The sequence below is a fragment of the Manis pentadactyla genome, chromosome 2 (assembly GCF_030020395.1).
Source record: "Manis pentadactyla isolate mManPen7 chromosome 2, mManPen7.hap1, whole genome shotgun sequence".
Classification (NCBI taxonomy): domain Eukaryota; kingdom Metazoa; phylum Chordata; class Mammalia; order Pholidota; family Manidae; genus Manis; species Manis pentadactyla.
The window spans coordinates 137,983,160-138,127,338 of NC_080020.1; the positions used below are offsets into that span (position 1 = coordinate 137,983,160).

The window sequence follows — 144,179 nt, forward strand, 5'->3', positions numbered from 1 at the left end:
ATACCTCAAGACAAATGCTGGGCATAGAAGCTACAGGGCATAAATATGCAAAGAAATAAAAAGCTAACCATTTCAAACAATAAGGCTTCTCTCTCACTTACCAACTTTACATTTCCCTGTATGGCCCCGGAAGATGACTGGTTAGCCAGAGATGGGTAAGATTCCTCAAGGGAGGAACAACCTAAGACAGGCACAGTCGCAGGGGGGTCATCAGGTGAGAAATTGGGGATCAACAGAGGTGAGGCTTAGAACTTCACCCCCCCCTGTTCTGAGAGAAATCTTCTGCATACGTGGATGTTTTGTTGCCCTTGTCTAGCTTGGATTAACACATAGTCTACAGGCACACACCTGATCATCTACATTTGCTCTCTTACAACACTAAACTATGTTTTCTACCTTTATCTTGTATCTACCTACCACTTCAGCATTTTATTAAAAATAATAATAATAAAGAGAGAAATGTGGTATCCACATATAAATCAAGTATAAAAATCAAATGAGTATTCATATTTGAACTGACTGTTTATAGTTCATAATGCATGAGCAAAACCGAAGGTTTCTGTGATGGCTGCCCTTGTACTGTTCACTATGTAAGAACTTATTCACTATGTAAGAATTTGTTCTCCATGTAAGAACTTGTTTGTTATGCCTCAGAAGATTGGAGACTGACAAAAATTAGGCTTGGGGTGGATTAATGATTGTGCATTGAGCATTGACTCCCCTATACAGAATTTTATTGTTGTTAACAACCATTTGATCAATAAATATGAGAGATGCCCTCACAACAACAACAACAAAAAAAGTACATACTTCCAATTATAAAATAAATAAGTAACCGGGATATAATGTATAGCATAAGGAATATAGTCAAAATATTGTAACAACTTGGTATGGTGAAAGCTGGTACCTAGAATTATCATGTATATAAATGTTGAGTCACTGTGTTGTACATCTGAAACTAATGTAATGTAATACTGTGTGTCAACTACCCTTCAATAAAAAAATAATAATCTACAAAAAAAAAAGCACAAAATGACCATGCAAAGGCCACCTGCAGGGTGAGAGCTGACATGAAAAGGCTGGGTGTGCCTTGCTCCTCCTTCTCTGGACGTGTTTGTGTCAGGAACTGGAATTCTTTGCTGCTGCAGGCATGTCTGCACATGGTTATGGAAGCCCTGAGATGGGGAACAAATAAACATCGGCAGGTGGGCTAATGCACCACAGTTAATGAGGATGGACTGTGTGAGAGCAGCAACGAGATCGCTCATCCTGAGAGATGCCACATTGGGAAGACTTGGTACTGTGACATCAGCACCACCAGGGATGCTGGCCCTAAACAGCTGAGGGCCCTCCAGGGCTCCCACCAGCCCTGTGCCGCTGTCCCCACTGGAAGAGGCCCATTGATTGCCAGTGTTGGCCAGGCCCTGCCAGCAGCCTTTCCATCAGTATTACTGGCCAGGACCTAGCACTCACTGATCAATGTGCAGATGACAGGGTGCTCAGAGGAACAGCATGTGGATAGTTGTATTATGGGCAGGACTGAGATCCTACAGCCATGCCCGGCTATGTCACATGGCCCAGGAGGAAGCTCAGACCTGTGAACCCAATGAGTGATGGCTTCAGTCCCTATAGCCCAGAGCCCTGTATGAGAGACCCACAGTTCTAGTGTGACATGGCCTCAGAAAACTGACATGATTGAAGCATCTGTTACACTAACAGCAAGGGAGGTGCTATTGGCCTCAATGTATGCATGAAGAATCTGAGACTCAGAGAGGAATAGCCATTTACCCAAGGCCACACAGGAGGAATCCAAACTGTGTGCTGACCATCAGACACTCTCTCCACTCACCTCACAGCGTTGCAAATATTTCTGAATCGCCCCCCACATGGCATATAGATTAAGCCATGAAACCAGCACCACCTGAGCATCAATTGCTTTTTCATCTCATGGCCGCCAGGTCACAGAGCCAGAAATGCTAAAGTTTTATTTAAAATTAAAGCTACCATATGATCCAGCAATTGTACTTCTGGGCATTTATCCAAAGGAATTGAAAGCCAGATCTTGAGGCAATGTCAGCACCCCCAGGTCAGTGCAGCACCGTGCACATAGCAATTATGTGGAAACACCTGACGTGTCTATCGATGGGTGAATGGTTAAGAAGATGTGAAATACATGTGTGTATATACACAGTCCAATGCATAGATAAAGGTGGCAAGATATATTCCATTTCTTTTGGGTTCAAGCTTCAGAATTCTACTGATTCTGATGGGCAGAGAGTTTTAGGAGTTACGTATGAAGAGCAAACCACAGAATCATTATACAACAGTGAGAAGAGTCTACTCCTTACAGTGGAATTTGACCCAGCACAGAGTGGTGTGCATGTGGATCCCAGTCACGCCATGTGGGTCAGGGCAGAGTTCCATCCCAAACAGCCAAGGGCACTCTGCCAGCCTCCAAGATGATTGGTCAGAAACTTAACATTTGTCAAATGAGACACTCATGGCTTTCTTAGGACCCCTCAGATAGTGCTCACCGATTGCAAGGGGCACACCTCATCGGTGGGGTGATGGCAGCTGGGTGGCCAGGCACAGGAAGGTCAGTCCTAATGCTCCCCACCTTGGGCCTTTATGGATCCATGCATTAGGTGGAACTGTTAACATTTTCCAGATCTGTGGAGAGAAAACACGGGCTAAAATATTTTGTTCTCCTAGTAGGGATCTTTATATATGCACAGCACATCTGTTTATTAGGGGATAATTTGTACTTATTTGAAAACTCTTCTGGACCTATTTTTCCCAAATGGTATAGAATTGTGACAATTGTCTCCCAGGGAGGCACCTGCTACTCAGGCCTATGACAAAAAAGAAGAGACCGTTTGTCAGGATGGATCTTGCAAGACCTGAAACCCCTGTATGAAAGTGGTTGGACCAAAATGGCGGTGTACTGGCTCACGACTGCACTTGGGGAGCACCCGTCTCCACCCCCCACTCTGCCCTGCTCTCCTGGCCTCGGCTGTCCAGCGTGGGAGAGGGGTCAGCTCCAGGCAGAGGTCCTCCCAGCCCCAGGAAAGCACTGCCTCTGGGGTCAGCACACCTGACCCACCTGCACCAATGGGCAGGGGGACGTGGCCCCAGAGCATGCCCACCCAACCTGCAGGTGCAGCCCTTAGTGCTACCAAGAGATCTTCCCCGGGCTCCTAGCAGAGAGTAGGGCGCAGATGGAGTGGCCAGGGCTGAACTCCCGGTGCCATCACAGCTCAATGCGGAACCCCTCTGGGCAAACTCTTGGCTTCTCTGCAGCCACCCCACTGCTCACATGCCTCTTGTCGCTGCCACATCACCAGCCCCTCAGCCTCTGGCTTGGCCTGAGCATCTCCTGATCTTCCTGGGGCCCCCAGCTGCCTGTCCAGACAGCCCTTCTCTGGCACAGCACCTCTGGCCCGATGCTGAGCAGCGGAGCTGGCCAGCTGCCTGCCCTGTCTTCTAGCACTGCCACCACTTCCTGAAGACGTCAAATGCATGGGATCTGGTTCCCACACATCTGCCCCAGGGAAGTGCAATCACAAGGACTTGGGGGAATGTTTGGCCAGCAGTGCGAACCAAGACTCAGGAGCCCACACTTCTCCTTTCTCCGCTCCGTGGTCTGGAGTGATCCCACAGAGCAGAGCAGGTCCACCTGCTGAGCATCTCCCTACCTGGCAATGGCTCTCCCTGGCAATGCTTCTGACCTGCTGCACACTGGATACACATCACCCCCAGCCCCACACCCACATGTTGAAGCCTAATCCAATGAGATGGAATCCTTGGGAAGTAAATAGGTATGCCTGAGGTCATGAGGGTGGGGATGCGTGATGGGACAGGTGTCCTTAGAGGAGACTCCACAGAGCGTGCCTCCTCACTCTGCCTCTCATCTGGCATGGGAAGATACAGCAAGAAGACAGCCATCTGCAAATCAGGAAGTGGCCCTTCCTGGGTCTGCGGGCACCTTGACCTCCAGAACTACATGAGGTACATGTGTGTTGTTTAATTCCACTTTATTTATTATGGCAGCCCCGGCAGATGAAACAGCACCCTGGTATCCCTGGCCTCACGCCACAGTACTGAACCAGCATGTAACCCAGACAGCCCCTCTGAAACCCCTGTATGAAATTTCCCCAGGCTTGATTTTTGGGGAAGGCAAGGCTGGTTTAAAATATTCCATTTTTAAAATGAAGATGAAAAGGCTAAATCAAACACAGAGAAGCTAACATTCATTGTGTGCTAGCGGCACATAGGTGCCATGCTAAACACTTCTGCACCTACCAGCTCCAGTTCTCAAGTGACCTTTGGGGAGTCCTGCTGTCGTCTGTTCCACAAATACTGCAAGTGAGGCTCACAGTCAGAGGGATCTGGGTAGGAGGGAGCCGCAGGCCGGTCAGGGGCTGCGCAGGCCTCCGGCTCCACAGTCTGGCCTCAGAGTGGCACGTTCTTCACCTCTTTGCACCGTCTGTAAAGCCAGGAAAACACGGCTGGCACAAAGGCTTCCACAAGATCCTTGACAATGCATAAATACTTATCCTGATAAATACTTATTCCTGGAAGCTGGTAGTTTCTGAAACTACTGGCAGCATATTGATTTTTATTGTAGTACTGAAAATTTATCCAATTTTAGTATATTTGGTCCTTTTTGACTTAACAATTTTTTGAGCAACTTTCTCATCCCAGGAAAACAGATGCATTAGACATGCATTCTAGGAGCTGAGTGGCACCTGAGTCCAGAGCCCCGCATGCATTTTCCCCATGCTTGCCCTGCATGAGGGTCACATGCTGCACCTTCTCCTCCAGTCTCTTTCCTTCCAATCCTAGAAGAAACTATTATTGCTACTAGGAAGCCAGTGTCACATGCTATTTCCAGATCATTGGAGAAACTATTGCTGACGTCTTTGTGTGTTTCCTGGGCTGTTCCCAAACACAATCCTAGCCTGGTGCTCCAGGTGACAGCCACTGGGAGAGCAGCAGGTGGAGCAAGGAAGCATAGGAAGGGCCTTCAATGCAGAACTGAGGGGCAGGGGCAGGGAGGCAGCCTGAGGCTGGAGGAGAGGAAGGTACAGAGAGGTGAGCCCCAGGCTGTGCTGGGAGACAGCATGGGTCCAGCAGGGGCTGCAGCAGGAACCGCCAGTCAGCTCTGCCTGCCTCCTTCCCCCTCAGTTCTCCCCACCTGCCTTCTACTCTGCAACCTGTGGCCCATCCCAGTCTGGATGCAGTTGCCTCTGTTATGTGCAGAGAACAACTGCACCATTGGACACATTGAGCGGCCGGGACCCATCATGGGATTCTACAACCTGCCCAGTGCGCCCCGTGAGAGGCAGAGGACAGTGTGGCTTTTGAAAGGCAATGGTGTGACTATGGGTCAGAAAGGAGCTTCTGACCTGAGGATGCAGAAGGAAAGGGCTTTGGGGCAACCCTGCACTGAGCAAGTCTATGGCACCATTTTTTCCAAGAGCATTTGCTCGCTTTGTGTCTCTGTCACATTTCAGTAATACTCTCAATATTTCACTTTTTCATTATTATTGTATTTGTTATGGTGATCTGTGATCAGTAATTATGACTTGTTGAAAGCTCAGATGGCGGTTAGCATTTTTATGCAACAGGGCACATTTTAATTAAGTTATGTCTATTGTTTTTTAGACATAATGTGATTGCACAATTAATAGACTCCAGTATAGCATAAACATAACTTTCATGCACTGGGAAACCAAAAAATTCATTTGATTTGCTTTATTGCGATGATAACTTTATTTTGGTGGTGTGGAACCGAACCCACAGTCTCTCCAAGGTGTGCCTGTACATCCCGAGGAAGGGCCAGGGCAGGGTAGCCACGAGCGTGAGTCAGGCCATGTGCATAGGTTGCACTGGTGTGGACCAGGGTGGCAGGGTCCAGGTGGGGTGGACCATCCCCCAGAGCCAGGCGTTCTAGTTACAGTTGAGCAATTAATCCCCAAATGACTAAGAACTGACATTCACCCACCTGCTGAGTTCACACTAGAGTGATCAGCAGCGTAATAGCCCTCAGCAGAAAGAGGCCCAGCATGATTAAAAAGCCACAAAGCCCAAGATGGAGAGATTACATTTCTCAATTTTGCAGCCAACCACTATTTTTCATGGAGGAAATAATGAACAGGTACCTCATGAAGAATTATGTGATAGGCGATACAGTCCCCCATTTTGGGAATCTGGATGCATAAATATGAATGCCCCTGTCCCCAAATATGCCAGCTGGAAGACACCCTCATCTATCATTTCAGGAATGTTTCCTTCCAAATAATGACCTTTTGCACAAGGCCACCTGCTTCCTCTGCCTCAGGATGCTGTGCTGGTGCAGAAGGCAACACAGCTGGTGTGTTAGTCTGGGGTCTCCAAAGACACAGACCAGTGGGCCCATATCATTCAGGGATATGTGGTTCTGTATCTAGGCATGAACCTGGTGTGGTGGATGGATATATATGAATGGGTAGATGGGTGGATGAATGAAATAGGTAGATGACAGAGACAGGGAAAGGCTGCTATATATAGATCTTTCTATATACTTGTATCTATAGATACAGATACGTAAATCTAGATATTTCCATATATCTATATATAATTATTATTATACACACAGAGAGAGAGAGAGAGAGACAGAAGAGAGAGAGATTGAGAGATTTACTTTAAGGAATTGTCTCACATTATTGTGGAGGATGGCCAGTTGAAATCCACAGAGCAGGCTGGAAATCCAGGTGGGAACTGGTGTAACTGTCTTGGGTCTGAATTCCACAGGGCTGCTGGCTGGAAACGCAGGCAGGGTGTCTACAGTGCAGTCTCGAGGCAGAATTGCTTCTTCTCTGGGAAACCTCCGTCTTGGCTCTTACGGCCTCCAACTGATTGGCTGAGGCGCACCCACGTGGTCAAGGATAGTCTCTTTTAAGCCACTTGACTGTAGATGCTGATCACATCCACAAAGTACCTTCACAACAACACGCAGACTGGTGTTTGACCTAACAACCAGGCACTACAGCCTAGCCAGGCTGACTCATAAAGCCGACCACCCCAGCTGGCATGTACTTCTCTCTCTCTAGATCTTCCAAGGCAAGAGCAGCCATCTTTCCCCAGAGAGCAGCCACACTGCCGGGTCCACCAGTCCACGGTCCAGAGCCAGAGGGAGCTGCGGGGCTGGGAAATCGCACAGGGCCAGGGTAGACAGAGCCGGTTGTTCTGTGGGGTTCACAGGACCTGCTCTTTCTTTCCCCTGGAAATTCCCTTGTGGAGGCAACTTCAAGTTTCAGATTTGCTCTCAAGGCTGGCAAAATTATCCAATTTCACATGAGAAATTTTTTTTAAATATGTAACTTACACATTGAAATGCTCAGATCTTGGTGGACTCTTCCATGAGGTTCCTAGAGTATCTTCCAAGGCACAGAGCATTTTCAGGAGCAGAAAACACCTCGTCTCCCTCCCCAGTCAACCCCTCCCAGTGTGAAGCACCCACCACAGATCTCTTGCTTAGTCTAGAAGTTTACATCTATTGAATCATATGGTGTGCGTGTTTCTGTGTCAAGCTTCTTCCATTTCAGCCCATTAGATCTGAGATTTATACATGACTTGTGTATGCGTAGTTCATTCCATTTTTACCGCTGAGTGATAGTCAACTGGTTGAACAAAGTGGTTCACCATTCTGTTGATTGGCAGAAAGTGTGACTATTATAAATGTCTTATTAAAGGCCTTAATGGACAAACACCAGGGAGTGGAATTATACGGCCCTAGATATTTGGCACTTTAAGAACCTGAGAGTGTGCCAAGGTGGTTGTGCCATTTTACACGCTGGCCAACACCACGTGAGAGTTCTGGCTGTGTGCATCTTCCCCAGCATTTGCTGTGGTCAACCTTGAGCACACAGACATTCTAGTGCAACAGGTGGTAATATGTCATTTAATGGGTTTAATGTGCATGATCAATGATTAATCCTGATGATTTATGATGGTAAGTAGCTTTTCATGTGGGTATGGACCATTTATATATCTTCCTTTGTGAACTTCCTGTGTGCTATTGTTTCTTTAAAATTTTTGTCTTATTATTCAGTTCCAGGAGTTCTTTACATATTCTGGACACAAATACTTTGTCTTATGAATATATTCTCAGTCTGTGACTTGCCTGTTTATTTTATTGATACTGTTTTGTGAAGATTTTTTTATAAGGTCTAATTTATCATTTTTTATTTGATTATCATGACTTTAATCTCACAAGAAATCTTTGCTTAACTCAAGATCAAGAATAAAGTCTCAGTGCCTCCTTGTCTCAGCCTTTACATGTAGATCAACAATCTCTCTCAAATAGGTTTTCATATGCAGTGATATAAAGACTGAAGTTCTTTTTTTTTCTTTTTAATGGATCTCACACAAAGTAGATTTTAGAACATGAATTTATAAGGTATTAATATAGAGCAGCAATATACTGTCTTCGGTTCATCGATAATACAGATTTTGACAAGTGGCTTTAATACACTTGGGGGCATTAGATGACCTAAAAAAATCCAAGTCTTTTGGCATTTCAAACTCCTCTACATGGGACCACTCTCTTACCAACCACATTTATTTATCACTATCAGTCTCCTTGCTGTCAAAATAGCACTTTCTACTCCTTCCTCCCATGAAAAGCATAGCACATGACAGTCTCCAGATGGTATTATCTCCTTTGATTTTTGTCTTTACTTTAAATTATGAGATTTACCATTCATTGATAAATGTGCACAGTTTCAAGAATACACACACACACATTTATAATGTCTTCTATATTTATACAAAAATGTACCTTTTCTGGTGTTCTTCATTGCTTCCTAGAGTTGGGGTTGAAGCTGACATAATTTTTCCTTAGTCTGAAAAAATTGAGTATTTCTTGTAGGGAAGGTCTCACAGAGACAAATTCTCTTGGCTTTTATCTTCTCCAAATATATTTGCTTTGCCTCAATTTTTAATCTTTTTACTTTGAGATAATAGTAGATCCATGGGCAATTGTAAAAAATATAGAGATTCCATAGATCCTTTACTCAGTTTCCTCCAATGATAACATCTTGCAAAAACTACAGTATAATATCATAACCAGGATATTGATATTGGTGCAGCTCAGATACAAAATGTGAGGGGTTCTCACAATGCCCTTTCTAGTAAAATCTCTCTTCCCTTGGCCCCTGGCAATGACCCCTGGTAACCACTAATCATCTCCCCTTTCTATAATTTTGCTATTTTAAGAATGAAGTTATACAGGATGTAACATTTTGGGACTGGCTTATCTTTGCTTTTTAAGCTATTTTTGCAGGATATGGAATTCTAGGTTGACAGGTATTTGTATACATTGTGTGTGTGTATGGGTATGTGTATCCTTTGTAGTTTTCCTAATTGGTGTTGCCTGAGCATTTTGGATTTGTGAGTTGATGTCTTTCATCCGTTTTAGACCATTCTGAGCAAATATCTCACTAAGTATTTATTCTTCATCATTCTCTTTTCTCCTTAGATTCCAGTTACACATATGCTGGATCATTTGATATTGTGCCACAAATTAGGACATTCTTATATACAGTAATTTTTGTATTGTTTCTGTTATATTTCCCCTTTATATTTCAGTTTGGACACTTTCAGTTAATTTGTCCTCATGTTCACTGATTATTTCCTCTGCTGAATCACTCTGTTATTGAACCCAATAAAATATTTATTTCTGATACTGTATTTTTCTCATTTCTGCTTGATTTGTTTTTATAGTTTCTGCTGAAATTCATCATCCCCTCACACCTACTGTACATTTTTTTCCAATAAATCATTTAGCATATCCTAGTTATTTTAAAACTCCTTTCAAATAATTTTAACATCTGGGCCATCTATAGATCTACTTCTATTAACCATTTCCTTTCTTTATCATGAGATTTCAGAACAAGAGAGACTGAAGTAAGTAACATTTCTTTTTAGAAAGGGCCCTTCCTTTCTTGTGTAGGGCCTCTGGTTTGGAGCAGCTGAATAAATTTGTTTTAGGATCAAGATGGGCCTAGGTTTTTTGGGAAGTTTAGTTTGCTTCAATTCACCACTAGCTTCAAATATCTCAACAGTGGGCTCAGGGTTTTCCATTTTGTATTGCTTGGGATCTGAGCCATAGCAAGGTTCCCCAAATTCCTCTAAATGTCCAGAGTGTGTCTGGCTGGCTTATCTCGGTTCTCATGTTCTGCTTCTCTCTGCCTTCTGCAGGTGGTTCTTTGAACTCGGAGGAGTGCCAAGAACTTCAGGGGTATCTCTCAGCTTTCTGTCTGGCCTTCAGTCACTGACATACTGATCCTGAGGCTTGATGAGGGGCTATGTGCAGACACATTCTGTGACTGGAACTCCTAAGAATTCTAATCTCTCAGTTACATATGGCCTTTAAAAGACTGTTAAAATTCATGCCAGTTTCTCTTTATTTCCATCCATAGCAGGTTCATTCTGCTCCTGCATCTACACCAAGAATGAGGACAGCTACAGACCTCTTCTCTCCTCCAAAAAACACCACTGTCTCTGGAGTTTGGTTTGCTTTTTTTTTTTTTCATCCTCTGATTGGTTTAGCAAGACTATTATTTTGTGGCTCATACAACTTATTTGGGTTATTGGAGGCAACAGTATCTTGTCATTTTCTACATTCTAACCAGAGAGAATCTTCCTCATCTCTTAACTTCCATTTTCTATCATTTTGTCTGAGTTGTTTTCTGGGATATAATTTCAGAACAATCTTAAACCAATATCTCATCATTTGTAACTAATCTTCTATCCTGTCCCTTAACTTTATATTTTGAAATATATATGTGTGTTTCTGTATCTTTTTGCTTAGTTCTATTTTGTTCTTCAAATCTGGTATCTGATAAATTTTCATCATCTGTTATCTTCTTGTCATACTTTCATTTTCTCTTCTTTCAACACACTTATTTTATGTATTCTAAACCTGGTAAGTTAAAACACATACAAACTCTAAAAAGATGATTACAGAGTTTGTTGTTTCTGGAAATTTTGACTCATGAAATGTTTTTTTTCTCTCTCTCACCTGTTTAGTAATTTTGTGGGTATGAGTATAAATTCATGCTTCTTGGAACTTTATCTGTGGGAACTCCTTGAAGATGAGGTTTAAAATAATCCTTCCTCTAATGAGGATCTGCATTGGTCTTTTCCAGGCTCCACAATGTTGGGATCACTGTGAATTAATTTGGAGGGTTAGGGCCACATAAGTGATGTAATCTCTGCCCAGGTTCTCCTGACTGTAGCCTTGGGTAGGAATTCTCATTAAGATGCTATTACGTATGTATGGTTTTTCCTGTTCCATCCATAGCTAGGATGCAGGTGGCTTATCATCTCTACCTTCTCCTTATGTGGGTGTTTTCCTGGCTCAAACCAAAGATTCTTCCCTGTATGCTGCCTGCATTTATGGGGTGGGATTGTCACTGATGTGACCCCATTATTAACCTCCAGGCAAATGCTCCAGTGATTCCTCCCCCCGTGGATTTCAGTTTCCTTATCCTTTCTCACCTTGATTTCCTTATTTTCTGTCAATGCAACTGTGCATTTTAAATATTTTATTGGACATTTTCAGTTATGCTATTTGCAGTTCTGCAGGATTCCCCCTTATCTTTTATTTCCATTGTGGTCTCCTATAATGAGTGGGAAAATTTGTGGTTTCCAGGGACCCTCAGGAACCACATTTTTAAGGCACACTTTAGGATTCAGATTGGGGCAGGGGAGCTGTGTGTCCTCGGACGAGCTACACACTCATGTGGATGTCCACCTGTGCAGGGGAATGCCTGCTCCTTCCTCAGGCCACTGGTCCATTGCGACTTTAGAAATATCATGCTAAAGTGATTCTTATATTACTCTTTACTTTGGTGACTGTAAATACTGAATCAAATATAAAAATTATTAAGTTTGAAAGTAGATACATCACTGCTACAAACTTACTTTTACTTAAATTACATTTCAAACAAGCTCTGATTTTTTTTAAAAAAAGCTTAATAGTTATTTCTCATTTTAATTTAATCATTGGGCAGAAATATATACTTTTCAATGATGACTAGAAATGGTTATTAACTGCTCTTAGAGATTTTTGTAAGTGAAGGTTGAATTAGTCCATGCAAGCTTAATGACTTAGAAGGGGAGTATATAATCAAATAGGGAATTATATAGAAATATTGAGAGTCTAGGGTAAAATCTATCTAATAAAGTGGAAGTCATGTTGAAACTCTTTATTCACACTGCTTTTCCCTTTCTGCAGAGAACTGCATGTGTGGATATGTGTGCTGGGGATGGAGACCCAGTGGCTCTACACTGAAGCTAAAGACACTAAGATTTTCCCACCTCTGCAGTCGCTGGCTGTCACCTCCGTGTCCTTGCATTATAGATGGGCAGTGGGGGTGACGGCAGAAGGGCCTGTGGGGGGCCACAGCCGGGTCTGCGCAGCAGTCAAGGTGGGTAGGGCTGGTGTGGTCAGCTGGATGTCATTCTCCTCCAGTCAGGGGCCACCAGCGTCTTCTTCCAAGAGATGTCAAGAGATGATGGAAGTGGCTCTACACCAAGTCTGATCTTTCTGTCCCCTTTGGTCATGCATTTCCTCACGGGGGAATTCAGGACCTGGGACAGAGGAAACACTTTCTCCGTGGCCACTGGACGCCATGTGCAGGCTAGAACTGGCCATAGGTCCAGGTAATACTGCTCAGTGAGGCTTACAAGTCTCCATTGTCATTGATGTTGAGGGCACCCAGCTGACTGCTCGGGAAGCAGCTAACAGTGAGGGCACAGCCTGATTCTCACATAGCCTCTAAGGAAGATAGAGATATAATATCCTCTGTTTTAATAAAAGTAATTTGTCTTGGAAAACTCTATCAAGGAAACATTTTGAAAGGTTAATCAAATGAAATTAGTGGGACGTATTACCTAAATAGTTAACAAAGAATATTGTAATATCTGTATATAAACCTGAACATTTAAAGCAAATTCTTCCCCTCTCCCTCTCCCCCCAAAAATACCCCTGAAACAATTAAGAAACAAAAGTAGAAAAAAGCAACCAAAATAATCCCATTCCAAAAACGGAAGATAGCTAATGCTGTCAGCTAACAGAGCGCCGGCATCCCGCCAGGATACCCGATAGCAGCGCGGTCATCGCTCACGCACAGGAATGTCTACGGGGCTGAAAAGTCTCCTGGGCTCAAGTTCTCATCACTTGATGGGCATTGTTCAGGGATATTGTCTGTACTTCCTACAGGACAAAGTTCTGAGCCCCGGCAAACTTCCTTTGGTGATTGACCCTTGGACAAGTCCCAGGAATATGGGGTACCGTGCATCCCGAAGAGCGCAGACGTTCCCCACTCACCCCCCAGGACACGCAGCTATGCCTCGCCTGCCCTGCTGTCCCCTCGGCAGCTCCACATGAGCTGCGCTGTGACTGTTTGAAGAAGGAAGGGTGTCCTTCTCAAAGCTATCCCAAAAATTCTGTGCCCGAAGCGCCCTCCTGTGCCCTTTAGGACTTGGCCACCACCAGCTGACGCAGCCTTTGTGTTTTCTCCTGAAATCATATGTCGGAGCAAGTCCAGAAAAAGGGGGCGTTGGGGTAATCTGCGTCAAATGCTCTAGCCCTGCGCTATACTCCTCTGGGAGGACCTGAAACGCACCTCGATGCCCTTTTCTTCCTTTTCTCTCCTAGACCTGTCGTGACCGGGTGGGAGGCCGGGCCTGGGGCTCACGACCAAGGTGCGGGGCGCCCCCTGCCGGGGCGGAGAGGCGCTGCGCGCTAGCTGGGAGTGGAGGCCGAGCGTGGGGGCCGCTGCAGGCGTTCAGCCAGCAGGGCTGGCAGCGGGCGCGCTGAGCTCAAGGGCCCGCCTGCGCCAGGCTGCTTTCTCCCTCTCCGTTCCCTGCTCGCGGACGTCGGTGGGATTTGAGTAAACAAGAGCGTCAAGAAAGGACGACACCCGACGCTCAACCTGTGAATGAACACTTAACCAGAATAACGTGTTCTTTTTCTTTGCGAAATGGGGATGCGCTGCTGGAGGCCACAAAGGGGCAAACTGAACTTATGAGTTTCTGCAATTGTATTTACCTTACTTCAGCTTTTCCAATGCCATCGTTTCTACTAGAAATTAAAGTTACGCATTTCAAAATTGCATCAAAATCCAGGAAATGTTTCTTCAGCACTAAACAAACAGACTTTAAGAACAAAAAGATGCATTAAAAATATTATTTTGGATGATTGCCAAGATAACAGGGGCTAAATTGCAGACTCTTCAAAAATAGGAAAGGTCAGGAGGGGTGCTTTAAAAACTCCATGGCCAATATCACAAGATTGCCAGTATGAGCAGTGGCTGGCTCTCCTCCCAGGCATTGGGAAGGAGGCTGCTAGGACACCCCGGGGACTGTCAGCCTTTCCTCCTTCCAAGGCGGCTGTCAGCACAGTGGCCCTGATCCTCAAGCGGCACAAGTGTGGGAGCCGTGTTCTGAGGGGCAGCTCGCCTCCTTGCACAGAGCACTTCCTTCGGTGGGGGCAGGCTGAATTTGCTCTCCTACAGCGATCTGCCTCGATGGACCGACATCTCTGGTATGTGACTCTGGAGCACCATTGCCACCTCAACCTCAATGCAACACGACCCTGCTTTTCTAGATGATTCCACACCAATGAGACTTGGAGGAAGTAAATACCCGGTAAGTGGCAGGTTCTGACAAGTGGCAGGTTCTGCCAGTAGGGCCTTTCCTCTTCTACCCCATATCCCCAGGGCAATGTGAAAGCAGGAGCTCCTGATGAAGTTTGACAGCCTCTGAATTACCAACAGGAGCTTCCCGAAATGAGAGGGTGGCTTGGGATCACAGCTCAGCAGGCACAGGGCAGTGGACTTCCCATTGACCGTCCTCTGCCCAGCCAGATGTGGGGCTGGAGGTGGCTCCACTTAGCAAAAGAAACCCCTGTGGAATGAAATGCCTTTGTGTGAGAGACTCTTTCTCCAAAAACATTTTTTCCCCCAAAGGTGAAGCACTGGTTAAAAAAATATAGGGATACAGGTCCGTAAGTCTTTCTGTCTGCAAACACACTTCACTTACCGACAATCTTCCTATGAGGGAAGCTTCTGGAGGTCGGGTTTGGACTGTCCAAGCATTTGTTTTCTATTAAAATAAAGGGAGCCACCTCTCATTTGTTATCAATCTCAGGGTCACAAGAAAACATGGACAAGAGTGAGGGCAGTGCTGACATCCAGGAAATCTGTTTCTTCAGCACTAAACAAACAGACTTTAAGAACAAAAAGATGCATTAAAATCTTTTTTTTATGCGGGGGTGAGATTGGGAGTGGCCCCCACCCAAGGCCAGAGTCTCAGAGCTGCCTTGGGAAGCAGGCCTGAGCAAAGGGGCTGAGGGACACAACATTCCACTATGTGACCTGTTTCAATTTTTTTTAATTTACTACATGCATACAAAATTAACACAGAAAGATTAAATAGAATATATTGGATTACAATTTAAACTAGTGAAAACGGATACATCATAATACAAACTTACATACAAAACCATGCCTATCAAGGGGGCAGCTCTTACTGTACCAAATGTGGGCAGAGGGCAAGGTGTTGACTCCCATTTTCCTCTTTCAAGTCTTGTCAGTTGTACACTCGTGATTTAGGGTGAGATGACCTCAGAGCAGCAATTAATGACTACTGTTAAGTAAAAAATAATATTCTTAAAGACTACATAAAAGATTAAAACCAAAAAACTCCCAGGACAAGATTCAGTTCAAGATGGGGCTAAGTTCCTACGCTCCTCCTGCCTCCTCCTCCCACATGGCACGTAAGCCAGTCAAGACGTGACCAGGAAGTCGTCCAGAATAGGCAGGGACCTAAACAGAGCCAGAGCACAGGGCAGAGCCTGGGTGAGGCAGGTGCCCCCCCAACGGGTGCCCAATTGCTGGGAAGCTAGTCACAAAAACCACAGACAACCTCATCTGGCACTGGATGGGCCTGGGATGAGTGAGGCCTGCCCTCTGAGAACCGCTGGTCTGGAGCACAGCCTGGCCAGGCCTCCGGTCCTCCCGTCCCCAAGAACAGATCCCTGGCATGCACCTCCTTTCCCAGCAGGGGAATCCGGCCCACCCGGGGGACAGCAGGATCCAATGCACGGGAGGCAGGGAGCCCTGGTCCCGACGTCCTCCACAAACTCCTGGCGTCCTTCATAAAGCCAGCAGATACTCTTAGTCCTTACAACCTTGCTGCCCCGCTCACTGCGCTCCAGTCTTGTCTGCCCACACCGAGAGAACTATTCAACTGCTCAACAAACTACACTACAGAGACGGCTTTTTAGTTCATAAAAATAACCTGAGCATATTAAGGTGGACATTTATTTCATGCTGTTCGAGTGGGTTGTCCTTAAAATTCTCTTTAGAGAAGCAGGAAAATGACCTTTCTGTTTGTCTCCCGATTATGCAGATGAATTCCTCTAATAAAGTATCAGGCCATAGACACAAACTAGAGAGGAGTGTTTAAGTTAATGGCTTTGTCTTAATTTAAAAAAACTTCCCCCTAGATTTCTGGATCACTCCTCACTGAACCCTTTGCTGCATCTTCAGCCTTAACTAGGTAGGTTGATTAGCCTCACATTTATGAGCCCCATTCACACTGCAATTCTTTACAGGAAGGAGGGTTATGTACGAGACACACTATCTGCAAAGAACTGCACATGCTCCGTGTGGGTGTTATTCCGCCCCTTTTATGCAGGGGCACAGAACTCTCCCCGCAACCCCTCACGCACCCACCCATCTAGCCACTGGGTTTTTGACAAAGTATTTTGCTTTAGGGTCATTAAAAAAAAGAGAATCCCACCGAACAGGTAAAGGATTTGCTTCTTTATGGGGTGGGGGGGAAATGGGGAGGAGCAGGGGTTATGCCCTCAAAGCAACACAATTTATCCTGTCCTTTCCTTACACCTTCCCATCTATTGCTGGACATAATGGGCCTAGGTGGCAAAACTTGCTCCATTCAAGGCCTAAAGTATGGATGGAGGTAGGCACCATGCCAGGGAGCCTCTCGTGATGCCAGCCCCCTGCATGTGGTTCCCAGCAAGTCTACAGCGCCCTCTGACGGCCGCAGAGCATATCTCTCCGTTCCCAAGAGCACAATCGGTCACACGTTATTAGAAAATTAAAGTCACACTGCCTCATCCTATCTAGAAACAAAGTCAGAATGAGAATAAGTACTCAGGGTGGAGAATCATGGCCTGAGGTTCCAAGCACTGGCTGGTTTCATGATCAGAGAAGCTAGCACTTCTCTAGGAATGTGCACAGGCATGAGGCTCCGGTGTCCACTGGGGCCCCTGGCCACCCCCCAGGAAAGCAGCTCCTTGGGCCCCTTGCGGCCATGCCAGGCACACTGCAAATGAGGCTGAGGCTCCGGGCCACCTGGGACCTGGTGCTTCCAGGGCGAACAGACCACTGACTCCAGCCTAAAGCTCCACCCAACTCGAGGCTCAAACGATCACTTGCTTTTTCATTCATTCCTTAAAAATGATAAAAACACACAGCAGCGCTCTGCCCAGGCCTGGGAGATCAGCCTTAATAACAGCTTAAAGCTGCTCTGCTCTGAGGGCGGCCAGCAGTACAGGCCAGGCCAAGCCCTTTGGTAAGAGGCCGCCATTCCGGCCAGTGCTCCCAGGTCAACTCCACACACACTGGCAGGTGGAAGCAGCCGGCCAGCAGGCAAGGCCAGGCACTGCCCCTTCCCCAACAATAAGAAGCAATTACTGAGGGCAAAAATGTGAGCCAGATGACAAACCCTTTCACTAGGTGAACCCCAGGAAGTTTGCAGACCCGGCTGGCCCTCCTGCTCACCTCCCCTCCACACGGCACCGCTCACCCGGCCTGTTCTTACCAGAGGCGCCCACAGGCCACCTCACCCACCAGAGGCAACAGCCGCCACAGCAACACCAGCTCCCCCCTCCCCTGGCACAGGGCTGCCAGCGCAGAGGGCCGACACCTGGCACCGGGTTCCTGGCACTGGCAACATGCCACCACTCATTTCTCACCCTGCCCGGGGTCTCAACTCCTCACAGGTGCAGAACACTGGGAAGGTACTTCTCTCCCCCCATGACCGAACACACACACAGCATTTAACAGCCTCCATTCACTGTGGACCTCCTAACTTCTGCCTCCACCTCATTGGAACCCCAGACGTTAGCTGGGAAAGGGTCCCTGCCTCCTCCACTTTGGTGTCTCAAGGTTCTGGTGCCTCAACACATGCCTAGGATTTGGTTCCCATCCCAAGCCTGTGTACTTGTTACCGGCCCCACATGCCCAACCCAGAACCAGGAGTCTTGATTCTGACCTGCCCCTATCACATTCGTGAGTTCTGCCCCCAAGATGTCTCTGAAGTCCATGCCCCAATATTGCCTGCCTGGCCCCCACCATATCGCCCCGCTCCCAGCAGGTCTCTCCGTCTCACCTCTGGCCCTTCTCGTACCCTCTGCTGCAGGACAGCTCAAGGGAGCTGTGATCTCACGTGACACCTCTGTCCAAATCTCCCTCTGCATGTGAGCCGTGCAGGGCAGCCCAAGTCCAGGTAAGATTGCGCTCGCCCCTTAAACGGCGGCGTTCTGGCTAATCAGCCTCCTTCCCACATCTGGGCTCCTTTCCTCTCAGAGCCACACTCACCTGTCTCCTGCTTTCAAGCCTTGCTCTGTCTTCAGAGGAGCCTCCTTGACCCCACAGAGAGGAGACCCCTGCAATTCTACTGCAAGCCTATTTCTTCACTGCACTTACCAAAATTTCTGCTGTTGATTTATTGGGGTGACTGTTTAGGGGTTTCTCTACCAGAAGATCACAGGTCTTTAAGAACCTGGACCTCACTGCCTGTTCACCAGCAACTCCCAGCAAGGCCCCTGGCCCGGAGCACCTTCTCAGCAGATCCTGGGAGAAATGACAAAACACCAGCAAACAGCTCCCAGGGCAGTGCAGAGTCGCTGACAAATCTCGGTTACACTTGTTATACTAACTTAAAAAAACAAGAGGCAGGAATAACAAAATTGTTGTCAAATGTCATTTTTAAAGAACAGTACTTGTAATTAAACAGATGCAATGCTGATCCACACTCAATGAACTGGTATCTGGCATCACTACGAGCATCTCGGAGAAAGTTCAAAACCAGTTAAATATTGGCAACGTAACATGTTTCTATCCAGAAGGCGAGTGTCCCTAGGGACAGCCACTGCCTTCTCTTTGGCTGGGTAACAGGTGTGGTGCCCAATGTTACTCTTTACTCATCAGAAAGGGGACGTGCATGATTTACTTTTATCTTTTATTATAAAAAACACATACAAGAGTTTTAAGAAATGATGAATATAAGACAAATCAGAACCACGGTGAGTTATTAAACCCATTCTCTATGTACAAATACTAAAATTCCCAAAGTGGAATAGCATCAAATGTGAACCACATTGTAGCACTGTCATATGTACACGGCACACAGAGAGATCTGCCTGCGCTCGTCTCTGAATCGTTTATATACATGTTGTTGGTACAAAAACCTGCAAGTGGACTTCTACTCTTCAGTTCTCCTTTTCCTGGATATGTAGTTAAAATACCTTTAAGGAACTGTAGAGATATGAAGAAAATGCATTAAAGAGAGCCCCCAAAGGCTCTCCTCCCTTGCTTTACTCTGGTCAGCTGTGCACTACACCTTGAGAAAAACTCTCGTAGCCCATTTCCAGCTGAGATTGTGGAAGTCTTCTAGTTCTTTTTAGCCAATTAATTTTTTCCTAGTCATCTGAGTACCAAGTCCAAAATCAGCTCAGGAACCAAATCACTGCTTTTATATTAAATTCATTATAAAATGCCACTCAATTTTAAAAAGCGACTAAAAGGACACTTTCTGCAGCAAAAAAGGGCTAAGTTCAAGTTTCTGTTGTTTGACCAAAATACAGTAAGACAATCCACACATCATGTAATCACAACAGCTGTAGGTGAAATGTATGCGGTTTAGGGAAAAGCAGCTAAGCCACGGCTCGTCTCTCCTGCCCATGACATGTAGCCTCTGTCACACCTTTCTTCCTGAAACCTTATCTTATACTCTGAAAGCTGATTCATCTGCTTATGCTCACGACATGTAAAGGCACTTCTCTCGATGCAGACACACGACATTAGCCAAGCTCCTCTGCACACAAAGAACGAACTTCCTCCAGGTAGCTGACCACGGCAGAGGGGACGCTGTGGGCTGTCTCTCTGCGCCAGGCTTCGAGAATCTTGGATATTTCCGAGGGATTGCTGGGGCTCAAGTCACACAGAGAGTACACGGCTGCTAGCTGTACACCCCATGGTATATCTGAAAACAATTTTCACATTAGTCATCACACAAGAAAATGCTTGCTATTCAAATTTTAATGTTGTCATCCACTGAAATATTCAAATACAGAATACTTGCTGGCAGCAATGAAAACTAAGTACAAAAGAAAAAACCCACAATGAAAAAATTAATTTAAGACCTGCCTACAGATGGAAAAAACAAAAAGGCAGAACAACTCTTTGCAGGTTCCTGGTGCCGGCCTGCGTCCGAGGCCTGCTGGCCTGTTGGGAGAGGACCTGCTTCCAAGCCCCCAGCTGCCTACCCCCAATGCCAGCAAGCTCTGCAAAGCAGTCTGGAAGGATCCCACTCCCACAGTGAGCTTGTAATAAAATGCAGATCCCAAAGTATTGCCAAATGCAGGACTCCACTAAGTATCTGCAACAAGCATTCAAGCATTTATAAATGGACTTTGAAATGAAAGCAAATGAAAAACTCCTTGTACCACACTTTCACCTACTAGATTATAGCATATGATTAAAGATTACAGCATATGATCATAGGTTAAGGTCAGGTTAGAGACTATGGTACTGAACATAAGTTTATTTAAGGGTTATTTCATTAAAATTTATTATTAGTCATATATTTCAGACTTCTGTTAGTGACGCAATGCCCAAGAGGGCAAGCTACCAGTATTTAACATAAACATCTCAAAACCCACACATTCACATGCTCATACTGCAACAGAGGCAGTACTGCATCTTTAAAGATTACTCTTTCCCTAATCTACATAGCAATTAGAGAAGCACAGAGCAGGGCACATAGCCAGGACTAAAAAAAAATGTCTGGCAGTGATATAAAAAATGTAATAAGCAAGAGCATGTGGCACTGTGGAAGAGCTGACACGCTGCCTCGGGCAGACCTGGGCCTGGACCAGCGACGTACTACAGCTACAGGCCACAGCAAGGTGCCCCTCCAGGGATTACTTCCTGGGGCATGAATAAGGTCAGTGACATCCCCCTCCGAGGGCTCCCTTGGGATGGTGCGCCATGATGTGGGGGTCACAGGCCCAGTGGGAGCACCATGCTGCTGCTAGGCTGCACCTAAACAGGGCACAATCCGTGAGCAACTCTTTGGGCCACCGCCTCGTATGGCCACTCACATCTTAGAGTCTAGACTCACTGTGAAATAGCCTATTTTCAAAGAAGACGTGCATCACCTCGGCACTAGCCTACAACCAGAGGAAGAACTTTCAGACTGTTCTCCTTGAGCTCGGCATTCCAACTCTCACCCCAGAAACTGACCACAGAGCGCCTACCACGCCAAGGCCACCTTGGCTGGAACGCAGCACCCTTGTGCTGCTGATGGGAGATGCTCGACTACACTGCACTCAAGCAGACACGAGACTCAGCACTTGTCAGGGTTTCTGTGAGCACTGAGCTCTTCCCTCAAGAGTAAGAACGTAAAATGACATGCTATGCAGCCTTCAATTATAAAGGGAATCACATCTATGAAGACACACTCACAGGCTCCCAGGTCCCCAAGCCCTCCCGAGGCTCCGTGCTCAACGGCCCCAGCCCCTCCCTGGAGCAGCTGCTCTGCACAGGTCACGTCTGGTCATCACCACACGGCTTCAGCCAGGAGCCCCACGGACCGCCAAGGCTGTCACTTGTTGGGAATCACACAGCAGCGTGAGGACAACACAGACTTTCTGAGACAGAATGTCAGCGCCGGAAGGAGAAGAGCCCCCTCCTTTGAGATGCACTGCCTAACAGGGCAAACAGCCATTTCAACAAGCAACACAAACCCCATGTGCTCAAACATCCATGCTGGAAACACAACCAGAACCGCAGCTTTTAAAATGACTCCTGGCTCCTGGTCTACGAGGCAGTGAGAGGCGCCTAGAGTATGGCCCACAGAAAGAACTAAAAAGGGGCTTAATAGTAGGAGTTCAAGTGATTTGAAAAGAATTTCAATGAACAAAGTTTTACCTTCATTCTGGGCATGCTGTATAAACATACCAATAACTGAACTGATGTTTTTCACAGCAGATGGAAACCCTTCCTTCAAACCCAACTGGCCTAGACGACCTATGGAGAAAAGAATAAATCAAAATGTAAACAATCTTTGGTTAAATGTTAACTTTTCATAAGATTAAAATTTGAGTTTTCTTTCAAATAACATTATGTACATGAAGTTTAGATCCTGTAGCTACAATGGTACCTATTCTTAAACAAAAACAGGTTAAATGGTGAAGCACTGGAACTCAATAAAGCACCATTTGTCTCACTAGGGTGGGGCGATGACGAAAATTACTCACCCACGTGGCATACAACACGCTGTTTTCCCAGCTGAGTTGTAACACAAGGGGAACTTAGAAGGATGCACGGTTCCATGGGCTCACTGTGAAAGGCTGCCTTCTGCTAGGCTGAGGGGCCACATGCTGGGCCAAGGCTCCTCCAGCATGTGTTTCTGGTATTGACCCTCAGCTGTTCCATGTGTTCAGTAACACAGCTGCTGCTAACATGAGTAGCAGCTTGTGTGCGTCACAAACCCTGGGGTCCTCAAGGTCACAACTACTTTCACAACAGGTCTCTCACTAAGAAGCCAAGCCCAGCCTTCCTTGCGGTGTGCGGATATGTGCTGGGGACACAAAAAGCAATGGCAACCGAAGGCTAGGCCTTGGCGCCCACCAAAGCAGCGACCAGCCTCGGGCATCTGCGCCCCAGGGGCTCCCCCGTGGGAAGCTCCCTGCACTGAGGAATGACCTGAGGTGCAAGAGCCCTGCAGAAGTCCGGACCCTGGGTCCCAGCAGACAAGCACTGCTGCCCAGCCCCAGGCCCCACGAAATACCAGGTGTACTACATCTGGGTTTAATGAGCTCGCTGGAGCCAAAAGCGGTATTTTGTAGCTTTATACACCACTGAGTCCAGTGGCAGGCACACTTCTGTCCCAGCTGTGCCACATTCCCGCTGAGTGATCTCAGCCCAGAACTTCGCCTTTCCAGGCCTCAGCTCTGCCCACAGTGAGGGCCTGGGGCAGGCTCCACCACTCACGCTCTTGCGAGTCAGTGAGGGCCTGGGGCAGGCTCCACCACTCACGCTCTTGCGAGTCAGTGAGGGCCTGGGGCAGGCTCCACCACTCACGCTCTTGCGAGTCTCAAGCCATTCAACATCCACAAAATGCTCTGACACATTATCATTAAGGTAGAAGAAACCCCACTTAATAATCATATATAACCATTTGCTAATAGCAGTGTTCATACCCCAATCCAACATTAGATAATTTTTAATCATTTTTGATAGAAAGCTTTTATTTCCCAAGGAGTAAAAATCCATTTAATTAGAATTTTGCCAATTTGGAATTTAAAATAAAGACAATTCCTTTATTTTATGAATGATTAGTGTGTAACTTATTATTATTAAATTATGGCCTACCAACTCAATTGTTTACTAAATTCTTTAGTCAACACCAGCTTCAGAAACTGCAACAAGGTTCTGTAACAGTTTCTCCTTCGAAACAGCTCAAACTCCACATCAGAAGGGTGTGTGAGGGAGGGCCTGCATTAGAGATGGACATGGGACAAGCATCATGCCACTAAAAAATATTTTTGCCTACGAACAAAGGCCTAGTTTATTCTTTAACATGTTGTTTTCCTTCTTCCAGTCACATTAAGTAAGTACCACTGTATGAAGGACAAAGAAGAGACCTCCGTAGCATAAATGAGCTAAAGTCAACTTCAATGCATAAAGAATGCTGAGGTGAATCCACACGGTCACCTGGACAACCGTAGTCCTAAAATAAAACTTCAAAGCAAATATTAATCACCTGTGTGTGCCATGCCTTATACCAACGCATATTCTAAAGGCCCTGTAAAAACCCAAACCCTAAACCTTTAAGTGCACCTCTCCCTGCTCTGAGGTCACCTGCACGCCTGAGTGTGCATGCCCACTTTGATAAAACCTTGCTGCGTGGCTTGCCATGTGTGTTGTCTCTGCATTCTTTCTTAATATAAAGACAAAAGCCTGGACCTCAATCGGGCTCAGGAGAGCTCCTCCGACATCATGCCTGCATATGTCAGCCCTGATGCCACATGTCTGGATCCCACCAGCACTAAAGGGCAGGCCTTGCCTGTGCCCGCCCTTCCTCAGCCCTCCTGTCCACAGCATGCCCTCAGCACCCTGCGCCTGCTCTGCACAAGGCCATGCCTTTGGCATAACCAGAGCAAGCACAGCTCAGCCACAGCTCTCCAGCACCGGCCCCCCAGGCCCCCTGCAGCCCAGCTGACCCTCCAGTCCTCTACACCGTCCCTGTCACACACGGGAGCGTGGCATGCCAGGTCCATCTGCAGTCCTGACTCTGCTCTTATTTTCAACCTTACATTTCAACCTTTCTGGTTATCCATCCTTTGAGCTGCATTGACATATTTATATTATTATTTTATTGCACAGTATTGCTAATTAATACATTATTCCTATAACTATACAAGACTCAATTATGTAAGTACACATATATCACTCGAAGTAACATGTTAACAAATCTTGTAAGCTGTTTTCTCAAAAACCAGAATTTTAAAGATTTAAAAAATAAACAAGCCTGAGTTTAACTAAAGTACGAGGCAGATTTCCTCCCATAATTATACATTCTTATTTTTAGATAAACTGTTAGCACATTCTCTTTATTCATGTATGTGTTACTGTTTAAGGTATATATTTGAAAGTTTTATAAAATTTTGTGTAGTTTTGTTTGGAACTTGAAGCAGTCTTTCCGCGCCCCTTGCCTCCCACTATGACCCAATGCACAGACAATCAGTGTCACTGTGACAACAAAAGGCACATTACATCTCGTAAGTGTGACTTCAGAAGGTATTACATGGTTTTGACAAGTCCACAGACACTTCATTTAGGTTAACATAAGTATTTATAGACTTGTCATTTCTCTTAATTTTTTAAATTCTCAAAAAGGTTTTGAAATTTAGGATGAATTACTTCAAAGTATGAACAGTTTCTTGAATCCATAAGATGCTCTGAAACCAGAATTTGTAGGCATACAGATGCCACCTGGCTGCTGAAAATGCCACCACTGGCCCTTCTGTGTCCCCATGGTTTCCTGTTTAGGGTTGAAATCATTCTTCAGGGTACCCTGAAATGGGGAATTTAGCAACATAGGATTTGAGACAGTACCCCACTGCACATTTATTCATTTCCCCTTGCACATCTTCATTTATCTCTGTGTGTACCTCTTCTAATTCCTACACAGTTATTAAAAAGCACTTGGTCTCATACTCTTTTTTGTAACTTAACTCCAAGTGTCTGTCTATTTCCAGTGAAATTAGATATTGACCCAGAAACCAGGTTGTCTCAAACCATGTACTGACTGAGTACCACGTTGCTGTTCACATGTAATGTACGCACAGTGCGGGAAGACGTATCTGCTGACAGAGTAACAAAATTACCCAGGGATACTCTATTTGCTACTGTGATCTATTTATCAGACTTACCTTATTCAAAATGGAATTATCTTGAAATTTTAATTAAACTCCAAGGATACTTAAAAGTTGTAACTATCTTCAAGGATCTGAGGGGCATAGGCAGATATCAGATGAACCTGTTTTGTGTACCTCTGGGGCAACAAATACATGATGCACATGGAGAGGTCAGTTCAAAGGAGTGCCTCCCAAAAATCGATCTCATCACTGACAAATCTGCAGAACCGGGAGAGCAGTTTGTCAGAGATGAGGCACAGAGGAAAAATATAAGTAAAACTTCAAAGATATGTGGGTGACAGGGAGGTGCAGAGGCAAATGACCACTGAGGTTCTCCTGAGATTAAAAAGGATCTGTGTCTCCTTTACATCTTAAACAATGACTTTCATTCCTGTATATTCAGCTTAGAGGAAAATAAAACTAATCTCAATTATGGAAGTGTGCAGACTGACCCTGGCTGGGAGAGCAGGAAAGAAGCTGCGGGAGCAGGGGAGACTCCCACGCCTCAGAAACCTAGGAACACTGGAGTGTCATTTCTCTGCCCAGCGTGCAAATGTACGTGTGCACATGTGTGTATACTAACATCAGTATGTGAAAAGCAAGAGTTCAGTTATGAATAAAACATATTAGCATGAAAATCTTTACCTCTGACAAAGTTGGATAAAACATTATTCACAAAGAAAGAGTGTAAGGAGAATGGGTTAAGTGCAGAAGTACCTGCTCTGATGGCTGTAACACGAGTCATAACAGTGACCTTCCAGTCAACATGCTTTCATTCACTTCGTCCCCCACTAAGATATCAACATCAATAAGAAAGAATGCAACAAAGCACACAACTCACCAATCAGCCTTAGTACTGATGCTATGATGATATCAGGAGTATACGCAATGTTCGCATGTCCTTTTCTGTATTTTATCCACTTATCCATCACAGGCCACAGCTCCTTACTACAAAATAACAACATGAATATATGTGACTATGTATATGAAGAGTGCATGGTCATCCTCACTCAAATTTTAATACTTACTTTTAAAATGGTTCATAAGCAATGAACACTTAAGAAGAACTTCTGAAGATGTGAATTTTTAGGTTAAAACAAGAACAGACACCAGAAGCTCACATAATCTCCAACCATTCAGAATATTCAGCCTCCACAATGGCTTAAAAGAGGCTACAAATACTCAGGCTCCCATCTTGATTCTGTTTTAACCCTTTTACAAGTCTTTGCTTAGAGAAGCTAAACAATGTCCCCATGTCCAGAAATGGAAGTGGTGGAGTGCGGATTTTCACTAGAACCTTCCAGATGTGGACAGCGCACCTCCGTTCTGAAAGCTTACAGTGTTCCCGGGAAAGCAAGGGGCTGAGCTGGAGGAAATAATTAAACCCCACTTCGGAAATTCTCTACTAACTGAAAACAGTGTGAATTCCCTTTTTCTTTCTTTATTAAATAATTCATTTACTTCTTACATAGTAATTATACTATTATAAAAGTTAATACAAAAAAGTAAAATGAAATTAAAAGCACCCCAAATAACACATCTCAGATACCTACTATTACTATTCCTCTAAGTTTGGGCTTTTCTTTCTACATCCTGTGTGAGCATGTGTGTAAAAACCGTGGTGAAAGTGACCACATGGACGAGCTTGCATCCAGGTGTGGAGGTGCTCAGGCAGAGATCCTGACCCTGGATACTCCATCCTCACCGCCAGCAGGGGCCCTGGACAGCGCCCCTCTCATGGGCCGTCCCCAGCCGTCTCATCCGCCTCTGGGGCTCCCATGGAGAGTCGGGAAGAGCAGCCCATGGTTGGCACTCACACACCTTTCCAGACTGTCCCAACATTGTGTTCTAGTAACAGACTGTGACATACTTTCATACCAACACCTAAAATCCTTTTGTAACTATTTTATAATATGGCTGTACCTCATTGGGTACACCCTAATTCAGAGCCCTGTTGTTTGACATTTAGAGAAATAACCTTTCCCTAGCATTAAGGAGAAAATGAGAGAACAGATTTCCATAGAATATATTCCTCAACTATCTCAAAGGTAGGGACTACCTACTTTGTGAATCCTTTTTAAACCAGCCCTTCTTAGGATGCCAAGAAAATTAAGATCTACAGAACGTTTATCTGAGTGACTATTTTCTCCCAAAGATGGTACACAGCTAATGCCAGAATTCTAGATGCACAGAGAACAGTTAATTTGTCCCATAAAATGTATGTCTGAGAGTATTAGGCTTTGTTCTCTCCTAAAAGCTGCTAATCTAGAATTTTGAATATTTCTGCTCAGGTGGGTTTTTCCAGAGCACCTGTATATTAAGGTAATGATTATTCCATGTCATCCTGCACATGTCCATTGGGCACTCCCTCGTGTGGGCGCTGCTCTGTGCCAGGGTGTGCCAGCGAGCCAAAGCCCTCCTCCAGAAGAGTCACCGCTCCTTAGGAGAGACCGTGGTACTAGAGCACCAGGAGAACAGGTGACAGGTGCCTCAAGGAGTGAAGCAAGGGGGGGGATAGTTTTACAAGTACTGTAAGGGCAGTTTTATGAACTCTTAATCAAATCCAAAAGCGTGATAAACGTTTCAGCTGCCTTCAACAGCAAAAATGATACAAACCACAGTTCAGCAATCATTTAATTCAAATAACCCAACTTTAAGTTAGCACAATAGGCCTGTACCTTATGATGTTATCATGTGTCCAAATCCACTTCTGATGGCAGCAGAGCAGGTCAATAGCAAATATATACTCCCAAGTGGTATCACTTAGGTCTTCCCCAAACTTCTCGCTGGGCTGAAATTCTGTTTTGGGACATAACTGGATGGTCAAAAGCAGCTTAGAAACCATGAAGCCAACATCTACAGGAGCATTCTAGAAAACGTAAAAAGAAAAAAAATAAAACTTCAGAGTTTCAAATTAACACGTCTTATGTAATCTCAAAGAGTATAACAAGCATCAGAGGAATAATGACTTAATTTTAAAACACACCTTTTCAAAAAGTTGTATTTGAAATAAGGAGCTATGTTTATCTTTTAAATAATTATGTCTAATGTTATTGGATTATAACCAGAAACTTTTAAGAGTAGAATCTTTACTTCTTAAAAATTAAGGTTTTCACATGGCAAAGTTCATGTCTGGTTTTTACAAATGTGCTATGGACATACAAAAAAATATGTATTCCTCATTCAAGCTTACTTTTTATCTTACTGAATTCCACTGTCTTATTTTCATCTATCAGTTCTGAATTCTATAAAAGAATTTGGAAATCTCATACTATAGTGGTATTTTTCCCACATTTTTGATAGTTTTTTCTTAATATTTTTATTTGATATAAAATACATTTATTAAAATACAACTTTCTTTGTAAATAACGAATGTCATCCTCAAATCATATCTGTCTTCCTCTTGAACAGCGACAGGAGACGGCTCCAGTGCCCCAGCAGGAGGACTGAGCAGGGGCAGAGGGAGCTGAGGGGAGGCGTACACAGGCAGCTTTGCGGGAGAGGCTGAGTGGCCGTGGGTGGCCACTGGGTGGGGGGCGGGAGGGCTCCCTTGTCTGTTGAGTGACCCACTGGAATACGATGTGCCTTACAGGACTGCACTTGGGTTTGTCTGGACAGATCGCTGAGGAGACGCGCGATCACAGACTTGCTTTGTAATATTTCACTCTCTTTTGTCTGCCAACAGCCCTTTCCTTTGCATAAGAAAACGAAAGTCTAGTGAACATCAAAAAGTACTAAAAAGGAAAGCAAAATGGCATATAAAATTCCACTATACACATAAGCCCTAAGAATTTTCTTTAAAGAGGAAAGCAATAACAAACTATCATTTTAATAACAAAATAAAACCCTTTGTTGACTTCAATCCCTTTTCTTAAAGTTTATCACTATCAATTCAGCATCCAGGGATTCTCAATAGATAATATCTATTCATAAAAGAACACCAACCTGGACACTATACTAGCACATCAGTTAATAAAGAAAAGGACAAAGAAAACAGGGAACAAAATACATGGAACAAATACAAATTCCTTTAACTAGAAAGGAAATTTGATTCAGAAAAATGTTAAGGACTTAAGTGGCCATTTTTCACCCAAGTGCCTACTGTAGAAGCAAATGCTTTCTATCCCCCTGAACCCTTCCCGCATGCATGCCTATATATGAATTCCATCAGTTGTAAATTAGTACACAAAATAAACTTTATTAAATTAACACAATAGGTAAGTCTGCATTTCTTCTCAAAGTGCTTTATGCATACTTTCTGAACAAAATGCATATGCTAGGCTAAAATGACATTTTAAGGACTCTAATACAAGGAATATTATCTCTGAAATGCCTGCAGCATGACAAGAAATGACCACAAACCTCACCTTTTCCCAGTTGAGGAAGGCCCGCAGACAGCTGCGAACCTCTCCTTTAGCACGCTGCCTGGCCACTAACTGCATCGCTTTATTAATCACTGACTGAGAGAGAAATACATCATGCCACATGTTTGCAATGAACAAAGTCAATTTTTCTGACTCTGGAAAATCTATGAAAAAGAAAATAAGATAATAAACCTTTATGTTTGATCAAGTGAATACCTAACAAACTAAGCATAAGCTTTAATAATTGCAGTAATGCCTTGCTCCGCCTCCTGTAGCTCACAGGAGACAGCTGGACCAAGCATTGGCCTAAAAATCTGCTTCCCTTCATTCCCCACTCCACCCGTGGTGAACTTTAAAGGAGGGAAAGTGAACATCCTCCCTCCAGCCTGCCCAGCCCAGAGCCCCTGGGTAGGAGGCATCCAGGCCACTGTTCATGCCTTTGCACACAGAACTCAACCTGCATGACACAGAGGCTTCAGATTTGAAGGGATATTGTTGTAAATTATGGCTATACCCCTACCACCCTGTGAGTTGTCTTTTCTTTGCTTAATCCAGTTAATCAGGCATAGCTTACATACAATGAAATACACTTTTTAAGCAGTTTCATGAATTCTGACAAATGAATACATAGACATAAACCCCACCACTAGTAGCATACAGACCATCTCCACCCTCCCAAATTCCTGTCTGACCCTTTCCACTTCTTCTCAGATGGGAGACAAACTTGACCTGCTTGCTGTCACTTAAGTTGCCATTTTTCGAACACCCATGAATGGATTCGTTTAGCATGAACCCTTTTCTGGCTTCCCACTCAGGATCATGGTTTGGCGACTCACCTGCGTGGCTGCACACGGGGGCAGGCGCTCCTGTGCACGGCTGAGTGCTGCCCCACTGTGCCTGCAGCCCGCTTGTTGTCACTCACCTGCTCACAGACACTGGCTTCCAGTTACGGGCCACTGTGAATTAAACTGCTGTGAATCACTGTGTTCTAGTGTATGTAAGGCTATGTCTCTACTTCTGGTGGGAAGAACCTACAAATGGGATTTTTGGGTCATAGGATAAATGACTCTTTTAATTTCATAAGAAACTGTCAAAGGTGCTTTGCTAAGTGATTGTACAAGTCAACACAAAGGTTTTTATCCTGTCTGGAGTGAAGCCACATCTTTTTAGTTTTCTCTGTCCTATTTTAACAAACGTTGCAATGTGTTTAAAGAGTAAGACAAAGCATAAGCTTACTGCACTATTTTGATCTGTTTCTGAAACCCTGGACTGCCCGCCTGTATGTCCCCCTGTCCTGGGCACTCCTTCACGGTTGCTCCCTCTGCCTACAATTCTCTCCCTCACTTTTCACTTAGGTATTCTTTTGAATCTTCACATTTCGGATTCAAAAGCCACTCTGACAAGGAAAGCTTCCCTCACACCCCGACTCTGCACAATGCATTCACTCAACAGAGAGCCCCTGGTTACTACTGGAGGGTCCAGTGCCTCTTCTCACGGTCATCATCTCCAAGTGCTAACACCTGGCATGCAGCCGCAACTATCTATTGAATGAATCAGCAATCGAAGGAGCAAATATAGAAACAAAGAGGGCAGCACCCAGCAGCCTCATTCACAAAGTGATGGGTAGAGGTAACTAACCTGGTTTAGGAGCCCATAAACATTATGGTAATAAAGGGTGCAAATCTTTGCAATCTAAGTAAGGCTTTCTGATACAACATTAAAATGTATTTGTGAATCACTTTACTATCAGAAATGTTTCTCATGACCTGTAGTAACGAAGAATGACATCTTGTCTGACCCACAGAGACAGACGGAAGAGACAGCAGGAAAGGGAGGAGAGACTTAGGCCAGGCCCCTCTCCACCTCCCAAGCTCTGCTTGCCCCACACTTATGACCACCTCACAGTGTCTGCCCTTTCCAGCTAGTGATAGTGCAGCTTGCCACTTACTTTAAACTCCATCCCTTATGGTGTGTCAACTGTATCTGGTTCTAAAATAGTTGCACAAGTAGTAGGATAAATATGCCACTGTGACAGAGGCTCTACCATCTACAGTTCAGGAAGGGTGTGCTGATGTAAGTAAGTTTCAGCTACATAAATTCTCCTACTGAAGACCAGGATGGCTCTTCATGCACTCTGGTAAACGCACAAAACATAACACCATTTTAAAACATACCCAGCAATCTCCTAGCTAGAAATACAGACCCAAGTATGAGGAGGTAAAAAGGCGGAAAGGCCCTCAGTGCAGCAATGCCGCCCGACGTACCTTCTTTAAGCAGGCTGTAGCAGAACAGGCGGGCCCTTTCCAGGTCTCCAAGCTGCCGACAAATGCCCACATACACTCTGCAGAGAGCATGAGCGTAACTGTGCTCTAGGCATGGCCTCTGAACCTCCAATTCTGAGAGAATAGAGTGAAGCAAGCACTCCGCTAAATGCTAGATGGGAGAAAAAAGGCAAAGGCAACATACACTGATTGTGAGACTGTAGCCTACCGAAGGACAGCTGCAAGTTCCACAGTGAGGCAACGATGACACGCAAGCCATATCAGACGGCCGAGGACAGCAGTGCCTGCAGGAAGGACCTGCAGTATTTGGTCCATAGGCTGGACTGCAGGGTGCAGGCCCCACGACCTGAGGTGGCCTCAGTCAGCCGTGCTGTGGGTGCCAGGCACAGTCTGAACACACTGGTCCCCTACGGTCCCGACCATCACGATAACCAGCCCCGCTCCTCGGTTCCTGCCAACGTCATCTATGTGTGTGCATCCCATACCCACTGACTCCCCCCATTCTTGTTTCCTGAGTGCCAATGTAGTCTATCCATTTATCCATTTAGATCTTAAAACACTGGATAACGTTTTTCTTGCTCAGGAAGAGGAGCACTAAATAAACTGACATTTTTGTTCATTTGGAAAAAGAAAACCATCTTTGCAAAGTTACTTGTACTGCTCCTTGTGCTTTTCCAAAGTAAGTGATCTAAGAAAAATAAAGTATTTATGCTACTATGACTCCAAGGGTGTGCAGACAGCCAATGAATCCTGCCCACGAGACCCTATGAATCAGCCACATAGGCAGCACCTAGGCATTTGGAAAATATAAACCTCTAACAAGTACTCATGAGCCCTGTGTGCAAACGTACACTACCTCCCACATATTCCTGGTCTTCCCAAACTAAGCTGTTCCTGTTTGATTTGTACTGTACATCAAGGGAGGGAGAGGAACCCCCTCCACCCTTCTGAAAGACTCACTCTCAAATGTGTATTAATACTGTTCACAGAGAAGAAAGGCTCAATCACATAATAATTTGCTGCTCTGACGCAAACCATTTTGAGCCTTTAAACATGCCAGAATCAATGGGAAACAAATTTAAGTCCTGAAAGATATTTTTTTTTCTTTAAACTTTTAAGTTATTTGATGACTAAAAACGACCAGATCTCTAGTGTCTTACCACATTTCCAATGCATGAAATAGTGGCTGGAAATAGAGCACAGGCCATAATGTTTTTATAGATAACTGTTAACTATGAACTAAAATCTTTGTTCGGGATCACCTGGCATGCTGACAGCAGACAGCCTGTTTTTAAGGACATGCAATTCCTCAAGCTCAGAGAAAAACAGTCACATACCTTTTTTGTTGTGCTAAACTCGTAAACTACTTCTTTCTCCTGATCTCGCATAACAGGCTTCTTGGAGATGTTTCCCACGTACACATGACTCCGAATGACCGGCAAAAGATCGAAGGGTGACTCCGCGACCCTCCTCAGTGCGTCGGCGATGGCTCCGCCGGGGGGCTCCGCGGCGTCCCCGGGGCCCGGGGGCAGCCGAGTGGCCGCACTGACTGTGCCTGCAGGGCCCCTGTCCTCTTCCGTCCTTGTACCTCGGGCCTCGGGGAGGCCCTGCTGGGGGCTCTTGCTGACCCCTGCCGCGGTGGCGCCCCCAGGTCCCAGGTCCGGGGACCCACCGTCCAGGCGTAATCTTTTAGCACTCCTCAGTGTCGGCACTGACAACAGCCTCTTTCCGCCTGAGTCCTGCTGCGTGCTGAAATCTCTGGATGCATCCCGGCTACAGTCACTGCCAGAACTGCCCCCCGTTTTAACAAAGGCGGTTGATGCTGAAGTGAGAGCTTTGAGCCCTGTGACAGCACTGGCCGGCCCGGGGAGGCTCCTGCAGTCTGCAGCCGGGCCTCGGGGGAGCTGAATGTTCCCTTTGAGGATGTTGAGGGTACGGGCCCTAGCCGATAACTCTGGGTACATAGTGTCAAGGATTTTAACGGAATTCTCCTGGGGCCCCGCCACAGCAGCAGGGGCAGACGCAAAAGGGGGCAGGCGGCCAGGCACGGGAAGGGCGTGCTTTGGGGTGGCAGCACAGAACTGCAAGGGGGATGACAACATCCTCTCACCGGCCAGGGCAGCTGATGGTGAAGGAGATGTGCACAGAGGAGAGGCGCACCTGGGCTCTTCCAGCAAAGGAGACATCACAGGAGGCACTGGCAGGTGGCACAGTGGGGAGATCTGGCCACCAGGAGAGGTGGGCGAGGGGGAACTGGACGTTGCTATCAGAGGGGACACTGGCTGCGAGGTCCTTGGAGGTGTGGCCACCAAAGGGGCGAGTAGGGGTGGCAGCGGGGGCCCCACCTCTTGCCGAATCTTACTCAAGGTGTCAGTAGAACAGTCTGTGGGAGTAGATGTGTCAGCGGTGGCTAGAATGGTGTGGGTTTGACTTCTCTGAGACTTCGTGTTTCCTCTTTCTCCTGAAGCTGCCTGAGAAACTTCACTCTGATTAGTTTCAACTCTGCTTGATGCTACAGTCCTTACCAGTTTGTTTGACTGATCTTTGTTTGAAATCTTTGATCGATTCTTATTCTTCCCAAATGGCTCTAGTTTCGAGTTATAATATGTGTGATCAGATGCAACAATCTGAGAATCAAAGTTCTGATCATATATTTCAGAACTAATCCTCACACTAGGTTTAACAGGTCTATTCCTCAGGCGACTTTTATCAAAGTTGGTACTCTGAACACTGCCTGAAATATCCTCCTGGAGACATGGAAGATTACTGCCCCCCAGGGGCTCCTGAAATGCAGGGCCAGCATGACTGCTCTCTGGGGACTTGTCCACTGAAGTAACTGAGAGGAAATCAGTGCCCAGCCTCCCGCCGCCTGGGGAAGCAGGTGTATCTCTGGAAGCATCACACAGTATGACCTGGTCCACATTTGGCACAAGAGCTACTCCATTTATGATGGTCCAGTTGTCTCCTTTCTCAATGACTAGATTTTGATCCTTATTGATAAGCACGTTTATAACTTCAGAGGTCACTGTAGATATCTGACACTGAAAGGTCGTTTCTGCCTCGCCACCAGCACCGTTTTCAGCCATCTGGCACGCTTCTGAGTCAGTGCAGTGGGGCAAGCACTCTGCCAGTTCTGACAGCGCCTCTTCCCTGCCGTCACCAGGGCTGGACACAGACGAGTAACCCTCAGGCGGGCCCTGGGTGTTGTCGCCATTATGGGGACCCTTAGCTGGGGAACTGCCCTCGGCGTCTGCACCTGCCGGTGGAGGGGCAGGAGCTGAGGAGTGTGACAAGGAGCCAGCTGCCTCCTCAGGCAGGACATGTTGTGCTGTCACGCTGTCCTGGGTATTTAGGAGCAGTAGATCACCAGCATCTTTCCCATTAGAGTCCTCAGCAGAGGTCTGAAGCTCCCGCCCAATCTTGGTAAGCACCTCGGACAGCGTTTCCAGAGAACACGGAGTGAGCGGACGGGCCCTTAAAGGACAATCATCTTCCTCAGACTCCAGCCACTCTTCTGAGGTTTCAGGTGTTTCTTCACAGAGTTGCTTCCTGTACTTTTCTCCTAGTATTTCACTTTGCTTTAATTCTTTGTTGATTTCCTTATTGAGGGTGCCTTTGCTAGAACATTCTGAAACAGAGTCTCCCGAACTAGAATCTCTTAACTGACAACTCTCAAGAAACGTAACAACTTCTGACGTAGAAAGCCTGTCCATCTCCGAGAGAGCACTGATGTTGAAGTCCTGCAAGGCGGAAGTCAGGGACCCCACCTCCAGGGAAGGCGCGCCCTCGGCTGCCCCGGTGCCCGGGGCTCCGGACCACTTCCCAGAAGCCCTCTGCAGCAGGTGCCCTGTCCCGGCCTCGGGCTCGTTCTCACCCTCACTGCAGCTGGGCGCCTCGCTGTCCTCCCCCTCCGGGTCGCCACCCACTGCCTCCCGAATGCCGGTATAAGAGCACAGGGAGCCGGGAAGGCTGCTCTGAGGCAGGGCAGGAGGCTCTCCATCCTGCCAGCCGACGGCTGATGAAAACGCGGTGCCTGCACTGCCCGGCCCTGCAGAGGCACCACCAGGAGTTTGAGATGGCAGATCCAGGGGCCCCCTTGGGCTTTGCTGTACACTAGGGGAGTCCTCTGAAATGGCCAGGGTCTCGCCACCAGCCCGGACTGTGTCTCCACAGGGTATACCTCCAACAGGCAGAGCTCTTGTCACTGGTTCTCCTGTGGTTGGACGTTTACCCGCATCCATCCTGGATGAGTCTGGCTTTGTGGGAAGATTCAGACTCCGCTCATGCACCACAGCATCTGTCACCGCAGCCTGGCTTTGGACTGGGATGTGTTCAGAAGGGAAAGTTAATTTACGATTTGCAGGATGATAACAATTTTCTACTGGTAAAGAACCACCTGGAAAACTGAAATCCAGTTTTCCCCACAAGGTGGGAACTTCTGGAGACGTTCTTTTCATAGCAGCCACCCCCTCTCTTTCCCGTGAGCTGCCCTCTCTCTCTCCACCTCCTGCCGGAGCTGACGCAAGACCAGCCCCGTTCCCAGCATGCTCTGCTGCTGAGGCAGGCTCGCCCCTCCGCAGCCTCCAGGGCTCCGACCAAGTGCTGGGTGTGCTTTCAGGTCTGGCCTGCTTGGTGATAACTGACACTTGGTTAGGCAGCGGTGAGGCAGCAGCCTTGTGTCTCATGGGATTATTCTTCCCAGTGAGTTCTCGCTTAGACACTGATCCTCTATCTCCTAAGAATGGTGTTGACTTTTGTAACTGACGGTTAGTCTTTGGTTCATGGTCTGATTGAGCACTAAGCCTTTCTTCACCACCTCTCCTTATCAGATCACTACGGTCCCATAAAGTGCTATTACTGAAGCCAAAATCACTCCTGATCAAGCCAGACTGAGATTCTACTGACACTGATAAGGTGGCATCTGACTGACTTTGGATGAGCTCAATCCTTGGATCCTGACTTCCACATTGTCCATCTTTCACAGCTTTCATAAATATTGACTGAGGAAGTGAACGGACTTGGGTCACGCCTTTTACGTCTGCACTTTTGGCCTCACTGCTGCCCTGATCACTTAAGTCAGAGGCTCCCAATTCAGGGCTCAGTGCTGGCAAGCTGGTCTCCAGGTCACCTTGCCCTGCAGAACACTCTGGTGGCTCAGACTGCAGGTCAAACGTGTTTAAAGTATGAGCTTGTAACTGTTGTTCTGAATGACGCAGCTCAGTAAGGCCCCCTTTAGCAGGAATGCGTGTGTCCGCAACGCACTTTAACCCAGAGGAAGCCTGGTGGTTACTGCAGGAAGACGATGCTCCTGAGGTAGAAGAAGAGGAAAGCCTGGCATCCTCACCTGGCCCTGCGGCATCCGCTGAATCACCTGTATCTTCTCCTGGCTCGGGTGATTCTCCTAAAGTGAACCCTTGAGTGTCTTCTCTTTTCTTTTCCAATTCTCTAATTATCCCTTGAAAATGGTCAGGAATTGATCTGTGACCTGATTCAGAGGTGATTTCATTAGTTAGTGTCCACTTAGTAAACTGTGATCTGGGTGATCCCATCATTTTGGATAAGAGGACTTTTCCTTCGGCCTCCATAAGTTCACTGAATGGCCTCTTGCTGAGAGGGGAGTAACACCAGTACGACTTCCTGGGGGCTACCCCCTCTTCCTGTGCTTGGCTGCCAGAAAGCTTGGCATACACATTCCCCAGGGGCTTGTGAAGTGTTTTCTCAGTTTGCGCTGACTCATCCATCTCCCAGTTCTCTGTCTGTCTTTTGGCCTCCTCTAAAAGGCCCCTTTCTCCATCACCCATGAATTTGGACGACAAAGGCCAGTGTTTCTCACTGGCTAAGGAGTATGTGGTCAAAGGTTCTCTGAATGTTGCTGTAAACGTCCCAAAACCAACAGTCATCACTCCATTTCCTTCCAATGTGCTTAGAGCTCGGGTGGCTTCCTGTGATGTGAGCATTTCCTCCTGTGCATCACTTCCTTTACTTTTATTAATGGTTGAGCCAAAATAATTTTGTGATTCAGGTGTATCATCTTCTGAAACAGTCTCAGCAGAATTTCTATGCTGGAACCAGTCATTATCACTGGAATCTGTACACTCTCCAAAATAGGTTTCCTTAAAAAATAAATGAGTTGTACTAGTTAGTTAATGCAATACTAACTTAGTCAACTAGATATACCCTCAATTAAATGCACTTAAAGAAAGAAGTGCCTGATTCCTGAAGAACCTTTTGAAACGCATCTGAGGAAAGGGCCACTGGCTCCCAGGCACCTCTGCAGGCAGGCCAGCCTTGCCCAAGCACACGGCCACTGGCTCTTTCCTTACAAAGCCCTGGATCAGATGCCCTGTCAGGCTCTGTGCCCCCCTGGCCCAGGGCTGCTTGTTCTCCCAGCTCCAAACACCCCTACTTCTGACCTCTCTCTTCCCCATGTGCTGGAGCAAGAGGCTTCCAGTCCAGCTGTGCAGCCCACCCGGTTCCTTCCCGCCACCCCCACCTGCACCCGGCTGAGCTGGTGGCCCTCCCAGCGGTGCCGGCGCACATCGGCCCCTCACAATGCCTCACAGCCAATGTTTCCCCACAGGGTGCCTACCCAGCAGCCAGTTCCACCCCCTCCAGACTTATGCCCACACCCCTCACTCCCATACCACCTACTCTTGTCTCTGCCTCAGGGACTCACCCTCCAGATCCCCGGTCCCTCTAGTCCCCGGTAACTGCCTCCGTCAGGCAGACCACCAGGCTAGCTGGCCTTGCTTCTGTAAGGCACATGGTAGGCTGGGGAGGGTGACAAAATGCCAGTCCTGATAAAACCATTCCTCTCTGCTTCCCATTCCACTGCGCCCTCATCTCCTGGAGCTCCCCCACAGTCCCGCCGTGAGGGTTCGCTCTCCTGTCCTCTTCCCTGGCTTGGGCGTACGCACACTCACGGCCCCCATCCTCTGCTCCTACACACTCTTACTCAGTGACCTTGCCCAGCCCATGGCGCCTGCTGCACTCAAGCGTCCCCCATGTGGACCTGAGCCCTCCCCACCATGCCCACAGACCTGAGGGGACCCGCATACACCCTTCACAATGCCTGACATGCCATCTCCTAGCGGGCAGGGTTTCCCTTCCACTCGCTGTTCCCCCTGCCGTCTCCTCCTCCACCTACTCCTGACGCCCACAGGAAGTGTCCCAGGAACAGCTCACTCGCCCTCAGGGCATTTCTCAAGCCAGCCCCCATCTCTTTGGCTCCAGGGCTACCTGGGTGCAGGTGTCAGGATCATGAACACCGTGGATTCGATGGTGCTCCTACCTCTTTCCTGATCATCTCACGCCCTCCTTACTCAAGGGCAACTGCCCTGAAGCCTCCAGATGAAACTACCACAGGCCCACTTGTCTGGGTCCACCAAGCACTTCCCACGGCCCTTAGGACCCACATGACCTTTGCCTGCATAAGTGGCCCCCAGAACCACATTCACCTTCAGTTCTACACCCTGGCAAATAGCTCCTCTCCCAGAAACAGCCCCCATTCCCTCGTCTCCCAGCCCCCCAGTGCTCTGCCATGCCGTGACTGCCTGCTCCTGGACCACCACACAAGGGCAACCCTACCTTGTGTCCCTTCTGCATTCCCAGTACTAGGGACATGCATGATGCTTCCTGAAGGAAGAGACTCAAAGGGGGCAAAGCGTTTATCTGCTCCTTAAATCAAAAAGCATACAAATCTGCTTCGTCGAAAAACTTCCTAAGAAATGACAATAAACCACTCTATAAGCACACAAATACATGGCGGACCCAGGAAGTGAGGGAGGGGACTCTGGCAGCACAGGCAGATGAACACACACACTGTCTATGTGGCATCCCCTCCCTAAAAAGTTCCATACTTGCAAATGTGCATTTAAATCATTCACTCTGTGTCTGTTATGGACCAGGTGCTGGAGAAATGGACTGACACTAAGACCTGGTCCTCCTGCAGGAGACTCACAATTTGGTTGCAGATAAAAAACAATTAAAATGCTACCATAATACCATAATACAAAGAGAAAAAAGCCATACTACCCATGCAGACCCAAAAGGCCCTGGCATACCCTGTCCTCACGTTACCCTGAATAAAATCTGGTCTGAGCACCAGAGATGTTCTTTGCTCACGGCCAACATGCTAGGACAGACTACATGTCCAATCAGTAATTTAAGTCCAAAGTGCAAACTCACGGGGGCAAGAGAAGACGGCAATGGCCCCAGGTGTGCAAAAGCCGCCAGAGGGGGAGAGGGCACTGGAGACAAAAGAGGAGGGGGAAGTTTGAAGAAGTCAACTGCAGCCTGAAGATCATCATCAAAAGAATGACCGTGATCAGAGATGGCAGCACTGCCATCATCTTCCTTCCGCGCTGAAACCTCGGGGTTCCGGTCCTCATTAAACACACGGTCACCATGGAAAGCTGCCGTGCCAGGCCTCTCTCTGCCCACACGCTGCCATGTGGGGAAGTCGCCCTCTATCTCCATGGACAGTTCTGCCAGGCACGTCTGTACGGCCGAGGTGCCGGGTGGACTGGCTCCAACCGGACAGGGCACACCATCCTCCCTGGGCTCTCTGGATGCGGGGTTTTCTATGGCAGGTTTTTCTGTGGTAAAAAAAAAGTAAATATTGAATACATAGAATATCAGAACAACTTAATTTATTCCAACAGTTCAAAATGTTTACAATATTGATTACACCAAGTAAACAGTAGCATTTTCTTAAGGAGCAATCAGTCCCTTCCTAAGATTATCCTCTAATATCTGCACACATTTCACAGAAGTACGGGTGTCTCACGAGCAAGATTAGATGCCCCCATGACCAGTGGGCAGCAGGATGCACGGCAGGAGGGCAAATTAACAGCCATTCTCATGGGCGGGGGGACTCAGCTGCTCCGTCAGCAGGACTTTCCACACAGCCAGCAGTATTTGGGAGAAGAGGCTTTGTGCACACTAACAGGGAACACTAGTTTCTCTGAAAAGTGATCTAAAATCAACCAATATCAAGTCTAACCCCGGCCACATCTGTACAATGCTCTAATTAAGGGACTGGCCTGGGTCATATAAATACTTTGTATTATAATGCAACAGAAAAGATACTATAAAAAAAAACTGTTTTGGAGTTCTTGATTTAGGTGAAACATAGTGGTGCCAAGTATCAGTAAAGCCATCAGCATCTTAGGAAATATCAGAAATAACCATTTGTCATATTTGAGAGCTGTAAAAATGTGTTTAATAGAAGGACTCAGGGCTCTCTGAAGAAGTAGCTGATGCAGGCTGAATGGAAAAAATCCAAGTTGAGCCTGAAACATCCTACAAAGCAAGTAAGTAAAGAAGTGCTCACAACAGGATGCCGTTCTCCCGAGTGGCCCAGAAACCACCTGGAAGGCAGTTCCAATGACCAAACTTGAGCAGCTGAAACAATGAAACGAACAGCGGCAGTGTGGAAGCATAACCCACAAAATAAAAGAAATACACAGAAATTAAATACAGTGAAGAAAAGGGCAGCTCTTCCACAGAGAACAATTCCCATTACCAAAATGAAGGAATGAGGAAAATACAAAAATCAGTATTATAGAAGTAATGACTGTGGCAGCCAAGATTCATCAGGGGATGCTAGAACCCATGGGCTAGCGTTGGTGAGAAACGGAATACCTGCAAAGTGACCAGTAACTTAACAATGGCGACACTTCTTAAACAGGCATTAAGATCAACACCCCCAGTGACAATGCACCTGACCTCCCTTCTGCTCCATCCAGTACACGCCCTCAGCAAAATGCAACATCGCCACTGAGAATTCTTGCCATAAACACACAGCCTCAACCTAGGAGAGCAAACATCTGGGAAGGCGTAACTTGTAGGCTTTCTACAAAGTTGACTGGCACTCGCTAACACGGTCAAAGACTGGAGAGCTGAGCAAAGACAGATCATCTGCTAGACGGGGCTGACTAAAGAAAGACAGGACCGCTAAATGTGATGGGATCATGGCGTGGAAAACTACGTTAGTGGGAAAACAAGGTCATATGAGGTCGGTTTAGTTTACCAGTATTGCACTCACTGTTCTGCTTTTAACTCCCGGCAGTGGAAAATGTTAAATTTAGGGGAACCTGGATGAGGGGCCTCAGGGAATTCTCTGCACTATTTTTGTAACTTTTCTCATATGAAAACAAAAAGGTTAAAAAGAAAGGAGAAAAGAAAGTATATGTTTTATGATACAAGAATTCAAAGATGCTGTTTTCCATTCTACTTTAAAGTTAACATTATATAATAGATTTACCCCTCAAAATAGTTTCCTTTTGAATGAAAGCACAAGAGTATTAAGAGGACAGCCATTTTAATATCTTTAACACAAAATCAAAGTGCTTATGCTAAAAAACATGGCGGCTGACTGATCTGGAGGACTGGAAAGAATCCTTGGCTGCTTCTGCCGGACAGACTATCACAGGGGTGCAGTCATCCAGTGGGGACGATCCACCTAAAAGACCCCACCAAGTGTGCCTCTGTATACCTCCCAAGCTTGAATCCAACTGAAGTGAGGACCAGGAGCTTGCTGTTAACAATGTTCTAAGGGAGCTCTGCCTTCAGTGCCTCAGAAAAAGACCAGGTGCACCTATTCTATAGATGTGGTTCTTAAAGATCTATGAATTCACAGCAGCTGATCTTAAGAAATGAGTACAATGACAAAAAACTAGGAAAGAAGCACATTAATCTTATGCAAAAGAGCTCTCTTCTTTCCATCTCCTCTAGGATAACTAATTCCCATTTCCAACCTCACATCCTGCATGGAGCACCACTACAAGTGGAAGAACACCTGTTACTTTTTCCTACACATCAAGACACACCATAAATGAAGTCAAGTCTCTGAAATGCAGTACTTATGCTATACAATAATCTGACATAACAGCCAGCATAAAGGGAAATTATGGCTTTTTACCTGGCAACACCAGCATCCTAAAGGAGGCTATGAGTGTATTGCAGAACATATACTAAAAGTTCAACCAAAGCAACTGGTTTAAGTTACATGAAAAATAAATTAAGCTAAACCGCTGGAGGGTATGAAGCTCATGAAATGGCTGAGATGAAGCTGCACCTCTTCAGTCTTCTGCACCACCTGCCACATACGCCTCACTGTTTCTCAAAATGGTCTCTGGTGAAAGCTACTACTGAAAAATTAAAAGCCCAAGTGCACTTACTGAGACAAGAAATCACACTGAAGGAAAAATAGTTTTGGACAATTAAAAGTACCCATGCTAGTTTTACTTTTGAAAGTTAGAATCAGCTATAAAAAAAGCATGCAATGACCATGGTCAACGTTTCTACTTTCATGTATGCAATGTACTTCTGGAAGCTTCTCTCTCACCTGGGACACACCGGCTGCCCTCGCCAGGGAGTCTGTGGGTTGTATTTATACAGAGCCAGAGTTCCTTCAGAAGTAGTTTTACTCTTCCTGTGAAAAAGAGGGAAGTATTAAAGACATGTCATTCGGCTCCATCTACCCAAGGCCAAAACACACTCCTGTGAGATCAGGACTTACTAGGGATTTAGAAACTAGGTAACTTAAACATCTTGCCCAAATGTAAAAATCTGCATAGTCCAGTTAGCTGCTGACAGGAAGGTGTGCGATGATTTAGCTGAAGACTCGGTTTAGCAGGGGGGTGGGGGGCATGGTGGAGGGGCAGGCAGGACTCAAAACATCAAATGTTGTTGTGGAAGGACTTTACCAGCTTCACATGTGCACAGACTAAACACACCGGCAGCACATGCGTTTTCTACAGAGCATGGTAAGAGGTGGGGGAAGGAAGCACAGACAAGCAACTGGTATGAGATTTTATCTGTGTATTCCACAGACTAGCAGAGAGGTTCCCCTTGTTAGAGGCTTATCAGGGAAGCTATCAGAGTTGACTGCTGTAATTCACCTGGGGGCCTCATGAATCACAGAAACCCATTAATGGCCTTAAGGGGGAACAGTGGGAGATGAAAATGTGTGTATATAAACATATGTATAGGGAGAGATAATCACACCCACAAGGAGACACTTAGAGAAAAGCACATGCTTTTATACGGAAAGTGAAAGCTTTGGAATTTTTATAAATTTTCAAAGGCATCTGGATTCCTAAAATAGAACCATGGTTCAAGCTCAAAGCCTAAGTAGCCAAGACAGACCTAAGGAAATTCATATAACATTAAGAACATCACACTATGATTTTAAAATGAGTTTAACATTAATAAATGCACAAATTCCCAAAAACCTCCAAAGTGAAAATTATTCTAAAAATATAAATATGAATATTGTGGCCAAATCTGCATAAAAAGGCAACCCACACTAACTAAAATATAACTGAAAATAAGGTTTAAGTATTAAAGCAATTTCTGGCGAGCTCAAAGTTATATTATAGTTTCCTTGAACTTAAGTTCTTAAAATTAACCTGAAACATTTGCTGAAAATACTGAAATCTTTAATCCAGTTCTAGAGCAGCTAAAATGACCAACTTTTGAAACCAAATTATCTCGACGGAATCAACACTTTGAAGCAGGTCAGCTCTATTTAAGATGGTAAGCTGTACCACTCCAAATAAGGAAGCCCACACAAAGAGGACCAGGATAAGTGGGGAGGACACAGTAATATGTAAGTTTGAAAAGTTGGACATTTCCAACCTCTCCTGAGCCAAATCAACTTCTGACCATCACTATGCATGAGGCTATCCATTTTTGAGTCCCAAAATTCTGTGATCAAGTAGCTTATCTATATTGTGATTTAACCTACCCCAAAGCCTGCTTCCAAATACTGTAATCCCCTGTGGATAAAATGAGAGTTAGTTCCTGTGGCCAGGATCCTCACCTGGCCCTGGTTGACTAGCTCACTGCACACCTGTGGGCAATACATGGCTGTTGACTGTATAAAAAGAGCCCCAGATGCAACACGGCGGCATGGCTGCAAGGCTGCAGGAGAGCAGAGCAGAGGCCCAGAGGACGGCTGTGCGGGACAACTGTGCAGACAGAGGGGCCCAGAAGCAGAGACTGGCTTGCTGTGTGCAGACTTGCTCTGAGTGAATGGGATTCTAGTGACTGACCTGCCACCTGGAAATAAAGTTGGGTATAACCCTTTCACCCCAAATAACATTTTGCTGTCAATTTCTTTGGTCATACTGAATCCATAGCAAACTTGCCCGGGGCTGACACCCATTGGCAAGACAACTGGCGAAAGTCGGCAGGGTTCATTATTGACCAAGGAAAAAGACAGGCTGCCCTTATGGGAGGGGTGCTTCAGCGGGCTGCCCCTGTGAATGGGGAGACAGTGGATCATCCCCCAATGGGTATGTGGTCTGAGGTGGCTTGCCTCCTAGAGGATTGGGCCCCACCCCAGGACTAGAGGCAAGTGGAAGTGACACCTGAGGCTGTAGGGGTGGCCCTTGGTATAATAAGTAGATTCTTTGAGAAGCAGAGTGCCCGTGAGGCAGCGGGGACTGTGGGTTGGCTGCTTCTCACAGTCTTAAAAAAGTCTACAGAGGAGACCCAAGAAATGGCGGCATGAGAACACAAGCTGCAAACCTGTGGATTCCCTGAGGAAGGAGATGGCATTGATGCGGGAGGAGGCAGCACGAGAGCGCTGGCAGCAAGGTGCCATTGGAGACGAGGTAGCAGTGCTGCCGGGTGTTCTGAAGAAGAGGCCATCAAGGAAAAAGACTAACTCCTGAGGGAAGCACAGGCGGAGGTGGCACGAGAACGTCAGCTGCAAAGCATTGAGCTGAAGGTAAGAGACCTTCTGAAGACTGAGCTGGCATTGTTGTGAGGCACTGTAGCAGAGGAGGCACTCAGGGGAGAGGAGAGAAAGGTGCCATCAGCCCCAGAAATGGAGGAGCTGGGGAAGGATGAAGGGGCGGTGAGGCACTGGCCCCTCCTGTAGTGAAAGCACACCCAGTGGTTGTAAAGAAAATAAAGACCCAGCAGCTGCAAGTTCCCCAAGGAGAGGAGCAGCCCCCTCCCCAGGTTGTGGAGCGCTCTATGGTCCACCGTTATACTCAGGCTGAGCCGGTGGCTGTGGGACTTAGGGGTGGATGGAATTGTTCTGACAGGATCAGAGGTGGGAAAGCTGTCTTCCCTAACAGTGCAGCCCACCTTGAGGCAGCAATTACAAAATGCGAGGTGTGACATACAGTAGCTGAAGCAACAAGAACCCGGAAAGAAATAAGACCTGTTACTCACAGGAGGAATTTGAGGGGCCCTGTAAGGGTTACCAGGACCCAGATGTGGGTTGATTTAATACGGGCAGGAGTAGATGGAAGAAAATTAGACGGAAGCCAAATAGGATCTTACTGGAGCTATAGCAACAACTGAAACCAGAGCGGCAGTTCCAGCCATTAAGACCAAAGAGGCAGAGGTCAGACAGAGCCACGAGTCCCACCTGTGTGTCTGCAAGACTTTTTGCTGGAGAGGCTGGAGAACAATGTTCGAGCTTCCTTGCACAGGGACCATTGCAGAGGACTAAGGGCACATAGACCGAGAGGAGAGAATCCCAGAGGGGTGGAGTGTGGATAAAATGAGAGTTCCTGTGGCCAGGATTCTCACCTGGCCCTAGTTGACTAGCTCACTGCACACCTGTGGGCAATACATGGCTGTTGACTCTCTAAAAAGAGCTCTGCCCAGTGCTGTGGGTGTGACATGGTGGCAGGACTGCAAGGCTGCAGGAGAGCAGAGCAGAGGCTGGAGTGGTGGCAGCGCCAAGGACAGAGGCCCAGAGGACGGCTGTGTGGGACGACTGTGTGGACAGAGGGGCCCAGAAGCAGAGACTGGTTTGCTGCATGCAGACTCGCTCTGAGTGAATGGGATTTTAGTGACTGACCTGCCACCTGGAAATAAAGTTGGGTATAACCCTTTCACCCCAAAGAACGTTTTGCTGTCAATTTCTTTGGTCACACTGACTCCACAGCAAACTTGCCTGGGGCTGAAACCCATTGGCAAGACATCCCCTTTGCTTAAATGACCTGACCAGCATCCCTGCTTATTACATATACCCAAAGCAGCAAACAAGGAACCTTAAAAAAAAAAAAAAAAAGAAAAAAAGTTACTTTTCTTTTCTGATTCAGGCTATTAATCAGAGCTACGCTTCTTCTAATTCAGCATTCATTACTTTTAACCTGACCCAAACCAGCTAAGCAGAAAAGCATCTCACTGTAGCTTCACTCCTGAGTTGAAGGGAAACCTCATTCAGCTTAACCACATACACCACATACCTTCTCTCAATCTTTGGAAATGCTTCCTGTTCAAACATGACAGCATCTCTCAATACTTCTGGACTTTTCTACTCCACTGACTTGTCAGTTTCCCACAAAAACACTTCTTTGACCACATTCGTTTCATGTTTTAGTATCTTTGCAGGCATAGGCCTTGCTCAGGTTTTTCCTTTTTTAAATTTTATTCTGAACACCAGTTCTTGATAAGCCATCATTATCTGCTTGTCCTTTTCCATATAAAACTTCGATGGGATTTTGAGTGAGACTATATTTGTAGATCCATTTAGGGAAAATTCACATCTCTGCACGCTTAGTGTTTTCAATGGAAGAACATAATGTGTATTAATGTGTTCAGGTCTTCCTTAATGCTCTCCAGGAGTTTTTATAGTTTTTCTCATAGAGGACGGCACACTGCTGTTAGGTCTCTTCCTAGGCATCTGATGGTTCTGTTGCCATGAGAGAACAGGCTGTTCTAATTCCTTCCCTGCTCTGACAGGTTAATAATGGTACACTGCGTGTTCACTGGTTTATCACCAATGTTCCAAGCTCCAGGACTTGCTTTCCAGCTGAGTCTTTTCTACGTAGTCATAGGAGCACCATGACGCTTCTGACTACTTACAGCTCCTTCTCTTTGGAGTTTGGTGTTGAATCCATATGATCACATCATTTTTCTCTTAACCAGTTAATGTGTTGTTCCAAGACAGATCCTTAAGTCATAATTTGTATTCTAAGTTACTAAAAGATTTGAGTCCTTAAAATCTTAGTGTTCTTGCAGCTATATGCATGGCACTCTTACTTGGTTTGGATACAGACTTGTGTTAGTCTAAGAGTGAGACAGAAAGCATTCCATATTATCCTAAGTCCTAAAGCAAACAAAATAATAATAAAGACATTACTTTTTCACTGAAAACTTCACAGAGCTCACCTGTAAGCCACCTGGATCTATCATGGTGTGAGATCTTCATGATTTTTAAAAATTTCTTCTGGGTTATTTTTCTGTTCAGGTGACCAACAACTATTCTGAGTCAATCTGCATGTTTTCCTAGAAAATGGTGCATTTCATGAACATGATCAAATCTGAATATAAATTTGTGAATTAAATTGCTCCATCTGCAGTTTTCAGTTTTCTCAGTCCTGGAGCTGTTGGATTTTTGTTCCTTCCTTTATCAGACCTGCCAAAGAGACAGCTATCGGTTCGACCAGCAGAGCAAAAGCCCAGCTCTCACGTTAATTAATGGCCCCCAATCCATAGCTGTGTTTCCTATGTCATTAACTTCTGGTTTCATCTTTATCAGCTCCTTCCTTGCAATGTACTGAGGTTTCTGTTGCATTTTCCTATCATCTTAGCCATTCATTTTCTCTAATTCTTCATTTCTAAGAAGAATCACTTAAAACTACAAATCATCCCAGTGAATACCATATTGACAATATAGCCAAGATTTTAATAATGACTGCCTGCTCTACTGTTGATTTCCAAAATTTTAGTATTTCAGTTTTAATTTTCTATCACCCAAGAGGGGTTTGTTTGTGCATGTTCAGTTACCAGACAGGTTTTCAAAGTTTTTTGTTTGTTTTTAGGGGGTGGGGAGTATTTTTATTGATATCTCATTAAATACTGGTATCTTAATAATATCTCAGTTTGCAGGTTTTGGTTGTCTAGTGAGTCACCTTTTATATATGTTTGCAAACCATTTTAAAGGATTCTAGGTCTATGGTTTAAAACGGTCCAATGAAAATCACCAATCTTGCAATTATGATTCTAATTCTGTCTCCTACCCTCTACTTTTCTCTACATTTCTGAGAAACACATTAAAGTTTTCCATGAAAACGTCTAGCTATGCCCCCTGGAATTCCCAAGCACTTTACTTGACAGTTTCATGTTCTTAAGTCTAAGATAATGGCATCTTCTCGGTGAACTGTATCTTTAATAAATCTAGATATTCCCTTTTAATCCATGTAAATTCATTTCTAGGCTTGAATTATTTTTTGCCTTATACTCCTGCTTTCAAGTTAGCATTTGCTTGGAATTCCTTTATCCATCCTTAATTTTCAATCTTTTTGTTACAGATAATTTTAAACGCATTTCCTATGAACATGTCAAAAATGGAGATCATGTACAAGAATCATACTCGGCACCTGAGAGGCTTTTCTAATATAAATATTCCATCTGTGTTCTGCTCTGGAAATTTTCCTTCTATTCCATGATCACAATCACCTTCCATGTGGTTCTGTGACCCTCTCTGAAAAGTCCTAATGCACAACTGTTATGACATCTGGCTCTGCCTCCAGATTCTGGTGTTTCCCCGGCCCCTTTCACCCCCTCTCCTTCTGTACCATGCTCTCAGAGATGACCACGATTAAAATTTTCTTGCCTCATTAAATCCATCTTCTATCTGTCCACTGGACAATTCGGCTTTTCTAATGGGCTTCCTTCTACAATTACCTTTTTAATATTCAAGAAGCCCAACTGGTTCCACCTTATAGGAGCAGCCCATGGCTATGTTCTTAGACTTTCTCTAAGGACATTAATTTTTAACATTTTTTTTCTTGTTCAGGATTTAATACTGTTTCCTCAGGAACTAGTTTTTCTCCTTGAGTTCAGTACCCTTCTTTCTCAGTGTCAGACAAAAATTTAGGCAGGACATCTTTGACAGCCGGGGTATATTTCTTCAGCCTACATCTTCAGTCCTCGTCCTCCGGCAATAAATGCAGGTTCTCATTTCATGAACCTACAGGACTCTGCCTTCAGCAGGAGGGAAGCAGAGTGAATGCAGTTTTGAGTATTTACATGGAATATATATCTTATTTACTGGGAATAGGACTGGCTATCCTTCAGAGCAGTTATAATTACCCAATTTTCTGATACCCTGGCTCACTGTGGGTGCCTCCCATGTCCTAACTGACACATCAGAGAACTAAACTTTGGGCCACAGCCTGTGGACAGATGCCAGAAACTGTTTTTAAAACCAGAAGTTTATGTACTTTTCAACATTTAATCAATTAATTACCTGGCAAAACTCTAATGTCTGCTCCTGCTCCCACTCCCTGCCACCTCTGATCTGGGGAAACGCAGGGCTTCTGCAATGAAAGCTGCTATTTTCTCTGTAATTTCGAGTTTCATCATCAACTGATACCATCTGCTTTACCTCTTCCTCATTAATTTCCTACACTGGTGGTAAATGTTTTCACTATAAAGGAGAGCTATTTTTTTCTGTCATTTTAATTATAATCTGAAAGTAAAGAGAGGTAAATGTGGCATTCAGGCAGCCTGTTTTTAAAGCGAAGTTAATCCAGTACTTTTTCTACATAACTTGTAAATCTCAGAAGTCAAGTATTATTAAGAAGGCATAAAGATATACTTAAAAATTAGGAATTAAACCTATCAAGGTCTATAGCCAAATAATCAGCAGATTCCTAAAGACTTCATATATTTATTTGGAAAAAGTGAAATACTCAACAGACCTCACAGCTGGAGTAGATTTTTTTTTAATTTACTTGTGATAGTAACAAGCTCTTTGAATAGAACAGAAGGTAGAGAGAGGAAGCAACTGCCAGGAGTGGGTGGGAGGGTTCTGTCCTGAGTCAGACGGTCTGAGGACAGCTCAGCCCTCACACAGGTCCACCAGTCCAGAAGAGAAGATGATTAGCCCACAGCTATGCAGAGTGGGAAAGCTGAGCTGGACATGCCCTCTGCTGCCCTAAGCAGTACCCACCACTCAGCTCACTTTCCACACAGAAGAGCAGGAAGAACAGAGACGAAAGCACCCAGAACTGTACTGGTGATGCTGGTAACCAGCCAATCAGTATCAACAGATGTAAACTGTTTAAGCCTTCAGCCCAAGAAAGGATGAGCCTGTATGCTCATTAAAAAAAAAAAAAATGAAAAGAAGAAAAAATAAAGGAGGCTTCTAAAGACACTCTGTACTTGTACAGAACACGTATATACATTCAATAATTTCCATCTGGAGGAAATACAACACATTAGACATGAAAATATCCTTTTTTACTGCGATAAAATGAGAGTTCCTATGGCCAGGATTCTCACCTGGCCGTGGTTGACCAGCTCACTGCACACCAGTGGGCAATACATGGCTGTTGACTCTATATAAAGAGCTCTGCCCAGTGCTCTCCCCGACATGGTGGCACGACTGCAAGGCTGCAGGAGAGCAGAGCAGAGGCTGGAGTCGTGGCAGCACTGAGGACAGAGGCCCAGAGGACAGAAGCCCAGAGGACAGCTGTGCGGGACAACTGTGCAGAGAGGCCTGGAGGATGGCTGTGTGGACAGAGGGGCCCAGAGGCAGAGGCCGGCTTGCTGCATGCAGACTCGCTCTGAGTGAATGGGATTCTAGTGACTGACCTGCCACCTGGAAATAAAGTTGGGTATAACCCTTTCACCCCAAAGAACGTTTTGCTGTCAATTTCTTTGGTCACACTGAATCCATAGTGAACTTGCCTGGGGCTGAAACCCATTAGCAAGACATTTACTTATTTGCCACTTTAAATTTATCCCTACCAAGTGCAAGTTAGGCACAGCAGAAACCCCCATCTCCTTTTTAAAAATGGGGAATGAAAGCACAAAAAGGTAAGTAAATGGCCATGCGTCACACAAATGAACAGAAATGTCCAGGTAAAAACTCCAATTTCTCAGCTTCTAGCTATATACCTCCCCATCTACAAGACAACACACTCAGTGGTAAGATATGCACATAAACATCTGTGATTTCCCTTATCCTGTGACTACCGTTTCTTTTTCCCTGTAACTTTTGGCCTTCCCTCAATTCTATCTTCCAAAAACACATATGGGGCTCTCACTCCAAAGTTTTCCTCCCTAATAGTTTTTTGTATCTGGCACCTAAGAAATTTACTAAGTTAACTTGACAAATTATAACCTAAGGAGAAAACTATATTTACTCACTGAAAAGTGTGGAAATTATCTAACTAGCATTCCTCCCCCAAACAATATGCTTTTGAACCTTTGACTCACTGTGTTATTTTATCAGACAGCAAGGTGATAATACACATGGATAGAATGAAAATATGAAATAAGATATGGCTTCTTCTAACATGAAACATAGCTTAAGCCCTGGAATTTTCATAAATACAGGGAAGAGCTACAAGCAACCTTCCAAACCACTAAAAGTAATGCATAGAAGTTAAAACAACATTTATGACATACTCACTTTTATCTATGCTTCCATAAGAATCACTTGAAATTTGTGTTCCAATATGTCTCAACTCTAGAATGTGGGGAAAAAACAGTTAAAAAAAGAATACTGCAAGTCAAAACAGAATTTTTAAGTAAGCATTGTCTGACTACTCACCCTTTTCATTTTTCTGTTTGGAAAATTCATCAAGCCTTTCCTGTGAAAACAAACCACAAAGCGTCTGTGCCAGGTAAGGGTGCTGCCACTCTAGCCCCACAGGCAGAGGGCCGGCCTGGCAGGCCCTGCTGTTTCACCCAGTGGCCTGGCTCCTGAGCCCCGCGAGGCTGGGACACATGGCATTCACCGAGGACACTGGGGAGCCTACACGCTAGGGGCTTCACACATATGTGCACTTGGCTGGTATCTATTACCTGCGTCTTCTTAAATTCCTTTTCAAGTATTTTCTTTTCATTCCTCAGTTGTTTGAAGTCCTGAATTTGCTTGACAGCGGCCTCTTTATTTAAAGAATGCAGTGAAATAAGAGAGAGAGAGAGAAAAAGAATTTACCAACTTTACAACTACCATTAATGAAATACTCAAAATCTAATCTGTAGGAGTTTTTCTCATTTCCTAAAAGTGTAAAACAAATTTTGTAAAGTCACTGTTCCTTCAGTATTTTACCAGAGTTAGGGACAAACACTTTTTGTTTAAACTATCACCTGTAAACAAGCCAGAGAACCAGCATGGCTCTAAGAGTCCTTCCCCAGAACTGGCGAAGCCAACCCAAACCCTCCAGCCCGGCAAGAATCCAAGGAGTGCGACCTTTCCCGCAGCAGCGGCTGTGGTCCCCCCGTTCTTCAACATTCAGCTGCACCCAAGTTTCAGAGACTTGAGAGCTGCGGTTTTATCCCAAAGTACAGTTAATACCATTCTCTTTATCTGTGCGGAGGCACAATCTTCTGAAGATTCTTACTCCTTCCTAGAATTGCATCAACAAGCTAATGGCCCTACTTGCTAACACCTTCATTACCGATCTGCTTTGAAGGTCCAGCCACAACTCTCCTCTGGCTCTTTAGCAACTGAGCAGTGCCGACCGTTACCTGAATATGCTCACGTGCTTGCTAAGAAAAGCAAAATCCCATGGAACACCAAAGTAACAACCCTTTCCTGACTCCTCTAACATGCATGAGATTTCTTTAACTGATTATTATGCCACGTCACTTACTAGGTAAAAATATATTTGTCACATGGAAAATAAAGGTTACATTTGTGCTTCAAAGGAATTCTACTCTAACGCTGCACATAGCCTCACAGGCATTTCAGATCTCTTGAAAAACACATCTTTAAAACAGACATCTTTGCACACAAGCAAGAGGGCAAGACTTAGAACAGTGATGTACTTACCGGCACACTGTCAGTGTGCAACTACCAAACAGAGGAAAAACTGTTACCAAAATATTTATAGAGTTTAAGTTTAAAAAGCTGTGCTCAATCTAGGTAAATTAATGACTTGAAATATTTTCAGCAACTACCATATTCTATACGCCTAATCTGACTAAATTTAAATTGTCAGTTCATATTGTAAATGAAAAATCTGCCGTTCTCTGAAGCAGAGCACCATCGGGATGAGGCAGCAGCTAAGAGCAGGCTTGGTGAGCCCAGCACACAAGTGGCTTGCTACACCCACCTGACACACAGGGGCCAGCAAGCCCCAGGGCTGGGGCTGGCAGAGCCCTGCTCACCTCCACTTGATGTCATTTCCATGTCCCAACCACCCAGTGAAGGGGAAAAAGCAGAAGAGAAGCTCTTGAGTTCCATTTCAGAAACAGTTACTAGCAGCCATGTGAGGACTAGGCAGATTGTAACAGCTTAGCTACACTCTTGGTGTAACCAGAGCCCATAACCAAACAGTGGGGTGTGGGGAGGACCAGAGACAAAGTGACAATCCCCAGTGTAGGGGGTCTGATGGAAATCTCTCCACGGGTGTGTCATAACTATCAAAACATCAAGTTTCTTGATACTAAAGGTAGTAACCTTTCCTACTAATAGCTTATTTCATTAGAAGAAAATGAGAAAGCCCCATGAGTCCACTTTCAAAATTAAATGCTTTTATTAATTGCTGTTTTATAGCATAAGTATAAGCTGCTATTAATTTGGTTGCAACAACATTTCAAGGATTTGCTACATTCCACATCCACATTACAATCCAGCAACTAAGGAGAGTATAGTATTCAAACTTCTTCCTAATGGTACCTTAATGCAGTTATCCAAGGATGTACCATCAAAAACCAAGGCTCAGCTATAGGATCAAGTACTGCAACCTTGGATAGTCACCAATGATTTGTACAAAGACCAGGGACCCTCATGAGTTAGACAGCAACAGTGCCAATTACCTTCCAGCTTCTTCACCTTAGCTTCTAGTTTCTTCTTCCTAGTAATACAATTGTGTAAGTTAAAACAGCTAAAAAAAAATTTCACATATACATACATATAAAATATATATAACAGTTCTTGGTACATAATTTTTTTTTTAATTTACTGAGATTTATGTTCTAAAGAAAATGTCAGGCACAAGGAGCATCGCACATCAACCACTGCAGTGACCGGCAACTACCTGAAGGGGGAGCAAACCTTAAAAAAAAAAAGTGTATGCGGTTTCCTGCGTAATACTTCTGAACCGGATTGAGATCTGTATTCTTCTGCCATGCCATGTCTAGGACTTTCTCTGAACTGCAGTAGTCTCACCTATGAGCCAAGCTGACAGGTCCAGACAGTCTCCTAGAGTCAGCCCAGTGTCTAATTTGCCAATGACACTTTTAGGACTATGTAAGGTGGCTGCGCTCACACCACAGCTCTACGGGAGGCAGTGGTGGCTGGAGAGCTGCTCTAGTTTTGAGATGGATTTCTACGCCAGAGAGGGGAGGTAACTGTGAAAGTCTCTGAGTTACCGCTATATCACATTTACATTAACCTACTGTATGTGTAGCTTACAAGTTTTGTAGGAATAATGTGAACACAGTATTAAACCTCAAAATAATCAACTGGATGCTTCTGAACAGCCCTTTTCATTAAGGGTAAAAAAGACACCCACTCCACATGCCATCTGCTGAAGTACTGCTACAAAGCAAGGAGCTTTCCTTTTTCATGTCTTCAGACACATGCATGCATGTACATACACAGACACAAAAACTTCCATGGAGTTCTTTCTTTGAGCAGCCTTTCTGACATGGGATGGCTTATTTAATCCTCCTTATAATCCTTCACGGTATGTATAATTTCCATTTTATAGATGTGAAAACCAAGGTTGAGAGACTAACTATGCTCAACACAGTTAATTACAGCTGACAAACCCAAAGACAGAAAAAGAGGGACTCTACTTATTTTAGGATTAGACATTTTCAAAGACAAAAACCCTATTTCCACAATAATTTCACACCACTTACTGAGCATCAGTTTTCAAGCATTCTTCTTTTACACGAGCATATTCTTGATGAGTATCCTGATACAACTTTAAAGAGCTCTAAAATAAAGAAAAAGATATACTGCTGAGTTGAAAGTCACTGGCCATTAGTGATCACTTATTTTGACCTTGATAAGCTAATTATCCATGTAGCAGTATGAAATTAACCATATGGATAGACAGATGTATCAGGCAGGAAACCAAAGTATAATTCACTGAATAATTTAATGGATATAACTAGATCCTTAACAGATGTAATATGATTAATAGTCTAATCAAAGTTGTAAAACTTTATATTCATTTTCAGGCAACTCCAAATCTTTATAATACTGAACAGCTAATATTGTGGTCTCAACCACTTAAAATTCAACAAAACTTTAAGAAATTTTATAGTTTTATATATATATATATATATATATAAACTATGAGAAATACATAAAACAAGTTATGATACTTAATGACAACCAGGAACGTGTTCCCACCAATCACCATGTACATCCTCATGGCCACTATGAAACTTTCTAAGAAACTGTTTCTGGGTCTTGTATCACACTGTATGTGGATATGGCAGTTCTTTAATCAACACGGCTCTGATAAATGGACTTGAAGATCCTTTTTTTATAGTTAAGGGACCTGATGATCCACCAGCTGACTTATTTCAAAGTCACAATGAATGAACGACTAGAGTTCATCACTCAGGTCGGACTTCCGTGTTCATGTTTCCTCCAACATGTGGATGATAAGATTCTCACATCATCAGAAGCAGGCAAAATTCAGTGTCATGGTTGTTTCTATCTTTCACTGCATTAACATAGAAGACTTTCTACAGAAGTAGGAAAATCAATCACTGTTAAAGCATGCAAGACCTCAGACAGGCATCGCATTACTAAAATGGCACAATTTGAAAACTGAGAGGCAAATACTATCATATAGCAAACTTAAGGGTATACAGTCTAAGAAGCCAAGAATCCCTCTGGCTTGGCTGCAACTTGTCTCATACAAACCACCTAACTTTAATGGCTACAGGTTTATTTTACTTGAAAAAGCCATGAATTCTGAAACTCCTATAAAGAGTAAACCAATTCATATAGAAAAGCAAGTTTACAGCATTTTAAATAAACTAATTAATTGCAACTTGATTTTGAAATGGAGAACATGATTTCTCTACCTTTAAGTTTGAATTTCTGCATGTTATGGAGCAAGAAAAATGTGAGAAGGCATCAATGCAGACACACAGAGCCATGCAAACTCAGAGCTAGAAGGTGTCTCCTCTAAGCCTCTCAAAAAGGATAAGCAACGAATGCAGCATCACAGAGGCCACGACTACTGAAAGGTCCAAGCCATTAGTCAACAAGTTCAATATTCCCTAAATTACAGTAATACACTTACAAGAGTCTCGATTAGCACTTACTCCTTTATTAAGAAATAAAATGCTCTCTTAACCCATTACAGTGAATAAGCAGATCTTGATTTTTTTAAGATAACAGATCTCTGTCGGAAAACTACTTTGGGTACCTTTTTTTCTTCTAGTTCTGCCTTTAAAGACCCCAGTTCTTCCTGACATTTCTGAAGAGGAGAAATTTTTTGAAGCATCTGTTCCACCTGGTGATGCAGAGTACTATTCTCTCTAAAAATGGGTAACACATTAACATGATTAAAAAAGTATCCACAGTAGTTATTAACTATATCTACTGGTTATTTTCAATTTTATTCCTAACTTAAACAAAAAGGAGTAAAAGAAACTCTTTTTAAATGCAGTCCCTTTATTTACACCAACATGATCTTCATATTGCTTTTCATTTCTTCGGTATTGCGGTCTATTTCTAATACAAGTATATCAAACAGCCACTTGAGAAGTGAGCACACTGACTTTTCACTCTGCTGGGGAGGACATTAAACAAAGATCTGCCAAGTAATTTGGTCCATCCAACCTTGATCTCATCCGCATTTATCCCAATTAAGGGATAGGAAATTTTGTGATTCAGTTTATAACCACGTTTTGCTTTCGAGGTAATAAAGGTAATGAGTTTGAAACACTGCTAAGTTTTTGAGTACATCTATTTTAAACTATTTAAAATGCAAAAGATAAACAACCACAGTCTGATTCAAGTACACAATATTTCATAGCAGTAAGTTTCATCTCAACAGCAACACAGTCAGTAAAAGTTACTGGAAAGTCCAATACCAGGCCACAGTTTAAGACCTTAGCAAGAAATTTATTTGGACATTAGTAAGGAAAATGTGAATCTTCTTCCATTATGAACATCACTGCAACATTCTGTATAATGGGTCAATCCTATGTGTCACTTCAAATCCACTTAAAAATCTAAGCTGATAAATATCTACCCCAAATCAGCTATAAGAACAAGGTAGCTTACCTTCTTGCAAACTGCAGCTGTAAATTTTGTTAAAGAAAACTGTAAGAACAGTACCTACTGACACTTATCTGAAGATAAAACTCACTTTAAAACCATCTGTAATCACCTGTGTTCAATGTACAGAGGCAAAAATCTCAATTCCTAGAAAACATTATCCCAAATTCCATCTATAACACAGTGATAGACCTTTTACAGAGTTATTTCTATTTGCCATAACACACACCAAAAATCAAAATATTTCTCTAAATAAAAAGTTATTTGATTAGACATGATTATATTAAATTCCAAGAATAAAGACAAAAAAAATATGCAATTAATGGGCAATACCTTGAATCCCATATTATCAGATTCCCCAAACAACCTACCCCTCATTTCTCAAATAGTCCAGAGCAGCATAATTCCAGCAACAAGAGTTATGTACTAACTAAAGCCACATTAACATTTGAGAAGTAATAAAAGAAACACAGGTTAAACACAAAATCTATAATCTCTCACTTCTACAATTTACACAATCTGATACTTCATTTCCCATCCCATGCTGCCAGCTACATATTCTAAGATAGTAAAAATAATTCCTTTAAGTTTCACCTCCTGTAAATTCTTACATATCAACATATCACCATGTAGCAATGGTTTATAAGCTTCTTAATATTAAGGAGTGTATTTTACTCATTGTAGATTACTGTAGTCTTTCCAAGGAAGAAAAGCTCAAAAAAACCAAGTGATGAAATAAAATATACTCTCTGCCCTGTAGAAAGAGGAGCTAAGAAATAACAGAATGGTCAGAAATACACAAAAAAGTAAACAGTCGACTTATACAACAAAGCCTGAGTATCTGGCACCTCGGCTGGCAGGGCAAACTACCGCATACGTGAGACACAACAAATTCATACTTTGAGCAAATGCCAAATGTGTTTAAAATTAATTTGATTATTTACCTGTAGCTGAGGCTGAAGCAGATCACCACATCACAGAATGGGTATTCAAGAATATTCAAAAAGTTTTATCAATTTTTAACTAATTATTCTAATAATTTTGACTTCAAAAAACTTGCAGCCAAATTTTAGAAAAATAAATCATCACTAATTTCCCTGCTGGATTACATATGTAATTACCTCAAAAAGTCTATGCCATTTATTCTAAAATCAATATAATGGGGAACACATACTCTCCTAATACTGGAATTAATTGCCTATTTCCTTATTTAGCCAATTAAAGGTACTATAATAACTGCGCCAGTTTTCATAATCAAAGACATTACTCTTAGAATATACATTTATAGTTAGGCAAACTGACAACTTCAACAACATACAAGTTTCAATGACCTGTATTTGTCACGTAAAAATTTAGATACTAAAAATAAATCTAAATATTATTCTTTGATTTTATTACTGTAATCACACCAATTAAATATGATGGTGCCAAAACAAACAAAACAATCGGTGATCATGTGTAAATTCAGGGATGTCAGAAGTAACACTGAGGCAAGCCTCAGGTTACTGCCGAAGTTGAATAGCAGATTCTGTCCCAAAACTGAAGCAGAATCTGCACTTCGGTAAATCCCTAAAAACACAGATGTGTTTATTTTTATGGGAGAAACTTAATTTTTATGGGAGAGATTTAATTCAAGGTGTTACAACCACAGGATGTGGAAAAATCAAATTATACATACTATTTTCACCCTGCCAAGAAAATATTTAACTGGAGGCCAGTTATACTACAGATGTTCTAAAATAGTTATAAACAAATGGTTATTATAAACCCAAGACCTGTCTCATGAATACAAAATTACACTATGGCTTTGGCTATATATATACATTTTCTACAAATCATTAAAACTAATGAACAAGTCAATTTTTCAACATTCTGGATATTTCTATGGTACACTTCTTGCAGAAATCCCAAAATATTCTGCAAGTATCACACTCAGCTTCACATTACTCCTGAGCCCTAGGACAAATGAAACAGACGCACTCACTAAAAAGCCTATGAGCCCCTCAGAAAATCACAATCAATGGCCAAAACAAAAGAAATTCTAAACTGAGACCTTGAGTACTAAGCATGAACTAACAGCAATGAGCAGCTGTTTCCGGTGCTCCCAGAAGCACTCCCTACCCTGAGTCTGCAATATCGCCTTCTAAAAGGTAGGTATGCAAATTCTCACATTGAAGCAATGATAAAATAAGCAAACTTAAAAATTAAAAAGAAAAAAGCCAGTGAAAGGATATCATCACATTTCTTCTGATACTCTGTTAACAAATTACTGCAACAAAGAAAAGAACTATGTTACTTTTTTAAAACTAGAAAATACACTATGTTAAAATGCTTCAAAATATGCAAGGCACCTTTCTTCCTAGGTTTCCTGCAACAAGTTTAATCACATATACAGTTATATATTACAGTTACATATTACCTTAAATTCTTTAAAATCACTGCACTGATAGCTAAGAAGGCTTTGAGATGATCAACAGCCTTAAAAAAATGTCCACTTTAGAAAAAGCAATTCCTCACCCTCAGGCCTCCTAAAGGTCTATGAAACAGTAACAGAAGGTTTGCGCTGGAGACAGAACTCTTGGTGAGTTTCATTATAACCAACACTATGCAGGCCCCACGTGAGAAAGCCAACCGGGGGTCCACCACCACCTGCTCCAGCTTGTCAGGCTCACCAAGTGCAGACAAACATATGAAACATACTCACTCTGTATTAATAATTTTTTGCTTCAAGGTAATTAATGCTTCAACATATTCATTTAAATTCTGAAAGAAAAAAAGCTAGTCAGTGACTGATTTTTCATATAAATTAGTTTTTCTGTAACATAGAATTATAAACACATTTATTCTATTACATAAACAGAAATATGTAAATCTCCTTTATCCTAAAATGTATCTTTTTCTAGATAATCCAAATAATTTTGATAATTACTGAAATATTTCCTTTTATTGTGCATCTTCTTCAGAGTCATACATGTAATAGATTTAAAATGGAAATAAAAAACCCTACACATTAAAATACGTAAAGCAAAAACTATACATCCTTTTATAATCCCACCACCTGTTAGAACTCACTCTCAAGTCCTGAGTGTCTCCTTTCAGGATTGCTGGTGCACATGTAAAGTATGTCTGGGTGTGGTCAATTCACCAATTTTCCCCCAAAGGTCACTGGCCCCTTGCAGTCTGCACTAAGCATGGAGTACATGTCCTTGCCCATTGCTGTGTGAGCTACTTCTATTTCTCTTTAGGATAAAGTCCACATCAGTGACAGCTGTGAAGCCTGACAATCTTAGAGCCCAGTCTTTCATCTGTACTTCTTTATGAGATTGAGAACTCTTCCAGTCTCTTCTGGACATTCATTGTCCTTCTTTTATTAATAGTCCCTTAGTAGCTTCTGTTTCCTGGTGTGGTTGTACTTTTCTTATGAGCTGCAACATTTAAAGGATACTAACAACTTGTCAAATGTTACAAATACCTATGTTTGTCAATTGATCATTAAAATGTAACCACATAAGCAAACTGAACTTTTTCTATGTGTTATTCTAGTACTTTAATGCCCTTCTTTTTGGCATTTATATCTTTAACTACTCTGGAATATATTCTGTATATAGCAGAGACTCCAAACATTGTTAAGTCAAAAGGGCAATGACTGGACTATTCAATAGCATTAGTGTTATTTGGCTTTCACACTGAAAAAAAATATTTCATTATATACAAAATAAATTCCACACAGCAACAGACTACAAGGTACATAGGATAAAAATGCACCTGCTTTTACTCCCTCTCTAAAAAACCAGCTAAAACTGAAATCAAGGATTTTTTTTTTCTCAGAGGTAAAACTCACATGGATAAGAAGAGGATAAAGACAAACAGATACTGGAAAGCAGATTTGCAAACACTGATTTAGCAGACTCAAGAAAGTGGGGACAGGGGGCGCATGGGGGCAGATGAGAACCAACTCAATTGACACTGTAAAACTTCAACAACTTGGAATAGGTCACACCCGGTTCCCGAGAGACAGGAGAACGGCGGCCAGCAATGAAATGAGAACCAGTTACCAGCTTTCTGATAGACCCTCAAGGCTCACACTGCCCCCTCTTGGCCATGCCTCCAGGAATCACTCCTCCTCCTGCCAACACAGGGTCTGCTTTATGGAAAGGTCTCTGGCTGGGACACGATGAACACCTGAGACAGGTGGACTGCACCAAAAGCAGGGGGCCCAGGTACACCCAGGGCCACGGACCTGACACTGGTCGCCTGCTCTCCCCACTAAGCTCTCCAACAGTGCGGTCAATCCTTTCGCCCTCCAGGCAGGACACGGGAACACTTTCTCTGGGGACACCTAATTGGCCTGGAGAAAAGATCTCAAGGTACTGACACTGTATCTCCTTCAATCAATAAATGGTCCACACAGATCCACTGCAGTGAAGCTCAGGGGCCAGAAGCCCCACACACTCAGCACTTGCAGCCAGCATATTAGTCACAGCTCTTACATGGACAAACGAGCAAGGACTTCCAAACATCAGAGAGAAACCTGCAACATGAGAGGCCAAAATAAAACAAGCCAGAGCAACTTGGAATAAACAAAAACTGAAAAGAAAACTTCAAAAATGTTAATATGATATCAGATAAATGGTTATATTCATGAAATAAGAAGCTGTGTTTGAAAGGAATACTCAGAACTCTTAGAAAGTTTTTAAAAAGCTCCTAAAAATTAAAAGCATAAACACCCACTAGGCTGGCTAAAATCAAAATGACAGACAATAACAAGTGCTGATAAGGATGTAGAGAAATTGGAACCTTCACACTGTTGGTGGAATATGAAAGGGTACAGCTGCTGTGGAAAATGGCCTGGCAGTTCCTTAAAATGTTAAACAGAGTTACCACATGATCCTGCAACTCCACTCCTAGGTATATACCCAAGAGAACTGGAAACATATGTCCATGAAGAAGGTGTCCACTCTTTATTTATAGCAACCTTATTCACGCTAGTCAGGAAGTGGAAACAACTAAATGTCCATCAACCGACAAATAAACAAAATGTCCTACAGCGACACAATGTAATTATTTGGCAACAAAAAGGAACGAATGACACATTCTACAACATGGACGAACTTTGAAAACATCACGTCAAGTGAAAGAGGCCAGTCACAAAAGGCTGCATGCTCTATGATTTCATTCATATGAGTTGTCCAAAAGAGGCGAATCCAGAGACAAAAAGTAGATTAGTAGTTGCCAGGGACCAGGGTTGGGGGACACGGATGGGACAGGATGGGAACAGGATGACTGCTAATGCTGAAGGGGTTTCCTGGCGGGGATTGAGGGGTGGGTCTGAACATGTTTATAATTACTAAATGGTGATGGGGTGCATTAACTGTGAACATACCAAAACTCACTGAACTGTACACAATAAAAGGATTAATTTTATGGTATGTGAATTACATCTCAATAAAACTGTTATAACTAAATTTAAAATAGAAAGCAAAATAACAAAAAGATTTGATGATGAAGCTGGAAAAAAGTCACTCAAAGTAAAGCAAAACACAGGCATAGGAATGGATAAAGAAAAATAAACACAGAGTAAGAGCCTATATGCCCAACAGTAAGCGTTTCAGAGAGTAATAGAAGAGATGGGGAGAAAATCAAACAAATAGTAAGAGTTAAAAAAGAAATCCCAGAACCGAAGCCAAAAGTTTCCAAACTGAAAGGGCCCAGCACATGGATACAAACAGCATCCAAACCATGAAACATCAGCAGAGCTCATCAGAACAACAGATAAAGCAAAGATCCTCTAAGAATCCTGAGAAAAAAAATAAGATGACACAAGTCACATACAAAGACTCCAGAATTAGAATGGTTTTAGACTTCAACAACCATCTAGAGACCTCGAAATTGAGAGAGGTAGGAAGCAAGCCTTTAAATTTTGAAGGGAAATGAATGCCAAGGTAAAATTCTGTATGAGCTATCAATCGATCGTGATGGTAAAAAAAGATCTTCAACTCTGCAAAGTCTCCATGCACTTACTGTCCAGACACACCTGCTCAGGAAGGTACTGGAAGAGGTGAACACACACCACCAAAATTCTGAGCAAACCGTGCAGGGACTAGGAGGGACACCAGCCTGAGGTAAAGCCAGGCCAGGAAGGCAGCTGTGGGCCGGGAGAGAGCAGGTGTGAAGGCTCAGGAAGGACTTGTTCCCTGAAGAAACAGGAGAGCCGGTGCAATGAAAGCATGGAGAGGACGGATCTACCTACTCGGCAGGAAAGTGCAAGTGAATACAGGAGGTTTTTGTCATGCATTTAAATTACGATTATTTTTTAAACAAAAGCAGTTCTTCCTCCTTTTTTCCGCTCTCTAATGCTCTGTGATCTCATCTTCCCCACCTTGTGTCCAGATGCCACTCCATAACGTCAAGTACGATGCCAGAGACATTCCAGGGGCCTCAGCCTCCAGAGGCTCACACAGCTGGGTTCAAATTCTTGTCGTGTTACTTTCTGGCTGAATGGCCATGGCGAGGGTTCTTAACCTCAGCCCTCATCAGTCCCACTCCAACTTGACAGGTAAGGAGGCTAAGGAAGGGACATCCTGGCTTCTCTCAGGATTAAGTAGGATGAGCCATACAGAGTGGTTAACCCAGTCTTGGGCATATAGTAAGCACGCCTTAATATTTTCAAGGTAAGTATTATTGAATTAAGGAGAATCAGTAATCAGGAGAAACAAGAAAACACACAGCAAAGGAAAAGTAACTCACAAACAGGAACCAAACGATGAGACACCATTACTGCAGAGTTTAGCTCTGAATAACGTATCTCTTAAGAATGTCAACTCCCAACAGTGACCTAGCTGAAGTCGTAAGCACAGAGAGGACTGGGGGGGCACAGGAAGGGTGTTCAATGGGGTGGGGTATAGGGCAGAAATCAAACAATACGCCTAAAACTGAAAAACGAGAAGTGGCAATACAAGTTTGCTATTTAATAAAATTAAAGTTCAGTATGAAACACGGTGCAAACAAACGTGATCTCTTAGGAAGGGGAGGTAGGTGGGGCTGGGGGCTGCTGGCTGTCTTAACAAATTCTGTACATCCAGCTCTCTAAGCTATGTTCATGTATAACTCCCATTTAAAAAAAAGAACTTAAAATCACAAGACAGCATTACCCAGGAAAAAGCACATAGACTACGTGAGAAGGCCTCTCAGTTTCCTGCAGCACCCTAGTCCATAACATTTCTCCTAAGGTCTGTTTGCAAGGGGGCCCTTGACTGGCATCTGGGAAGTTGGATTTCTAGAGGGTTCCCACCATGCCCCCTACTGTTAACAGTGGCTCCCTGTGCCTAAACTGGGCACTGTGGTTTATCTGAAACATGCTTTCCATCTTGGAGTCCAGGATTTGGGGACAGGCTAGGCAGGGGGTACTCAGGTGACCAGCCCCCAGGAGAATCTTTGGACCCCATCTCTGTTAAGTGTCCCTGGTGGACACCACTTCACACTAAGTGTCCCCAGATAGCTGGAGGTTTTCAGTGAGTCCAGTCACACACCTGGTTCCCCAAGGACTCCACCCCAGCACCTTCCTCCTCCGCTGACTGTGCTTTGTATCCTCCCACTGCAACAAGCTCTCTCGGTGAGCAGGACAATCCGGAGGCCTGAGTCCTCCTTGCAGGTCCACCCCTGAGCCTGGGTGTGGTCTTGGTGACCCCTGATACAGTGTAACCACCAAAAATGTCTCCAGACCTGGCCAGATGTTCCCCAGAAGATGCAAGGCTGTAGTTTTAAACTTTCATGGACATGAAAGAGAAAGGCTTAAGTGAGGGAGGCTGAAGAGACAGGACAATGGCACACGGCACATATTCCTGATGGGACCTTAAAGCAGAAAGGAAAAGGCTATTCCTGGACCCATAGCAAAATCAGAATGAGCTCATGGACTGGCTGGAACTGCTGCTCCAGTGTTAGTATCTTGACTCCGAGGGCTGCAGGCTGACTATGCTGGGAATTATTCGTATTTCAGAGAAGAATACGCTGGAGCGAGGAGGCATGGGAAGTGTCTGCAAGTGCACACCACAACGAGGCCAGCGCGGAAGCACCTCAGCAATCTGTGAAGGGGATGAAGAGTTCTTTGTACTACTCTGGTGACCTCTAAGTTCTAAATTATCTGAAAATAAATTATTTTTAAGAATCATAAGAATCCCATTTAATTGCTCTGCTGGGGGAGATTTGACTTGTTCAGCTTGAATCTTTGATAAGCTGCATTTCCTCTTCCTATTTGCTAATACTTTGTTTTCATTTAAAAATTATGGTCTACATTGATCTCCACCAGAACTCAGGGTGTCTCCTGGGCAGTCAGATAGGACCTGTGGGATCTTCCCTGGTGCAGTGTAGCCTGGACTGGGGTAGGAAGGTGGGAACACCCAAACCTGCTTCAGCTGGGCTCCAGCACACGTGCAACCAGACAAGCCGGAGGCTCGGGGCCCCAGGAAGGCAGACCCCAGCCAAGCACAGGACTCTGGGGCAGCTGGGCAGTCACCACCTTCTCCCTCCAAGTCCTTGCATGTGATGCCCCCTCTGTCCACAACTCTCCCGCTGTCTCCTCCATCTTACTGAACTACCAATCGTCCTTCAGACCTGGATTTAGATTCCCTTCCTCTGGGAAGCCTTCGGCTGTCCCTCCTCGGTGCTCCCCCAACAGGGCCTTGCCTATATTACCTTGTTACATTATACTTGTGGGGAAGTTGGGGTTCCCATGGCCAGGATCCTCACTGAACTTAAACCCCCTGATGCTGTAACTGGCCTGTTGCTGGGCTGCTGCTTCCACACCTTTAGGCAATAAGCTATGATTGCGCTACATAGAGAGCTCGGCCCAGTGCTCTGGTCGGAGGCAGAGATGCTAGTGCTCAACCGACTGCAGGGAGAACAAGCCGGGTAATAAACCCTCTCACCCCAAAGAAACGTTCTACTGTCATTTCTTTGGTCACACTGAATCCATAGCAAACTTGCAGGGGACTGAAACGCATTGGCAAGACATACCTATAGTGCGGCTGCTTTCTCACTGACTGTAACCTCAACTAGCACACGAGCCCCATGCCTCTTCCGGTCATGACTGGAGACCAAAACATGCCATGGCCTCACAGACAGGGTGATGCTAAATGAACAAATTAAAATTTCGTGAGCATTCCTTGTAATATAGACATTTACAAGTATGTCTGGGGGAAATATGTTTGAGGTTCCCAATGATGAAGTTCAAGCCATTGACAATTATCAATGGGAGTCCAGCACAAGTTTATATAAATACGAGGCTCAATTTGCTCCAAGAACAGTCCAACACCATCTACTTGGAATCCATTCCAGCTACATGAGCTAAATGGTATAACCATGTGCTTCAAACTCTCATCAGGATTCCCAAGAGAGCTGAGCTGTTTTTGCTCTGTAGTGAAGGAGACTGGTAGAAAGGGGCCTCTCCGCCAGAATAATTCAACTAATGACAGCTTGACTTAAAACTGCTCAACTTAAGACTTGCTTTAATTGTGCAGTCTCACCAGAGTTAGGATGCACATTAGTTTATATGACTACCAAAGTTTGGCCACCCGTACGGACACCATTCTAAAGACCAGTGACAAACCACCGTTACCAACAAAGGTGAGAGACAAGGTGATGTGAGACCCACACACAAACAGTATAAAATGTGGTCAGTCTATACACTTCTCAATCAAGCAGTGGCATCAGCAAAGGCTCTGTGTCTCTGCACCCACTGAAGAGGGCAGGGAGGAAAAAGACCCAAAGAAGGATTTCCAGGGCAAGCAAACCACATTCAGGACAGAAGCAGTTAGCCTCCTACAGGTTCAGGATGAAGTCACAGCACTGGCGCAGGCCTCCCGCAGGGTGGAGACCCACAGTGTGCTGGGCAGTGTTCAGTGAGCTCCAGAACTTTCAGTACACTCAACGACCAGCGGGCTGTCTCTGTGTACAGAACCTCTCCAGACTGTCTCCAATACAAGTACAGGTGAGTACAGAACTTGTTGCAGAGCTATGGAACACGTGCAGAAGCATCCTTCCCAAAGGGGGTCCTCCATTGACCAACTGACAGATGCTATCACCTGTTCTCAGTTCTTATTCCCTCCAATTGGGATTTCCACACGCTACCTGTTGCACTAGCTTTGTTCATCTGTTTCTCCTTTTCCCAGCATCCCATGATTGCTTTCGTCATCAGCAAGCCCGTTTTCTTCACTCACTACATGGTGGCATGCAGTCCCTTGAATTGTCACAAAGATTTTCAAAGTTTCTTTTAAGTAACAGAACAAATCCTCCATTCTATCACCATCACTCCCCAAATAAAATTACAATGAACTCGGTGCCCATCTAACCTGCCTCCTTTCTGTTTTCTGGGAAGTATAGTCAGGTACCTTGGGGGCACCGTGCTTCATGAACAGGTGTGCAAACAGTGTGAAATCCCCAGTTCTAATGTCATTCCAAGAATTCGGTCCCCCGTTGCCAACATCTCTCGCCTTGGTTTCCACTTTCCCCCGCCTCTACTACAGTCTTCAGTCACTCAGGTTTTAAATCTCTGAATCTCCTATTTCCCTGACTTGCAATTCCTCCATTCTTTGCATGGTTTCTCGTATTCAAACTTTTCTCTATTCCCATTCCCACAAACCTTCAATTAATCCAGACTTTTATTATCACTAGAATGCATTAGTGAAATATTTACCATAGCTAGTTGCACCTCCTCCAATCTGGCCTGTACACCGCCACGTTATTTTTACTACAAACAGTGCACTTCTGTGGTAACCATGCAAAACCCTTCCCTACTCCAAAATGCTGACAGAAATAAATACGAATCTTTAAGGGGGTTACCATTCAAGATCCTCAATAATCTTCCATGAACCTACTTTTCCAGCCTTATTTTGCAAAATTACAGACTAGTGTCAGACACTCCACACACACCTAACCACTCTCTTCCCCTAAAAACGCATTCCAGGTAACAGAAAACCCAAGTGGATTGGAGCATCTGGATCAAGGGAAGAGGGGTGCAAACCAAGGCCCTTGGCCTGTTTTTGTAAATAGCTTCTGGACAAACAACTGTGCCCATTCCTTCAGTATTGTCTGTGGTTGCCTCTGCACTACAATGGCAGGGTTGAGTAGCTGTAAACAGGACCAAGACATTCCTTCACGACCTTGTCCCTTACAACACAAGGGTGCAGAACCTAGGACTTAGAGATTTAACAAGATTACTCCTGTTGCTGATTTGATAACCAAGAGGAGGAATGTGGCAAAGGTGGACGGAAGTAGATTCCTCAGGAGGCACTGCATTAATCTCTAGGCCAGCATGACAGTCCGTTCAGAAAAGGGTAGAAACAGAGGCGATAACGAAGGTGAAGCCAACAGACTCAGATGATGACACGATGTGGGAGAAAGAGAGGCACCAAGGATGCTGTCCGGTTTCTGGCCTAAGCAACCAGAAGGACACAGTTGCTACTTTTAACTAAGATGAGGACTTCTGGGGGTAGAATCAGATCCACAACTGGAAAGCATAATTCATACCAGTTGCTTTCCTGCACAAAAGCTTCCAAGGACTCACTATTTTTCAGAGCAAAAGCTAAAATCCTTACAATGATCTCCAAGGACCTGCAGAATCAGACCCTCCTTTTTCCAACATTCTGACTACTACAGACATCCTCGCCCCCTCCCCGATTCCTTTATTGAACTCTACTGCCCAGGGTGAAGGTGATAAGGTCATGAGGGCAGAGCCAGATAATGGAATGAGGGCCCTGATTAAAAGACCGCAGAGAGCTCTCCTCCTCTTTCTCACCAGACACTAGGTCCGCCGGTGTCTTGATGCTGGACTTGACAGTCACCACAACTATGAGAAATACATTTCAGCTGCTTACAAACCACCCAGTTTATGATATTTTGTTACAGCAGCCCCCAACAGAATGACACACCAACACTCACTCCAGCCCAGCTACACTGGCCTCTGGCTCTTCCCAAGCACACCGCCAAGCTCTTCTGTCAGGCCCCCACAGCTGATCTTTCCACTACTTGGGACACTTTTCTCCCAAGATACCTAAAGAGCTTATTCTCTCATCCCTTTGCCCAAAAATAACCTCTGAGCGGCCTCCCCAGGACTCTCCATTTAAATTTCATCAACCGCTGGCCCCTTCCTCACCCATTCATTTTCTCTCCCTTCTCTGCTTAATTTGTCTGCAATGTATTTATTACCCTCTTACATAACTTATCTTCTCCCCACATCACCTAGAACAGAAGCTCCAAGAGACCATGTTCCCACCACTGCTGTAACTGCACTGCCTAAAACACAGCAGGTGATCGACTAATACTTGTTGAATAAAAGAACTGACCCGAAGAATAAACATAATTTATTAAAGACTCAAAAGAGAATTTATCTCATGTTCCTGGGGTTCTGAGAGGAAAAAAAATTAAGACAATGATTTTACTATTTTTTAAAAACTTTTTTTTTCAAATACTTTACAAAGTTCTTTGATTCTAGAGTGCCAGTGCAGAACACCCTTTTCTTCCTCTCCTGCTCTCAACCCTTTAAATGTTTGGGATCAGTTTATAGATACTGCACTTGAAACACACACTCCTGATGTTCTCCCTGGCCTACTTTTCTTCCCGGCGTCCTCTCGCCGCTCATCCCCCCTCTGTACTATCTCTGCCAAACCAGACCTGTTTGGCTCCTCTAAGACACCGTGCTCCTCACCTCAGTAACCTTTCCACCTGCTAATCCCTCTACCCAGAAAGCTCCTCCCACACCTCTGTTCAACATTCAGATTGCTGCACGTCACCACGTGACCTCCTCAAAAACACCCTGCACCACCACCCCCGCCAAGACGCAAGACCACCATTCCAACTCCTTTGTCTTCCTAACACTTAAAACTTCTTAGTCTTATTTGCACACATCTACCTTATACATGAGAGCAAACCATCTACTTTGTTCAGCACTATATCCCTCTTATCTAGAACACAAGGTAGATAACATCTAGTAGGAGGGCAGTGGATTGACCCACTTTACCATCAAAGACGCTGATAGTCTTAAGATGACAGAGACCCCCCACACTGACAGCTAGGCGGGTCTAGATGGAAACGAGTACTTGGCTTTTTCCACTACCTCGCAAGACCTGGGGCCAGACGCTAGTAACTCGTTTTCTATCGCTGTATGAAACAGTCCACGCTGCTAGAATCTTCCAGTAGCTACGTGGCTTTAACTGGTGACTCCCTGCCATCCCACAAGCAGCAAAAGATCTTGCCTCCAGCTAAGAGACATGTAAGAATGAGCCAGAACAATCAAAAACCTTACGCCTAAGGAGACGGCTTCCCTTAGCATTTCGCCGATCACTCACCAACCGGATCAGCCCTGGGGAGCCCTGAGGCTGGGGAAGGAAGGAGGGACCCTCCAGAGCTCGCTCACAGCCCGCCCCCTCCACCCCAAGCCGCAGGAGAGCGCGCGAGTCCTGGGTTCCAAGCATAAGAAAAGGAAGCCGTTCCCAAAACCGCAAAAGAAGAGGAGCCTGGAGGGAGAAGGGAGCACTTCCACCCAGTAACGCGAGCAGCGCGCGGGGCCGCTGCCCGGGCGGCCGAACACCCAGCCCCGCGCCCTGCCGGCCCGTCAGTCCGCGCCCCCGGCCTCGGGGAGGCGTCACACCTGCTGCAGGGAGGCGCAGCCCTGACACCGCGAAAGGTCCGCCGCCGTCCCGGGCGCCGTGGAGTGGGTCTCGCCCGGCATCATGGTGCCGCCGCCGGGCCCGTTGGGCCCGCGCGCTTCAAGGACCCGCGACCCCGGCCCTGCCCTGCCTCTGCTGACGCCGCCGGGGCCGCCGCCTGCCGGGCCGCTTCCCGCCAGGTCCAGGCGGGTCCATCCGTGCACAGAGGTCCCCGTGGGGCCGGCGAAAGGCGCTCCGAGCCAGAGCCGCCTCAGGCACTAGAGGAAAACGCGACCCGGCGCGGCCCCCGAGCGCGACGCTACCCGGCCAGGACACCGCCCCGCCCTGGCCCGCCCCGCCCCTCGCTGCAGCGCAGGGCTGCCTGAGGCGCCGCCTGAACCACATATGGAAAGAAACCACGCCGAGGCGGCGAGCAGGCATAGCTAAGGGAAAAGCCAAGGAGAGCAGAGGCTTCGAACTGCGCTCCTTCTACTCTCTGGTGGGGCCAGTGTTTTCCTGCCGGCTTGCTGTGCTACAGGCTTGCTATAGACGCCTAACCTCTCCCACGAGGGGCGCGTGACGTTCCCCAGTGCGCCCGCAGGACCGAAGGACCCCGCACGGGACTGGGGATTGTGCTGCTGGTAGCTGCGGGGAGCGGTGCCTGCGTCCTACTGCGTCCGAGAGAAGCGGGAAGGACTACAGCTCCCGGCGAGCCGCGCGGTCCGCCCGAGGGGTTTCCCCCGACCGCACCTAGTGCGCTCCAGCGACGTCGCAGCCCTCGCGGTGGCCCTTCCTTCCTTCTGGCAGCTGTCCCTGCACTCTGGGGTCTCATTATCGGACCCATCCTAGCGGCGTCACCACCACCGGCTGCAAATCGTAGCGCCTCACCGGATCCCGAGACCCCACCACCAGTCACGGTCAATAGCCAGCCACTACCAAGTCCCATTTTAATACCTCCTGGGAGCGGAAAATAAACCCTTCCCTGGCAGTAATAACTGGCTAAATTGAGACCCTGATCCTTCTCTTGAGCCGAAGTTCTCCACCCGCCACCAGAATCACCTTTTTTTAAACAACCAACTTGCTGCCATCAATACCGTGTTCAGAAACCTCCCGTGGCCTCCCTACGTCTTATATAAAGTCCAGACTCTCGGCAATGGATGTGCTAAGTAGTCAAGCAGCCCTTACCTACCAGCTACTTCCTAAATGTTCAGTGTGGCCATTGCAACGGCAATCACCCCTAATAGAAAGCAGTCTGGAGTCCTCTCCAAATAGCGATCCCTTGCGCTTGTCTTTACGTTCTATGGCTGACGCCTGGTGTGGAGTGCAGGGACCAGAAATCTAACCCCCACAGCTGGATTTCCTGATGTTGATACCTATGACAGCCCTGTACCCGACTGATGCGTTTACTCCTAAGCAGGAAGCCAGAGTAGGGAATGGAGAAGGAAGGAGGTGCACATCAGAAGCATCTTGGAAAAAGACCATGTGAACTGGGGAGAGGAGACCACGTGGGTCCTGATGTCTTTCCACTCCTGACCTCTGATTCCAGGCATACGTTTCCACAATAACTTCTCTTTCATTTAAAGTTGCCAAGTGAGTGATTTTTCCAGAGTACCTTGGTACTGAGCCACACTAAATAGTTGCCCTCCAGCATTCTCTTCCTCTACACTGTCCGCTCGCACCCACAGCACACCTGCCTCTTGGGAGCTCGGGACTATCACCACTGCCTTTCCGCCCTGGTGGGCCCTGCCCTGGTCTTCCCCTTGCCCGAAGCACCCTCCTCCCGGCTGTTTGTTGTAATCCACCTATTCTACCTTTTTCTTTTTTTTTTTTTGCCCCTTAGCACTGAGTAAATGTTTTATACCACATTTTGACTTGGATTATAATGATTTTTTTGTCTTAGAGGTGAGTTTTCCTTTTAAAACCTGTAAAGTGCTATACACAGTAGGTGCTTAATATCAGAGTAAATCAACTTTACAACTCATTAAGAGTAAAAAATAAGAACTTCTGTTCAAAGATGAAAGTGCATTTCTTTCTACTTCCATCTTTCTCAAACTCAGTTCTTAAGATATTTAAAGAAAGAAAGAAAAGTCTCCTTTGTATAAGGGGGGTGGGCAAAGCCTGTGAAGGGATACATGGTAAATATTTGAGGCTCTGAGGACCATACAAGTTTCTGCTGTGTGTCTTGTCATTATCATTTTTGGTTTTGTTAAGAACCGTTTAAAAATATAAAAATCATTCTTCCCTTGCAGACTGTACAAAAACAGCTGTTATTTATAATCATGGAACTTGATGTAGGCCACTAGTTGAGGGATCCTGAAAAAATACATTTTTGTCTTTCTCACATGATGGGCCACACCTGTTTTGTCACTGTGGCAACAAGCAAAAGTCTACACTGCAGAACGTGGTCAACAGTGGCTTGGGGACCCCACACCTGGCTTTTAATTTTCAGGTGAGCAACTGATTTGAGCTAGCATTTCCTTACAGAATATTAGCTATAATTTAAGGGAAAAGGGACAAGGACAGGACAGAATCATGGGATCTGCTATGCAGAGAAAAATTAGCAACAATTTATCAATGGCATTATCCGTTTTGGAAAATAGATCTATATATCTTCAGCCTCCTCATGGAAAACTAGTTTTTTGTTTTTTTTTGTTATGTGTTCTTTAGGTATTTTTTCTTGTCAAACTTCCAAGAAAAAACTGTTTTGTTGTCGGTGTGTCCTAAGACCTGGAGGGAGGTCTAGGTTCTGGCTTCTGATTTGGGGCTCCCCTGTGCCTGGGTCCAGTCAGTTGTTTAGAGAATATGACTATAAAACTCTTAGTTCTTGTCCTATACCCTCTTTATCACCTGTCAGACTCTTGGTAGCTTCTCCAATCTACAGCTTTAGAAAATAACATAATTAAGAGGTCAGTTAAACTGATAACTTATTAATATGCTTCCACTAAAATGGCTAAACAATTTGATGTAAAAGTTAAAGAGTTTTTATCATATGAGCTCAAAATGGAAAACTATTTGTTCTTTGCAAGTCCCTGTACTTTATGAAGAAAAGTACGCTGCATTTTATTCTTTCTTTTAAAACCTTGAGAGATATTTTATGGAGTAGTTTGCGACTCAGTCTCAGTACAGGGATATCATCTGATTAAGTTATATTTATTTCCAGAACTGTGATGTAATGCTAACATGTGCCCACAAGATGTCCATCTTTCTCTGTCTGTTTGTGTACAAATAGAAGTTCCAACCGTATTTATACCGTCCTTTTGCAGGAGTGAAAAGGCTGTCCCGTGGGTTCCTAGGGTGGACTTTGTGGCAACCCTCTGCCCGTTAACGGGGTCCACTGTGCTTGGTTCTAAGCTACTTTGCTCCTGTCGTTCTTACTATCCTGGCTTAAGGTGGTATTTGATCTGTCCATGGGGGTCAGCAATAGGCTCTCCGCCTTTTCTTATAGCTCCAGCTCTCACCCTCAGAGTGATGTGGAAGAAAAACATGGCTGCTTCCTGCAAGATTGAGTTTACTCAGAAATCTGAAGAACCCATTTTTGTTTTAAAACAAGCATAGTATGGAATAGAATGTAAAACTGATGTTATTATTAAAATGAAGCACAACTTTAAAGAATTTTCATGGTTGTAGTAGGCCTTTCTGTAGAGTGCAGGGTCACTCTGCCTTGCTAGGTATTTTGTAAACACCAGGCAGTTGTAACAGCTGGTCCTGTGAGATGCTTCGTTGCGGTCTCCAGGATTTGGAGAAGGGAGGTGAGGACTCGGGTGGCAGGTGAGAGGATTTTTGGGGGTGGCAGGTGGTGTACCAGGGCACGTCCCACCCATCCCAGATGAGAGGAGGAAAGAGAGGAGACACCGTCCCCTTCACCTTAGGCCAGTGAGGGGGCAAGGGAGGAAACCACTCAGAGCAGGCACATGGGGCCACACTTAACCAGCTGTGGACACAGGTAGGGGTGTTCTGCACACTAGACTCCTCAGGCAGGGGGACAGCCAGGAAGGAGGAATGATGCCCAGCAGGGCTTCGAGACCCAGGACCCAGGTAGAGTGGAAGCAGGCAGCCAGGAGTAAAGCCACCTCATGCGCTGTTCACCAGCGGCCATCCATGTCAGCAGCTCACCCGGATCTGTGTCAGCTTTTCCCAGGCATCCAAGAATCCCCGTCTCCTTGTCACTCATGGGGGGCCGAGTTCTGCTGGGCGTGTGGTGGCTGGGCTGGCCCATCAGCTGCTCCATGCTCTTCTTTCCTCCCTGCCTGTGGGAATGGGGGTGAGCTGGGCGCCGAGCCAGCCAGGAAGCTCTGCCTGTGATGCTGGGGCCCAGAGCCATGCGGTGGCCTCAGGGGCCAGTTGTCAGCTGTGCCATGGACAGTCCCGCTGGAGGACAGAAGGCGGGGAAGACGCTAGGCCTGGGTTCCGCTTCCCTGTCTTGGATCCCAGTCCCTGTAGGAGGCCACCCCTGCTTTGCCCCGGGCCAAAAGGGTCACAGTGGCTCATCAGTGCTGTAGCATCAGTCTCCCAGTCCCAGCTGCTCTCCCATTGCAGAGCCAGCCCCACAGCATCCCCCTGGGACACCAAGGAAGGGGGGCTCTCAGCTCCACGGGACCCCACCTCCAAGCCCAGAGACCCCAGCGCCGGTCCAGTAGGACCCCTCCTCGAATGACTGAGGGCTCCAGGGACACATCCTCCACGTATCTAAGTTCTGCTCATTCAGTTGAGGAGGATCAGATATGGAGGGAGGGGGCTCCTGGTTGCACTGACTTAGCAGGACTCTTGGTAAAATCGGGCCGTGTGTAGATGAGTGGGGACCAGAAGGCACTGCCTAACCGAGAAGGGAGTTCAGAAGGGCCCTTCAAGGAGGGACTTTCAGGACAAGAGGGTGCTTCTCTCTGGGGCTCTGGCCCCCCCAGGTCCACCTCACTCAGAGCAAACCTGCTTCTGGGGTTCCTCCAATATATCAGCAAATGGAAGGGTTCCACTCCCCGAAGAATTTGGGAGCCTCCTTCCCAGAACCATGGCTCCGCCAGTGCCCAAGCAAAGGCCTGTTGAGGGGGCTCTGCTGCCCGCAGGTCCATCAAGGCATTTCTGAAGCTGACACCTCATAAGTAGCCGTCGTTGCTACCACCTCCAGGCTGAGCGCCTGGGTTCCTGCACGGAAGATTGAGCAAAGCAGACATCAGCAAGTGACCCATGGTAAGAGACCCGGGACAGATGCCACCTGGCCCTGCCCGTGCATTGGGATTTTCCCTGAGCCTTCTGGGCAATCCGCAGGAAGGGGTCTCTAGTGGGCATTGCCCAAGGGAGGCAGGGCTCCCTGTAAGAGAGCTTCCTTGCTGCGCTTCTCGGGGATCAAGGCTGCTGGTGAGAAGCAACATCACCAGGACCCAGGTAGCTGCCCTCCCCTGGGAACTCTGCCTGCCTGCTCTCCCAGGCTTCACCCCCGCAGCCGCCCTTACAGAGCTGTACTGATGCCCAGTCCCCACCCTGGGGGCCTCCACCACCTCGCCAGCTCCAGCAGGTCCTCTGTGCCTCTGCTAACCAAGTCACACTGTGTTGTTTTTCATGTGCAGTGACTATTTTCATCCTTCCTGTGGGCCTTGCCCTCCCTTGTCATCCTGCCCCACTGGCTTCCACTGCTGTATCCTCTGAGCCAAGTGGGTTTGGGTCTCACGTCCCATGCTCTCTGACCACTGCTCAGGAATGACCTGCTTCTGCTGATTCCCATGCCACACATCCTCCCTCAGAATCCCTGCTTATCAGCATGTAAAGGAAACTCCCTTTGCTAATTTAACCAAAACATCTCCTAAGCTTATGTTCACGTGAAACAGCATTTCACCCTTGTCTTTCTTTGGTTAATGAATGTGGGGTCTGGTAAGCCCCATTCAAGGTTTGACACAAAGCAGCCCATTAGCACCTTCAGTCCCATCGCAGGCCTGGGCTGCAAGCCTGGCATTGGGGTGTTCCCATTCGGGATCTGCTGGGGGGCCTGAATGCAGTGGCTTCTCTGAAGGTGGATCTCAGGCCCTTAGCCCCAGGATTTGCAAACTGAATTCTCGCCCCACATCTGGGCTTCTGCCGCCCGCCACCCACCCCAGCGCTGCTGCCACTGGGAGCTGGAGGTCTCCTGGCTGGGGGGCTTCCAGGGCTCCCTGGGGTGTTTCAGCCAAAGCCCTCTATGGTGCATCCTAAATGCCAGTACCCACCCCTGGCCTTTCTCTTCTGTTATGATCAAACTAATAAAACTCTCCCTAGACTTTGCCCCATGTTCCCAGGGGTGAGAGGTGCAAAGTCACCCCTGGCAGGGAGCCCCTGCTCTACGTCATGGTGGCTGCATCTTCGGTTTTCTTAGTAGCTGGAAGGGGAAGCAGGGAGTCAAGGGACAGCTGTTGGAAGGTGGAGGATGCACGTGGCAGCCCTGAGCCCCGTCCTGCACAACGTAGAGCAGCTTCTGTTGACAGCGATCTGCCACCCGTCCCTCCCCGACCCATGTCTTCCCAGATGCCCCCCACCTACAGGCTGTTGGCCTCCCTGCCGCCTCCCCCCCTCCAGCTCTCCGTGTGCATGGGCCCTGGAGCTCTGGCCTCCATGTTCTTTTCTTTCTCCCTTCCATCCCTGCCCTGGGCGACTTCCTCCCATCGCATGCCCTGAATTCTGCCTCACACGGTCCAGCCTGGGCCTCCAGGCAATGCCAATCACCTGCAGGCTCTCTCCCTGCAGAGCACTGCTGGCCTCCTACATGGCCCCACTAACTGCAGCACGTTCTCCCTGCAATCCCCGAAGCTGGGAGGGGCCTCACCCTGCTTCTCTGTCACCCCACGCCCAGTTTTCAGCAGTTTTCAGCAGCCAGGCAGCTCCCTTGCCCTGCATCATGCGTGCTGTTCTCCCCTCCTCCCATCTGCATGTCCCATGTGTGCCCCTTACACCCATCCAAATGGTGCTTTCAAATGTGAGTCCGATCACATTCCTCTTTGGACCAAGAAGATAAAATCCCAAGCTTCCTGGGAGACCTGTGACCTCTCTGTGGCCGTCCCCACCCCTCCCCCGCCCGCCCGCCCGCCCCCCAGCTGCAGCCTGGCAGCAGGCACCCTCCTGTCTCCAGGCTTTTGGGTCGCCCTTCCGCCTCACAGAACCCTCTTCTCCCCAACCGCTCCTGTCCTCTCCCCTTCGTCTCTTCCATGTCTCTGCTCCAGTGCTACCTGACAGAGGAGGGGCTGCCTGTCAAAGCTGCCCAAAGCAGCTGCCGGGTCCAGTCCCTGTCCCTTCCTCTGATTCCTTGTCCTCTGAGCTCTCACCACCTGGCATTATCCATTTGTTGACAGCTTCCCTGCACTGGAAGGAATGCTTCAGAACAGACCCACTTTCTGCTTATTCCACGTCCCTGTACCTAGGTCAGACTTCGCACGTGGCAGTTATACCACACATGGTTGTTGAAACAATCAGCGAGTGAATGAACAAATACATATTCATCTGGATTAAAGTGTGACTTAGTGAGATTAAAAACAAGAGCTCCAGAAACCATGCTCCTTGGTATTTACCCAAATGTGTTGAAAACATGTTCACACAGAAACATGCTACAGATGTTAATGGCAGCTTGATTCAAAATCACAAAACTTGGAAGCAGCCAAGATGCCCTTCAGTAGGTGATGGATAGATAAACTGTGGTCCATCCAGACAGTGGAATATTACTCAGCGCATGAAAAGACTTGGAGGAATCTTAAGTGCATATTACTCAGCGATAGATGCCCATCTGAAAAGACTCCATACTCTATGGTGTCAACTCTATGACATTCCAGAATAGAGTAAAATATGGAGACAATAAAAAGATAAGTTGTTAACCAGTGGTTTGAATAGGGGATAGAGGGATGAGGGATGAGTAGGCACAGCGCAGACGATTTTAGGGCAGGGAAACTGTTCTGTGTGATACTGTAATGTGGGAACGTGTCATTATACATTTGTCCAAGCCCATAGGATGTACAGCACCAAGAGTGAACCTCATGTCTAGGTGTGGACGCTGGGTGGTGAGTCAGTGCGGGTTCCTCAGTTGTAACTGATGCGCCCTCTGGCGGGGAATGGTGATCACGGGGAAGCTGTGCACCTGTGGGGCTGGAGCCACACGGGCATTCTAATTCCAAGTCTATTTTGCTGGGGACTTAAAGCTGCTCTAAAGAAGTAAAATGTATTTTTTTTAAAAAGAGCACAAAGTTGCAGGCAGTGGGAATAACATCAGTCTCTAAGTCAGGAGTAAACTTGGCACGTTAAAGCAGGAGACATCAGCTCAGGGTTTCCGCAGGGTGGTGAGCAAGGGGCCAAATGGAGTTGAGCAGGGAGGGGCACAGACCAGATCACACAGGGTCTTGTGAGCCAGGGTGGACATGTTTTCCATTTTAAGTGCAACGAGCAGCCATCAAAGAGTTTTAAGAAATCTGATGTACATGAAAACTTATTGTTCTGGCTGTCATAGAGAAAGAGACTAGGAGACCGGGTGTCCTGTCCTGAGTTGGGAAAGAATTGGCTTTCCCGAAGTAGGAAATCAAAATGTGTTGCCTCAAAGACGTATGTCACTTAAAAAAGGTTATTTACTTTTTCTATGGCTTTAAGAAGGGAAAGTCACACAATAAAATTATCTGACCCTAGAAGGACAACAAGTTTTTTAAAAGTAATGTTTTGCATCTCTTACTGGGCTTAAGAAGCCATGATTCTCAAAACTTCCTTACTTTTAAACCTGATAGCTCAGATTGTGAGTTGGAAAGGTTTTATTCTAATATCATGAGGATCTCACACATTCTATAATTTATCCAGGCAGAAAACCATTGCCAAAGAGGAAAATAGAAACCTGTCATTCACTTAGAATAAATGTCTAGGCAATTGTTTAAATTTTAGATAAAATGATACCAAACATCTTTGTCCAGAAATGTTTCTTTGGCCTCATCTTCCAGCCCTGCCATGAAGAAAAATGGTGCTAAACTTTAACAATACATTCCAGACATGTGGTAGAAGCCCAAGACTTAGGGACAATCCGTCATCCTAAAGTGAAAGAAACAGCTTAGCTCAATGTTTTTCACTGAAAAAAAAAGTAATAAGGAAGTCTAAACCCAAATGTGTTTTGGATGTATCTTATATTGGTGGTTATATTCTGAATTTCTATTAAATGAAGAAATTTTCTACCCAGTAAAAAACTTCATGGGAGTTGAGGGAATATAAAAGTAAATAGACTCACTTAGTCCAGGTGCTCACACCTGAACCAGCCTCTACAGCTGGGAGGAGCTTAAGCAGGTCCCATGCCCTGCCCGACAGCCAGGAGCACAGGCAGCGCCCCCCACCACACGCACACACACACACCCCTCCATGGGCTGTGTGAGCAGGGGCCAGATCTGGAAATGGATTCATGTCTTTCTGCACAATGTGAAAGACTGGATGCAGCACCCCTCCTGCACAGGGGGCCCTCCGGTGGTCTCTCTGGGGCCACACTGCCTGCCTCTGTGCCCATTCTGAGGAAAGCACGGAGGAGTAGCCTCTTGGGTAGTCAATGGCCTTCTTTATTCCTAAGGTGACTGGTTGTGGTAGATATATTGTCTTGCCTGAGGGTTTCAGCCCAGGCAAGTTCACTGTGGATTTGGTCAGTAAGACCGAGAAAGGACAATAGAAGTTCTTGGGGTAAAAGAGTTTCTACGTGGCTTTGTTCTCACTGTGACAGGTTGAACACCAGGATCACCTCTCCTTCCAGAAGCCTTCAGGTCCTTAATCCACCTCTGTCTCTGCCTGCCCAGGGTGCTGGGCAGGGCTCTTTAAATAGTGACTCGGTTAATAATGGCTAATTGCCTACGGGTGTGGGAGCATTGGCCTAGCAACAGGCCAGTTACATCATCAAGAAGTGGAAGGTCAGGTGAGGATTCTGGCCATAAGAATTTCTGTTTTCCCTGCAGATGTCAACAGTAAAGAACAGCAGATTGGGCAGGGAGATTATGAGGGCAGATATCTTTCATTTGTTCATCCCTTGAACATATTTACACTACTCTCCTCCATGCAGGCCTGGTGCTGGGATGTACAGGTGCAAGCTCACCACATCTCCCAGAGAGCAGGGGAGTTGATCATCAAAGGCTCAGGTACTTCTCAGTCAAGTAAGGTGCAGAGCTGAGAATGTCTGTCATTGAAGCCATAAAGGAGAAAAAGGAAGCTCTCAAAAAGTCTAATGGTCAAATATCATTGGGAAATTGAGTTATACCTGGGTACTGACTTAGAGAGTTTTAAATGAATATTATAGGAAAACAAAGGTTGGACCCCATCCAAGTAACTGTTTTAAAGGAATGAGTAAAAATGCTTGCTTAGCACTCATTTAGTTAACTGTCCAGCTGAAGATTAGTGGCTCAGATTAAGTAACTATAACATGACACCAAAACCTAAGTAATGGCAGTTAAATCCACTTATAGATCATAAGAGGAAAACAACAAGCTTCCCTGACAGTACTAAATTTGCAAATCTTTATATTTGAAAGAAAAATAACACATGGCAAATAAATTCAAATAATATACAAGGAAATTGCATAAAATTAGATATTTTCCTCTTGTTTAAACATGGCTTAATGTGGCTGTACCTTACCTGAGGGCTTCAACCCTGGACAAGTTCACTATGGATTCAGTGAGACCAAGGAATGACAATGGAATGTTCTTGGGGGGTGAAAGGGTTTATACCTGGCTTTATGCTCACTGCAATAGGTTGAGCACCAGAATCACATCTGCACCCAGCAGACTGCCTATCTGTGAGTCAGGGCTCTTTACACAATAACTCAGTCAATAATGGCTAATCACCTGTGGGTGTGGAAGCAGTAGCCTAGCAGCAGGCCAGTTACATCATCAAGAAGTGGATGGTCAGGTGAGGATCCTGGCCATAGGAACTTCCATTTTCCCCACAGGTAGATAGAGTGATTGGTGACCCCCTTCCGTCTTCTCTCTGGTGTGTCTTCTGTGGATAAAAAGCTAACACCACTGTGCTCATAATGTCTTGTTCATAGCCAGAGGGATGGATGTGAATTCGCTTCTGCCAATTAGCTGCACTCACAGAAGTTTTGGAAGACAGAAGCAAGGATGGGGGTCATGTTTCTGTGGCTGTGACCATGCAAGAGAAGGCCTTTTTATCCCTGCAGTGTTCTAGCATTCCATCACTATTTTTTTAGGTGTTGAGAACCTGTAGAGAAAATAGAAGTTCCTATGGCCAGGATTCTCACCTGACCCTGATCGGCTTACTCATTGCACATGTGTGGGCAATACGCTGTTACTGACATATAAAGAGCTCCGCCCAGTACTCTGGGTGACATGGTGCCACAGCTTCATGGCTGCAAGAGAGCAGAGACTGGAGTGGTGGGAGTGCTGAGGACAGAGACTGAGATGGCTGTCGGGACAGAGAGGCCCAGAGGCAGAGACTGGCTTGCTGCATGCATGAGGTGGAGGGGATTCTAGTGACTGACCTGCCACCGTGGGAATAAAGCTGGGTATAAACCCTTTCACTCCAAGAACCTTCCATTGTTATTTTTTGGTCTCACTGAATCAAGAGTGAACTTGCCTAGGAATGAAACCCATCGGTAAGACAGAGCCCTTCAGAGCAGCGATGGCTGGAGCTCCTTTGCACAGCTAGGAAAGGAGATCCCTGCGGACACCGGGTTAACACTGTCATCCTGACTTTGAGCCTTCCCAAGTTGGCGCAGGAGCCATTCTTCATCTGCTTTGGTGACAGAGTCCTGGAGCCATCTCTGAAGGCCCAGCCTGGAACCATTTTTCCAACTCAGTGACCAACAATTCTGTGGATTGTCTATTTCAAATCCCTTTCTACTTAAAATGGTTGGGGTGTTTTTTTATTTCTTGCAATGTAATTTGGAATTTATTGCAATTCATTCATGGAATTTGGCAGCACAAGTAGTTACAGGCAGCAGACCCTCTGGGATCAGACCGCTGGACTGCTTGTATATCCTGGTTGAATTTGAGGCGCCATGCTTGGAACTTCCATTAGAGAATGAGAAACTGGGCATACATGGCACACAGCAGGAAAAAGGTACCTAAACTGTCCTGGAATAAAGGGCCTATTGAAGGCAAGTTGATGGGCAGGGTGGTGGCAGCAACACTGTGGCAAGAATGAGGGACCTAAGGGGGATGGTGGGCTGGCTACCTGTGGCCAAACTGAAGAGCTCAAGGAAAGAAAATGCCAGTGTGGGGGCTTTACATTCTCAGCTCAAAGCACAGACTGGTGAGGAGATCCTGAGTCCTAGAAGGGTTGCTTATCTCTAGTAGCCACTGGCCTGACGTTGCCAGAAATACCCCAGAACTGCAACCATGCGCACTGCTGACTGCAATGCAAGCTGAATTCAAGGCCTTATCAGGTCTCCTTTATGAGACACAAGGAATTGTTCCTTTAAGAGTGGGAACCGAAACTGGAATGGGGAGATTCCCTTGGTAACAGATGAAGGTCTGGCTTCTTCATCTGATGAGGTCAGACCCACCCACATATGACAGTTACCTTGACAGGAACACTAATTCTCCCCATGCCCATTCCCACCAACCCCCACTGCCTCAAGACCTCTAATTAGAAGCAGACCCCCACGTGCCTTAGAGGCAAAGTATAGACCCTGACCCAGGAAGAGAAGACTTATTCAGCAAAATCATTATGATTTGGTTACATTTCATTGCATGAGAAGCCCAGATAATATGTTTTGGAATGGATTACAAACATGCTGAACTAGGGTAAAAAGAATAGGAGTTGGGTTTGGACAAAATGTGTCTGGACTCTTCTTTTTGATAGACATCAACATTTTCATTGGCTATCACAGCTGAGGCATGGGGGTATTTTATTCTTCCCTCCTGCACCATGTTAGTTCCCTGCACCGGTTTCTTAATAACATCGTGCTTATGGAAGTCGGCAAGCCAGAAACATCCCATTACACGCATGATAGAGCAGGTAGGGTAAAACCTCCAACATGTTTCAGGAGCCCCCTGTCCCAGGGAGGTCTATGCAGGCCAGATGTATCCCAACACCAGAGCGTCAAGGACAACTTGTCGGTGTCTTGAGACTGCCACTAAACAAGGAGCTCGGTGCTGGGCCAGCCTTTCTTCTTGGACTTTGGAGGCAGTGCACACTGCATTCAGATGTGCTGCTCTGACCCACTTAATGAGTAACTTGAAAAACTACCAGCTTTGAGGGAGCTTGAAGCAAAGAAAGCAAGGAACCCCTCCACCTGGTCTCCCAGCAGACGCAGTGGGGAGGCCTGATGTTCCATGGAACTGGCCACAAGCAGTCATAAGGGAACTGGTGAAGTCCCTTAGGCTTTTGGCACAGAGTAATGCTCTTTTGGGGAAATGACTCTAATTGATATTTTTCTGAAATGGCTCTTTGTTGCTACTGGGCCCTGGTGGAAACTGAATTCCTAACCATAGGACATCCTGTGACCAAATGAACTAACTCACTGAGTCATGATGTTGGACTTGCATAATAGCACCAGGTCCAATGGAAGAGACACATGTGAGGCTGAGCATGAACAGGCCCCGAAGGCCGATTGAATTGCCTGAACAGGAGGCTCCCCTGCAGTGGGCCTGTAACACTGTACTGCCCCTCCCTACCAGCCCACAGCTATGGCCTCTGGGAAGGTCCTGTGCTCGGCTGTCCGAGGTAGAAAAACGCCCAGTCTAATTCACAGAAGGGTCTGCATAGCATGCTGGTGGCAGTCTGAGACCAATTTCTGCAGTATTACAGCTCTTCTTGGGTTTGTCCCTGTAGGTGAGGATAGAAGAAATTCTCCCAGGGGCAGAAATGGAGCCGTATATGCATACATACATCGTCTCACTTTTGCTGTACAGAGAAATGGCCAGGGTAGAGCTCACATCATTCCCAGGAGGTTGAAGGCAGCTTGGATGTTCAGGGACTTGGAGTGAATAAGACTGGAGAACTGGTGACATGAAGCCTGAGAGGAGGTGCAGGCCCAGAGCATGAGGCTGTTTGTGTCCTGCACGAGTGCTCATCAGAAGGCACCAGTGCTGCATGAATTTCAAGTTAACAAAGTGGATAGGGTGACCTAGGCTATGCAGACTGGTCTGCCTTTTCCACTGTGTTGTTCCAGGGGGCTCAGGAAGGATATGGACACAGTGCCACGGATGAAGATGGATGGGTATGATAGCATAGGCTTCCCCTCTGTGGGCACCGCTGCTGTATGCTCAGGCTGCCAAAAGTAGACAACATGAGTGTCAAATATGGTGCCATTCCATGGGGGAATCAGACAATACCCAGGGGCGGGTGATTACACCAGGTCTCCTATTGTGACAGGAGCGGGGATGTGTCTTCTGTAGAATAGGCACTTTGGGTATGAAATGCTTCTGCATACACTGCCATTGAAGGAGTGTGTTATTTATCATCATGGCATCCATATGCTTTTGCTCTGACCAGTGAATCCATTCTACGGAAAGAGAAGGGTGGTGAGGGCTTCTGCGCCTGGGATTCTGGGCCACTTGCCTCTGTGCACAGCACACAGAGGCAGCTGGCCTGTTATTAACAACAGGTACAATGATCTGTTGAACAGACAGATAAGACACCTATCAGAAGACAGCATCAGGTGAGATACAGTGGTATCCTATAGGGTGCAGTATATGCTTTGAAATGGTAGCCAATATTTGGTGCTATTTTCCCAATGGCCAAATATATGGGCCCCAGGCTCCATTCTCACTCAATAGGTGTGAGAATGGCTCCTTTTGTTATTACACCTAATAACCAACTCACAAAGTCACTGCCCGTTCTTCCACCTGGATGATTAACTCGTTCAAAGGCCATAGTTCCCAGGTAAGAAAGGCTGCAATCCAGGTTATCCTTGGGGACAGCGATCAGCTCTGCCAAATGAGTAGGAAGGCTAATTGAAAACTGAACGGTTCAGCATAGACAGGATCTCAAAGGGTCAAGTGTGCTGAGAATGAAGATCTGACTCACCAGGCAAATAGTTGAATGGGTTTTCTGAGTGGAAAAAAAACAAAGTAAATTGTAAGCAATTGTAATTATATAAATATCAACAATATCTATGACTTGTGACTACTTGTAGAAATAAGGACTATAATGACTACCTACAGCTTCTTCCCTCTGTAAAGGCAGACCAGTTCTTTTCTCCACTTTTTATTTTTCTCTTTTTATTTTACATGAGGTGTGTTGGTAGTGGCCAACTTCGTAATTCAGTTTTAGGCCCAGAAGGTAAGATGGTGGCGCAAAGAGACAGAGGTGCCGTCCCACGAGGTTTGGGGTCTGTCCCCCTCTGCAGAGAAGATGGACTTTGCATTTGTGTGAAAAATAAACCCATCATGTCATGCAGGAGAACCTGGTGCCGGTGAAGTGGCCTGGGACTTCCAGTATGTGATGGCGTGTGTGACACCAGGTCACCCAGTGGTTCCTGTGGCCCGCTCTGCAGGTGGGCGCTGGACGTCCATTCCAAGGCCTCCCTGAGGTGCCTCGTGAGGCTGAGCCAGTGTTTCTCGCATTCTGTTCCCCGTGGGTTTGGGGTGTAAGCAGGTCCCTGACAGGACTGTCACTGGGCAACAGCGTTTTCCTTGCCACCACCAGGGCCGTTTCGGCAGACGGACAGGCCCACGGCGTCAGGTCTCAGCGGCGTGACCCACCGCATAGGCCCTGCCTTCCTGCTCCCCCAGGGATGGTTTCTGGTGCCTGGAGTACAGCTGGCTGTGTGTTCCTGCCGTCACCAGTCCCAGGGTGGCCTTGTGACCCCTCGCCTTCCTTGAGGCAGCAGCAGCCCAGCTCTAGAGAAAGGCTTCCCAGACTTACTCCTGGGGCCGGGTGCACAGACCCCACTGCCTCTTGGCCTCAAGGTCAGCACACAGCCTCTTCACTAAATCCCTGTTTAAAAAGCTAGGGATTTCTGCTGCTTGCTCAGAACATACTGTGCCAGATAGGACCTTGACAATCAGGAGGATGGCTTTGGAGGCAGACATGCGAACTACGGCTCAGTCTCTACCTGCACGCTGCTTTCTGCCAATGATTGTTCATTCCTGCCTCCTTCCAGTTACCCTTGTCCTTTCCTTCCCTCTCATCACAGCCAATTATGCCCAGACTGCCTGCCGCCCCTCAGCCCCAAACTCATGTCAGTTTGCCACCTTCTACAGCATCATGCGTTAAAGTAGTTTTTCTCTTAAACCAAGCTATTCTCTTGCCCCCAAAACTCTGTCACTAAGGTAACCTACAAGACAAAGCCCAGATGCCACAGAATGTGGCTAATGTCCCCTCCCCAAGCCTTCGCAGCTTTCCGGAAGCTCTTGGAAGCTTTATTATCACTTAGTACATCAAATCCACCCTGGGCCTCCCGGCTATGCCTCGGAGCATCTCCCTCGTGCTCTCATTCTGAACATCTCCTTCCTAGAGGGGGCTGCCTGCCCATGATTTCATCTACCCAAAGGCTGCCACCTTTGACTTCCTGCCTAGGTCCCCCTCTTTCCATGATGTATCCCTAATTTATCTAGCTCAGAATAACTCATCTGTTCTATGAACTCCTATAGGATTCAGAATTAGTTTGAGCCATGCTCTAAATCTCACACCACCTTGTGCTGTTGTTTTTCTTGAGCCACTCTGCAGGCCAAATAGCCTTGTATCATCACTGCCTTCCACAATGCCTATCACAAAGCGATTCATAGGGCAGGGCTTGATCCATAATCATTTCATGGAAATGAACACTTGGGAACAATGGATGCGAAGTATACCTCATGCAGTCAAACTGGACGGTGGTGATAAATGCTTTAAGTTCTAATAGCAACTCAGTTATGCATTCCTTGTGTGCTTACAAGTTTTTTTTCATTGTGTTTCAGGTTTTCTGCCCCAAAGTGGGTGTTTGCATATTGACTCACTTAACAGGATTCCTGGGGTGCACAGTGCTATTTGTAAAGCACCTTATTTCTCCCTGATAAATAGTAGCATGAACAGCACTGTGTAACTTTCTTTAGGAAGTATGGTTAAGTCACAGATCTAAGATTTGAGAAAAGCAAAAGGAATCCAATAAATTTCAAACTTGCCAACCATGATTTATTATTGTCTTTGAATCAAGTGGTACTAATTTAGCAAAGAAGATATAAAAATCCTTGTTCCTGCCAAAGTATATGTTTTCAATTCACTTATCCAAAAGTCATTCCCATTATTCTGGAAGGGAAATTCCTATTTTGCATCAGGTTTGATGAGACTCCCATATGTTATAGGAACAGAATGCATGATTTCCTCATCTGAGCATCTCCGCAGACAAGTAAGGGATCATGTTAGAAATTAGCACATGCCTGCCCCACTTTGGTTATTGAACCAGCGTGGGCTGGGCAGCTGCTCCAGGCCGGACTCTGCTCTGAGATGCAGAGATGGCAGAGATGCCCCTGCTGCACCGGTTATGTCCTCCAGAGTGAGGCCCTCGGCACGGAGTCTATGCTAGAGGAGCAGAGAGGTCCACTGGGGTTGGGGCAGGAATTTTACCATATATCCAGAATGCTTCACAAAGCAGATGAGCCTAAAATTAATTCCTAGCTGGATACTAAGAAAGGGTTTTGCTAAGGATGGAGATGTCTGGGCTGGGTGTTCCCCGGGAGAGCCCAGGGCACAGCTTTGGCAAGGGCGGCAGAAATGACAGTACAGACTAACGAGGGGAGATGGAGCAGCACAGGGCCAGAGAAAAGGCTGCAGGGGCAAGGCGGAAACATTAGACAAAAGGTGGGTCATGGGGGATCCTAGGTTCCAGAAATGGGACTTGGGCACCAAGGACACAGAATTTTGGGGAAAGTCAGGGGAAAGAAGGGTTTGTATGCTAGCCTGGACATCCAAGGAGGAGGGCTTTCTTGGGATGGATTTCCTCTCTTTCCTGCAGGACAGAAATAAAAACACAGAGAGTACAATGAGTGATTTCTTTTTTTTTTTTGTAGATAATTATTTTTTATTGAAGGGTAGTTGACACACAGTATTACATTAGTTTCAGGTGTACAACACAGTGATTCAACATTTATACGCATGATAATTCTAGGTACCAGCTATCACCATACCAAGTTCTTACAATATTTTGACTATATTCCTTATGCTATACATTACATCCCGGTTACTTATTATTTTACAATTGGAAGTGTGTACTTTTTTTTTTTATTTGTGAGGGCATCTCTCATATTTATTGATCAAATGGTTGTTAACAACAATAAAATTCTGTATGGGGGTGTCAATGCTCAATGCACAATCATTAATCCACCCCAAGCCTAATTTCGTCAGTCTCCAATCTTCTGAAGCATAACAAACAAGTTCTTACATGGAGAACAAATTCTTACTTAGTGAATAAGTTACATGGTGAACAGTACAAGGGCAGCCATCACAGAAACATTCGGTTTTGCTCATGCATTATGAACTATAAACAGTCAGATCAAATATGAATACTCATTTGATTTTTATACTTGATTTATATGTGCATACCACATTTCTCTCTTTATTATTATTATTTTTAATAAAATGCTGAAGTGGTAGGTAGATACAAGATAAAGGTAGAAAACAGTTTAGTGTTGTAAGAGAGCAAATGTAGATGATCAGGTGTGTGCCTGTAGACTATGTGTTAATCCAAGCTAGACAAGGGCAATAAAACATCCACGTATGCAGAAGATTTCTCTCAGAACAGGGGGGGTGAGGTTCTAAGCCTCACCTCTGTTGATCCCCAATTTCTCACCTGATGGCCCCCCTGCGACTGTGCCTGTCTTAGGTTGTTCCTCCCTTGAGGAATCTTACCTGTCTCTGGCTAACCAGTCATCTTCTGGAGCCACACAGGGAAATGTAAAGTTGGTAAGTGAGAGAGAAGCCTTATTGTTTGAAAACGAGTGATTTCTTTATGCTAACAATTTACAAGTACATACTGTGCAAACCCTGCAGCAGTACAATGGCGAACTGAACAGCAGCTTTCTGGAAATGCCAGGGGGCAGTATGGGATTATGCAAAGACTTCAAGTCTTAGGACATGCAGCCTCTGGAAAGGTTTTTATTCACACATCTATAAGGTAGAGCAAGAAGTCTTTGCTTCGCGTTAACTTAGCTGCATATATAATGTACCAGACTGACAAGGAGTTGCCTAGCAAGTGATAGACGTGGCAGTTTGAGGACACAGCAAACTCATAAATGCAGCACTTACTAATTTCTTTCTACTCCTTCGTCACGGGCTGGGCTCTCATTGGATGCAGGTCAGCATGGTTACCAAAATACTTTCCTTGTGTTGTTAAATAATAAAAGGGCTCATATTAGTGTGCATTTGAGCTCCCCTGACCCTGTTCAGCGTGGCACACCCAGCCCCCGTCGCCCAGGGCCCCTCCTGCCAGGCGGTGAGCAGCACAGGGCTGGCCTGTCCCCGGCATGTGCAGTTGTCACTGAGGAATTCTTCTGTCTTCTCGTCTCCATTTCCACACTTTCTGTCACATGAACCCACCCTTGGAAGTCATTCGAGGTGTGGGTGTTGGAAGTCATGTGAACAAAATGTTCTGCTCTGACAGCTGCTCTCCTTGCAAATTACCCAGGTGACCCCCTCTGTCCTCTCCACTGGTCTGATTCTCTCAGTTTCTAGGGTGAATTCTGCAGGGACTTCTGCATTTTCTATGAAATGGGGGTCTCCCAGAGGGACGCTCTGCTTCAATCAGATTTATTTAGGAATTTGTGGTGGCCTTAGTGTTGAGAACCAACACTTCTACACCCATGTAACTGTCTACAAGAATGTCTGTTTACTATTCCATCATCTTAATAAATCTGACTTCACTACTCAAGTAGTTCTTGTCAAGGAGATAAAACTTGAAAGTAGATTTCTTGCTAATTTCAACAACTACCCCTATATTAATTTAAATGGACAATAAGCTACCCAGTTTATAGTAGACAACATTGGATGATCGTATGCCCTCAAGACTCTGAGTCTACTGCTCCCCAGTTATTGTATCATGAATTTTAATCAATTCTAATCAAGCCCTATCCTGATGAAAGGCTGACCTTGACCCAAAACCAAAACCCCAGGAATATCCCACCATTGTCCCACCTGCTCCAAGACAAATGTGAGACTGTCAGGAGCTCTTGCCTGTACGGCGGTGCCCAGCTAACTCAGCTTTGCTCCAGCAGCCGGCGCTGGTAGGATTTCCAGGGAGCCGGCCTTCGGCAGCATGAATGCTACAGTGCCCAGGCCCCTTCAGTCACCTCACTGTCTGCTCTGTGCTCTGGGTTCAGTGCATGTGTCTCTGAAGCCCGCAGAGGCCACAGGCAGGGTGGTTAGAAGGGTCCAGCGCAGGGGTGATTCCACCACTCACAGCCCCATCATCCTGGCCAAGGAGGGTGTGGGTGTCACCTCAGTGTGGGAGGCTGTGTAGTGGCTGCTAGCATTTTCCGCCTTCCATCCCCATTACCTTGCATGGCAAAAGGGACCTTGCAGATGTGATTCGTTGAGGACTGTGGGGTGGGGAGATTCAGCTTATCCAGCAGAGTCTAAATGTGATCACAGGTGTTCTTTTAAGAGGGAGGCAGAGGGAGGCTGGATGAGGAGGGGGAGGCCAGGAGCCCATGGAAGCAGAGCTTGTGCAATGAGGAAGGGGCTGTGAGCTGGGGGCACAGGCAGCCCATAGAGCTGAGAAAGTCCAGGAAGTCAGTTCTCCCCTGGAGCCTCCAGGAGGACCCAGCCTGCCAGCACCTTGATTTTTAGCCTAGTGAGACTCATTTTGGACTTCTGACCAACTGAATATTATATTATATCTATGGATATCATGTCTACTGTGTCCAAGCTTATGGGCGGGCTGTCTGTCTGTCCCAGTGCTGTCTGGGACACACTGGCTAGCAGAGTGCTGGGCACCCAGTACAGCCTCTCTAATTAGTTTTTGGCCATCAGTCAATGAATGATACATAGCTTTCTCTACTATGCAAGATATCTAGCCCTTCAAAATGCTTTCAGTGAAAGAAAACAATTGAACAAATGATTCCAAACAGTCAAAAGCCCCACAGTTATTTTTATTTGGCTCATAATTACATAATGTTAATGGCAGCTGAATGATAGGTAGGTAGATAGATAGATAGATAGATAAATAGATAGATGATAGATAGATACATACATACATACATATATACATACATACATAGATTAGATAGATACATACATACATTCATACATAGGTACATAGATAGATACATAGATACATAGATTAGATAGATAGATAGATACTATTTGGAGGGAGAGAGAGATAGAGGAAGAGATTTTAATGAATTGGCTCACACAACTGGGGTGCTGGCAAGCCTGAAATTTGTGGGGCAAGTCCCCAGGTTGGAAATTCAGGTGGGAGTTGGTGTAACTGTCTTGGGTCTGAATTCCACGGGGCAGCTGGCTGGAAACTCAGGCAGGGTGTCTACAGTGCAGTCTCGAGGCAGAATTGCTTCTTCCCTGGGAAACCTCCGTCTTGGCTCTTACGGCCTCCAACTGATTGGGTGAGGCCCACCCATGTGGTAAATAAAAGACGGTCTCCTTCATTTTAAGTCAACGGATTGTAGATGTTAATCACATCTAGAAAGTACCTTCACAGCAACATGTAGACTGGTGTTTGACCTAACAACTGGGCACTGCAGCCTAGCCAGGCTGACCCATAAAGCCAACCATCCCAGGTGGCACGTACTTCCCTCTCTCTAGAACTTCCAAGGTAAGCAGCCATCTTTCCCCAGAGAGCAGCCACACTGCTGTGTCCACCAACCAGCTGTCCAGAACCAGAGGGAGCTGTGGTACTGGGAAACGGTGGCACAGGGCAGGGTCCCAAGTGGGGGCAGGTAAAGCTGGTTGTTTTGTGGGATTCTCAGGATCTACTCTTCTTTTCCCCCAAATATTATTCATGTGGCGATAGCTTCAAATATCAGGTCTGCTTACAGCCTCATGAGGCCCCATGCACCATATGCAATTAGAGACACAAGCAATGATTGGGCTGGGCTTGGGACAGAAGACCAGCACTGGAAACTGCAGGTCACCAGTTGCAGGCAGGTAGGGCAGAGGAGGAAAAGGCAGTTTGCTCAGCGGGATGAGGGCAGATGGCCAGCACTGGGACAGCTGAGGGGCGGCACGTACTTGAAAGCCATGGGCATGAATGTCCACTGCAGCCAGAAGGGCTGGCCCTTGGGCAGGCTGGCCTTGGGGACATCCCTGGAGGGTGAGATCGTTCCAAAGCAGTGGCAGAGAGCTCCTCTTTGCTGAAGATCTAAGATACAGTCATTGCTACCACCTCAGAGAATTGTGGCAGGAAATGACCAGTGTTATAAGGTAAAAACCTATGCACTGTTTCTGTTCAGTGCAGCAAATTCCTAATTTAACCAAGATGTTTGGACAATTGAAAATTAAGATTAAGTCCTCTCCCATTCCTCCTTTTTTTACTCCAAATATTTCTTAAAAACACAATTACACTTTCCTGATATATGGTATATAGTGATTACAATGTGCATCTATATTATATACAGTTTATATACTATATATTGTGTGTTGTATGATTTTTTGATGTTTGAAGTCTGTGAAGCTCAGGTTTATTAACTTCATGTTTTAGTTCATTATTTTATTCCAAACATCAATGATGATAGTCAACACTAATGAAGTAGATGACTGAACTATTTACAGATTGCCCTGGATTTTACTTTTACTTGATGAAATTCCTGGTGTAGGCTATTTTTAATTTTTTGTGTGCTAATTTTAATGTTAAATGCATTAAAGTATTTTGGTTAATATTGTTATCAATGCTGTCATCCAAAGACCACAGCCACCAGGAGGTGAGCAAAGTTGGGTCCATTGACTCATCACAACAAAGGACACTGGACACCATGGGGACTGTGGAGCATCGCAGCGAGGAGTTACTGGCAAGGACTGGAGGTTTGGCTTGTGTTGCATGATTCTGGAGACAGTGCAAGGTCATTGCTCAGAAATGAATGCTGTCTGGAAGTGGAGAAGGGGTAATTCCAGGATTGGATGTTCTTAATAAATCTAATCTAGAAAATGCAAAGAGTGGGTGAGGTCAGTACTGTCATTGGCCAAAAAAGCAACATTCATATTAGCTAGGATGGAAGGATGGTTTTGACAATGCTCCCGTTTTTGTGTCCAGACATGACTATGGAGGGGGCTTTGTTTTGCCTTGTCCCATAGTGGCCCTCTGTGATGTTGGTGTTCCGTGACAGTAAGTTCAAGAGGAGCACACCAACGGAGCCACGAGTGCTGCAGGGTGGGTGCTTCCCACGCTCAGAGGCTGCTTTGTCTTCTAGTGTATTTATGAGGTCTGATTCCTCAGATCTTGGATAATTAAAGACTCACTATTCCCTTAATGTAGAGATACTACATTGCTTATGGAAGTTATTCGGCTCATGTATTGTTGTAGGGGAGGGAGACTGTCCGTGTTAGTCATCTATTGCTGTGTAACAAACCACTACAGACTTAGTGACTTAAAACAATACACTTTAATTATCTCATGCTCTCTGTACATCAGACACTGAGCACAGCCCAACTGGGTCCTCTGCTGTGGGTCTCACCAGGCTGCAGTCAGGTGTTGGGCAGGGTGGTGGTACCATCAGAGACTCAAGTGGGGAAAGATTGGCTTCCAAGCTTTTATAGATTGTTGGCGGAATTTAGTTCCCTGGGACTCTAGGACACAAGTCCCCATCTTGCTATTGCTTGTCAGTTGGGGGCCCCTCAGTTCCTACAGGCTGTCACAGTTCTCTGTCACATGGGCTTCTCACAGGTGGTCTCATTTACCTCTTCAAACTCAGCAAGGGAAAGTCTCTCTTCCTCAGAGTCTTACAGAGCATATAATCATGGATGTCACAGCCCATCACATTTACCATATTCTATTGTCCAAAAGTAAATCCCAAACCCCACTCACACTCAAGTGGAGGGGATTAAAGACAACCTAAATCTCTGGGGAGGGGTCACCTTAGAATGTGTCTACTGCATCACCTATGAGTATATTAAACATCTGTATGAAGTCTTCCACTTCTTAAGTTTAAAAATTATAAAAATTTTCTATATTTAGTAGAAAATTTAGGTTACATGAATGAATACAAAGAAGAAAATAAAGCCATTCCTAATTATTACCATTTCTACCATAAGTAGATGATCACTTATGATGTTTAAATGTGTGCAGGGCCCGGTGTTTTGTTCCATGGTGGCTTCCTTCCATCATGATTTACTGCTTGACATGACTGCAATGCTTCAGAAATGGGGTGTCGGATCTGGACCACCCACATTCTTGGCAGGCACCAAGAGGAGCATTCTGCCTTCACTGGTGAGACAGAAGCTCCAGGAGCTCCTTCTCCCCCCAACAGTGGAGGCCATTGACCAACCGAGCTGAGAGAGTCCCAGGTAGCCTGTAACGTGACATTTAAACATTTTTTGTTGTCACACTGTTCAGCGTGGGTGGAGTGCTTCTGGCCTCTAGTAGGTGGAGACTAGAGCCTCTGTCTAATGTACAGAGAGCATGAGATAATTAAAGTGTGCTGCTCAAGTCACTAAGTCCATGGTCGTTTGTTACTCAGCAACAGATGACTAACAAGGGCAGCGTCCCTCCCCTATGAGAGCATAGAAGCCCAATAACTTCCGTAAGTAATGCAGTTATTCCTACATTAAGGGAACAGTGAGCCTCTAATTATCAAGACCTGATGGATCAGAACTTGTAAATACGTCCTACAGCACACAGGACAGACCTTCACCACAAGAGATGACTGGCTTCGAAAGTCAAAAATGCCAGGCTGAGAACCCCCAGTCTCAATCTCTACACAAGAGTGTGAAGCTACAGATACTGTGGGGTCTTTGGTTACTTACATAGGTGTTCCTTTCTCTCTCAACCATGACTCATAGCTCAACCCAATGGAAGCAAAGAGTAAAAGTCACCTGGTTTCTCTAAGGACTATGGAATTCAGCCCTTTTAAAATCACATAGCAATCTGGGGTAGACATTCACATGTACTAACTGATGAGGAAGTAATAATATTACTCCCAGAATAGAGTGCTGGACAGAGGGAGAAGATTTTTTTAGGCTTTAAGGAATAAAGGGAAAATTATGTTAGCCAGTGAAGGATTGGAACCAAAAAAGATTAGAAAGTGCAAGACAGAGACAGCCTCCATCACTGCCTCCTTCCCGCAGGAGCAGCAGGGCCAGCTGACCTTCTGATTCCATGGTCACGTGTCCCAGGCTGGGAGATTGCTTTGTAGGAAGACATTTCTTTGGGACTTGTGGGACCGGGCCCTTGGAGAGCGGTACTTAAATGCTCCTCCCTGGAGCCTGTGATCATTCTCAACAGGGGTAGGTTGTCAAGCCAAGGGAATGATTTCAATAGGCACATAGGGGTGAGAATGGAAACGGTTCATTATTGCAAAATTGTGGAGACAGATACATGAGGAATTCAGAGGATCAGAGCGTGGACAAAACCCCGGGCATTGCTGGCTCAACGTGCTCACGGCACAGCTGAGAACCTGGGCTGCAGCTGAGCTGGGGTTGGAGGCCAGATTTGGGACAGAGGGTCCTGTATCTCCCCGTGGCTCTGTGCCTTCTGCTCTCAGCCTGGCTTAATGAGTCTGCAGACAGGGCTGTGTGTCTAATATATACAAATATATAGTTCATGTATATGCTACTTCCACAGGCATATGTAAGAATATACTATTTCTAAGGAAAACATGAAAGGTAATCTATGAACATGTATACATACATATTTACTATATTTATATATTTCTCTAGCCATCTGCCCATTACAAATAAAATTTTATAATCATTTTTTTTCACTTAACAATGACTTAGAAGCATAAATATGAATCTGCTGACAATATCCTAGTTTTTCCTCATGGTTGCAGAACATTCTGCTTTAACTGATTCAACCATACTCTGAAGTTGTGCGTCTTGGCCAGGGTTTCCTAGATCAGCACTCCTGGCATTTGGGTCAGCTCACCTTCGGGGGACCTTCCTGTGCACAGCAGTGTTTGGCACAGCCTCCCTGGCCTCTGCCTTCTAGATGCCAGGAGCAGCCCCTCCCAGGTGTGACAATCAGAACAGTCTCCAGACCAATGTTCCCTGGAGGCAGAATCCCCTAGGACTGAGAGCCAGTGATGTAAATGGTTTCCTTTTTTTCTGGACTATCACTTAACAGAGCTTCCTGAATTTCCTTATAGCTCTCTTCCCACCTCTATCCATCTATCAAAGTATATTCAAAGGGTAAATTCCTGGATGTTAAATTACCATTGCACAGGAGAGGCATCTCTTTGAGAACTTTAATATGTTTTTGTCAAATTTCTGTCAAAGCATCATTTTTAGAAAGTTAGAAACACAACTGTCATACAAATATAGGGTGAGCCTATGTGTGGGTAAAGTTGCAGTATTTCCAGACTCCCTCACTTGGCTTTAATGCATCTCCATACAATAGGTGTTCCCAGCAGGTGGAGAGGAGTAGTCCATGAGAAGAAAGAAAGGACGTGAATTCCCAGTCCAAGCAGGTTTATTGCTGAACCTGAGAGGGCCCCTCTGTCCTGGCCAGCAGAACAAAGGAAAGAGATCTCTAGCAGGTCAAGAGGCTTTGTATGGCCAGGGCTTTGGCGGGCTCTTTGAGGGGAGGGCCAGGGGAAAGTTGGGCCTGTGGCTTGCTGACGTGCCCTCTGGAGGATGCTTGTAGCCTAAGATGAAACCTAGGTCCCTCTGAGATGGTGGGTGGGCTTATTCAAAAAGGCAGTACTCCTGTGCAGGCTCTATCGGTCCATCTCCATATGAATAGGTAATTACAGGGGCAGGCAAGGGTTACCCTGGACCCGAGAACCTGGGTGGGGGGCTCTTCTTCTGCAGCCTGGTTGTGAGAGACATGGGAGAGCAGAAGTGGATGACTGCTTCTAAGAAATAAATTTTATTTCTCCCTTTGACTGATTTCAGTTTCAAAGGTATTTTGCCCCCAGGATTTTCCCCCAGAGTTACACTATGTCAAAGATTTCTTTGTCTCATTTAGTGAGACAACCACTCAGATGGTAAGGCTGGTTTGCAAAGAGGTGGAGAGGCTGCCGAAAAGCGTTGCAGACATTGGAGGAGGTTGGCCATCCCGTCACACACACAACGCGGTGCGGACTGCGGGCCCCAGGACATCATTTGTTTGCATTGCTGTGGACTTTCTATATGCTAACATGGGCTCTTGCAGGGCTGTGGAATATCCTGATCAAGAGAAAAACAATAAGTCAAACCAAAAATTTTCTAATGAATTAGGGTGTGACTGTTAGACGGCGCCCCAATATGTCTTTGAAAAGAGTCATCCTTTTGCCTATTTCTGAATTTTGATTTTTCTTTCCTCTTAACGTTGCCTTCCTGAATTTTTGTAAAATTTTCCCCTTCCGTTGACCTAGCTCTCCCATAACCATAACCAGTACAGGGGTGTGTCATTCTTTTTGTTGTACCCAATGGGACAGATATCTCATTACTGTGTTTCCATTTATTTCACTACCTGAGAGATCTAATATGTTCTCATATTTATTGACTATCATGCACTAATTTATTTTGCCTACTTGCGTCCTTTGTCCATTTTCCAAGGAAATCCAACTTTTTCTCTTTTGTTTGCAATTCATTTACCAATTTAGAATACCTATTATTTGTCTTTTATCAATGTTAGGTATATTTTTCTAAATTTTCCTTTGCCTTTTCATTTCTATAGAAATTTACATATGATTAGATCCCTGAGTGTTTTCCTTTATGATTGCATTTCTGGGATTATGGTGAAAATTCCTTTCTTCATCCCAGGATAGTATTTTAGAGGTCAGTATTTTATATGTAAATTTGTATTCCATTCGAAAGCCATCTTGAAATAAGATGAGAGTTGGACATATAACATTTTCTCCCAATGAGTTAGCTAGTTATCTTGACTCTTTGTTGAATAATTCATCTTTTAAAGTCCTATTGCTCAAATGTAGAGTCTCTGCCCAAGAGAGCTTATCTCTGGACCTTCTATCTATTCTGTTCTCTTGATTGGCCTGTTGTCTTGGCCCCAGGCCATGATCGGTAAATCGGTGTTGACATATAACACACTTCTTTATCTGGCAGAGCAGGTTTCACTTTAAAAGTCACAGCTTTTGTCTGTAAATGGTAGAGTGTCTATTTGCATAGAACTTAGAGAAGTAAAAGGTGTTCTTTTTTTGAAGGACAGTGATTTTTCATTCTCTTATCAAGCCAGTGATTTCCCTAGGACCAAGACATTTTCACTTCTCAGTGAACATTTTGAGGGCATGGAATTCCCTGGTGTAGTGAAAGGCAGTGCCACCCATCTCGTCTTAAGTGTTTCAAGGCTCCTGTACTTCATCCTGGAGTGTCTGGGGACGGTCAGGCCCAAGGTCATGGAGGCTGTCAGAAAACTGGGCAGGGCAGGGCATCCGGGCATTCACAAGGCTGTGGGCTCTCGCGTGCTCATGGCATGGCATGACCAGAGCACTCGAGATGGAGAGTCAGCACATCATCGTGTATCTGTTTGTCATTATCAACCTCTGAACCAGGTTTCCCGAACTGGGCTCCTTGAGTCCCACAAGCTTTACCGGAATGGCTGGAGAAATGTGCTTTTTGGAACTGAAGGGTGAGAACGTAGTTGAGCCATGCTGAGCAAGTTTCTCTGCAGCAGGACTTCCCAGGAAAGGCTATTTCCCTAATGTTATTATATTTCGAGCAAAATTGTGAAAGACAAAATGTCTCCAAGAGTGAAAATGAAAACAGCTGTAATTGCTGATCGCTGACAAGAACATGATCTACTCTATCTCTGACGGCAGTTTCTATTTTTTTCTAAGTGAGTTCTATTTTCTCAGGAGCTTCACCACTTCCCAGTGAGGAATGGAGGGCAGGCGTCACCATCCCTCTTTGTGGGGAGCAGTGATGTCCTGCAGCTGAGCTCGGGACCCTGCACCTGTTGATCGCATGACAGATTTTGTTAGAGCTCTTTTGCTTTGTAAAAGTCAAAGAACTTACTGGCATAAACCAACAGCCATTATTAGCTCAAGTTCTCTAGGTTAGAAGTCTGGCACAGTGAGGCTGTGTTCTCCGCTCAGGTCTCACATGGTGAAACCGGGGTGTTGACTGGGCTTCCTTCCTTTTTGGAGGCTCAGGAGAAGATTCCACTTCCAACTCATGCAGGTTGTGGGAAGCATTCATTTCATGGTTCAGCATTCAACCCTCTGATTGTAGGACAGAAAACTCCAGGTCCTAGAGGCCATCCACATTCCTTGCCATGTGATCCTCTTATTCAAAGCCAACAACAGGGAATCTACCTCATGTTGGATCCCCTGCTTTCTTCAGGAAAAGCCCCATCTCTTTTATGAGTTCACCTGATTAGATCAGGCTCACCCAGGATAATCTCCCTATCTTGAAGTCACCTTATTTTGGACCTTATTTCTATCTGCAAGATGTAGCCACATCAGTACCTAGATTAGTGTTTGGTGAGTAACTGGGGGATGATTTGTGTACACCATGGGGTGGAGCGTAGTGGTGGGATCTGGGCCATCACAGACCATCACAGCCCCCACATTTGATTCCTGTTGGGTGGATATGGGTAAAATTGAAGAATTTCCAGAATCTCCTGCCTGGCTTTAGTGCATTTCCTTATTAACAGTGTTCCTCAGGAGTGGAAAGTAGTTCATTTCCATATCAATGGGTAATTACCTGGGCAACCGAGGGCTTATCTGAACGTGAGAGGCTGGGGGGAGGTCTCACTTACTTCTGCCAGAGCAGAGGAGAGAAACGGCCCAGGACTGCAGTTGGTAAGGATAAATGGGTTTTAATCTTTACTTCTCCCTTTGACTGATTTTGGTTTTAGAGGTATTTTGTCCTGTGATTTCCTCTCCCCGGAGTTACAGTGGGCACCAGAATTGCACTTGCCTTAGAAATGTTCTGTGCTACTAGAATGGTCAGTGTGTGATTGAGGATATAAAAGATGAATCAGAAGAGATTGATTTTAATTAGAGTTAATAGAATGCATGGGAACCCAGGGAGGCTCACAGGGGATGATCCTGACAGCTTGGCAAAGCATTTTCCATTTCCGGAAAAACTGCTTTCTTTACCACCCTGGCCATTGTGGGAAGGAAAAGTCTGTGTGGGTTCAATGGGTGCCTTGTAATGAATATTTAAAAAAACAACAAACCTTCATTGTTTATGGTTGATAATTGTGAGTGGGGAAAATTGTAATATTCCCAGAATATCTCAGCCGGCTTTAGTGCACTGCATATCAACAGGCATTCCTCGGAGGGTGGAGATTAGCTCATCTCCATATCAGTGGGTAATGCCCCGGGCAACCTAGGGCTCATCTGAACCTGAGAGGTGAGGGGGAGGGCTGGTTCTGCTTCTCCCAGAGCGGGAAAGAGAAACCGCCCAGACGGCAGTTTGTAAGCAATAAACAGGTTTTAAACTTTGTTTCTCCTTTTGACTGATCTCGGTTTTAGAGGTATTTTGCCCCAGGATTTCCTCTCCCTGGAGTTACATCATGCTCAATATGTTTGGGGCAATTAAAAAATTAACAATCATGGCACTGTTGTTCTTTACTGGATGTTAATTCATGTTTTTGCTCTCGTGATACATTGTGGGTAAAATTGAAACACTTCCAGAATATCTCGCCTGGCTTTAGTATATCTGCATATCAATAGGCGTTCAGAAGTGGAGTGAAGTATGGCTTTAGTGCATTTGCATCTTTCCTCAGGGGTGGAGGAGTAATTACCTGGGCAACCGAAGGCTTATCTGTACCTGAGAGGTGAGGGGGATGCCGGTGTTGTTGCTGCTGGAGCAGAGAAGAAAGATGGCCTGGGACTGCAGTTTGTGAAAAATCAACATGTTTTAAACTTTATTTCTCCCTTTGACTGATTTTGGTTTTTAGAGGTATTTTGGCCGGGGATTTCCTTTCCCTGGACTTATATACATCAATAGAATCTACCAATCCCAAGACCTCCTAATTGGGACTTTTTGATGTGAATGTCACATCCCTGCACTCTAGCTCATTGCCTTTCCCCAGCTGTCCCTTGAAAGGGCATCTCGCCGTGACCCTCCTTACCCAGGACGACTCAGGAGATACGGGCCCACGCAAGAGATTTTATTATCTGAAGGAGACAGTGGCTGCCCCAGAGGGAGAGGGGAGAGAGAGAGAGTGGGAGTAGGGAGAGCAGGGGGACAGAGACAGAGACAGACAGAGAGAGGGCTGTAGCGTGGTGCAGAGCGTTGTGCCTTCTATTGTGGAGGATCCGCTAGGCCTGTTGCCTTGGGGGAGGGTCGGGATGTTTAGAGATAAGGCGGGGTAAGCCCAGGCAAGCCCCAGCAAGCCCAGCATAATTCTCACCAGCTTATGTGCTTGGGAGCATGGGGCAAATGGAGGATAAGTTACTATATTCTTACATTCCTCCCTTTTCTGTTTTATAAGTGGTAGAGGATTTGGGAAGGGGTGAAGGTTAGTCTTCAGTAACTGCTTCCTGCTGATTAGGGGCGATGAAGTTCATTTTTGTATTGATGGGGGGGCAGTCCTCAGATGAGCCCTTGGTCTGCAGTGGCGATGGCATGTTCCAGGTTCAATAAGGATCATCGTCTTTGGAGAGGGGTTGGTAATCCTGTAATATAAGCTGGTTAAAGGTTTGGTTAGAAATTTTTTGCATTTGGGCTGATTGCTATGTTTACATAGGGCGGCTGAATGAATAGCATTCTTTGGGGACATATGTGTAGGCAGAAAAGCAACCTGTAGGGCAAAGGGAATCCTTGATGGTGCAATCTTTTGGACAGTCTGAAAGAGAAGAAAGGGCTGGCATTGGGAAGATAGGTCTGGTGAGAGAATAAGTGTTGAGACCAGGGTTAATAATCCTAAGGCATGACACATGGCAGTTGTAAGGGAGGTCTTAGGACTCTGTGCTGGCAGAAACTTAGTGATGAGTGGAAGTGGAGATGAGCGTCAAGAAATGCAGAGAGTAAGAGGTGCCATCAGGGTGGAGGAGTAGGAACCTGTGGGAGATTTGGTGGGAGGGGAATAAGGGGAGACAAACGGCTTAAGGTGGGAGTTGTGTATCTAATGGGGAAGACCCTGGAGTTTAACTGCAGTTGGCATGGAAAGGATTGTTGGATCTCCTCAACGGAGGACGCCACCCCAATTCACTCACGGAAGGCGTCTCTTGATGCAACAAGCAAGAGGACTATTCAGGAACCAGCTAGCTGGGGTCCAAGTGTCAGCCCGACGCAGCGGGTTTCAACAAGGACCCCGAACACTCAAAGGCAGAGGTTTTTATAGCATTTTCAAAGGGACAGTATTTTTCCACAAGCACGTAACAGTGTTTCTCCATAAACACAAATTTTCAGCTGGCACCACATCCTGGGGGTCAGCTGGCGCCACATCCTGGGGGTTTAGCAAGATAACATCATTTTCTAAGGGTTAGGGGAGCTTAGTGAGATAGGCTTGGTATGTATGATTAACTTGTTTTTCAAGGCCTTACCTAATTCCAGTTTTTCCCTCTAAGTCACATATTCAGAAATAATGGCTTCTAGGCCTTTTAAGATGGCTACATTTATGCCATATTTTGGTTTTCACCTAATACTAGATTCTACATTTCCCCACTTTTTCTTTTGATCATTCCAATCATGGAATGTTTGTTTCTTCTTGCTCTGCTAGAGAATGATATTGTTGCCTCAACATTAGCACTTGAACAGCACTTATTCTTTCTCTAACGAAGGTTACTAACCTGTTTAAAATACAAGGGCCTATGGTGAGGAGCAATACAAAAATAAGCAAGGGCCCTGCCAGAGTGGGTATCAGGGTTGTAAGCCATGGGGATCGAGTAAACCAGGATTCAAATAGACCTTGGCTGGCTTCTCGCTCTCTCTTCCTTTGATCTAGTCTTTCTCTGAGTTTAGACATTGAATCTCTTACTATTCTGGAATGGTCTGCATAGAAGCAGCATTCCTCTCTCAGGGCTGCACACAATCCTCCTTCTAAGAACAGTAGATCTAATCCTCGCCTGTTTTGCAGGACTACTTCAGAAAGAGAGGTTAGGGATTCTTCAAGTTTGGTAATGGATTGTTCTATGGTTCTTAAATCTTCATCAATAGCTGCTCTTAATCCCTCGTAATGCTGATTCCCTTGGATAATAGCGGCTGTCCCCGTTCCTACTCCAGCTGCAACTCCTACTCCCAATAGCACAGCTAGAGTCAGCGAAACTGGTTCTCTTCTATATCTCCGTCTGGGTTCAAATTCTGTTACGAATGAGAAATCATCATGGTACATCAGCCTAGGCACTAGCTGGACCATAATACAGAAATCACGGGAGGAATTGAAGGCAGAGGTAGAGACACACGGGGTCAGTCCAGTATTACAGGCCCACCACCACTCGGGAGGAGGGACTAGATACCTGTTTTCTCCTGAGGAAGCTACAGGTATGATCTCATTACATAAATTCTTCTGAGTGGGGGGAACTGTGCCTAGGCATCTCCCTTTTCCAGTCACTTCGGTCAGAGTCAGCTTCTTGTGGCTGCCCCAACTACAGATCTCGTGACTGGTTGTATTGTTAAAGCTGCCTAACAACCCCAATCCTTCATAATAAGGAGGTCCAGAGGAAAAACATAACCAACAAGATTCAGTAGTACCAGGGTTGGCAGTGTTCAAGACCCAGAAAGCCCCCTCGAGAAGGTTGAGGAGGCGTTGTCCGGTGCCAGGAAAGGGGGTTACTTGGCCAGGGGTGGGGACAGCGGAAATGATGGCAGAGTTCACTGGTGGAGCTAGGGTCGGCTCTGGGACTGGGGTTGGGAGATGCGGCTGACCTCGCAGGACAATATTGGGTCCTACTGGGACAGCTGGGAGAGTCTCCGCTTTCAACCTGATATGTAGCACTACTCCATTATCGTATTCATCTGCATAGAGCCGTGTTCCCCACTGCCAGCCTTTAATCCACTCAGATTACTCTTTCCCTGTTTCAGTGAAAGTGACATTGAGGGGATTACAAGCCCCGGTGTTGGCGCACCCTACAGGGTTGCAAAATGGCCTCTGGTAACTCTGGGGTGTCCTTCCTGAGTGGTAACAACCGCACGGGCGTTGCCCCCTAGTTACCGTGACAAGGTTCCAGGAGGAGGAAGGCTTCCAATAGGTATCTCCAGTGGTTTTGCGCCCCCACTCTTTACAGTAGAAACTTTCAACACCGCCACACCTTTTCTGTTCTTTTCTCGTAGGCCTCTCTCGAGGACACACGTAAATAGGAATCTTACTCAGTTTGCATCTAGTATTAGGTCTCGCACAGCCAAACACTCGTCCCCCTAGCCCATTTATACTATTCCAGTCATCTAGCTTTATAGGTAGATTAGGGGCAGTATATTCTGGGATGTCTCATGTGTCTAAGCCTGCAGCTAAATGGCAGATGTCAGGGTGTAGAGTAGGCCACCATGTCCCAAGGGGGGCTGCTTGCTAACACTCCACACGACATCCCCCGTTTGGGAAAGTACTTGCCACGTCAGCAACCTGGGTTCATGGGGATTAGGGTTCTGGTGGGCTGGAGGTAGCAGGAGTAACAGAATTACCACTGATAGCATGTTTTTTCCTGCACAAACGAAGCTTAAGTGGGTTATCAGTCCGAGTTACTCGCCAATCCAGGTCTGGCTGGTGCACTTTCTTCAGATGTGATGCGTGTACCCAGGAGGAGATGCCGTCCACTTTCACGGCTGTGGGGGTGGTCAGGAGGACGATGAAGGGTCCTTTCCACCGAGGCTCAAGATTTCCCGTTCGGTGTCGTCTCACGTAGACAGAGTCTCCCACCTGGAACTGATGGGGCACTGAGAAGTCCTCTGGCCAATAGGCTTCCCGGACGGAGGCCCACACTTCTCTCTGTACAACTTCTAGGGCCCGTAATCTTTCAAGCAGAAACTTATTAGTTACACATTCAGGGGATGTATGGAGGTGAGCCGATTTGAGTGGGGCCGGGGCCCCAAACATTATCTCAAAGGGTGTTAGTCCAAAACGGCCAGGGGTGTTTCTAACTCTGAATAAGGCGAAGGGAAGGAGGACTAACCAATCACATAAACCAGTCTCTATGGATAATTTAGTTAAGGTCTCTTTTAGAGTTCTATTCATTCTTTCTACCTGTCCTGAGCTCTGGGGCCTGTATGCACAATGCAATTTCCAATCTGTCCCCAGGATTTTGGCCAATCCCTGACTCACCTGGGCAACAAAGGCAGGACCATTGTCGGAGCTGATTACCTTTGGGATTCTGAACCTAGGAAATATTTCTTCAAGAATCTTCTTGGACACTGTCTGAGCTTTCTCGGTTTTGGTAGGGAAAGCGTCTGCCCATCCTGAAAAGGTATCTAAAAAGACTAAAAGGTACTTATGTCCATACTTGGCAGGCTTAATTTCAGTGAAGTCAACTTCCCAGTAAGCTCCTGGTCGATCTCCACGAAGCCTTTTCCCACTTATTACCTGACGTTTATTCACATTTACTAATTGGCAAGGAACGCAACTTCTCACCACCTCGTCTGCCATCTCTCCTAAACCAATGATGTGATAAGGAGAGTTCCGGGCCAGGGCTTTTAGGTTCTTGGCTCCCAAATGCGTCAACTGATGTAGTTGCTTTAAGTATTCTCCTGCCTCTTTCTGGGGCAGAATAATTTTCCCATCTCCTAACTCATATGTTCCAAGGGGTGAGGATTTTTGGAATCCCAGCTTGTCCATCCGAGCAAGATCCTCGGGTGTATACTGGAAGCTCTTAATACATGTGGCTTCTGGGTATACCTGGAGGGATAAGATGCTCATTCCCTGGGCTGCTTGTTTTGCAGCTTGGTCTGCCCTCCGATTTCCTTGAGCTATCGGAGAGTAGTTTTTCTGATGCCCAAGGCAATGTATTATTGCCACTTCTCTAGGCTTATGGATGGCCTCCAATAAATCTAAAATTTCTTGTTTGTTTTTAACATCTTTCCCGGCAGAAGTCAATAGCCCTCTCTGTCTATAAATAGCCCCGTGTAAATGAGCAGTGGCAAAAGCGTATCGGCTGTCAGTGTAGACGTTAAGTCTCTTACCTTCCGCCATCCTTAGAGCCCGGGTCAGGGCGATGAGTTCCGCTCGCTGTGCAGAAGTGCCCGTTGGAAGTCCACCGGCCCACACGATCCGGTCATCGTCTACTACTGCAGCTCCTGCCATCCTCTTATCTCCCATGATGTAACTGCTCCCGTCTGTATACCAAGTCAGGAGCCCTGGTCCTTCTAGGGGCTGATCCCGCAAATCCTGGCGGGTCCCTGTTTCCTCAGCCAGAATTTCCTGGCAGGTATGGAGCACTTCTTTCTCCAAATCGGGGAGCAGAGTAGCTGGGTTTAGGATGGCGGGCGGGGCAAATTCCACGCGATCGCGATTCAAGAGCAAGGTTTGGTAGTGAGTCATTCTGGCGTTCGACATCCATCTTTCAGGTGGTTGCCGAATTACGTTTTCCAGCACATGCGAAGCAACCACAGTGAGTTTCTGTCCCAGCATAAGTTTGTCAGAATCTTTAACTAAGAGAGCCACGGCCGCTACTACACTCAAACAGGCAGGCCACCCGCTACTTACTGGGTCTAATTTTTTTGATAGATAGGCGATAGGTCTCTTCCAAGGTCCCCATTGTTGGGTCAGCACCCCTCGAGCTACCCTGTTCCGTTCATCCACAAAGAGGACAAACGGCTTAGTCACGTCCGGCAACGCCAGGGCAGGTGCTGACAGGAGGGCCTTCTTAATATCATCAAGGCCTGCTGTTGTTCAGGTCCCCAAACAAACGGGACTGTCCCTTTGGTTAAGGGATACAGGGGGGCGGCTAGGGTAGCATACCCGGGTATCCACAGTCTGCAAAATCCTGCCGTCCCTAGAAACTCGCGGACCTGGCGTGGAGTAGTGGGAACCAGGATCTGTGTTACAGTCTGCTTTCGGGCTTCGGTGAGCCATCTTTTCCCTTCTCTCAGGGAATATCCCAAATAAGTCACTTGTTGTTGGCAGATCTGAGCTTTTTTGGCAGATGCCCTATATCCTAGTTTAACAAGTTCAGTCAGAAGGGCTCCAGTGGCCTCCCGGCAAGTTTCCTGGGTAGGAGCAGCTAACAATAGGTCATCAACATATTGCAACAAAGTTACCTGTGGGTTGGAGGCTCAGTAAAAAGCCAAGTCCCGATGTAGAGCCTCGTCAAAGAGGGTTGGCGAATTCTTGAATCCTTGTGGCAGACGGGTCCAGGTCAATTGTCCAGTGGTTCCTGTGGAGGGATCTTTCCACTCAAAAGCAAACAGCGGTTGGCTATTTTGGTGCAGACGTAGGCAAAAGAAAGCGTCTTTTAAATCCAGGACTGTATACCAGGTGTTTTCCAGAGCCAGGGAGCTTAGGAGATTATAAGGGTTTGGCACAGTGGGGTGGGTGAATGTCCTGTGTCCTCTTATTAACTTCCCTTAAATCTTGCACTGGTCGATAATCTCCTGTTCCCGCTTTCTTTACAGGCAGCAAGGGAGTGTTCCAGGGTGATTTACATTTTACTAATATCCCCTGCTCCATAAGCCTCTGAATACGGGGCCTAATTCCATCCCTGGCTTCTCTACTCATGGGATATTGTCTCACAGTGACTGGCGAGGCTGAAGCTTTTAATTCTATGACCACGGGGGGCTGATTCACAGCAAGCCCCATACCCGCAGTCTCCACCCAGGCCCCTGGAAACTGGTCAAGCCACTCCTGGCGAACTCGGGAGGGTTCTGGTTTCTTAAAGAGGCAGTATTCATCTTCTAATCTCATGGTCAGGACACTTAGGCTCAAAGGTTTTTTCTCCTGATTAGTCACTTGAGTTTCTTCAGCTTGGAAGGATATTTGGGCCCCTACTTTGGTCAAAATGTCTCTTCCTAACAGGGGTGTGGGGCATTCCGGTATGACAAGGAATGAGTGGTTTACTCGTCCCACTCCTAAGTCTACTGTTCTTCGGGTAGTCCATGCATATTGTTTCTGACCCGTAGCCCTGAGCATGCAAGACTTTTTGCCAGAGAGGGGGCCTTTTGCTTGGGTCAGTACAGAATGTTGAGCACCGGTGTCCACCAGAAACTCATCAGGTTGCCCCTCCACCTTCAGGGTTACCCTGGGCTCGGGGAGGGGCTCTGAGCCCCGTCTTCCCTAATCTTCATCTTCTAGCAGGGACAACACCTTTTTCGGAGGCCTCTGCGGTGCTTTTTAGGGCATTCTTTTACCCAGTGCCCCTTTTCCTTGCAGTATGCACATTGGTCCTTCTCTAATGGGGGCCGGTTGCCCAGGTGCCCTGCCTTGCTAGCTCTGCCACTAGAGGGCGGGCGTCCCTTACTTTCTACTACCGCGGCCAAAATCCTTGTTAAATTCTTTTCGTGCTTCCTGTCTCTCTTCTCCTCTTTACTTTCTCTTTCTTTCTCTTTCCTTAATTCCTTCTCTTCTTCAGTCTCCCTCTTATGATAAACTTTCTCAGCCTCTTTTACTAAATCCCTTAACGACAAACCCCGTAAGCCTTCCAATCTCTGAAGCTTTTTTCTAATGTCGGGCACTGACTGCCCGATAAAAGCAAGAGCCACTGAAGCGCTGTGCTCCTCAGAGGTGGGGTCAAAGGGAGTATACAGCCTGAAGGCTTCCATCAGGCGTTCTAAGAACACTGCAGGTGCCTCAGTGGCTCCCTGACTGACCTCTCTTACCTTGGCCAAATTAGTGGGGCGCCTTGCGGCCCCGCGGAGACCCACCACCAGAGCCTAGCGATAGATGGTTAGTCGCTCCCTACCTTCTGGAGAATTAAAGTCCCAGTTGGGTCTGGTCAGCGGGAACCCCCTCTCTATATCATGAGGGAGTCGCGATGGTCGTCCATCGGTTCCAGGCACGTTCTTTCGTGCTTCCAGGAGGATCCTTTCTCTCTCTTCCGTGGTAAAAAGCACCTGCAAGAGCTGCTGACAGTCATCCCAAGTAGGCTGGTGAGAAAACATCAGGGACTCTATCAGCCCAGTTAGTCTCTGTGGTTCCTCTGAAAAAGGAGGGTGGTTAGCTTTCCAGTTATACAAATCAGCGGAGGAAAACGGCCAATATTGCAGAGGTTGGAAAGGTGGATCTCCTTCCTCTCTGATGATGGGAGTCCCATAAGACCGGAGAGGAAAGATACCTGGCGGGTCCAAGATGGCCCCTTGGTGATGCCAAGTTCCCTGGGCCCGTCCCGGAGCCGGCCCCACTGCCTTGGCACCAGGGGCTGAAGGTACTGGAGGCGCCATAGCCAGAGGCGCAGGGGCCGGAGGCGCCGGGGCCAGAGGTGCCGGGGCTGGAGGCACCGTAGGGGCAGGAGGGTAGGGAGGGGGATCATCAACCATGAGCAAATCCTGAGTGTCAGGGTGAATTTTGGCAGTCTCTTTTTCCTTGTTTTGGGGTTGAGCCTGGGCAACTAAGACTCGAGGGCCCATTTTCTTTTGCACCCAGGGTTTTACCCAGGGCGGTGGATTCTCCACCAACTCTTGCCAGACTATAATGTAGGGTTGCTGATCCGGGTGTCCTTGAGATGATTCCTGGAAAACAACAGCTCTCACTGCTAGCAAAATGGAGAGATTGAAGGTCCCCTCCGGGGGCCACCCCACATTAAAGGTGGGCCACCCGGAGGTGCAGAAAGTCTGCCATGATCTTTTCTTAATTTCTACTGACAAATTATGTGCCCTCGTCCTTACTTCTGTCCAATGACCTAACGTCAGACTGAGGGGGGTCGTCACTTTCTGTCCCATTGTCAGTATAACAATTATTAGACACGAGAAAGACACAAAAAACAGAGACACACACAGATTAGACACACAGCGGCCGCTCCTTGTTTTCCTCAGATTTTTAACCAGAAACCGAAAAGAATCAGAGGGTTGATATTCTTGGCGCCCGAAAATCAACCCTATCTCATCAGATTCACCTTGCCGAAAAAAACAGGTGAGAGGCCACCAGGCGTCCCTGGCCCTCTAATCTCCCCGGGGTGTCCCCCAGGGTTGCAGCCTGCGGTACTCCGAGTACGTCTACTGACTGTGGTCTCGGACCCTTTACAGGCCCGGGACGACTGCCAGACAGAGGGTACCCTTCTTCAGAATTCCGACCGGTCGCACTGGAAAACAGAAAACGAGACACAGATAATTCAAGGTGCCGCTAACCTTACCTCCTCCAAGGGCGACTTCGGGAGTGAAGCAGGGTGAGCGCTCGATCCCGGACGAGCCCCCAAAATGTTGGATCTCCTCAACGGAGGACACCACCCCAATTCACTCACGGAAGGCGTCTCTTGATGCAACAAGCAAGAGGACTATTCAGGAACCAGCTAGCTGGGGTCCAAGTGTCAGCCCGATGCAGCGGGTTTCAACAAGGACCCCGAGCACTCAAAGGCAGAGGTTTTTATAGCATTTTCAAAGGGACAGTATTTTTCCACAAGCACGTAACAGTGTTTCTCCATAAACACATAAATTTTCAGCTGGCGCCACATCCTGAGGGTTTAGCAAGATAACATCATTTTCTAAGGGTTAGGGGAACTTAGTGAGATAGGCTTGGTATGTATGATTAACTTGTTTTTCAAGGCCTTAACTAATTCCAGTTTTTCCCTCTAAGTCACATATTCAGAAATAATGGCTTCTAGGCCTTTTAAGATGGCTACATTTATGCCATATTTCGGTTTTCACCTAATACTAGATTCTACAGGATTACTGTGTATGGCCTTTGCCATTTGGGAGTTAGGGATGGTTTTGCCTGGTGTTTGGAATGGGCATGGTTTGGAGAACTTTTTCCTGCCTATGGTATTAGGCCTTGTAGCACGGGGAGAGCTAAACTCCCAGGTATGTGACCTGAGCGGCAGACAGCTGAACTTTGGAGGGTGAGACCTGATAGCTGTGTTCTGAGAGAAAGTTTAAAAGTAGAATAGTATCCTGTTGAGAGGTTTGTAGGGAGGACGGCATGGGAGGAGATCATCTACATATTGAAGGAGGGTAGAGCTTGAGAGAGTAAGGGATTTGAGATCTTGTGCTAGAGCCTGTCCAAAAAGGTGGGGACTATCCCTAAAGCCTTGGGGAAGGACTTCTTAAGTGTTCTCTGAATATTAAAAATTAACTTAACATAAGGAATTTCCTGCCTTGATTTTTTCTCTGGAATACCGGCGTCTTGGTCTGGGAGCATATCAAAAGGCTGCCTGCTCAACTCCCAAGGTGGGCTGAGGTATTGTTTATTTGCTAAATAATCCTGCCTTTTACTATGCCATCTACAGCTGGGTCTGCATGCTAAGTTAGTTGCTCAGTTTGCAAAATTACCTCATCTGATCTGAAGGAGGAAAGATGGCTCATAGGCTTGGGCCTTTTAGTGTGCTAAAGTGAATCTTATACACGATTACAAATGATTAGCATAGTAAAACATGTGCTACTCTTCTTTATCTGGGGAACATTATCTGATCTCACTGAAGAATGATTCTAGAGCTTAATGTTCAACATAGTTTTATTGGGGGGGTTTCCTAGCATGTAGTTTTACCTTGCTCTGACTGCAAATATCCTGCCTTGCATTCTCCAGAGGCTCTCACCTTATTCTGTCTAAGCCTATGGTCCCTGTCTCATTCTCCCCTCTACAGATAGAGAGACTCTAGCTGCTGCTAGGGAAAGGGGAGCAATGACCGCTCTGGCTGCTTCATACTGAGAAGGGGACGCAGTAAAGGGTGCATCTAGGTCTCCATCACTGGTCAGTTGAGAGGGCCTCGGAAGGTTGGTGCTTCTATTCTTGACTTCATTTCTATTACTATTTGCAGTTTTGTGGCTTCTAGGCAAGATAGAACAAATTGTTATTAGGTTAAGTAGCAACATCTGGAGTTGGATTTTCCATTTTGGAAGGACAAACTTGACGAGATTAAGAATGCATGGCTGAATATGAGAACTAGAAATATGAAGAGTCTAATTGAGAATCATAGTCAGATATCATGGGGAAACTAGAATTCTGGATCGAGTTTACATCTCAATGACTAGTATTAGGATTTAGTATAGATAAGACTGCATTATTGAAACAATACTTTTCTCTAAAATCACCCTCATTCTTATTAGAAGTAACCAGGTTAAGAAAATAAGTAACACTTGGCTTGATTATTTTCATAAGTGCAGCAAGAAGAACAATTGATTACACATGCTCTTTTAAATGTGATTTGCTGGAACTTTTTGTAAATAATTTCAGATTGAACTTTTAAGGGCTTCTTGAGGGCAGAAAGCCAAGTAAGACTTGCCATCAGGTTGTGCCTGCAGTACCTGTATATTTGGGTGAATTGCTCTCTTCTTGAGGTTCCCAAGACATTCCTGAGGTTCTTGCACCTGCCAGGAAGTGACCTTCCTTACCCGGTCAGGCTGCTGGGAACTCTGTAAGCAAGGTACTGGGCCAGTTCTTTTAAGGGGCTTTGTTGGCTTTATAAAGTCAATCTTAGTTCCTTAAGGCTGTCTGTTCATATCTGAGTTTACACACATGTCTCTCAGGCATTCAGTCAAAGCCTTGGTAATATAACCAGTGTTTTTAATTGGTCCTCTTACAAGGAAAGCAGATTCTTATTGAACTTGTGCAAATAAACATACTGCCATGAAATATAAAAAGTCAATGAAAGTTTAAATCCTGGAGGGATCAGGTAGAGAGAAAGATAAAGTTTCAATTCTGCTTACAAAGACAGTCATTTACTAAACTGTTGTCAGCTTAAGAGAAAAAGCTTAAAACACTTTATCAACAACATTTGAAACAAAAAGCCACAAAATCATCTTCCTTAGTTTACTTAATCCTATGTAACTAATACCTGTTCTGCTGAAGTCTAGTTTTTTACTAGTTTAGGAGTAATAAAACAGTGAGTATAGATGACAAAAGACTTACAAATGACAATGGTTAAAGATCTGATGAGAGCTTACTGTAAGACAGTTGTCATAGGGAAATTTGGATATTTCTGTAACACAAAACATTCAGTAACAAAGTTTAGCATCATTCTCTGTGATAGTGCCTTCCAGGTAATTAAGCAGGTAATTATATATCAGATAAATAAGCCGAATTAGCCAAATACTTTCTCCAATGAGAAAAAATTCCTCTGACATGTTCCAGGGGCCCTCTAGAAAATATCAGAGTGAACTAGAGGTAAAAAGCACCTTTTTGAGTTTGATTTTGGGAAGCTGTTAAAATTTTTAAGGCACTTGCTTAAATAGTTACATTAGACAAAGCTACACTTCACTTTTAGCATTTTTCTTTGAAAAATTTGACAGATACCATCAACTTAAATGACTTTAGGTAAACTTAGGCAGCTGATAACCATAAGGACATGTCTATTCAGTTCAACTTAAATTAGCATTAATGCTTAATATCTTCTATTTTTCTGGAAATTTTAGAATGCCCAATCTTCACAAGCGCTTTTCTTTAAATCAATTTTGATTAATACCATCCGGAGGTAGAAAAATATTTTTCATTTACACACTTAGACACACAAACATACAGATTGAAACATAATTGTAAGGCTGGAAGCTCCAGGGGAGGGGTGAGCCTGCTGGACAAGCTCAGGCCTCACCAAACAAGGTGAAGAGACCAACAGGTTCTGGTCTGACAACATTCCAGAGTCTGATCAGACAACATTCCTAACTAGAGCCTTCCTCCAAGCTAGAAGAGTAGTGGTAACTTTCTAATACCTGGCTAAAGGCCAATGAGAGACCCCCACATACCCTAGGCCAGCCAATCCCTGTGCCACTGTATACCTTTGTTCTCCCTCCCCCTGCCTTCTTTAAAAATTTGCTGCCTGCCCTGCTAAGCATGACTTCACCATCCTCCATTTCCGTAGACTGGTGAACCTCGCCCAGGAATTGCGTTCAAATAAACTACTTGGCCCTTTGTTGCCTCTCTTCGCCTGCTTATTTCAGTTGAAATTTATCTTACATTTGGTGCTGAAAAAAACCCAGGAAGGAGCATGAGCGTGGGGCCTGACCGGCCACAGGCAGCCCTGCCCCCTCATTCCCCGACCCGGGACCTCAGCCTGCTCTCCTCTGCATGGACCATTTTCCAGTGAGTCCCTCAGTTTCCTCTGGTCTGTTTCCATTCCTAAGTCCATTTCACCTGGTCTGTTAGCAATCGTAGCTACATCCAGGTTGGGGCATCCAGCCCACCCTCTGCGGGCATCCAGCGTGCCCCTGGCCCTGCAGTGTGGGAGATGTCCCTCACCCAGGCTCCAAGGATGTCTCCCCTGACTTGGCGTGCTTGGGATGCTGGGCACTCCTCTCAGTGGGATTAGTTGGGAAGTGGTGCAGACATGGGGAACCAGCCCTCAAAAGTGGAGGCCCAGACCCCGTTGCAGTGTCTCATTTCTAATTTGGCTGCTCTATATTTGTCCCGGGAAGTTCGCAAATGGAAGCTGGTCTTCCTTTGCTCTCAAGCCGGGCCTCAGTATCCCTTGGACAACCAATCTTGCTGGCCCCCTGAGGGAACTTTAAATTTTGGCCTCCTCATCAACTTGACTAATTGTCATCGGAGCAGAAAGTGGGGTGAAATCCCATATATGCAGGCTTTTTGGACTTTGCACACCCGCCCAGATCTGTGTGTTAAGTGTACCCCTTCCCAAGTTTTGTTAGCCAAGGCCTCCGCCAAGGACTGCCAACCTCTACTGCTCCTGTTACTGGGAGGCTCTTCTCTGACGGACTCGGCGGAGGATCTTGGCTACCCCCCTTCCTGCTCCTTCAGGCCCACTGTGGGGGCCAGCTCCCTTCCTCATTGTTCATGTCCTTCATCTTGTTCTCCTTCTCTTCCAGTCTCTCCTCCATCTCTTCTTCTCTTCCAGTCTCTCCACCTTGTTCTCCTTCTCTTCCGGTCTCTCCTCCATCTTGTTCCCCTTTTTTTCCAGTTTTTCCTCTGTCTTGGTCCCCTTCTCTTCCGGTCACGCCACCATCTTGCTCCACAGGTGCCGACTCCACTACCGATAAAGCAGATAAAACTCCCCCATATCCTAGTCCCCTGCCTTCAAGCTCCCCATGGATTCCCAGGTTGTATCCCCGACTATCAAGGTCACCTCCTCCGTCCCCTCCTTCAAACCTGCCACCGTCTTACTCGCTGCGGCTGGCGCCCGAATGGTCTAGCCCTCCTGTAACCTGCTCTAAGTCACAATGGTCTCAAGCTCATGTGATGGCTCCTCTGAGGGAGGTAGCGGGGGCTGAAGGGGTAGTGCAGGTTCATGTTCCCTTTTCCCTGGCAGACTTGTCCCAAGTAGAACAGTGACTGGGGTCCTTTTCCTCCAACCCCGTAATGTTCACTAAACAGTTTAAATATCTCACTTGAGCTTACAAGCTCACCTGGCATGATGTACATGTAGTCCTCCAATCCACTCTAACCCCGGAGGAATATGACCGTGTCACGGCAGCGGCACAGCACTGTGCCAATGAGGCCCATGCCACAGATGAGTGGGAACCTATGGGCAGAGAAGTTATTCCTCTACAAGAGCCCCTGTGGGATTATAATTCTCCCGAGGGTGAAGCATGCCGGGATCGCATGTTTTGCTACTTATTGGCAAGTATGAACTCAACCGCCCAAAAGGCTATCAATTATGATAAGCTTAGAGAGATTACCCAGAAGCCTGATGAAAACCTGTCAGATTTCCTCAAGCACCTAAAAGAAACCCTAGGGGCTTTTACTAAGATTGACCCTGCCTCAGCGTTGGGTTCCTCTCTCCTGGACATGCATTTTATAACTCAGTCAGCTCCTGACATCAGACGCAAGCTTAAAAAGACTGAGGATGGTCCACAGACCCCTCTAGGAGACCTGGTAGATATGGCATTTAAATTTTTCATGCCCAAGAGGACAAGAGTGAGAGGAGGTCAGCTGCCTGAATGGCAGAACAGACTCACGCCATAACAGCTGCTCTGCGGCTGGCTCGTGGAAGATTGTCGGAGTGTCCCTGAAGATCGACTCGAACCTCTGGGCCCTTGCTTTCAGTGTGGTGAAGAAGGGCACTGGGCACAAAAGTGCTCCAACCAACCACGCAGACCGACCAGACCGTGCCCCAGCTGCGGTAAGCGAGGTCATTGGAAAGTAGACTGTCCACTAGGGGGTGGTCCTCCGCCGGCGGCAGAGCGCCACGGGGGGTGGATGCCCTTGAAGGACTACCCTTCAGACCTGCTGGGCATCCTCAAAGATTGAAGATGCCTGGACTCGGACACCCCGATTACCCTTGCCAAGCCCAGGGCCAAGCTCTGGGTAGCGGGTAAGCCCATCTCCTTGGTGGACATGGGGGCTACCTACTCTGTTCTCCCCTCCTTTAAAGGGCCTTTATACCCTGCCAAAATCTGTAGTTGAGGTCATGGGAACCCCCTTCAAGCCTTTAGAGATGGGCCCAGTAGCCTGCTCCTTTCAAAGCATCCTGTTTACCCATTCCTTTCTAGTCATGCCTTCCTGTCCTACCCCTCTGTTAGGATGGGATCTGCTCTATAAGTTAGGAGCCTCTATTTCCCTCCCACCTTTTGAACCTTAGGTTCCCTCATTGCTTTAGTCGGTGAGGAGAGGATTGGACAACAAGAGACCTGAGTCTCCCAACTCCCTGGACTGCTGTCAGTCCGGTCATGTGGGACATCTCCACCCCTGTGGTGGCAACCCACCACACCCTGGTTTTAATACACCTTAAAGACCCATCCTGCTTCCCTTCTTGGCCTCAATTTCCTATCTCACCTATCTCTTCCTATCCAGGCTCACCAAAGGGGACTACAGCCTATTGTTAATCGTCTGCTCGCAAGGGCTTTTAGTACCGACTAACTCTCCATGCAATACTCCCATCTTGCTGGTAAAAAAGCCTTCTGAAGCGTATCACCTCGTTCAGGACCTCTGAATAATTAACGAGGCTGTTATTCCCTTACACCCAGTAGTGCCTAACCCATGTACTCTTCGGTCTCAGGTCCCTTCCGGTACCTCTCATATTACTGTACTGGACCTTAAAGATGCCTTTTTCACTATACCTCTCAACTCAGCCTCACAGCCACTATTTGCCTTCACATGGGAAGACCCTGACACCTGTCCATATAGACAATTAACCTGGACAGTTCTACCTCAAGGTTTTAGAGATAGCCCTCATCTTTTTGGACAGGCCCTGGCAGAGGACCTCTCATGACATTCAACGAGCAAGAGTACCCTCCTCCAATACGTAGATGGTCTTTTACTTTGCAGCCCCTCAAAGGAGGCCTCGATTCTGGCCACCACAACCCTTCTTAATTTCCTGGCAGACATGGGATACAGAGTATCCCCTGCCAAAGCACAGCTGTCTCTACCCCAAGTTACATACCTTGGGCTAACTCTAACCCCCACCACTAAAGCCCTAATGGTGGACCGAGCAGCCGCAATTAGAGGTCTCTTGCCACCTACTTCAGGAGCTGAGATACTATCCTTTCTAGGATTGGTAGTGTTTTTCAGACACTGGGTGCCTAACTTTGCCCTTCTGGCCAGACTGCTCTATGCGGCTGCCACAGAGACTCCTACTGGGCCATTAACTGCACCCACCAAGGTGGCTTCTGCTTTCAATCAGTTGCAGGATGCATTGCTCTCATCTCCCCCATTGATGCTCCCCAACTTAACTAAGCCCTTTACCTTATATACAGCAGAGAGAGTAAGAGTGGCAACCAGGGTGCTAGTACAGCCAGTGGGGCTGGGGTAAAGTCCTGTTGCCTTTCTCTCCAAACACAAACAGTTGGATACCACCACCAGAGGGTGGCAGCCTTGCCTCTGAGCCCTGGCAGCTGCAGAAAGTCTGTCCCAAGAAGCCCTGAAATTAACTCTCCAACAGCCCATTACTGTGTATTCCCCACACCGGTTACAAGATCTTTTGAGTCATAAATCCCTGGCCTCCTTAAGTACTTCAAAGATACAAGAACTTCATCTTCTGTTCATTGAACAACCACAGGTAACCCTACAAGTCTCTGTAACCCTACAAGTCTCTCCACCCCTTAACCTAGCCTCCTTGCTTCCCATCAGTGATCAGGCAGATCAGCCCACTCATTCCTGTCTAGAGATTGCAGAGGCTCTTTGAAAACCTAGAGAGGGCCTACAAGACATGCCCCTTGAAGACCCTTACTTGACTTTTCTCGTAGATGGGAGCTCGGTGAAGAGGAGTGACGGGGTGTGAAGGGCAGCCTATGCAGTGGTGACTCTGTCGCAGGTGATAGAAGCAAACATACTCCCATCTGGGACCACTTCCCAGAAAGCCGAATTAGTGGCTCTTACCCCCAGGCATTACAGCTGGCAGCTGGGAAGAGGGCCACAATTTATATTGACTCTAAATATGCCTTCCTAATTACACACACTCATGCTGCAATTTGGAAGGAAAGGGGCTTCCTTACCACTGAGGGAACCCCAGTCATCAATGGCAAGGCTATCAGTAGCCTTCTACAGGTCCTACAGAACCCCAAGGAAGTAGCCATCATGCATTGTAAGGGACATCAGACTGGAAACGATCCAGTAACCAGAGGTAATGCATTGGCAGATGCCACAGCCCGAAAACTAACATCCGGGTCTGGACAACCCTCTCTGCTGTTTCTTTCCCCCTCTCTATTGTCCCAATACCCCGATGACAAATGGCGACTGCTTCTACCTCAAGGGGGGACGTTGGGAGAGCAGGGATGGATATATCTCAGGGGACGAATTGCCCTCCCCCAAGCCCAAGGCAGAGATTATCATATCCAAAATTCATCAGTTTCAACACATTGGGCCGGAAGTCATGCAACCGGTTTCTCTCCCCCATATTTGCCCCTTATGGTCTCTGCAAGGCCATAGATCTGGTGCACCAAACCTGCACTACTTGTCATCGTGTCTCATCTCAAGGTGCTCTGAAGACCCGATGGCCCTCTACCAGATGAGAGGAACAATCTCCGGACAGGACTGGCAGGTTGATTTCACCCACATGTCTAAGCATAAAAAGCTCCAGTATTTACTACTTTTGGTTGATACCTTTTCAGGCTGGATTGAAGCCTTCTCCACCAGCCAGGAAACAGCTTTGGTAGTGGCACAGACATTGGTGGTGCATATCATCTCCCGCTTTGGCCTGCCTGCCTCACTACAGTTGGACAATGGGCCTGCTTTCGCCTCTCAGGTCACTCAGCTAACAGCCGAGGCTCTCAACATCACCTGGAACCTCCATATACCCTATCACCCCCAATCGTTGGGTAAGGTCGAAAGGGCTAACAGTCTCCTGAAGGACCAACTAACTAAGCTGTCTCTAAAGGTAAAGATCTTGTGGCCTGATCTCCCCATCGCTCTTGCTTGGCTGCATGCTGCCCCCGAGGGACTGACTGGACTAAGCGCATTTGAGCTGGTGTATGGCAGGCCCTTCTTACTAAACACAGGCCTGCCCGCTACCTCTTCTCCTTTAGCCTCCTGCCTTGCTTACTTTACATTGTTGAGACATCTTAGGGAACATGCAGACCAGCTCCTACCCCAACCTAAGTCATCCAACAACCCAGGAGACGTAGTGATCCTTCAGCCAGGAGACGAGGTACTCCTGAGAGAACTCCAGCCAAAATCTCTCCAACCCTGCTGGACAGGGCCTTATACAGTAATCCTCATGACGCCCTCAGCAGTTAAACTACACGGGCATTCCTCCTGGTATCACCTTTCTAGGCTCAAACGGGCACCCAGACAAGATGATTGGGTGTCTTGTGAGGTGCATCCTGTTAAACTGCGGGTTAGTCATGTCAAGTACAACCAGCCAGATGAATAGCCCAGTAGTCTCCAGGCAGAGTTATTCTGCATGGAAGTATAAGCTCCAACTAACTCTTCGTGGAATCAACCAAGAAGTAGGCATCCAAAGTTGCCCACGTGTAGGTTGTCAGGCACCGATTGAGATACCGGTACACACAGACATCTTAAACACTTTTTCAAACCCTACACTATGCTTTCTGTATGACCAAATCTCTCGTATTTTCCAGTCCAACATGTATGGGGGATGTCATCCTGAATTCGACACATGTAGAGTTCATGCAGTAGAGCCCACAGCAAGAGGAGTCTCTGACAACATGTTCTTCAGAATACAAGATAAGCTATACATTACCATTAGTGACCCATGGGACCCATGCTGGGAAAAAGGAGAACGGGCAAGCTATATGATAGTTACCAAGCCACCCCACAGGGCGCAGTATACATCAAGAGAGAATGGACCACTGTAAATCCCACTCTCACCAAAGTTCTAAACACCCAGGCACAGGTATCAAGTAATATTCTAAAAACAGAACAGGCACTAAAACAGAAGATTCAGTTGGACCCCTACCCCCACTCTCTACAGCCAGCGGGAGCACCACTTTCCTGGGCCGGAGTCATTAGAGAAACAGTGCATTTTCTCAGTGCTTAACATATCCTCAGCAATGTGTCCGATTGTTTCCTCTGTGCCTCCCCCCAACGCCCCCTGGTGGCGGTAGTTCCCATTAGTTTTCTCAGGCTTGACCAGTAAACTCCTCTGAGAAAGACTGCGGCTTCCCTTTAAGCGAAATACCAAGGTGGAAAACCAGCCTTAAGCCCGAAGCTCGACATAGATCCTGGGCCACCAGAAAACCGTGCAAAGAACCATCATCCCCACTGACCTGCTACCTGACCCAGCATTCCACCATCTCGGAATTATCAATGGGAAGCCAATGCTGACGTCAGGTAACCGTAGACACTCCAATCTCCCTTCAAGGAGGCGTGTTTTTCTGGTGCAATAACACCCTTACCCAGTGTATCAGCAGCACCACGGTAGGGCCCTGCTTTTCAGTGATGCTAGTTCCCCAGTTGACATTGTACAGCAAACCTGAGGTAAAAGCAGGCACTAGATGGATGGTCTATGTATCCGGGAGCTAGGCAAAAGGGCTGTCTTCCTACCCGTACTAGTGGGAGTAAGTCTGGTCACCACAGTAGCCACGGCCGCCACAGGGGCAGGAGTGTTAGGCCATAGCCTTGTCAGCTCTCAAAGTCTCACAAGTCAACTGGCAGCATTAGATGATAGAATGAGCCTGACCCTGGGAGAACCCTCAACCTCTTGTTATTTCCCTCCAGCGGCAGCTTACTTACCTTTCCCAAGTCACCCTTCAAAATAGGAAGGCCTTAGATCTGCTTACCGCAGAAAAGGGCGGAACCTGCATTTTCTTGCAGGAAGAATGCTGCTACTATATAAATGAGTCTGGGGTCGTGGAACAAAGTGTTAAAAAATTATAAGAACTACAAAAAGACCTCCACAAAACACGAGTACCTGAAGGCAACCCTTATGGGTGGCTTCAGTCCCCCATAATGTCCTGGCTAATGCCTCTGCTAGGCCCCTTAATAACAGTTTGTGGTTTACTCTTAATTGCCCCATGTGTTTTCAAGTTCCTTTAACAGCGCATGGCAGAAATTTCACACATAAAGGTTAATCAACTTGCTGCACAAGTACTCGCCCCTCCCAACTGAGCCTCCTCCGGCCGTCAACCAGCCTTAAACCCCACGGCTCCCCTTGTCAGCCGGAAGTAGCCAGACCCAGTCATTGCCCATTATAACCAAAAGGCTGGAATGTAAGGCTGGAGGCTCCAGGGGAGGGGTGAGCCTGCTGGACAAGCTCAGGCCTCACCAAACAAGGCGAAGAGACCAACAGGTTCTGGTCTGACAACATTCCAGAGTCTGATCAGACAACATTCCTAACTAGAGCCCTACCCCAAGCTAGAAGAGTAGTGGTAACTTTTCAATACCTGGCTAAAGACCAATGAGAGACCCCCACATATTCTAGGTGAGCTAATCCCCATGCCACTGTATACCTTTGCTCTCCCCCTGCCCTCTTTAAAAACTTGCTGTGTGCCCTGCTGAGCATGACTTCCCTAGCCTCCATTTCCGTAGACTGGTGAACCTCGCCTGGGAATTGCGTTCAAATAAACTACTTGGCCCTTTGTTGCCTTTGTCTCACTTCGCCTGCTTATTTCGGTTGGAATTTATCTTACAATAATGATCCAGTTAGAGGACAGACAGAGCTCCTGGAGTGAGCCAGGAGGGGACAAGATAGCCCATAGTGGTGCATTGTCTAGGGGTTTTATAGGCAGTTGAGGATATTTGGGAATGTGAAAAAAGCTTAGGGGTGAGGACTTTAAGGCAAGTACTAGGTGTTTAGGATCACAGGGGAGACAGATAGAGCTTAGTTTGGAGGTAGGAGAAAGCCTGGATATATGGGATCTCTTTCCATTTGCCCATGCGCTCACAGAAGTTGTATAAGTCATGGAGAATTTTAAGATCTAAAGAGCCACTGGGGGCCATTTAGACTGATTGTCCAAGGGTTATTGTGGCCAGATCTCATTACAGTAGCAAAAAGGTTTGAGGTCTGGAGTGAGGTGGAGGGGCTTTAGATTATTGAGCAAGCACCCTAGTGGTGAATCTGTGGGAATGGAGGGGCCAGATCCCATGGTGAGAGTGAGACCATTCAGAAGTTGCTGAGGCATCCCTGAGTGATTGAGAAGGTCACGGTGAAGACCAGGCACAGTTAGGGGGCCGTCACCACCTCTAACTGTGGGGTTGAGATGAAAACACTGAGGAGGCTCGGTACCTGGTACCAGCAGTTTATGAGTAGAATAGATACGTAGATAAACGGAGACTGGGCCTCAGTGGATGGGGATTCTCACCATGGGGAGGCAGAGAAGGGTCGACTGTGGTGGTCAACTGTGACTCTGAAAGTCGTGGTTGGGGGTGCCCCTGTCCCAGAGGAGCCTTAGGGGTGCCAGACACTCAACGGTCACTTCCCATGTTCCAAAGGGACATTTAAGTCGACCATGAAGGGGAGACTCACTAAATCAAAGGCCAGTGTTGGGTGAAAAGACGAGCAACCGGGGAAGTGGACGGTGAGCCCGTGGAGGAGGATCGGGCAGTGAGGGTTCCCAAAGCAGCTCAAGTTCCTGGAGGAAGAGCAAAGTCAATGGGAGAGCCTCATCTGAGTCATGGCACCAATGAAAGGGTATCTCACCGCGACCCTCCTTACCCAGAAGGACTCAGGAGACACGGGGCCAAGCAAGAGATTTTATTATCTGAAGGAGAGAGTGGCTGCCCCAGAGGGGGGTGGAGAGGGAGAGCACGGGGACAGAGACAGAGAGAGGGCTGCAGCGTGGTGCAGAGCGTTGTGCCTTTTTTGTGGCAGATCCGCTTGGCCTGTTGCCTTGGGGGAGGGTCGGGATGTTTAGAGATAAGGTGGGGTAAGCCCAGGCAAGCCCAGACATAATTCTCACTGGCTTATGTGCTTGGGACTATGGGGCAAATGGAGGATAAATTACTATTTTCTTATATCCCTGATCTCACTTTCTAAGTCCCTGATCACAAGTGTGTGCAAGCTGCTCTGCTTGTAGGGGTTTTAGTGAAATCTAGCAAGTGAAAGAATTTAGCCCAGTCAGACTCCCAGAGGATGTTGGTTGGTTCAGCTCCCCATTTTCAGCCAGTGCTGGGGCAGAGGGCTGACCCTGCCTGGGGCTGATGCCAGGGTTCTTGTTCACAAAGCTGAAGAATGTGCTTCACAAACACTCAAGGTAGGAGAGCAAGGTATAGGCTTTTATTTAGAAATAAAGTGAGAGAATAGAGCTCCTGGCTCATGCCAGGAGGGGACAAGAGAGCCCGTAGTGGTGCATTGTCTAGGGGGTTTTATAGGCAGTTGAAGGTTTTTTGAGAACATGAAAAAAACTTAGGGGTGTGGACTTGCATCACCTGCCCTGTCCTCAAGGTGGGCTGGGTCATAGCCTGATTGCTAGGGCTGACAGTGGGGTCACGGGTTATGCTGATACCCTTGAAGAACACTCAAACATTCCAGGCCAAGTTGCTCCTGGCCTTTTGACCTTTAACTGATCTCACTGAAGATGTCTATATCTTTACCCTAGAGAATTAGTGTGACCTTAACTTTGCATAATGCTTAGCACAGACTTTCAATAGGGACTTCTTTGCCCATTGTTACATTGCTCTGACTGCAAATATTCTGCCCTGCTTTTCCCGGAGGCCCTCACCCTACTCTGACTACATCCACCGTCCCTGTCTCAGGGTAACGCCAAGGGACCACCCCTCTCTGCCTCCATGCCTCGCTTCTCTGGAGGAAACAGCAGCGTCTCCCTCAACAGACTGACTTCTATTTCAGTGTGAATCGAGCTGCGCACCTCGGGGACAGCAGAGACCAGCCCCCCGCATGGCATCCCTTGCTGCAGTGCCTTCCCCACCCTTCCCTCTGGGCTCTGATGTCATAGCACCAAGGGCCCAGAGACCTGGGCTGAGGCTCATTTTCTCAAGCAGGCCACCCCAGTATCATTAAGCCACCTGGCTTTAATTTTCAGCCACTTCCCACTGTTTACTTAAGGGCATCTAAAGCCAAACTCATTCATTCTTTCCACCATTCATTGGTGACTGGAGAAGTTTAATGGTTGTCTTGTGAGGAGGAGGAAGGGACACAAATTAGGACTAAGCACAGTGATGAGAAAAGAATTACAAGAGAGAAAAGAGACAAAGATAATAAATGTGTCATGGGAAACATCATCTGTGTACCATTGCCTCACTGTCGCGCATTACAGACAATCTGAATTTAACCCATTACTGATAGTCCACTGTGGAAAATAAAAGTTTTGAAAATCTGGGGGGCAGTCGGTATTTCTCAGCAGTGCTATCTCACAGTCGAGTGTGTGGGAGTAGAGAGTGGAGGTTATGGGGGTTTCAGGGCCCTGGTGCCTGCTGGCTGTGCTTGCCTGGCCAGGGGCCACTCAGATGCTGAGCATGGCCTCCAGCTCTCCTCCCACACCCTCGGCAGAGACACACACGGTGCTGCCTGGCTCCAGCATCACATCTCGTGTCAACAGCCTTCGTATTTCAGACAGTGGCTTGTGGCCCTCAGGTCAGTAGTTCTGGGCACATCCCTGCTGCTGTGACCTTCAACAGGCCACGTCCACCCCCATGGGCATCGTGCACACCTCTTCCTCCTGTCCACCCTCACATTCCCCAAACCCTGCCCTTAGGAGCTCTGCCACCTCTGGGCTTCTCAACTCAACGGAGCTTGAATACAAAGGCACGTGTCCTGCTGGCTCCGCCTCCCTCCTCTGGCCAGGCCACTTCTTTCTCCCTGGCCACCTGGAGGGGCCCCCTGACATTTCTGCTCTCTTTTGTGTTCCCCCTAGTATCTAGTGTCCTCACAGATGAACGACTTTAAAAGCATTAGCATTGTTATGCACCTGCTCGAGCCTCCCAGTGGCTCCCCAATTTGCTTAAAATTTGAACATGACAGTGGCCTGCAGCCTGCATATGGTGATGCTCACTCTCCCTGCTCCCAGCTGCTAAAAACCTGTCCTTCCCATTCATGGGACTTGCAGCGTCCCTTCCTACTGGGCCTTTCCAGCCCTGATCTCCCTACCTGTAGCACGCCCCCTCCAGACCCGCCCTTGTGTGTAGGGCTCTGCCCAAGGCTCCTCTGCAGAGAGGCTCTGCTCTGCCGTGTAGTGTGAGCCCAGGGGCAGGGGCGCCCAAGGCAAAAAGGGCAGCTGCATGCCCGTTTGTCCATCAAATGTTTGGAAAAAGGATGAATGAACGAGAGGAGCGACTTCCCCATTATCTCAGGAGATTTATCCATTTAAGCCAGAAGCTAAGACAGGCTTTTGCTCCTAAATTCAGTTAATTTCCATGCTCGGGCCCTAGATACTCTATTTGTAGCAGAATGGGAGCTTCTGGAGCTGTGCTGCCAATATGTGACCACTAGTCATATGTAGCTATAGAAATATACATCTAAGTTAGTTAAGATAAAATACAACTACATACTGTGTTCCTTGGCCACACTACAAACATTTCAGGGACTCCATAGTCACATGGTTAGCGGCTGCCTGTTATCAACTAGATATTTATGTCCCCCTCCAAATTCATATGTTGAGGTGCTAACCCCTAGTGTGATATCAGGAGGTGGAGCCTTTGTGGGTGATTAGGTGTAGATGAGTCACGAGGGGCCCCTGTCATAGAATAGAGCCTGTGTAAGAAGAGGAAGAGACTTGAGCTCTGTCCCTTTGTGCTGTGTGAGGACACAGCAAGAATGTGGCCATCTGCAGACAGCAAGTGGGCCCTCATCAGCTGCTGAATCGGTTGGCACCTTGATCTCAGACTCCCAGCTTCCAGCACTGTGAGAAGTGTCTGTTTCCTGAGCCGCGCAGTCCGTGGTGTTTTGTCACACAGCTGGAGCCAACTAAGGCATCACCTGTTGCCTGCAGTGATGTGGAGTGTTGGCTCCATTGGAAAAGAATTCAGTTCAGAAACTCAGGGAAGTCAGAGTGAATATGTGAGGAAGAAATTCATCAAAGTGAGAATAGCAGGGAATGGCAGCTGCCTTGCAGGTAGCAGAGAGCAAGGAAGAACAGAGGGAGGAGAGGGAAGCTCATTGAACCCTTGCTCAGTATTGAGCATATCCCTTGTCAACTCCTAAAGCCAGAGTCACTGGCACCCCATGTCCACTTGGATCTGCACGGCATGGGGACTAAGTCCCTGCCACCCCAGGATTTGGGGGTAACCACAGAGCACTGGATGGAGTGAGATTATATTCTGAGCATTTACCAAAGGCAAAGAAAGGAGATTTTCAGGCAAGCTACTCAAGAGCATGATCGCACAGCTGCAGTCCTGTCAGGGTCACCCAGGTGACAGGAGCTTGCAAGCCCAGGTCAGAGCTCTCAGCAGCCCCTCCCTACTCACCTGGAGTAGGGCAGGGAGAGTGACACTCTCAAAGAAAGGGGAGTGTGGGCAGCCTCAGAGAGAAGGTGCACTGAAGGGTTTAGGGTTTGGGGTTTTATAGGGCCTTTTGGGTAAGGGTTAGCATAAGAAGTGCACAGGTGATTCATAATTTCTTTGAAGTTGTGCTTTAAGATTAGGGTTATTTAGATGACTGTGTTGGTCTGGATCTCAGCATTCTTTATCCAGATAGGTTTATTTATACTCTGGAGGTCTAGCTCCTGTCCTGGTTACAAAGTTTCTTGATTCCTGGGGCTGGAAGGAAAGGAAGAACAGCATATAGATTAAATTAAAGAATAAGCTGGACTTTTTTCTCAGGCTACATAGGTTTTACAATGGCACGACCATTGTCCCATTTCCCTGCCTTACCTAGGACAGAGAAGTCTTTGACTTTTCTTTATCTATGGAATGTCTGGACATTTCAAGTCACTCCTGGCCTTTGAAACTTCAACAAGTTAACTCATTAACTCTGTGAGTCCGCCGCCCCCCCTTTTTTTTTTGAGAGGGCATCTCTCATATTTATTGATCAAATGGTTGTTAAGAACAATAAAATTCTGTATAGGGGACTCAATGCACAATCATTAATCAACCCCAAGCTTAATTCTCAACAGTCTCCAATCTTCTGAAGCATAACGAACAAGTTCTTACATGATGAATAAGTTCTTACATGGTGAACAGTGCAAGGGCAGTCATATCACAGAAACTTTCGGTTTTGATCACGCATCATGAACTATAAACAATCAAGTCAGATATGATTATTCATTTGACTTTTATACTTGATTTATATGTGAATCCCACATTTCTCCCTTATTATTTTTTTAAATAAAATGCTGAAGTGGTAGGTAGATGCAAGATAAAGGTAGAAAACATAATTTAGTGCTGTAAGAGGGCAAATGTAGATGATCAGGTCTGTGCCTATAGATTAAGTATTAATCCAAGCTAGACAAGGGCAACAAAACATCCACGGGTGCAGAAGATTTTGTGATTCCCCCTGTTAGTGGGCTTCACTGGCTTTATTTTCTCTCCCCCTCTCTCATGTCTGCTTTTTTGCCTAACAGCTTCACTGTCATGGTGGCTTCTACTATGCAGAGCTGTTGTGCAGTTCAGCATCAAAGCCACCACCTGTTAAGGGTTTTGGGTCTACTGGGGAAGGACAGGTGGGTGACACCCCCTCACTGTCCTGGCGGTGTGCACAGGTGCTGAGGAGGGAGCACAGAGGCAGTGGTGGGGCTCTGCAGAGGCTGCCTCTCAGCCAGGTTTGCGAGGATGTGCAGCACCCATCAGGGAAGGCAGAGCATGGGAGACCAGGGCTTTACCCTGCCAAGTATCCTCAAAATAAATATAAACATAAAAGATGTAAAACCTGAGCATGTTTGCTGGCCCACTATCCTCTTGTCACTTCCTCATACATTTTGTTGAAGATAAAACAGTGAATCACTTTTAATCCTTGGCCAGATTCACACATATAGAGGAAAAACACAGCAAAAATGCTGTGGATATTGGGCCAAGTTACTCTGCAGAAAGCGGCCTAACTGGTGTTTGTGAAATAGATGAGGCAGCATAAGGTTGTGGAGGTGCCATATTTTCACATGAATAAAAAGTCTCAAGGTAGGACCATGAGGGCAGTCCACGCCCACACCTGCTGCAGGCGAGGCATCCCTGGGATGAGCAGCAGTTCAGCTGTGAGCGGGTCTGTCCTGTCTGTGGGTGTCAGCCCCCGGCAAGTTCACCATGGAGTCAGACCGAGGAATGACAATGGAACGTTCTTAGGGTGAAAGGGTTTATTACCCGGTTTGTTCTCCCGGTGCTAGGTCGAGCACTAGAATTATGTCTTCATCCAACAGTCTGCAGGTCTGTAACCCTCCTGGGTCCCTGCCTCCACCCAGAGCCCTGGGGAGAGCCCTTTATATAGTGACTCAGTCAGTAACAACGTGTTGCCTACATGCATGTGGTGAGCTAGCAGACCAGGGCCAGGTGAGAATCCTGGCCACAGGAACCTTCACTACATCCACAGGGTCCCATCTACAAATGCGCATCCTCTGCACTCACACCACATGCTGGCTCAGCCTCTCCCCCTCGAGGAAGCCAATTCAGCATTCCCGCCACTAACCTGATCTCAGCTGTTTTCTCTCAAGGTAATTGGTTGTCAGCCTCCTGTTATTCAGGAGTCTCAACTCTCTGACCTATCCCTCTGCTTTCCTACTGGAACTGCTTCCTGGCATCCATGTTATGTCCTGAGCAGTTTATGCAACCATTTCATACTCTGGTCTTCCTTTTCCCCAGCACCTGGCAAGATCCTTCCCGATAGCAGGCATTTAACCTGGGGCTGCATGCCTCTTGCAATAGTAAGCCTTCCTGGCTGAGTACACAAAGGCCTTGCTCCGGCTCTCCTGAACCCCATACATAGGGTTGTGGTGGCAGGACAATGAGAGAGAGGGCTTCAGCTTTCCTGAAAAGCTCCAGAAGTAACCCTGTGGGAATTCAACACAGACCTGTAGGGATCTGTGTGAGGAGGGGGCAGTACCGGAGAGAAGCGAGGCAGTGGTCTGCATATTGCCTGGTGTCTTGCCATGAGTTTCAGCCCCTGGCAAGCTCACTATGGATTCAATGTGACCAAAGAAATGACAGGAGAACGTTTCTTTGGGGTGAAAGGGTTTATTACCCAGCTTGTTCTCCCAGCAGTAGGTGGAGCACTAGCGTCTCTGCCTCCACCCATAGCGCTGGGCCGAGCTCTCTATATAGCGCAATCATAGCTTATTGCCTAAAGGTGTGGAAGCGGCAGCCCAGCAACAGGCCAGATACATCATCAGGTGGTTTAAGTTCAGTGAGGGTCCTGGCCATGGGCACCCCAACTTCCCCACACCTGGGCTCAGCTGATGGAAGGAGAACAGGGCACGGCACAGACAAGATTCTCTGAAACCTCTCACTCAGGGAGCCAGCTCCACGTCCAGCTCCCAGATGTGTGTGTGCTGCACATGGGATAAATGGCAGTCACAGTACATCCACACAGAGGAGGCTGCTCCCTGCCTGCTGCACAGGCCATTTTCCAGTGCCCTCAGCTGCTGCACTTGCTGCCACTTGATGTCATGCTAGGGGAAGATACAGCCGGCAGAGCTTCATGTGGAATAAATGTTGGCAGCCACACCGACTTTAAATTGATATTAATGTCAGGATGGCTTTTTACAGTTTTCCTGAAGATTTTAGCAACAATAGATCAAGGCGAGCTTCGTGGTACCTGAACCTGAATCAAGCTCGCATTTTTCTGATGTGTATTCAGCTTGGTTTTGGCAGACTCTGTTCTTCTCGGGCTTTACCTCATTTATGAGGTTGCATGGATACACTCTAACAAAACATCATCTATAATCAAATGAGGCTCACAGAAGAAAGAAATGCATGCCAATTCCGACTAACCTTAGCCTTTATGGGAATAACTGTTTGCTAGGAATGATTAGCCAAACATCTGTGTGAACACTCCGTGCGCTGGAGATGGAGATGTTGTTAACTGCCACATTTACAATATTTCTAGCTCCGTAGAGGGGAAAATGCTTATCACAAACAAATGTTTCAACTAAGCTCTTCTGAGTAAAATCTACTCTCCTAATTAATTATGATAATTAAGGGCATGGATATTAGCATGGGGTACATGCATGTGTGTGTGTGTGTGTGTGTGTTTTGGGCAAAATCAGTTTTGACTTGTTTCACACTAGACTTTCTAATACAAGGACCTCCAGTCACTCCTGTGGAGTCACATTAGGAAGCAAGCCACTTTCTTTTCCCCATTATCCAGTGGTGTATAGTCTCAAGTGCCTCTCTAATCCAGGCATCACTCAGCATTTTTTGAAAAGAAGTGTTCAAAGATGGTTTCTGTGATTAAGGATGACAGAAATGTTCAATAATTTAATCCATCATAACCCATTTGCACAAGAGTCAGCATCTGTATGTCGTTGCCCCCACACGCTGGTACACCCACATGCCAGTTGGTAGTGTTTGCAGTGGGGCCCTGTTTCTCCTGGTGAACAAGTGGCTGCCAGGCCAATCCACCTCCTGACGCTCACACTGGCCACTCTGGGGGGATGGTGGGAACTGTGTGGGCTTTGTCTTGGGGCAGGAATGGTTCATTTCTAAACTAGACTTTTCTTGCTGGTGATCTGTTCTGCTCATTGGTGACATCACTTTTGTCCTGTCTGCAGAGTGAACATGGAAGGAAGATAGATGAAACAATATCTGCACTTATTTGACAGCTGGACATTGTTCTCAAATAGAGAAGCAGTTATGGTTGAAGCTGATGAGAAATCAGGACACTGTTCTGGCCTGGGGCGAGGCTGAGGCTTCCCTCTGCTCTCCTGCACTGGAGAGCTCGATGCAGGTGGGGCATTTCTACCCAGTCTGGACCAACTGGAAGTACCCATTGATGTCGGGGTAAGCAGCTGCCTCTGCTTTATCAGATGCACCCTGTGTGGGCATGCGAGACTTTCCCAGCCCTCAGAGGGGGCTGGCGCAGAAACTTTTGAGTCATTGGATCAACTCTCTTTAAACCTGGAGACAAATTCCCTCTGTTTAATAATGTGAAATTTCAAATGAAATGAGATTTTTTTTCTTAAATATCTGTCCCTATTGAATTTGGCCCCTTCTATGACCCTGCCCTGTAGTGTGGAAGAGCCGGCCATGGAAGCAGAGCAGTCTGAGATTTCAGTCTCAGATTCCAGTGGACTTTTTGAATTAATAACACCAATTGGGTAGAATCCAGTTTCAGATTTGATCTCAGTCTGGAAGAGCAGTTTCATCTTCAAGCCTGTCTTTGGCCCTGTGAAAGTTCACCTGGGAGGCAAATCATCATGAAGCAAAACAAGGGAAATCTGTTCCAATATATCCAGGGAAAACCTGTGTAAGACTTACAAGTCTCTTTCCAAACTGCTCGTGCCTGCTTCGGAGAAAGCGCTGGCCATGGCCACGTCATCCTGTGGCCTGGTGGGTCTGCGACCAGCTCCTGCTACCCCGATGCATGGGCTTCTAGCCTGGCCCTCTGGGTTACCCCACATGTGTTCATTAAAAAGCCTCAGATTGTTCTGGTTTTTACGAATTTAACCAAGAAAACCATTCTTATAAAGCTGAAAGGAGAGATCTTTGGTTTTTATTCCATTTCAAAGTTGGCAAACCTGGAGGCCATAAGACACAAAATATCATGGGTCTCCTGCTGCACCCCTGCCCAGAATTCAAGTGCTAAGATTTAGTACTTCTCCATGGGAGCAGATTTATGGATATCAGCACCAAATTTGCAAGGGGATAAAAATGTAGCTGGAGAGGATGTTCAGACGCTCAAAGGAGCCTCCCTGAGATGGAAGCACATAAGGGTTTTCTCAGTCTTGCTATGGCACCTCCCCCAAACCCACTGGACTCCTTTCTTGACTGTATTTGTGACTTCCCTGGATGGTGGCTGGGACCAGTCCGCAGGGCAGCAGCCTCCCGACATGCTGTGTTTTAAGGACAAGGACCACTGTCTAGCTGTGCCATGGCCCTGAGCTCCCCACCCCTTCCTGGGGCTCTTGGACACCTGCATTCTTGTTCATTTAGAATACTACTACTTCCAAACTCCCCACTTCTGAAATCCTAATTATTGCTAACAGATTGGCGGGCATGAGAAAACACAATATTATTTTCTGTCAAACATGTGGTTTGTTACAACTTGTAGACAGAGTCCAAATCACTCTCTTTGGTGTGAACAGATATGGCTCTATACTTTTTAAACCCTCAGGGAAATTTTCACTGAAGCTCACTTTGTTAAGATGGAAACAAAAGAAAAGCTATTCATTTGAGTGTGGGATAAGAATTGGCTTACTTTGGGAGACTGTGTGTAAGCCAATTAAAGCCCTGGGACTTTGGAGTAAGTCTGGGGGGAACCCCTAGGTGGGGTGAAGTACTGCTAACCCAGGCAGATGGTGCGAACCAGAGTTGGTCTCAATAATACAGATGAATTTTCCTGTAGGGTGATTTGAGTACTGTCATGGCTTAGCCCATCCTGAAGAAAAATTCCCTCTGGTTATATTCGTGCTTTCATGGCTTTGGAGTGTGTCATTGACCCAGAAGTGAGGTGTCACTCTTTGCAGCAGTCCTGGCTGTGCTGGTCACTCTTATTTGATCAGTGATCCTTTTGTCCTTAACGTCCTCAGAAAGATGAATAGCTCAGGTTGACACCTTCTCTTTAAAACAGATCTCTTTGAGTTAACTACAGCCAGCACCCCCCTGCTGATGTCCCACTCACCTGTAGAGTGGCTCCATAAGTACGTGCAGGGCGGGGGGAGGACAGGATGGCACAGCAAGCCACAGTCACTGCCTTTTCTGTCTCTCACCCCACAACCCTGTAGATGCAACTATAGCACAAAGATAAAGGGGACATTTGGATTCTGATGGGGAATGCACAGCCCTAGTATTATACTGGACTTCTTCATTTGCATAAAGGATTCCAATTTTATGGGAGTTGGTTCCTAACTTTTTGGACTAAACTGTGGATGTTCTAAACAAGTTAATTTGAGTCATTCAGAAATTTTCATGATTTGTTCCATATTCTTCTAAAATATGCACTTTTGACTGAGCCAGTTACATGTATTATTAGAGTGACTGATAGCTCAGTTATTGGATTCATATGCTCTATTGTTCTAGTTTGATTATTCACTTTAGTTTTGATGTAAAGAAACATGAAAATATAAATGTTTGAAGTTTGTTGACTAGAAGTTTCAGCTCTTTTTCTTAATTTTTTATTCAGAAGGACAGAAACAACATGTTTTCAATAATGCCTTAATGATTTTCTAACTGTCCAAAATAAATAGAAAAGATCAGTTAAAATGAACTAACATGTTGATGAAACATTTTTTCTTTCCGTCGCTGTTCGTTCAGGAAATGTGTCCAGCTGGAGGAGGCTGGCGTGAAGGCAGAAGGAGAGGAGGCCGGGAGGGGCGCTGGGCTACCAGAGTCTCCCGCGGAGTGAGTGAAAGGCCAGGGAGCACCTGAGGTGGGGGGCGCTGCGGGCACGGGGGCGGCGAGGGGCTGGGGGCGGGGTGGGCGGGGTGGGCCCCCTCCTCTGAGGGGTGTGAGAGCTGATCACAGAGGTACGAGGAGACTCAGCAGGTGAAGGAGGTTGAGGTGACCACCCCAGGCCAGGAAACAGCATTCGTGTTTGTATCCACTTCTCCGTGGACCCGATGTCCACAACCATCCATCTGGGGATTGACCAGGACCCCAGGCATCTCCTCCAGCCCCACGTGCCACCATCCCTGCGGTGCACTGCCGCGATGCTGTGGGCCTAGTTAACGACGAATTTCCCCTGATTCCCCGGTGTTCTGTGGCTGCCCCGCTCTGAAGTATCGTTACCCTGGTAGCATGCAAATGATCCCAGGCTGTGGTGCCCCCAGCGCCCACGGACACAGCCCGCTCCCACCATGCATCACGCACCCGGGTGCCCTGTCTCATCTGTTCACGTCTCTGTTCCTCCTCCAGGCGGGGTTGCTCTGTCGCCTCCACCACTGTGTCCCCTGCATCTGCTACAGAATTCAGCACATGGTAGGTGCTTGGCAGACATCAACCACATAGATACCCACCACACTGCCTACTCCTTACATCTCAGCTGATGGAGAAGAGGTTTCCCCAGGAAAAACCTTGTCAAGATGAAAATAACCAAATATCTTAGAGCTCACTTATTTTACCAGTGATTTCATTAGCCCCTTTTCTGGACATGAAACATGACTCACTTCCTTTGGACAGAAGCGGTGCCCCCCTCCTCTGGTTTCCGGTTGCTCCCTCCTCCTACTTCGTTCAGCCGCGGTGTCCTCCGCGCTTCCTCTCTTCTCCGGGAGCGCGGGAGGCACACGGCCTGCCCACCCAGCCTGGTCCTGTGACACGCAGCTCCTTACCTCCCCCTTCAGGGCGGCCGTGCCCTCCCCCGCGCCCACAGATGCCCCATACCTTCCCAGTCCACACCGGCTTCCTTTCCCGCTCCCGGGCTGGAACCCCCCTGTCGCGGCTGCACGGGGCCGGCTCTGGATTTGGGGGCTTAGGTCACTGTGGCTTGTCTATACAGCGGTGCTCCTGGCAGGTCCCCGGAACTGCTGATCCCATCCCACATGGCAGGGCCCGTAGGTTAGTCTCAGGCACTCTCATGCTCCTCGAAATATGACATATTCGGAATGAAGTCAAAACATGAGTCACCCAGCCTGTAACCCAGCACCCAGTCCCAAGTGTCTCCCTGCATTCCAGACCCTTGGTGGGCCCTGGGCTCATGGAGACCCTCCAGGATGGTGTAGAAGAGGCTGCTGTAACGGCCACCGTGGCTGGGGATCGAGGCCTGCAGGCCCTGAGCTGGCTGGGGCAGGGGGCTGTTCCTGGGATGATGTGGGCAGCAGCTGCCATCCAAGGGAGAGGAGGCCCAAGCGCTAGCCTCATGCAGGCCACTCCTGTAGCACTGGACACACCTAATTAGACTTTGATGGATGTAACAGGACCCAAGACTGAGTCCAAACCCAAGAATGTCAACGGCATGCCAGAAGGGAGGTGGGAATTAAGTAATAGGGCTAATTCATACTGGAGTCTCTGTCCATCTGTGGTCACCAGGGGTCATGGCCGGCCAAGGTCTAGTGAAGGCCAGGCCAAGGCTGTCGAAACCATAACTCTGCTTCAACACAGACTTCACAGTCACGGGGTGTCAGGGGAAAGTGACTTCCAAGCTCATCTGTGACCCACAGGCTAGGCCACTTGCCCAAGGCCACAGGGGTCTGGGACCAGTCTCCAAGACCCCTTCCCTCCTAGACAACTTTTGACTATTTTTTTTTAATCCCACATAGCAGACAGGCACGTGTGATGCCAGGAGGTGATGCTCACTGCTGTTTGCCACCACTGCCCGTGAACCTTTGTCAGTTAGAACATGGTTGGTAGTTGTTGGAAACCTCACACTCCAGCATCACTTACTAGAAAAAACCTCGTTTGCAGCACCTGAGAATAGTGGGCAGGAAACCAATGACCTGCGTCTGCACAGATGGCCCAGGAGGTCTCTGTGATGCTTTCCGGCTCCTCCTCCTTTGCCCCCACTGGGCCAGCTCAGAAGCTGTCCTGTTCTCTTAGGAGCTTATCTCCATGGCCCTCTTGATTAATCCAGGGATGGAGACTTGATCCATGCCAGGAAACGCTGCATCTGTTCCCCAGGGTTTTGAACAGGAATTCCCCGATGGCGGAGGCTGACCAATGTAAGCTGAGGGCACTCCAGGCGTCCTGGTTCCTGCCATTTGGAGGAAGGGGTCTGGGCTCACAGTGATCCAGCGAGGGAAGCAAAGATGAGGTCTGGAGACTGAGAAAGCCTGAAGGTATCTACATCCTGGGGTCAGCGGCCTCTCGGGTTCAAAGGTGCCCCTTCTCTTCCAGGGATTGGTTATTTATCCCCTCCTTGGGGGAGATTAATTGGTGTTCTGCTTACATTCATTCAGGTCAGGTTTTTTGTTCCTTGCCATCAAAATAGTCCTATTTGATTAGCAGTTTTTCATTCTAGACTCTAAGTATTTATTAAAGAAAACTGTAAAGCATTGCAGTAGACCAGGTAGATGTCAAGTGCCTCATTTTAGGCATAAAGATGGCAGACCCTGGGGGTGGGGCAGAGAAAGTAGGAGATGAGCTTAGAATATCTTACTGTCAGTGAGCGAGTGTCAGTGAGTATGAAAATGCTGAAAAAGTAAATAAATAGGGACAGTGCTTGTCACAAGGACACAGGAGATGCTGGAAGATGTGCCCACTAGTCAATTCTGGGACAATTTGCATTCCATTATAATTAAGGATGGTAATGAATTATTGCAAAAAAACTACATGAGTCAGTGTCAGCAATAAATAGATAATGAAAATAAGTGGGGGAGGAGGGACAGCTCCTGCTTACAGTAGATGCCAAGGCGGGCTGGTAACTGAGGAGGGTCCTGGGCAGAAAAGTCCCACTTGGCAGCTGTCACAGCATGGAGCGGCTCAGGCCAGCATCGTGGGGTGATGCACGTCTGCTGGGGGCAGGGACGGGCTTTGATGAGGGGTAGAGTACTGGCATGTCTTCAAGGGCCTGCCTGTAGATTTCTTACTAGAAGCACAGGAAAAAACAGTAACTACAGAGAAGCAAAACTGGACCACACCATGACTGGGTGATGAAAATCCTCCTCTGTGATGAGGGAGTCCAACACCCCGTGCTGAGATGTATAGTGTCCCTCCTGCAGTGCAGCCCGCTGTGCATGCTGGGAACACAGTGCATTAAAACAAGAAGGGAGGGATGCTGAACTGTGTCAGGGTCAGGGAGATGGGATGGGACAAGTGAACATAAGAAATGATGCTAGGCTACACCTGGTACGGGGTGGGGAAAGGCCCCAAAGGCTGGCATTGGCTCAGCTGTGGAAGTGGAGTATGCATGGTGGGCTGGCTGGAAGGGCCGTCCCAGTGCTGAGCTCAGTGCTGGGGCAGCTGTGCTGCTGGGTAAAAGCAGACCTGTTCTCAGGAGTCAACAGACACGTCATATGCAAGTTGTCCTCAACTGGCTCGGAAAATACTATGCACACACGTACGCTGAGGGCGAGCAAATGCAAAGGCAGATGGGGGAAAGGGCGCACAGGTGTTCCTGTTCTATTTTGAAAACTGTTTCTCTAACTTTGGAATTATTTCAAACTAAAATGTTTAAAAACAATGTCAAAAGGGGTGCATTCTAACCCCAAAGAAGGAAACCCAGCCCTGGCTGGGCTGCAGGGCACTCCAGCCCCCGGGGCATTCTCAGTTAGGGATTTTGCTATTTGAATTCAGGAAGGGCACCTCAGACCAGGCCCAGGGCTCTCACGGTTCTGCCTGCAGTTGGGTGACTTTCTCCTTCCCAGGAGGTTTGTTTCAATTAACCTCCAGATAGCGGAGAGTGAACCATGTGCCAACAATAAAATAAGGCTTGGCTTTCCTGCAGCTTCAGAGAAACTGTAAATAAACCAAACACACAGGGGATATTATTTGATCTGCGAAAGGGTTAGTGAAGTGTTCCAGGATGTTGGAAACAAAAGATATTTTAAATACAACAGGACCTTCAAGAGTGATTTAGAGGATGTAATTCTGCCCAATATAATTGACATCAGTTGGAAGAAAACCACAGCTAAAAACTAAAGACCCAAATGTAAGAGGGAGAATGAAAAAATCCAGTGTCTTAGACGCCAAGACTTTGTTGCCCCTCATTTAAGTGAACAAAACGGGCTCAGTACACATGTGGAGACCCTCAAGCTCCTTGTGACCCATCAGCCACTCCTTCTGCATGCAGTATTTTGTTTCCATTGAAACCTCTAGAGTTTAGAGGGCTGTGTAACTGCCGCATGGCCAAGCTAAAAATACGACATCGGTGGGTCTCAAAGCGGGACCCCCGGGGCAGCAGTGTTGTCGGTCACGTTTGTTTTCCTTGGTTCTTGTCACTGCAGAAACAAAGAATTGAAAGGCAGAGACTCAATAGAGAAGCAGAGTGAAAGTTTCACTTGAATACAGTTCAAGGGAGGAGCGGGCCAGAGTCAAGGTAGACAAAGGCCCCCATCCATTAGGCAGGAGGCCTTTTTATTACATTCTGGCTAGGAGTCACCCTTTGATTGACAAGGTGAGGTCATTTGATTGACAATTCTAGTTACACATCCATTCCTCTTGGTATACATCTTTTCCCAGAATGCACACAGAAAAGCCCACGGGTTGGCAGGGGAGCAAAGCCATAATGTAAATTTTATTTTAATGAGATTGTGATGAGATGAGGTTTTGTGCAGTCATATTTGCTCCACTGCACCTGTGTTGGGATCTGGTTGGGATGGGGTTGGCCTGGTCCCAATAGGCAAGGACTTTACCTGCCTGCAAAGCCTTCATTGTCTTCACGTGTGGCCCTCTAACTGGATATGGCTTGGGCGATTCTTTCCTTGAACCTTTTCTTCCCTTCCCCAGCCACTCATGTCTTGCTTTCTACCTAACAGCATCATCGTCACAACGGGAATTGGAGAAATGCAAACGTTCAGGCTCCCTGGACCTGACAAATCAACACAAGCTGTGTTTTCACCAGCCCTCAGGTGATCCAGTGCCCTCCAATGTCCTCTTCAGTTCAGAGCCACTGGGCTACGTCTCATTTCCCAGCTTTCATTCCCACTGGGATGTCCACTGCTCAAGGAAAAAGGTTTTAATCCAGCTCTGTAACTTGGGCAGATTACATCAGGTTATTGGGCCTTATTGTCAATTAAGGGAATTTGATCAGAAGACTTCTCATTTTCATTTCCTTTTCCCTGTTATTTTGTTTGTTGAAAATCCCATCAAACTGGACTTAACTAATGCACCTTGCTGCGACATGACACACTGGAATTCATTCTCTTATTGATCTCTGAACAGACGGGACCCATGAAGTATGTTGGATTTCTTCTTGCAGGGGACATGGAAGAGACTGGCAAGTGCAGGCCCCACCCCCACCAGTTCCCTCCACCTCCCCTGGGACTGGTGGGGACTGAGCTTGGAGAGAGAAGGGGCTGTCTGGCTCGGAGCTGAGTCCGTGCCCAGACTGGACGGGGGAAGTCTGCATGCATTTCAGGGTCACATGGGAGAGCTTTAGGGCCTGGGCGGGGCTGCAGCTGAGCAGGTCTTAGCAGGGGCACCCTCCTGTAGGCATCACGGGTTGGGCTCTGAAGACCACAGGGGTTTGGTATGGTAGCAGCACAGGAACACATTTCCCTTCTTGTAGGGCATGCTTTGGGAAGCTGTGGGGCCACTGGAGAATTTGGGATCAGCATCTGTCTTGCCTCCATCTTCAGGCACCCATGGGATCACAGGTACCACAGTGGCACATGGTGAGTCCACTGTGGCCCAGCTAGGAAGGCACAGGTTTCCTTCCTCCCAGAGTGAGAGGACAGTCATGGGCCAAGGAGCTCCCCTGTCCTATCCCCAGTGTACCCCGATCTCCCCCGACCCTCTGCCCCTGACACCAGACCTTCTCAGGCTGTATGGGTACAGAAAGTTCTTTACCAACTAGACCGAGAAGCAGGGCCCTCTCAGCGGGGGTGGGAGGACCTTAGAGAAGGGGCCCTAGGCTGCAACAGCCTGTGTAGGCCCCTCCTTGCTCCCCACGTGGTGCCCAAGACTAGGGCTCCCCCCCATCACCCAGATTCTGCCCTGCTCCCTGCGGGCCCTGCTGCCTGCCCTCCCCAGCCTCCCTCAGGAGGCCCCCTCCTCAGGAAGCCATCCTGCTGCCATTTCCACGTGCATCTGAGCCCCCAGCTCGGCCTCCCCGCCAGCCAGCCTCTCATGGGCCCAGCTGGGATCAGATGTCCTCCCAGATAAGTTTGCTTTCAAAAGTGAAATATTAACAAAACCCATAATTTTGCTATGAGAAAAACACAAGCTTATCTAACTTGACCAAAGCCTCCTTCCCTGCTTGTGCCCCCTCCACACACACAGTGACCCGCCGTAGTGCCAGGATGACACAGTGGTGGGGAGGACCAAGCTGAGGGGCACCCCCGGAGCTGGGACACGCAGACATGTCGGGTACCTCGCCTTTTATTGCCCTGAAGGGGAGGCTGCCTTCCACCCACACAGGTTCAGGCAAATTGTGCATTTCATTTCAGTCTGGACTGAGACTACTTGTCAGATAAGTAGGATAAGGAAATGATGGCTCCTGGTTAACACTCTGCAAAGACGGAGATTCATCAGGGCCTTTCTGGCTAGTCCCCTTCCCACACCCCGTCACCTCTGGGTGGTGAGTTCCCTGTGCACAGCGATCCTGCCAATCATATTTCACCCCAATGTCCTCATCTTATAGCCTAGCAGATCCCCAGTAAATCCATCTGATTGAATGAATCACTGCACCAGAGATTACCTTACTTCCTTGGGAAAGGCAACATTTACATGTGAAATGAGCTAAAACTTAAGCTACAAAACAAAAACATCTCTGGAGGCATTTTTCAGAGCTCCTGGTCTTTCTACAGGCATCCTGCATCCTCCCCAAAGTCCCGGCCAGCAGCAGTGAGACAATGGTAATGAAGCATGGAGGGCACAGGGAGGCACAGTCCTCAGAACTCCCACACCCTGGCCCAGGAGCCCCATGCCCATCAGCAGCATGCGTTCCTACGGAACTTGCAGACAGCAGAGAAAGGCTTTGCAGGTGTAAACAGTGAGGACCAAAACTGAGGTCAGGGATTAGAAGGCTGTAAATCTGTAAAGATCTCCAGTCTGATTGGCAGGAGAAGAGACAGTAGCCAGTCCTTATGAAACTCACATCCATTTTCTTCCATCCTACATTTATGTGGTGCCTCCTTCCATGGCCTCCAGGCTGGGGTGATGAATGGTCGGCCCAAGGCCATTCCAGAGAAGAGAGCAAGTTGGATGCGGGTTACAATCCTGCTTCTATGGAAGAAGTATGCCAAGTTGTCTGATAACTTTCAAAAGAAGCTCTGAAGAGGTAGAAGAAAATGTGAAACTTTTTTTTAGAGTTAACCTCCAGGATACTCTACTTCTCACAACTGAAACTTTTACTGGTGGAAAAATATATATCTGTAAAAGAAGAAATGGCAGGGAAATGGATCATGGAGCTGGGGAAAGAGAATTCAGGTTGGAAGCCAATTGCATGTATGAAAATGTGTGTGTGTGCATGCACACATGTATAGAGATGTGTGTGCATATGATGGGGCATGTGTGCATGCATGAGTGTGCATGGTGCATGTGTATGTGCTCATGTGTATTGTGTGTGTGTGTGTGTGCAGGGAACTTACTTTCATTATCCCCAGCTCCTCAGAGCCTCCGGCTGCCATGATTTATACCAGCGCTCCTTCAGCACCAATGTTTTGGGAAAGAATGCCAATTCAGGGCCCTCTCCCAGAGCCCCTCTTTCAGTGGTCTGTAGGGGACCCCAACCTAGGTCCCTTCACAGGCCTCTTCCCTCAGGCTTTCTGGGCTCCTGGAAGATCCTTCTTTGAACTCATAGAGTCCTTAACCAAGCCTTTTAAACATGTGTGGTTTTTGCAGCAAAACTGTGTCCCTGGAGATCAGCCTGGCACATGACCCACCTGTCTTCTAAAAGGTCTGCACGTGGGTGCTGGGTTGCTCAATAAAGGGGATGGAGCCCTTAATCTCCCTAGATCTCCATGTATAGCCCAATATCTGCGTCCAGTCCTGGGGGCTTCCTCCAGCTCCAGGCCAGAAGGTCTCCCTTTGTCTGTCCTCCAGGCCGGGCATCCTCTGACCGGATATGCTCTCAGACCATCTCTCCTCCT

At 46.5% G+C, this 144,179-nt stretch overlaps 1 protein-coding gene across 4 annotated transcripts; it reads right to left on the reverse strand.

Moving 5' to 3' along the window:
* Positions 1-19,309: 19,309 nt before the first annotated feature.
* Positions 19,310-73,084, reverse strand: ICE1 (interactor of little elongation complex ELL subunit 1). Of its 4 annotated transcripts, XM_057496585.1 has the most exons (20): positions 72,278-73,082; positions 61,340-61,398; positions 60,869-60,904; positions 58,642-58,659; positions 57,779-57,890; positions 56,247-56,323; positions 55,197-55,234; positions 53,235-53,317; positions 52,981-53,020; positions 52,840-52,896; positions 43,789-43,875; positions 40,626-41,035; positions 33,776-38,551; positions 32,421-32,589; positions 30,160-30,320; positions 28,471-28,661; positions 26,634-26,740; positions 22,299-22,397; positions 20,129-20,349; positions 19,310-19,622 (listed from the first exon to the last, which is right to left on the reverse strand). In XM_057496585.1, exons 1-19 carry the CDS (start codon positions 72,359-72,361, stop codon positions 20,168-20,170), a joined length of 6,786 nt encoding a protein of 2,261 aa, XP_057352568.1. In that variant the 5' UTR covers positions 72,362-73,082; the 3' UTR covers positions 19,310-19,622; positions 20,129-20,167. The 4 variants fall into 4 exon arrangements, 3 of the variants coding, with proteins under 3 accessions (XP_057352568.1, XP_036752640.2, XP_057352572.1); XR_008995510.1 differs by lacking the exons at positions 19,310-19,622; positions 20,129-20,349; positions 22,299-22,397 and having other exon boundaries at positions 28,471-28,591; positions 72,278-73,084; XM_036896745.2 differs by lacking the exons at positions 53,235-53,317; positions 55,197-55,234; positions 56,247-56,323; ... (3 more) ...; positions 61,340-61,398; positions 72,278-73,082 and adding an exon at positions 48,585-48,701 and having other exon boundaries at positions 19,310-20,349.
* Between the last annotated feature and the right edge of the window lie 71,095 nt (positions 73,085-144,179).

What these genes read in the sequence shown, in the direction of transcription:
- ICE1 (XM_057496585.1), bottom strand. Translation starts at nt 72,361, where the DNA reads ATGATGCCGGGCGAGACCCACTCCACGGCGCCCGGGACGGCGGCGGAC. An exon ending in AGTTTAGCACAACAAAAAAG is followed by an intron (nt 32,590 to 33,775) that starts GTATGTGACTGT and finishes TCTCCCATCTAG; the next exon opens with CATTTAGCGGAGTGCTTGCT. An exon ending in ACACATGATAACATCATAAG is followed by an intron (nt 26,741 to 28,470) that starts GTACAGGCCTAT and finishes GTTATTTTGTAG; the next exon opens with TAAGGAGCTGTGGCCTGTGA.